The sequence below is a fragment of the Macrosteles quadrilineatus genome, unplaced genomic scaffold, assembly GCF_028750875.1.
Source record: "Macrosteles quadrilineatus isolate MER2022 unplaced genomic scaffold, UCM_ALF_1.0 Scaffold_2__2_contigs__length_208266976, whole genome shotgun sequence".
NCBI classification, from domain to species: domain Eukaryota; kingdom Metazoa; phylum Arthropoda; class Insecta; order Hemiptera; family Cicadellidae; genus Macrosteles; species Macrosteles quadrilineatus.
This window is the reverse complement of record NW_026542595.1, coordinates 19997082-20141260: the sequence shown is the minus strand read 5'-3', so window position 1 is coordinate 20141260 and position 144179 is coordinate 19997082. Positions and strand designations below refer to the sequence as shown.

The 144179-nt window shown below is 35.6% G+C and overlaps 4 protein-coding genes and 1 non-coding gene across 5 annotated transcripts; 3 read left to right on the top strand and 2 right to left on the bottom strand.

The window, feature by feature from the left end:
* The first annotated feature begins 7636 nt into the window (after positions 1-7636).
* Positions 7637-10489, top strand: LOC128983982 (uncharacterized protein K02A2.6-like). Its single transcript, XM_054403264.1, has one exon. The coding sequence runs from the start codon at positions 7637-7639 to the stop codon at positions 10487-10489; it is 2853 nt and encodes a 950-aa protein (XP_054259239.1).
* Positions 10490-40930: 30441 nt separating this feature from the next.
* LOC128983980 (lysine-specific demethylase 3A-like) lies at positions 40931-68923 on the top strand. The gene is made up of 10 exons (XM_054403262.1): positions 40931-41657; positions 42396-42591; positions 47416-47630; positions 51005-51135; positions 51634-51876; positions 55727-56002; positions 58518-58801; positions 63563-63813; positions 63998-64308; positions 68671-68923. The coding sequence occupies exons 1-10, from the start codon at positions 40931-40933 to the stop codon at positions 68875-68877; spliced, it is 2841 nt and encodes a 946-aa protein (XP_054259237.1). The 3' UTR covers positions 68878-68923.
* A 9712-nt stretch (positions 68924-78635) lies between these two features.
* LOC128986672 (chromatin complexes subunit BAP18-like) lies at positions 78636-88954 on the top strand. The gene is made up of 5 exons (XM_054407157.1): positions 78636-78902; positions 82343-82434; positions 84105-84203; positions 86419-86545; positions 88245-88954. Exons 1-5 carry the CDS (start codon positions 78885-78887, stop codon positions 88350-88352), a joined length of 444 nt encoding a protein of 147 aa, XP_054263132.1. The 5' UTR covers positions 78636-78884; the 3' UTR covers positions 88353-88954.
* A 17264-nt stretch (positions 88955-106218) lies between these two features.
* On the bottom strand, positions 106219-106290 carry Trnah-gug (transfer RNA histidin (anticodon GUG)). The gene has a single exon. It is a non-coding gene; the product is annotated as a tRNA-His (tRNA).
* Positions 106291-107960: 1670 nt separating this feature from the next.
* Positions 107961-141884, bottom strand: LOC128987312 (branched-chain-amino-acid aminotransferase, cytosolic-like). Its single transcript, XM_054408087.1, has 7 exons — positions 141804-141884; positions 139780-139998; positions 137545-137775; positions 124118-124309; positions 111519-111633; positions 110601-110755; positions 107961-109175 (listed from the first exon to the last, which is right to left on the bottom strand). The coding sequence occupies exons 1-7, from the start codon at positions 141825-141827 to the stop codon at positions 108981-108983; spliced, it is 1131 nt and encodes a 376-aa protein (XP_054264062.1). The 5' UTR covers positions 141828-141884; the 3' UTR covers positions 107961-108980.
* Positions 141885-144179: the final 2295 nt, after the last annotated feature.

The window sequence follows — 144179 nt, the reverse complement described above, 5'->3', positions numbered from 1 at the left end:
CTCCGTTGAGTTGCCTGGTGGGCGCGGGGTAGAGGCACGGAAACGGCGTCTGCCCCTCGTCTGCCGCTCATTCGGGTGTTTTCGGAAAGTATCGTGAGCCCTTCGGGAGTGTTCGGGTCCAAATCGAAGTGCACTGTGCATCCCCTCCAAAAGAATAATTCTCAGCGCTGCCCCGCGCTTCCGCTAGAGTTGCTTGGTGGGCGCGAACCCTGGAGAAGCGGACGGAAGTTTTTCTCCGCGTCGCGCCGTGCCGCGCCGCGCCGCGTCACCCGCTGAGTTGCCCGGTGGGCGCCTAGCTTAACTCATCACAGCCAGCACCTGACCCTGGACAAACTCAACTATATTAGGTTACAAATGCACCCTAACACTACCCCAAAACGATTTTTGGTTCTCGATTGGCCCTCTATCAATGACCTGTGTTGCCTGTACAGCGAGGAATTTTGAGAAGGAGAAAACCGGCCGGAATGCCTTAGGTTTATCAATAACGAAGATAATCGTGGACAACCTTATTTGGCTATAAGTCAGGAAATGTTTGTAGAAAACATTAAAAAGCAATACCTGGGGCCCATTTCATAATAAATTACAAACTAATATTATTAGTAAATCAGCTGATCGCCCAATGCAAATCTAATGGAAATTACAAGTTACAAGTTGTAACTTGTAACTTGTAGTTTATTATGAAATGGGCCCCAGGTTATGAAAATGATACAATATTTACAGGACATGTTGATTACTGTTATAAACATCGCGAGGCGAGTATCTCAATGAGTTACACATCGGTAATCTGTAAGTTGATTCTTTTAAACTCATTGTAAATATTACTGTTATTCGTGTTATTAGGTTATAGAATTTAATATAGAGATTATAGCTGGATTATTCGACTGTAGACTCTTGAAAACATTTTGAGTTACTTTTTTTTAATAAACTAAATAAGTAGTTCCTTACTCTGTGTTTTTAGTTTTCCTGTGGTTCACATACTCTTACCCATTAAATTTAGCTTTAACCCATCAATACAACTAGACATTCCATCCCCATGTTAACTTTATAGCCAGCTTTGTGACCAAAATCGTCGTAGTTGATGTGAGCCACCTACAGATTGCGCTGATCTAAATTACTAAATTCTGCCTAATACACAATCTTTTTAACCAAGTCAAACATAGGGAATGACTTCTGATGAGTTATAGCAACTGTTATGACCCATCAATCAGGTCAGCAACAAAAAATAAGGTATAAAATAGAATTTCAGACAATAACGTCTGTTTAACTCTGGAAGAAAACCCTCGAGAATTACCACTGATACATCCTGTACTGAACCTAAATTACTATTTCCTTTACTGACCTGGGGCTTTGGTATGTGACAGATGATTCTTTTCAGATCCCTATTCCCAGTGCATTGTCTTTGAAAGACTAATAATTTAAATGATTTTTCTCTAGAGATACTTTCCACAATCACCTACGGCTCGTGCGTAAACATTATTTCCTCTCGTGTGCAGCAAAGGTACTTTTCACTTTTGTTACACATTATATTTTTTCCTGCAATTACTAAAAATCATATAAATAATTAGTCTTCCAAACACTTTATAACACATTTTTAGGTTAGGCTTGAATTAAAAAAAATAAAATGGGAAATGCTGCACCAGCTGATCGTAGTCATGGTATTTTTAAGTGTCATCAACCCATTTCCCAGCGTAAAAGGATTGTGAGCATAATGAAAGCACGTTTTTTGTGTTATTTGGTAGAGAGTGGTGTCGTGTGTGACAAAGAAGAAAACGGCGCGAAAAGTCAAAAGTGTGCGGCGAAGTAAGTAAATGCAGCAATTAGCAGCTTTCTGTTCTATAATCAGTGCAAGAAAGCCCACATTGTCAGGTGACTGTAGGAAAAGGTATTGTTCTCTCTCGCACATCATTTTGTCCTCTAAATGCCGATGTACAATTACTGATACTTTTAATATCATTATATATTTAATCCTTTCCCATTACCATCCCAGTTTATTATCTACAGCTAGTTTCATATTAACAATCTTGAAGTATAAAATTATGGGGTGGCTAGTTACTGAACTGATTTAAGACCCTCAAGACTCCATATTTCTCCTCTATCCTACCTTTTCAGGAATCAGTATTAGTTTTGAATTTCCCCTGAGTAACCTTTTCCTTACATACTACACCAAAAACAGCTCACTCCATCATTCCATAAATATATAATTTATAAAACAATCAATATTAATTTTGCCATGTGTGTACATAGAAATGAATCTACTGATTGATGATAACTATTCGATGGATTATTTTAACACTTTAAGACATTTAATACTTTGTCTGAAATGGCGATTCAAGAAATTATCATTTGAAAACTGCTGTGTTTTAATAAAAGAATAGATTCAAATAACTTTAGTAACTCATTTTATTATAGGTGAAAACAGAAAACATAACTGTACAATCCCAAACATTAGAAAAAAGCTGATCAGCTGGTATAACAAAAGCGATCCAAGAAATTATCATTTGGAAACAAGATGAGTCATATGCATTGTTTTAAAAATGTTGACACCATTACGTCTACTACATTCTTAGTTGTTAAAAATGTGTCAGTGACTAAAAAATAGTTTAGGAAATAGTAAAATAGATAGTAAAAATACAAAACAGTTAGGTGCGCGCACCGTATTGGGTGACTCGTCACAGTGGCATACAATGTTGGTTAGGTGCGAAGCATTGGAAACAGGCTTCACTTCACTCTACCGTTTGGCGTGCCCGTTCTATTTTAATTCTGTGGTCACTGCCTGCTGGCGCTCTATGTCAATGACATTAAAATCAAGCTTCTATTCATACAATAGGATTGAAAATCTACATTACTAGGCTGGTAACGGACCGATTTTTAGGTTATACGACAGTATCAACACAAGCAGTGCATTTATATAGAGCTCAGCCACATAACATAACCTCAAATGCTGGGAATATGCACCAAAGTCCGCCACTCTACACAACTAGGCTAACAGACCGGATTTAGGTTATACGACAGTATCAACATTAGCAGTGCATTTATATAGAGCTCAGCCACATAACATAACCTCAAATGCTGGGAATATGCACCAAAATGCTGGGAATATGCACCAAAGTCCGCCACTCTACTCAACTAGGCTATTAACAGACCGATTTTTAGGTTATACGACAGTATCAACATTAGCAGTGCATTTATATAGAGCTAAGCCACATAACATAACCTCAAAATGCTGGGAATATGCACCAAAGGCCGCCACTCTACACCAATAGGCTACTAACAAGACAGATTTTTAGGTTATGCGACGGTATCAACATTAGCAGTGCAATTATCTATAGCTCAGTCACATAACATAATCTCAAAATGCTGGAAATATGCACCAAAGTCCGCGAATCTACACCGATAAGCTATTAACAGACCAGTTTTTAGGTTATACGATGGTATCAACATTAGCATTGCATTTATATAGAGCTCAGCCACATAACATAACCTCGAAATGTAGGGAATATGCACCAAAGTCCGCCACTCTATACCACTACGCTATTAACAGGCCGGTTTTTAGGTTGTACGACGGTATCAACATTAGCAGTGCATTTATGTAGAGCTAAGCCACATAACATAACCTCAAAATGCTAGGAATGTCCACCAAAGTCCGCGAATCTACACCGATAAGCTATTAACAGACCAGTTTTTAGGTTATACGATGGTATCAACATTAGCAGTGCATTTATATAGAGCTCAGCCACATAACATAACCTCAAATGCAGGGAATATGCACCAAAGTCCGCCAATCTACACAACTAGGCTATTAACAGACCGGTTTTTAGGATGTACGACGGTATCAACATTAGCAGTGCATTTATGTAGAGCTAAGCCACATAACATAACCTCAAAATGCCGGGAATATGTACCAAAGTCCGCCACTCTATACCACTACGCTATTAACAGACCGGTTTTTAGGTTGTACGACGGAATCAACATTAGCAGTGCAGTTATGTAGAGCTAAGCCACATAACATAACCTCAAAATGCTGGGAATATGCACCAAAGGCCGTCACTCTACTCAACTAGGCTATTAACAGACCGATTTTTAGGTTATACGAAAGTATCAACATTAGCAGTGCATTTATATAGAGCTAAGCCACATAACATAACCTCAAAATGCTGGGAATATGCACCAAAGGCCGCCACTCTACACCAATAGGCTACTAACAAGACAGATTTTTAGGTTATGCGACGGTATCAACATTAGCAGTGCAATTATCTATAGCTCAGCCACATAACATAATCTCAAAATAATGGAAATATGCACCAAAGCCCGCGAATCTACACCGATAAGCTATTAACAGACCAGTTTTTAGGTTATACGATGGTATCAACATTAGCAATGCATTTATATAGAGCTCAGCCACATAACATAACCTCGAAATGTAGGGAATATGCACCAAAGTCCGCCACTCTATACCACTACGCTATTAACAGACCGGTTTTTAGGTTATACGATGGTATCAACATTAGCAGTGCATTTATGTAGAGCTAAGCCACATAACATAACCTCAAAATGCTAGGAATGTCCACCAAAGTCCGCGAATCTACACCGATAAGCTATTAACAGACCAGTTTTTAGGTTATACGATGGTATCAACATTAGCAGTGCATTTATATAGAGCTCAGCCACATAACATAACCTAAAATGCAGGGAATATGCACCAAAGTCCGCGAATCTACACCGATAAGCTATTAACAGACCGGTTTTTAGGTTGTACGACGGTATCAACATTAGCAGTGCATTTATGTAGAGCTAAGCCACATAACATAACCTAAAAATGCTGGAAACATGCCCCAAAGTCCGTGAATCTACACCGATAAGCTATTAACAGACCAGTTTTTAGGTTATACGATGGTATCAACATTAGCAGTGCATTTATATAGAGCTCAGCCACATAACATAACCTCAAAATGCCGGGAATATGTACCAAAGTCCGCCACTCTATACCACTACGCTATTAACAGACCGGTTTTTAGGTTGTACGACGGTATCAACATTAGCAGTGCATTTATGTAGAGCTAAGCCACATAACATAACCTCAAAATGCTTGGAATATCCACCAAAGTCCGCGAATCTACACCGATAAGCTATTAACAGACCAGTTTTTTGGTTATACGATGGTATCAACATTAGCAGTGCATTTATAGAGCTCAGCCACACAACATAACCTCAAAATGCTGGGAATATGCACCAAAGTCCACGCATCTACACCAATAGGCTACTAACAGACCGGTTTTTAGGTGATACGATGGTATCAACATTAGCAGTGCATTTATGTAGAGCACAGCCACATAACATAACCTCAAAATGCTGGGAATATACACCAAAGTCCGCCACGACCGATTTTTAGGTTATACGACAGTATCAACATTAGCAGTGCATTTATATAGATTTACAAGTGAATATATAACTGAAATGTTGATACCAGAGTGCTCCAATGTTGATAGTATCAACTTTAGACTGAGTATCAACAAGAGTAGGTAAGATTTAAGACAAGTATCAACTTAAGGCCCACTAGTATACCTATATATACATATATATATAAATATATATATATATATATATATATACATTTTCGTTTAATACGAACGTTTTCAAGCAAAGAGAATTAATTAAAGATATGTTCTCAAAATTCAACTATTTGTAAATAGTTCATATTTATTTGTTTTGTTCATCTTTACATGTTTCATTAATTTCTCTTTGCTTGAAAACATTTGTATTAAACGAAAATTTGCAATGTTTCATGTTTCATTCATCATAAACTCTATCAAGATCTCCTCAAGAATATATAAATATATATATATATATATATATATGAATTTGAACGGATGGTGTTTTTGGCCTCTAGGGACCTCAATATGAAAAATTAAATCGGTCCCGGATCCAGGTCTTACCATGAGTACTACTGTAATAGCGTATTCCCTATATGGGAAATTCGCTAAAAATTAAAAAAATTAAGCCTACTAGTAATTAAAAGGAATGCTTAGCTTTTTCAGGTGCTAAAGAGAATAATATATTATTGGATAGGTTTATGATTGATGGTAAACAATACACCCCTAGCTCTAGTCTTAATGATAAAGTTGTATTATCTTTCAGATCTTGTAACGTGATACCTGAAAACTTTCACCCCTACGTAGCTGTGCATTTACTTTAGAAGAAGATAACTAGGGGGCGTTCACAGAGGCACCACAAAATTGAGCGGATCCATCAGGGCTTGATCATTAGAAGACGTTGGGGATATACTTTTGCACCTCTAGAGTGTATAGCGTCACTCTTCCTCTTGAGGGAACACCATTACCGCAACGATACCACTCTAGAGGTGCAAAAGTATTTCCCCAACGTCTTCTAATGATCAAGCCCTGATGGATCCACTGAATTTTGTGGATGCCTCTGCGAACACCCCCTAGTTATCTTCTTCTAGCAAGTTACCTATTGTAACTGTTAGATATTTTGCTTCTGTACTTCTTGTATTAATCCATATGTTAATTATTTTTTTACATTGTTCATACAATAATATTGACTCTCCAGTTATGAATAAACAATTATACAAGTTACAAGTGCTTGTATTTATTAATTGGCGACGAGGATAAAAAAAAGAAACTACACTTTATTACCTTCAATTTTTTACATTTTATTATTTAATTACCTATTTTAATTGTTCATATCTGTACTAGTCAACTACATAATGGAAATATTACATAACATTGATTCAATAACAGATTTGAAGAAAGTACGGGCTATTGTAAAAGGCCAGATTACAAAGGCAGACAGACTTTTAGATGATGTATCCACCATACCAACAGAAGTCTTACAAAACAGAATGGATTTATTAGAAGAAAACTGGAAAAGATTTGAGGCGGTTCAACTGAAGATAGAATTGAAGTCAAAGGAAGAAGATGTTGATGAAGAGAAGATAGAATTGAAGTCAAAGGAAGAAGATGTTGATGAAGAAGTTAGATACAGAGTTGACATGGAAGAACGATATTACAAAGTAAAAGATCAGTTACAAATTAGAAAAACACAAATAGAACTAGAAAAAGATCTGCAACAAGGTAGTACGACCAACAGAAGTAATCATATGTACCGTTCTCTTACTTCGGCTATATCATTCACTCCTTTTCAAGACGATGAAACGTTCAAGAACTTCATCAGGCGCTTAGAGATTTTTATGCATTTACATGGACACGGACTACAGCCCAGGGACAAGGTTTACACCCTTCTTCACGCCTTGTCTCCTACCCTACATCAGAAATTGTATGATTTGTGTGCGCCTGAGAACCCTCTGGATAAGACCTACTCAGATCTGGTAAAGTTACTATCAGATTATGTTGACCCTCAGCCGAGTACATGGGCACTGTAGTATAGGTTTTTATCAAGAGTACAGGACCCATCAGAATCGGTGAAAATGTATTCTGCTGAACTCCAAAAATTAACAACAGATTGTGATTTTTCATGTGAGAATTGTGGGAAAACCATAGCCAACACACTTTTACGCATGCAGTTCATCAGATGAATTAAGGATGCTGATGTTAGAGCAAGGATACTACAAGAAAAAACAACTAAATCATTTCAAGACGTTGTTAAATTGGCAACAGCAATGGAACTAGCCAAAGACGAAAGTTCTCTGGTCAAAACATCAACGGATTTTACAAACAATACTGTTCACATGATTGGAAACAAAAAATCGAACTATATACCTAAGAAATCTCAGCCTTCACCCTTTGACAAAATGAAAGGAAGGTGCTACCGCTGTGGTTCACGGGACCATAGAGCCAACAACTGCAAGTTTGCTTCTGAAACGTGTCACAAATGCAAAAAGCAGGGTCACATTGCCAGTGTCTGTATGCAAGCAAAGCAAACAAAAGTTCACCAGACTGAAGAAGATGGAAACGATAGTTATCAAGAAGAAACTCATGAAATTTACAAATTGAACAATAGCAGTAGTGATAAAATACTTATTGATATTTTGCTAGAAGGGAATCCAGTCCAGATGGAGCTGGATACAGGTTCAGCCATCAGCACGTTACCATATAATATGTTCAAGAAACTTAATACGAACAGAAGACTTTTCAATACACAGCTACGACTTAAAACGTATACAGGTGAATTATTCAAGCCCAAAGGCGTTGTGTTTGTTCAATGTTCATACAAAAGCCAGAGTTTTATGGGTAAACTCTATATTGTAGACGGTCACTTGGATCCTATTTTCGGTCGAGACTGGCTACGGGAAGTAGAGTTGGACTGGAAAGAAGTAAAAACAATCAAACAAGAAACTGGAGGACGTTTAGATGAACTTCTAAACAAATACAAGGATGTTTTCGAGCCAGATATAGGCCAAATACCTGATCAACTAGGCCACTTACAACTGGCACCTGACGCTCGACCAATATTTATGAAAGCAAGGCCAATACCTTATTCCTTGAAACAAAAGGTAGAAGAGGAACTAGAACGCTTAGAAACTGCAGGAATAATAACAAAGACGGAAAATCCTGAATGGGGAACACCCATAGTACCAGTAATGAAACCCAATGGTGAAATTAGAATATGTGCTGATTATAAGGTTACGGTGAACAGACAAATTCAAGACGAACACTATCCAATACCGAGAATTGAAGATATTTTTGCAAATATGAGCGGTGGCAAGATTTTCTGTAATCTGGACTTAAAAAAGGCTTACTTACACCTACAAATGGATGAAGCAAGTGCTGACATACAAACCTTAAGTACACATAAGGGACAGTTCAGAGTTAATAGACTCATGTTCGGCGTTAAAGTAGCTCCTGGAATTTGGCAAAGAATCATGGACAAGGTCTTATTGGGTATAGAAGGCACTCAATGTTTCTTCGATGGCATAATCATCCAAGGAAAATCAGAAGAAGAGTTGCTCACTCGGTTGGAAATGGTACTTCAGAGAAAAAAAATGAACGGACTAAGAGTAAATAGAGATAAATGCAAGTTTCTACACAAACAAATTGAGTACTTAGGTCACACTATAGATGCCCACGGAATCCACAAATCAGAAGATAAAGTTAAGGCTATCAGGCAAGCAAGAAGACCCCAGAATGTTAGTGAACTAAGAACCTTCTTAGGTCTTGTCAACTATTATAACAGATTTATCGAGAACCTGGCAACGATTCTCAATCCGTTACATGGACTACTGAAAAAGGAGAAGAAATACAAGTGGACAGATCAATGTGAACAAAGCTTTCAGAAGGTCAAGGAGATCATTACAAATGAAATTGTCCTTACTCATTTTGATCCAGTCTTACCTTTGGTATTGGCAACAGATGCATCTCCGGTGGGACTTGGCGCAGTACTGTCACATAGATTTCCAGATGGAAGTGAAAGACCTATAGCCTTCGCTTCAAGAACATTGACAAAACCAGAAGAGAAATATAGCCAAATTGACAAAGAGGCCACTGGAATTTATTGGGGACTAAAAAAGTTCTTCCAATATTGCTATGGACGTAAATTCATCCTAGTAACGGATCACAAACCGTTAGTTACAATATTCAATCCTGATAAAAACCTTCCTTCTATGTCAGCTACACGACTTTTTAACTATTCACACTTCTTATCAGGTTTTGACTACAGAATAGAATTTAGACGAACAAATGATCATGGAAATGCGGACTTCCTTTCAAGGTTTCCAATTGAAAAACATTCAAATGCCAGCATGGACCAGACTGATGTTTTCTATATGAACCAAATTGCAACGATCAACCTTAACCATAACCTAATTGCTCAAGAAACAAAAAAATATGAAAACATGCAACACTTGTTACTAGCTTTGGAAACTGGAAAATCCTTGGAGAACTATGGTTATCATAATGGTGAGCTATGTCTACATGATGGTTGTATCATGAAAGGTTGGAGGGTGATGATTCCTAGATCTTTACAAAAACATGTCCTCGAAGAACTACATTTTGGTCATTTGGGTATGGTAAAAACCAAAGCCTTAGCACGGAGCTTTTGCTACTGGAAAGTTTTGGACAAAGATATAGAAGATAATATTTCAAAATACAGACAGTGCAGGGAAAAACAAAATTTACCGAAGAAAGAAATTAACCATCCTTGGGAGCCAGCAAGTGAACCATGGGAGCGGGTCCACATAGATTTTGCTGGGCCAACCAACGGAAAATACTTTCTGTTGGTAGTAGACGCATTCAGCAAGTGGGTTGAAGTCATACCTACGAAGAGTATTACATCTTCATGGACAATCAGAGAGCTGCGTAAAATATTCACCACCTTTGGACTACCAAGTGTTATAGTCTCTGATAATGGTCGTCAGTTCACCTCTTCTGAATTTAGTAACTTTTTGAAGAAATGTGGAACTTTGCACAAAAAGACAGCTCCTTACCATCCTTCTTCGAACGGCCAAGTCGAACGCTTCGTACAAACGATAAAGAAATTAATCAACTGTATGTCAGATGAATCTGGTACACTTTAAGAAAAGCTTCACCAACTGCTGATGAAAATACGTCAAGCTCCGAATTCAACTGGCAACAGCTCATACTTCTTGATGTTCAATAGAAGGATCCGCACATACTTAAGTTTACTCTTACCTAAGACAAAGGAAGAAACTAAACAACCCAAAGGAATAGTGAGATATTTCAACCCAGGTGAACGAGTACAAGCACGGAACTATTCCGGAAATTGTAAGTGGAATTACGGAAATGTCCAAAGAGACGGTCACTTTCACTATTTTATCAAGATGGACGATGGACAAATTTGGAGACGCCACATCGATCAAATGTTGCATACGAAAGTTTAGGGGGAGACCACTGTTAGATATTTTGCTTCTGTACTTCTTGTATTAATCCATATGTTAATTATTTTTTTACATTGTTCATACAATAATATTGACTCTCCAGTTATGAATAAACAGTTATACAAGTTACAAGTGCTTGTATTTATTAGTAACACTTTAGGTATATCACTTTAGGTGTAGTATAAGTTATACATATATAATATTTTGAACGGATGGTGTTTTGGCCTCTGGGGCATCAAAATGAAAAAGTAAATCGGTCCCTGACCTAGGTCTTACCATGAGACCTACGGTAATAGATACTTCCCTATAGGGAAATTCGCTAAAAGAGTATAAAATGCAGTAAAATATTTATTATAACACCCTATAAGTACAATAGCTTAGTAATCACGCAATTGTGTATAATTTAACGTTCTTTCTTGTCAAAAATTGTGCTCCTCTAAATGTTTTAATTCATTTAACCCAAACTCCTGATTTGATACCTTTAATTACAAAAGCTGAAATAAATAAATAAATACTTTATTTAACTCTTGTTATTGTCTTGACAATATACATTGTATCGACAGTACAATTCATTAATTTTTAACTTAGGTTTAATATTAAATTAAACTATTTATAATTTCATTTTAATTTGGATGAATTTCCCATTAAAGTCTTCAATAGAATAATTCGGACCTTCAGTAAGGATTTGTTTTAATTTTTTTTTATTCATTTAATTTTTAATTTTTAATATTAGTTGGTAATTTGTTAGCTTAGTTGCCATGTTTTTGCCTTCACAATAATTTCAAATGAAGATTGTTAAAGGCTGGAAGACCTTTTCCTCACTGAGCAATGAAAATAGATATTCCGGATTTTCGTAGTAAGGTTATTTAATTAAGGAGGACAAAAATTATATCTTGAAATAGTTGAATCTATCAGTAAAGAGTTTTTGCTGCCTCACTCTTGATCAAAGTTATAACCAGTTTGGAATGTATTTGTAGGGGTAATTAATATTCCCGCAGCTCACTGCTTAATTATGAAGTTTTGCTAAGTTTCAACTTGTGAGATTTGAGGCTTGTGAAAAGTTGGACATAATACAACCACTAATTACTTATTCAGGGCGCGACGGTAACCGAACCCTTCAGAATAAGATTAACCTTTTATAATTCAAGCTGGAACATTAGACACAGGAATAATATTGCTACTAAAACGTAACTTCAAACGCACCATTTGGTAGTATTTCCATTACTCAATACAAACATGTAGTTTTCCCTGTAATATGCGCATTGTGCATGTCAGTAAGCTGAGAATTACATTAGTAGATAAAACCTTTGGGAACGTTTTGTCATATTTCTGCATTGGTTTGACCGTTGATATAAATAAATAAATAAGTAGCGATTGTGTTCAGCCAACCTTGCAGTCACTCAACCCAACTATTATACGACTTGTAAGTAGTTTCCTCATTTACTATGTGCATGTCAGTTAGCTCAGGATACATATGTAGCGACTGTGTTCAACCAACCATGCAGTCACTCAACCCAACTATTATACCACTTGTAAGTAGTTTCCTCATTTACTATGTGCATGTCAGTGAGCTCAGGATTACATATGTAGCGATTGTGTTCAACCAACCATGCAGTCACTCAACCCAACTATTATACCACTTGTAAGTAGTTTCCTCATTTACTATGTGCATGTCAGTGAGCTCAGGATTACATATGTAGCGATTGTGTTCAACCAACCATGCAGTCACTCAACCCAACTATTATACGACTTGTAAGTAGTTTCCTCATTTACTATGTGCATGTCAGTTAGCTCAGGATACATATGTAGCGATTGTGTTCAACCAACCATGCAGTCACTCAACCCAACTATTATACGACTTGTAAGTAGTTTCCTCATTTACTATGTGCATGTCAGTGAGCTCAGGATTACATATGTAGCGACTGTGTTCAACCAACCATGCAGTCACTCAACCCAACTATTATACGACTTGTAAGTAGTTTCCTCATTTACTATGTGCATGTCAGTTAGCTCAGGATACATATGTAGCGACTGTGTTCAACCAACCATGCAGTCACTCAACCCAACTATTATACGACTTGTAAGTAGTTTCCTCATTTACTATGTGCATGTCAGTGAGCTCAGGATTACATATGTAGCGACTGTGTTCAACCAACCATGCAGTCACTCAACCCAACTATTATACGACTTGTAAGTAGTTTCCTCATTTACTATGTGCATGTCAGTTAGCTCAGGATACATATGTAGCGACTGTGTTCAACCAACCATGCAGTCACTCAACCCAACTATTATACCACTTGTAAGTAGTTTCCTCATTTACTATGTGCATGTCAGTGAGCTCAGGATTACATATGTAGCGATTGTGTTCAACCAACCATGCAGTCACTCAACCCAACTATTATACGACTTGTAAGTAGTTTCCTCATTTACTATGTGCATGTCAGTTAGCTCAGGATACATATGTAGCGATTGTGTTCAACCAACCATGCAGTCACTCAACCCAACTATTATACGACTTGTAAGTAGTTTCCTCATTTACTATGTGCATGTCAGTGAGCTCAGGATTACATATGTAGCGACTGTGTTCAACCAACCATGCAGTCACTCAACCCAACTATTATACGACTTGTAAGTAGTTTCCTCATTTACTATGTGCATGTCAGTTAGCTCAGGATACATATGTAGCGACTGTGTTCAACCAACCATGCAGTCACTCAACCCAACTATTATACGACTTGTAAGTAGTTTCCTCATTTACTATGTGCATGTCAGTGAGCTCAGGATTACATATGTAGTGACTGTGTTCAACCAACCATGCAGTCACTCAACCCAACTATTATACGACTTGTAAGTAGTTTCCTCATTTACTATGTGCATGTCAGTTAGCTCAGGATACATATGTAGCGACTGTGTTCAACCAACCATGCAGTCACTCAACCCAACTATTATACCACTTGTAAGTAGTTTCCTCATTTACTATGTGCATGTCAGTGAGCTCAGGATTACATATGTAGCGATTGTGTTCAACCAACCATGCAGTCACTCAACCCAACTATTATACGACTTGTAAGTAGTTTCCTCATTTACTATGTGCATGTCAGTTAGCTCAGGATACATATGTAGCGATTGTGTTCAACCAACCATGCAGTCACTCAACCCAACTATTATACGACTTGTAAGTAGTTTCCTCATTTACTATGTGCATGTCAGTGAGCTCAGGATTACATATGTAGCGACTGTGTTCAACCAACCATGCAGTCACTCAACCCAACTATTATACCACTTGTAAGTAGTTTCCTCATTTACTATGTGCATGTCAGTGAGCTCAGGATTACATATGTAGCGATTGTGTTCAACCAACCATGCAGTCACTCAACCCAACTATTATACGACTTGTAAGTAGTTTCCTCATTTACTATGTGCATGTCAGTTAGCTCAGGATACATATGTAGCGATTGTGTTCAACCAACCATGCAGTCACTCAACCCAACTATTATACCACTTGTAAGTAGTTTCCTCATTTACTGTGTGCATGTCAGTGAGCTCAGGATTACATATGTAGCGATTGTGTTCAACCAACCATGCAGTCACTCAACAAACTATTATACCACTTGTAAGTAGTTTCCTCATTTACTATGTGCATGTCAGTGAGCTCAGGATTACATATGTAGCGATTGTGTTCAACCAACCATGCAGTCACTCAACCAACTATTATACCACTTGTAAGTAGTTTCCTCATTTACTATGTGCATGTCAGTGAGCTCAGGATTACATATGTAGCGATTGTGTTCAACCAACCATGCAGTCACTCAACCCAACTATTATACCACTTGTAAGTAGTTTCCTCATTTACTGTGTGCATGTCAGTGAGCTCAGGATTACATATGTAGCGATTGTGTTCAACCAACCATGCAGTCACTCAACCAACTATTATACCACTTGTAAGTAGTTTCCTCATTTACTATGTGCATGTCAGTGAGCTCAAGATTACATATGTAGCGATTGTGTTCAACCAACCATGCAGTCACTCAACCAACTATTATACCACTTGTAAGTAGTTTCCTCATTTACTATGTGCATGTCAGAAAGCTCAGGATTACATATGTAGCGATTGTGTTCAACCAACCACGCAGTCACTCAACCCAACTATTATACCACTTGTAAGTAGTTTCCTCATTTACTGTGTGCATGTCAGTGAGCTCAGGATTACATATGAAGCGATTGTGTTCAACCAACCATGCAGTCACTCAACCGCACTATTATACCACTTGTAAGTAGTTTCCTCATTTACTACGTGCATGTCAGTGAGCTCAGGATTACATATGTAGCGATTGTGTTCAACCAACCATGCAGTCACTCAACCCAACTATTATACAACTTGTAAGTAGTTTCCTCATTTACTATGTGCATGTCAGTGAGCTCAGGATTACATATGTAGCGATTGTGTTCAGCCAACCATGCAGTCACTCAACCCAACTATTATACCACTTGTAAGTAGTTTCCTCATTTACTATGTGCATGTCAGTGAGCTCAGGATTACATATGTAGCGATTGTGTTCAACCAACCATGCAGTCACTCAACCCAACTATTATACCACTTGTAAGTAGTTTCCTCATTTACTATATGCATGTCAGTGAGCTCAGGATTACATATGTAGCGATTGTGTTCAACCAACCATGCAGTCACTCAACCAACTATTATACGACTTGTAAATAGTTTCCTCATTTACTATGTGCATGTCAGTGAGCTCAGGATTACATATGTAGCGATTGTGTTCAACCAACCATGCAGTCACTCAACCCAACTATTATACGACTTGTAAGTAGTTTCTTCATTTACTATGTGCATGTCAGTGAGCTCAGGATTACATATGTAGCGATTGTGTTCAACCAACCATGCAGTCACTCAACCCAACTATTATACCACTTGTAAGTAGTTTCCTCATTTACTATGTGCATGTCAGTGAGCTCAGGATTACATATGTAGCGATTGTGTTCAACTAACCATGCAGTCACTCAACCCAACTATTATACGACTTGTAAGTAGTTTCCCCATTTACTATGTGCATGTCAGTTAGCTCAGGATACATATGTAGCGATTGTGTTCAACCAACCATGCAGTCACTCAACCAACTATTATACGACTTGTAAATAGTTTCCTGGTTCCTCATGTACTTTGCGCATGTCAGTCCAACAGATCCGCCATTTTGAAATGTGATAAATTATTTTAAATATGAATGTGGTGTTGTGACTTAAAGAGTAATCATTTTGAATCACTTTTTTATGCTGAACTTAATACCGCAATCATTTTTGTTATCAAGCTTTCATGATGATATATTACAATTATTTTATTTAAAATGTCAGTATTTCAAAAACAAAATATGAAAAGGAAAAACAAATACATTAAGTCGTATTTACGTACTTGGTACCCATTGGCATTATAGTATGCGCAGTGTATTGGTGTTGTTTGAGTGAATTTGGAGCATTACAAAATACAGTGATTTTCCTCAAAACATTATACTGTCAACAATTAAAATGTTGAAGTTCTAATTTATACATGTCTGAAAAACATTTAATATATTTGTAAAACACGTTTATCAAACATTAATGACTTAAAACTCATTTGAGAAAGAAGATTATTTCAGCAAAGGAGGGTCCTGGTGGCATAATAGGCCTGTCACTGACTGGTTCATGAGTAAACCCTGCACATGGCGTGCTCATTATCTTTTTACGTTATACTTTCTACATTAACCGTCAATCCTGGTGTGTTACTTTTAGAAATTTTTATATTGTTTTTCAAACCTTTTTGAATATGTAAACCTTTATAACATGTAATGAATTGGTGTTCAATAACGGTGGTTTGCATGACCCGATCTTGCTGGTTCGCAAAGTCATTCAGGTGTATCCAGATCTATAAGTGCATGCCAAATTTCATCAAAATTGGACCAAAATTACTCATGATATTGTGTCTATGGTCACATACAGGATGTTTGGTAGTCAGTGCCAATAATTATTTTAAGGCACTGTTATGCCAGCGATATGCGATAAAAGTACGTTATTTGGATTTGTTTATCCCACTCCTCCTTCCGAAAAAAGCCATTTTAGTTTCAAAAGGTATGAACATTGCCAAATTAAATATCATTTTTCAGCTTTTTGTCCATATGTTCTCAATGGTTTTTAGAATCTGCGTTTAATATTGTATCAGCAAAGGTAGAAAAGGTACCAGCAGATAGGTACCTAGTAGGCAGGTAGGGTAGGTGGGTTACAGTAGATTCCATGTAAAACCATGTAAGCTTAGTAGAAAATGGTGTTTTATAATGTTTAGTACCAGAAATGTATAGTAAAAACCGCCCCCCGTAAAACCCCTTTCCCATGGCCCGATCATGCTGGTTCGCAAACTCTTTCAAGTTTACCCCACTTTACGCCTTTAAACCAAATTTAATCAAAACCGGACAAAAATTCCACAAGTTATCGCGTTTACAGACGTATGTAGTTTTTGGCCTATGGAGACATGAAAATGAAAAATTAAATTGGCCCCTGGCCCATGTCTTACCGTGCCGCCTACGGTAATAACTACTTCCATATAGAGAAATGCGCTAATAAGTTCCGCGTGAGGTTTTATTTCGATTAAAAGTTATCCTTTGATTGGGAATAATCAGTTCAAACTCACGAACGTTTTTAACTAATAAAATCTTAACCAGTTCAGGATATGTAGTATTGTTACTTTTGTAACTCTTAAGCAAAAATTAAGTAGAAAATGTTTTTTTTTTACTGGTCTTACATACAAACATCACAACTCCCGCTTGTAAAGGAGTAAACACAAGTAAAAGATATAACATTAGATAGCAGTAATTAAAAGAGATATTTAACTTTTCCAGATATCGAAGTGAGTAATTAGAGACTAGGTTTATGGTTAATGGTAAACAATACACCCCTAGCTAGCTCAAGTCTTAATTATAAAGTTGAATTAACTTGCAGCTCCAGAAATGTGATACTTAATTGAAAACTTTCACCCTAACATGGCTGTATGAACATTTACCCGACTGTAAAGTGAATTGTGGAGGGGAGTGTTTATTTGCTATATATTATTTCACGTCCCAAAATACAACCAAGGAAGATTTTAAAATATTCTCTAAAACGTATTCTACCACTACTGCAATTTTTTTAAATCACGAGCCGTCCATAAACCTTCGGGGTTCCTCAAAGTTAATTTTTGCTTATTTCATGGATATTAAAATATTTAGGCTACTTTTAAACTCAGTAAGGCTTATTATTTTTTATGAGGCTTTAAAGAGAAAATGTGAATATAAACGTATTTTAGGAAGACTAACAAGGAATATACTCTGTGACGTACTTTCGGAATGGAACGGATTTTCAGCTTGCACACTTGTCCTTGATAGCAAAGTCGTAGCTGGTTTTTTTATTCAAAGGGTCGATGTTTAAAAGGGTTTGGAATTGGCTCAGAATATTGGCAATGAATCACAAGATTCCCAAATGGCCCTAACTCATCACAGATAAAGGATAAGCTTGGATTGCTGGGTTTACTCAACATGGGGGACGGGTTGCTCGGATTGCTCTAGCACTTAGGGCAGATTGCTCAGATTGATTATTAAGTAAGTTATTGACATTATTAATTTATTTGTTGACGTTATTATAATTCTTATATTGTAAATTGAAGATCACCCCCGTCTAGCAATAGGGACAGATTGCTCTGATTTCTCTAGCAGTAGGGACGGGTTGCTTGGATTTCTCTAGCACTTAGGGCAGATTGCTCAGATTGCTCTAGCAATAGGGACGGATTGCTCTGATTTCTCTAGCAGTAGGGACGGGTTGCTCGGATTTCTCTAGCAATAGGAACGGATTGCTTGGATTTCTCTTGCACTATGGACAGATTGTTCGGATTTCTCTAGCAAAAGGAACGGATTGCTTGGATTGCTCTAGCAATAGGGATGGATTGCTCGGATTTATCTAGCAATGGGAACGGATTGCTCTAGCAACAGGGACAGATTGCTCATATTTCTCTAGCAATAGGAATGGATTGCTTGGATTGCTCGGATTTCTCTAGCAATGGGGACGGGTTGCTCGGATTTTCCTAGCAATATTAGCTCCGAGGATGTTTCCTTGTCGACTGCCCGGGAGCGACTGAGAGTGAGGTCCCGAGCTGCCGTGGTTTTATGCGAAAATCTGGTCCACCTGGAGGGGGAAAGTCGCGCATACGCAGAAGTGCTTTTTTTGTTCAGTTGCAACCCAGTTGCCATGGAGAGTTGATCTGTTCCTAAGTTAACATAGAAACAAATGGTGATTGAAATTGAGGTTATGTTATGTTCGGCGGATAGGGTCAGGAACTGGCATAATGGTATCGAAGGTGTCGGGTGGCGGAAGGACATGTGGAGCGGCGGAAGGTGACTGGGGGTGGCGGAAAGGAGTCGTGAGGTAAGGAGATGGGCGGAGGTCGTGGCGGAAGGATAGTTAGGGCAGCGGAAGGCGATGTGAGGCGGCGGAAGTTGACTGGGGGGCGGCGGAAACGAGACGTAAGGTAAGGAGATGGGCGGAGGTCGTGGCGGAAGGAGAGGTAGGGCAGCGGAAGGCGATGTGGGGTGGCGGAAGTTGACTGTAAGGGTGGCGGAAAGGAGAGGTAAGGGTATGGGCGGAGGTCACGGCGGAAGGACAGTTAGGGTAGCGGAAGACGATGTGGGGTGGCGGAAGTTGACTGTAAGGGTGGCGGAAAGGAGACATAAGGTAAGGAGATGGGCGGAGGTCGTGGCGGAAGGAGAGGTAGGGCTGCGGAAGGCGATATGGGGTGGCGGAAGTTGACTGGGGGCGGCGGAAAGAAGACGTAAGGTAAGGGGATGGGCGGAGGTCGTGGCGGAAGGACAGTTAGGGTAGCGGAAGACGATTTGTGGCGGCGAAGGACAGTTAGGGTAGCGGAAGACGATGTGTGGCGGCGAAGGACAGTTAGGGTAGCGGAAGACGATGTGGGGCGGCGGAAGTTGACTGGGGGTGGCGGAAATGAGTCTTAAGGTAAGGAGATGAGGAAAAAGGTGTCTTGAAAAATTGGCTCGTTACACTCACCACTTTCTTCACGAAAATCAAATAAAACAATTTTAGAACAACTTAAATGATTAATTTGTCAAACAAAAACATATTTTCTCTTAACAAAACCAAAAACTTATAAAAAATTCTGGTTGAACAAGAGAATAACAAACATAAAATCACAACCTTGTATTACATTGATCACAATAATAACTTTCAACTTTAAAAAATCCTACATCTAAATACCGATACAAATACATTTTGGTTTTTTACAAAAACAAAACTTTAGACTTTTCTTAACTAAACAGGATTTTTTGTATAAAACTAAATACTAATTTTTTTTTGTATATCACAATACCTCTATCACTTTGGCTTAGCGAAAACAAAATTAGAAAAAATCATATCACAGACTTTTCATTTACACAACAAGGAACCTTTAAGAAAACCCTAATACTACGAGTACTCTATAACAATTCAGTCTTTTCGTTTAATAAGTCTAAGAAAATCAATTTGCGGTCATTTAAACGTCAATTCACTTCTGTAGGGACTGTAGGGACTTCTGGGGCAGTCGAAATCGGGGTTCCTAACGAGAGCTTGAATCTTCCTTTTATTTTTTCTGATGATTTTCCCGTTGACAAAAACTCTCTGCCTGAGGGTTCGGCCTCTCTTACGGTGTTGCTGGCGTGTGTTCCCGGTTGCGGACCCAATGTCTTTTCTTGAAACTACCATGTTGGTAGTTCCAGGTTTTGGTCTTTCCAAGAAGACTAGGGGATTTTCTGGTTCCTCAGGCGTTGATTTCCCCACACAGAGGGGGCCATCTGAAGCTGCCGGGGCGCTGTCACATCTGACGGTAGGGGAAATGTGGGGCGAACATATTCCCATCCGTGACACCATTTCGGAGACCGAGGACAGTCTTGAGGGTGGTTGGGGAAAGAGGCCTTCATCAATTTCTTCGTCCCCCAGAAACTCGTTCATTTCTTCCATTAGGAGGTCGGTTGATGCGGCGATTTCTGATACAGGACTTAAAACAATTTCCAAAAACCGGGTAGCGTCCAACGTCTCGACGGTTGCTTCCTCAACCAAAAACATTCCCTCTCGGTTGCTGCCTACCATTGGAGACTTCTGGATACTAGGTCTTTCGGATGCCTAAATGACCAGCTGTAGGTGCGTCATGAGTTTCTCTTAACACTGAAAATCTATCCTTCCTTGGGATACAAGGTTTCCATAGGGTGGCGGGATCACAAAGCTTTCCTTTGCGTGCAATTCTTTTGAAGATGTTATCGTCCTGAATACGATAGTTTTCAAGCTGTGCTTTCCCAATCTTTTCCGACAGTGCGTCATACCACTTATCCACTATATTGCCGGAGAGCTCTACGGGTTGGACGAAGGCTCAATGATCCCATCCTCCAGCATCTGATCGACTTCAGTTTTCATTATTCCTTGCATCGTGGAGTTACGTGGATAATATCTTTGCTTAACAGGATGTCGGGTTTTCAACCTAATTTCATGTTGGACAATTTTAGTTTGACCCGGGACGCTATCAATCTTTGAGAGTTCTTCGTCCAAAAAAGCTTTCAAGATGTCTTCTTCGGTGTTGGTAAGAGTGCTTATTTCTGCCAGGATTGGTTGGACTGGTTGTATGTTTTGGGTTCGATTTACCATAGGTAGGTTGACTGGTTGACTGATATCAGGTCCACTTGGAGGGGAAAATTCGCGCATGCGCAGAAGTACTTTTTTCCCAGCTGCCATGGAGTGCTGATCTGTTCCTAAGTTAACATAGAAACAAATGGTGATTTATATTGAGGTTATGTTCGGCGGATAGGATCAGGAACTGGCATAATGGTATCGATGGTGTCGGGCGGCGGAAGGACATGTGGAGCGGCGGAAGGTGACTGGGGGTGGCGGAAAAAGTCATGAGGAAAGGAGATGGGTGGAGGTCGTGGCGGAAGGATGGGTGTAGGCTTTCTGGCCATACGATAATCCTATTAGTGACGCTCGGCTGACCTGTCAGCGCTACCCGTCCCTGCGTTGGGGTTGAAGATGAATAAGCGTAGGACAGTGGAGGGGGTGAGACGCCAATGTAGGGGAAGTCAGTGCGAGTTGGAGAGAGTGAATGTGATGTAGGGTGAAGAGAAGGAAAGAGGTAAAAATTCAGCCATAAGGATCGAACTGATCAACAACTCACCCCATTACATTGTGATCCAATGGTGTTTATAATTTTTTATGTGTTCATTGGCTTCATTCGCCTATTAGGCGGCCTGATGATTGGAGTGTTCAATCTAAATCAATAACCACTTGCCTCCATTTATGTAGGCAAATAGTACCTAACATCCACTGTAAAAGGAAAAAAAGAACTGTTGCGGAGGACCTTTGCGGTAATATTTATTTACCGTATTGTGAGTTAACAGTATATTGTGTAAATAGCCTAAATGTATCAATAGTGTTTTAGACCTCTCAGTACATACATTCTGTGCTTTAAGTAAACTGTTGATTCTTTATGAACAAATTATTACTAATATAATGGTTAAATTATGGTCAAATTTGAAAAAAGAAGTATTTTATTCATAAAAAAGCCAAATATTTTATTATTTAATACGAACTTTTGTTTAAATGGTTACGTTTGTAAATCTTATAAAACAACTAACATAATATATATATTGAAGTGTTTTTGTAGGGTTATTAGTGACGATTTGTAAATTTAAAATTGCTATTTTATTTGTATGGAGAATAATACAGTAGACTCATAGTTGGCTTGCCTTGATGATGGTTGTTAATTGATAGTTTAATTAATATTGGCAAATTTGTTACATTTATACTAAACAATTAATATTTCACAAAAAATCTATATATTAATTTGAAACTGTTTTTCTTTGTGACAGCTATTTTGAGAGAACCGCTGGGCGTAGAAACCCGGTAGAGGTGTCTAAAGAAAGGTCCTGGTCTGTAGATGAGCCATCAAAAGAGAAACATGGAGAATTCCCTCGGGGCTCTGCCCCAGTGGCCTTTAAATTCCCATCCCATGTTATTCTTATGGAGGAAAACGAGGTTTTTGTCACAGCTAATTTGAGAACACGGCTGGGCGTAGAAACTTGGTATGGGTGTCTAAAGAAAGGTATTAGTCTGTAGGTGAGCTCTCAAAAGAGAAACGATGTAAATTTCCTTGGGGCTCTGCCCCAGAGGCCTTTAAAGTTCACTCTGCAATTTTGTTTACATTTCAACCATTTGGATAATTTTACACTACTTTTAATGAACCACCTGTTAATATTAAAATTGTATTCAAAGGTCTACTGAAACTGTCAAAATTAAATGTTTACATTACTATTTATGATTTTAAATGGATTCTCCACTGCATGGCAAGTTTTTTATAGCTTCAACAAAATGATGAATTTATGATACGTTTGAAATGTTTTGTTCAAAAATCAATGCTTTATTGCTCTTAGAAAATTTTAAATTATGAAATAAGTGTGACTTATAAATTTCAAAGGAACATATAACTATTCCTTATCGGGTTAGCTTATACATATTGTAAGGTTGGCACTTGCCTTTTTTTCCTAATTTCAATCACCATTTATTTTTAAATTCAAGAAAGAACGCCTGAGATTTATTTATTGGTATAACAGTTTTTGATAATCGGGTTGAAAATTGTATCATAGATGAGTACGATGAGGATGAGAGCTGTGATCAAGTTTTGGAATAGACTAACTACTGAGTCTATGGTTTTGATAAAGTAGATGAACTATGTCAATTTAGGTATAAAAAAAATGTGTACACAGTTTTTACTTTGATGTACACATGTAGCTAGGTTGAACAACGCATCTAAACCTCACTACATACAAAACATTCGGAAACACGACAGTGTCATCACATCTCATCGCATTTGCATAATGTGTTACCAATGCTGGACTAGGTTATGGATTTAGTTCCGCAAATGTTCAAGATTTGTGATAAAATTTCTTACAATTATGGTTCATTCGTATCCACGAAATACATGCACAGCTTTATGTGATCTATATGGCCAAGGCAAAACTACCCCATAAGCTAATGAACTATCAAGTAAGAACAGGATAATTAAATACATAGGTCGATGTGGCAAGAGAAGGATTTAAAATTGCTGAGATCGAAGTAAGAATGTTACTGCTTTCTGGAGAATCAGATATTTTTATAAAAAAAAAAGTGATGAAGATTTTCTTATAAATCCGGATACAACTGAATGATTTTCCTAAAGCAGATTGAATTAATGGTCAGTAATAAATATTGACTCTTTCCGTAACATGATAGACTAATTATATGAACTCATTCTCCCATATAGTGAAAGTGGCTTTGGTATGAAACAAACTCATGAAGAAACAATTATAAGACTCCTAAAAAACCTTTTAGGCAACCTAAAGCCGATAAAAAGAAAGGTAAGAAATATTGTGTTAAACGAATTCATCAATCACGTTTTTTAGGGAACACAATCGTCATACTTATTATTGCTTATCGTCCCTTCATATAACTAAGATTTTAATGACTTCACTCTATCCAACGCAGTTAGCTGAATTTACATAAAACCTTAAGATTAACCGTCGATTTCGACGGGGTTTCACTAGTACCTTATTACCTTCAAGACAAACGCAATAACATATAAAGATAGAAAACCTGATAAAAAATAACACTGGTATGACTGTTTTTGTGTCGCGTAGTATATATTTAGTTCTTATGATTCTATCATATTGGTTTGTTGGTCACATAGTTGCAGCCAAGTACTTATACCACACGCACTATCATAGTTTTTTAGACACAGACCACAAAAATGCCATATCTCGGTCATTTTTAATTGGATTTTCTACGTCGATGTGTCATTACGTTTGTGTCAGAATTTACAGTAAAAAGCATTCTTGTGTTTATTTTAAGATTTACTGGTATAACGTTACTACTGTTAAAAATGTTTAAATGGCTGCCATATTAAATTTTAAATTTATAAATTGTAATATATTCTTGCAAAACTAATTAAACTAGCATTAAAATTTATTTACAATTTAAAATTTTAAGTAACATGGATATAAAAAAACCAAAATGGTGGCTCTGTGTGTAACCATTGATTTACAGGTGCTTTAAATGTGATACTGTATTTATACATTCGTTATTAACACAGAAATTATATTCTAAACGGTTGGTACAGAGTTACTTAACCCCTTATAGTTCGACAGAATTGTTATAACAAACTCACTACTAGATCATAAATGACCAGAAATATATTTTCATCAACATCATTAGGAGTACTGGTTAGATGACGTATTTTCTCGTCACACAATTGGTATTTGGAATGTGATGTTTGCAGTAAAGATTTGAATAAAACTTGTTCAATATCGTACAAAACTGTGATTTTATTATTTTGTATAAACAAATCTTTCAATAAGTCTTAATTTACGACTCAACGAAATAAACTATGACCAATAGTTGTATCACCAGCGTTGCCTTAGTTTTTGTGTTAAAGATGTTCGCTTATGAGGCTACCACGTAAAATCAAAACAATTGTTAGGTTGCAATTGAGGTCAATCACACTCTCGCAGTTACTTCCCTGCAAAGTGACCCGAGTGACCCTACGTAAGGAATATCTAAGAAATAGCAAATTAAATCCTTGTACGCTAATCACTTATATTTCCTTTACCTTTCCTAGTACTAAACACTGATTCCCTTCATTGCATTATTTGTTAACGGAAGTCCATTCAAATTCTTGCGTCGAATTGTTGTAATGTCAACCCTATCCTTCTGGGAACGTCAGACGTCCGGTGTCGCTGGAGGCAACAAACTCCATCTTCTGTCTCGCTCAACCCCCACTCTAGCGCTTGCTACCCCTCAACTGCCAGGAAAGGCCATAAATCAGGCGATTAACTTCAACAATACCCGGGTAGGATTATGGGACGACCTCCGTCTCCCCGGAAGGATAGTTAGGGCAGTGGAAGGCGATGTGGGGTGGCGGAAGTTGACTGGGGGCGGCGGAAAGGAGACCTAAGGTAAGGGGATGGGCGGAGATCGTGGCGGAAGGATAGTTAGGGTAGCGGGTAGCGGAAGGCGATGTGGGGTGGCGGAAGTTGACTGGGGGCGGTGGAAATGAGTCGTAAGGTAAGGAGATGAGGAAAAAACTGCTATGAAAAATTGGCTCGTTACAACTCTAACAGCTTTTTGGGTAAAAACAAAGTAAAAAAGTAAAAACCGTATAAGGAAGATAAACAATACCCCCACCACACCAAACCTGCAGACTAAGCGAATTTCCATTTGTCTGGCTGGATTTTTTTACTAAAATATTCTCTTTTTATTGTCAGATTTATTTCCTATTTAAATAGCATTTTGTTTGTAATAAGTACTTAGGTTTGCAGCTAAAGGGAAGGTAATGAGGTCTGTTTTTTTATTGAAATGTTGATAGCTTAGTTAAAATATCTTCGTAACCATTAGGCGTACAACAACGATTTGATACACTAAATTATTTCTTTTTTAATCTCTACAAAATGGTTTGGGAAGAAATTCTGAAATTTAATGTTCTTAGGGTCAAAAATGGGAAAATCCCATTGTTACCCCTTTAGGCCCTCTTCCCATAATCCGATCAAGCTGGTTCGCAAACTCGTTCAAATAAATGTGGATTTACTCGTAGGTCTTACCTTATGAGACCTACGGTAATAGCTTATTCTTCTTATAGGAGATTTGCTAAAAAAATTAAAAGTTGGCCTATTTCGATCTTTTATGTAATAAAACATACGTCTCCCAAAAGATGAAGCCTCGTTTTAATTTCCTGGGTAATTTTTAGCAATATTTCACATTCGAACATTATACAGAACTACCATGAACTAAATAAATACATTCGCTCATTAATTACACTACATGCCTAGTATTACCAAACTGGTAATCGTCATCTCCAAACAAATCACATAAACAATGGAACATAGCCGAGGATATAACATAAACTAACTTTTATACTAGTATTTCCTGTTAAGTGTAAACATTTTATTTCATTTCTTGTCAATATCAACATTTTGAAACTTCATAGAAGAAACAACAACACTTATGAACGTGTTATTTCCTAAACACATTTATAGGCCTATTTATTTGTGATTTTATTGTTATTGTATTTACAGATAAATTTTCGCTCCAAACAACTTTTCAAACAAACACTATTGTAAATAATTACATTTACACATAAATAAATAAATTAGGTTTTTATTATCAAGCGTTCATCAACGTACAAATTGTTTTCCATGACAACTTTTGTGAAATTAGGTAAATACACTAAATCAATACAAGAATCTATACATAAAATAAAAATTCGAAGTATCTATACAGTTTAGGTAAACATTTCTTTTACACGTTATTTTCTTAAGCCCATTATAACTGTACTCTTTTTATAAATGTATCAAACCCAATTCAAAATATTGATACATTACAATTCACATCCAAGGAACAGTCAACAAGCAGAAAGACGGTTGTATAAATTCTTATAATAAATTTCTCAGTTAGATTCTTTTACTATTTCAAGTTATTGACAAAAATTAGTTTTTTATGTTACAACTGGCCAACGAATTTGATTAATAAAGCAATAACCAACCTATTTCAGGATTGATATTTATAATTTTGATCTTGTTAGATAACATCATTAAAGTTTGAGTGGTTGGATGAACACAAATCCCTCTTATGTAATCCTCAGCTAACTGACTGACGTGCAAATTATTTGGCGAACTACAGAAAAATAGCTCTGAGGTTGATGGTCTCACGTGAATGGCTATAACTATAGCCTTTCTGATCATTTTTATTTGAACTGATACAACAGAGTGTTGCTTTATCCATAGAACATCTCAACACATAGAGCTAAGTTATTAGATCAAAATAATTTACCAAATTATAACAGATCAATCAAAAATCCTTCTATTTTATTAGATTAAAAATGAACACCTAAAGCCTACAATTAGTGTTTCATGTGATTCAGATCCATCGTTAAATCAACTTACAAAGCTCCCGTACGTAAAAAAAAAAAAAAAACTAAAATGAAATACCATACCATAAATAAATGTTGCTTACCAGGGTTTTATATTTCCAGTGCTAAATTATTAAGTTATTCGTTCAAGTCCCAATTTTAGTTGCAATATTATTCCTCCGTCGAACGTTCCCGCTCGAGTTATGAAAGGTTAATCTTATTCTGGAGGGTTCGGTTACCGTCGCCTCCTGAATAATTAATTAGTGGTTGTATTATGTCCAACTTTTTCACAAGTATCAAATCTCACAAGTTGAAACTTATTGAAACTTCATAATTAAGAAGCGAGCAGCGAGAATATTAATTACCTCTACCTTTACAAAAACATTCCAAACTGGCAAACTGGTTCAAACTTTTATGAAGCGGGGGACCACAGTAACTTGAACGGATTAATTTAACTATGTTAAACATATTGAGACTGAAGTGTAAAGGGAATTTAAACTCTTCACAAATAACTAGGATTGCTTTCATAGCAGTAAAAGTCAGTTTTTGAGCGGAGCGATCGTGATTCATGGATTTTAATAAAGCAATAAATAACAAAATTATTATAGATATAATACAAAATATACAACTATTTCATAAATTTAACTTATCAGTTTCGCTCGGAACTGTCAACGTCTATCACAAGTTTCATGAGTAAAAATGTGAACCTACATACATATCCTTTGTATTGGTATTATGCCTGTGTTTGCTTGCTAATGTCATCTGGTGAATCCACAGTTCTGGTTGAACCCGTCCTTGAACCTAAAACAATCGACATTTTTCAATCTTGGCCAGATTTTGCAATTCAGGCAGAAATAATCTCTGCATGGATCCATATGATCAGCAGATGAAACTTTTTAAAGACTCACCTGCTTTAAAAGAATTGCACAAATAGTTGGATTATGAGGGTTTTTTTTGTACATTTAACATAGTTAAGAAAAGCATGGGTTTGAAGCAAGTGTTTTACATTCAACTATCTCAAAACGTTGCCAGAAGTAGTTGTTCGTGCGTTTCGGGCATTTATTCCTCGTCTTCATTTTCTATAAATATCAGGTAGATTTTGAGAATGCATTCAGAAATTTTCCTTAATATGGCACTCTTGTGCGAATTAGGTATTATCTTGTAAAACGAAAACGCAAAAAAATACTTAATCCTTCTTGGGCAATTATATACCTCAAGTCGTTGCCAACACAACAATCAATACAACAAATGTGTTGCAAACACGATGATATCATAAAAATTATTTCAAAGTATGTTTCCAATTGCGACTTAAACGTAAATTTAAGACTTTCTATGTATTATTTGATCTGTGGTCATCTAAATTTTTCCTTTGTACTGTGCTTAGGTCGTGGCTTGATTTGAACATATTCTATGATTCTTATTTTTTTTACATTTACGTCGTTATTTTGTAACCATCATGGAAACCCATAAGGCCAATGTTAAAATTTAAAAACTTTGAGTTACTTTTAAATTACAAAGGCATCATCAAAAATTGAAATTGGTTTCGTCTAAACCTTCCAAACATTTTTCAAAGCAACCTTAGTAAGTTTGGCCAAAATATGTTCAGTCGTTACTGAGTTATGTGTTAGAAAGTTTGTATTGAAGTCGATCCCAAAGAGCTTCGCTTCGCTCCGTTCAATTATTACGTTTACAAAACAACATTAAATAAATGTCCACATTCATGGAAGAATGCCGTAAAAAATAATTTTTCTGTCAACAGAGTGTGAAAATCAGATAGCCTGTAAATGTTCTAAAATGGAAACCAAGCTATAATATACTGATTGATGAATTTATGACCAGAGTAGTTAGGAGAAACACAAATTGATGTAAGTGTAGGCTAAATGAGCTTCCTAATTTTTACCCAGATAAATTGTTCAAACACATATTACGCTAGAAGGTCTATAATGATCTAAAACTAGACGTGATTCTGGCAAAAGTACAAGCTTTCAGCATTTAACACTAAATAATGTTGAACTAAACACGACCCAAAAATACAATATAATTACTTAGGGTCGAGGTAGTTTAATTTTTTTATCTTAGCGTTTAAAACGTGCTTAGTGCAATTCAGGAGCATTCAAACGTGAATAATAGTTTTAATAATATAATAAAACTGCATATTTTTGCATAATTATAGTAAATATTTACTAAAAGTGAATACAATGTGCGTTAGGCTGGCTACATATTGTAATTTCGTAATTGCTATGGAACTGTTCATTATGTAGCCTAATTTAAGGAGCTTTATTTATAAAGCGCAAAATAGAGATGACGTAGAGCAGTCTCCTTATTCTACTCTGTGATACAATCCTTTACATTTTAGAAGTTGTGCTCAACTGTTAAATGATCATTCTATTTTGTTCACGTCGTATTGCGTTGTAAAACTATTTATCCATGAAACAGGAGATGTATTTAAACAAGGGTAGTGGCATAAAAGCTACGGTGAAATTCAGGTAAAATGTTACTGTGACATAAAGCAGTGATCGAGATTGCTCGTGTAAACATCAATGTGGATCATTTTGATTGCAGATGCGTCGTACTGTTTTATGGTTAACACGTCACTGTTCTAAACGTTAAGGTTTTACCGTTTCCATTAATTTGTCAGTATTTCAATGTCCAATGATTTAGGCCTATCATCAGCCACATTATGCGTACTCAGCCGGTTCCATGACGACTTATAAAAGTTAACAGTCAGTATGTCCGACACTATGCTCGTCAATTATGTACTTATATTGGTACGAGCAAGCTTAAAACATGTTAAATCACGTTCATGTGCGTCATCAGTATATTTGCAGTTATATAAATATAATGTATACAATTATATAATGTGTTTTAATTCACAATATATATGATTCAATTTATTTAATTAAAGATATATTAGCACTCCGTATACATAATCTTGTTCATGTTTATGTTTTTAGCCATATATAAAAGTATAACATATCATTAGCAGTGAATGTGTTAAGTACGTCACATCGTCTTTCAACATGACAACACAGTTCCTTCACAGGAATTAAACTCCACGCAGGTTTGCGATATTAGAATGACCCTATCTAATTGATTGCTCAACAAATTAATGGGCACGGGATTATGGAAATACATCGTATAAACTTTTATGTGTTCTAGTGTTCATAACCCCCTTCTTATAGGAAATAGTTAATGACCATTCTATTTTGTTCACGTCGTATTGCGTTGTAAAACTATTTATCCATGAAACAGGAGATGTATTTAAATAAGGGTAGTGGCATAAAAGCTACGGTGAAATTCAAGTAAAATGTTACTGTGACATAAAGCAGTGTATTATCTTTGTATGTGTATGTGTATTATCTTTAAGTGTTGCCAGCCTATTTCCAAGCGTACACGGATTACGTGCATAATAGAACCACGCTGTTTTGTGTTGTTTCGTTGGAATCCTGATGTGCGTCAAAGTATAAACCATACGACAAAGTATAAACCGTACGGCAAAGTATAAATATGCAGCAATTAGCAGCTTTGTCTATAAACAGTACAAGGAAGCCAACTTTGTCGGGTGACTGTAGGAAAAAGTATCTAAGCATAGGTTGCATGCACATAAAAAAAGAAGCAATTAAAGGTCTTTACTAGTAAAACACAAGAAGGCCGCAAATTTGAACTCAAACGGACTACGGAGTCAAAAAGATATTTTTTATGATAAATATCTAGATACAAAACAGTTGTACCACCGTATCTATGTTGGTTACAAAAATATTATGCCGTTTCGGGACTTTTGGAACGCCGATAGTTGAGTTGACTAATGTGTTCACAAATCTCTGCTTTATTATAAAACAGGTTTAAGATTTTATAGTTATACCCAGTTTGAAGAATTTATTAAATCAATTTACAGCTTGTTATTGTTGGTTGCTGCAAATTGATTTTTTTTTCTTGATGTTTTTGTCCAGTAATCACTAATGCACTATCGCCTATTTGAGTCATCTTCGTCGTAGATAATCGAAAGATGAACATCAGTTAGGTAAAATGCGAAACGGCCAACAGTTTCTACTGAACAACAACAACAAGAACAATAATGCAAATATCAAATGTAACAAGGTAACTTAATTAATTAAACACGTTTTATCGAGGTGTAACACGGGATTCAGCTGTCCCTGATCATCATGGCTTTAAATAAATTACTTTTCCTACAGTTACCTAACAATGTACATGTTCTCTCACTGATTTGAGAAAGCAAAGTGGCCAATTCGCTCATCAGTGAGACAATGTTAACATTGTCTCACTCGAATTACTTTGTCTCACTCCAGATTTGCAACGTGAAGGCACGAAATAGTGAGCGCGTAACATGCAGGCAACGTCGTATGCGCGCGAAATACGTTGGCAGCACTGGCTGTAAATCAGCTGGTCAGCTGTTGTACTGTTGTATTTGTCACTTCACATTAAATGTTATATTAAAAGTTCACTTCTGTGTAAAAATAGGTTATGTTTCTTCACAAATTTATTTGTTTTATGGTAACTGTAGGAAAAGTATAATGTGCAACTCGAGTTCAAAGTACAATTGCCTCACTCGAGAAACCATTCCTCACTCGCCTACGGCTCGTGAGTAAGGATTTCTCTCGAGTGAGTCAATTGCTCACTTTTCTCACTAGTTGCACAAATAACTATTAACTGATGAAACAGCTGATCTTAGCCAGTAACAATGTTACACAGATCATCTCACACCATTCTACACTCATCCTTCACTCTTAATTGAAAATTATGATAAAAAAACCTTCCAAACAGGACTTAAAGTTCCTTATTTTACAGACACAGTTCCAATAACACCGAGACCAATCGAGCAACTTGCAAGCAACGACAACGCAGCTGCTCGACACTGTTTTATAGGAGTTCCAGTTTTAGCTCTCTATAATAGACCAGTAAAATTGAACTGTTCTTGGAATTACTTTTTGATGCATTTAATTTTCCAACGCAAAGGAAAGGTTTGAATGAGTTTCCCGAGTCTTCTTGTTGCAGTAACTCTCCTGCATTTTCATCAATAACCAAAATTTAATTTTTTTCCACCGCAGCAAACCTCTAGACTAGGCGAATTTCCATTTGCCTCATTTGATTTTCACTCAAATATTTCCTTAAAATGTAAGCCTCATATAAAATTTAAAAAATTAATAAATTAGGTTAAATGGAATAATTAGGTTTGCCGCTACAGGGATGGTAATAAAGTGCGTTTTTATTAAAATGTCAAAAGAATAGTATGAAAAGAAAAATTCCCCTGCCGCAGCAAAAGTGCAGACAAAAGCGAATTTCTATTTATTTGCCTAATTGGATTTTCACTTAAATCTATTTAAATAACATAGGTTTATGAAAATCTATAGGTTTATACTACAGGGAGGTAACAAAGTGTGTTTTTTTGTGTAAAATATTAATAGCCTATTATACAATTAATAAACTTGCCAAGTTTGATCAAAATGTATTAATAAACAAGCAAACTACCACAGTATACTTTTTCTCTATAAGAATAAGATGAGAATTATAAATTAATTTTTTTTCTCCAAATACTGTACAAAACACTTCAATTTGCTAAATTATTTAGTTTTTAACCTCTTCAAAATAGTTGAGGGGGATAATTTGAAAATTGTAAGTTTTCAGGGTTCCCAACCTGTTCCCAACGTCAGATCATGCTGGTTCACAAACTCAGTTATCGCGTTCACAGACACACACATACACGGGTCTCTGCCGAATACTCGCAAACACCAAATTGTGGCGTCTTTCAAACTGCGGCCACCAGTGGATGAAGGAAAGTGGCAAAACCTTGCGTACATCGAGCAAAACTTTGCGTTGTAGTGTAGTGCTTGAGCAGTGTGTTTGCCCCTCCCTCCCCCTTAATTCTCGCGTGTGCTGCAACGAAGTATATACTTCGAAGGCTGATAGTAATGATGAACAAAATGCAAGTCCTGTACATAGAAGCTTTTGTAAATGTAAGAAATCCAACTGCTAGTTCTAAGGAGAATTGTGTAGGATTAACAGATGTTTGTGATGAGGGAGAAGTTGTAAAAAAACTTTGACGGTTATGTAACTTCTAGAAGTAGAGTAGTCATGAATCCTAAATGTTTGACTTTTAGTCCAAAGAAGTGAAAGTATTTTTCATTGTTTTGTTCTATTCTAAATGAGGGACATGTTATATACAGGGTGTTTCAGAATCCGTGTCGGATATTTTGTGGTAGTGTTCCTGGGTAAGAAACAAATCTAAATATCATATTTAAATTGACCGAAGTCCTTAGTTACTCACACAGCCGCCATTTTGTTTTTTTTATTAGTTGTTTTCTAAAAAATGGTAAGAGATGCGAAATTGAAACTTTGCAAAAACACTTATGATGACTAGACAAAGCTAAAAAAAATTATGAACATGTTTTAAATTCATGAAAAAATGGCGGCCATTAAAATTTTGTTTCTTAAATTACTCAAAAACCGCTGAGTTTACACAAAGTTTACAAGGCTAACATTTTTAAGATAATTTAATTACAAATCGATTGACACCTTAATCTTTAAGATTGGATGAATATTAACTGGGTTATAGCAGCTTTAGTAATATGTGACCGTTGGAGGTTAGATGTATTGCATGCCGAGGCATGCGGCCTAAGTCTGCCATAACAATGCAACAGTCTCTGTCCGCTTTGAAAGTTATTTTTAAACGATTTTAGATTATTTTAAACAACAATAAAATACTATATAACCCCAAAATGTGTCTTTTTTATTAATTATCAATCATTGGGATGGCTTAAAATTCACACTAAACACCCAAACTTTTTAAATCAGCTATGGTGAAATTCAACGTACTTGTTTACAAACTAATCAGCTGATTTTATTTTGTCTGAAGATGTTATTGTTTATTCAATGTAGTCAGTACCTCTAACCTTATACTGTACAGTGAGAGTAAACTTTAAAAGTAAGTGTAAAAAGTTAGAGGAACTGACTACATTTACTACAGCCCGAGTCTGGCACTACTGAGAGGACTTTAAGCCTCTCAGTTTGTAATAAATTTTAGAACAAAATTCCAGGATACTGTAACAAAGCCCACCTTCACTACCCTTCATTCATATTTAGGTTAAAATATAAATCTAGATGGCGCCCATCTCAAATGAATATGATTGCCTATGAGTAAGAGGATGTGCATGGCTCAATTATTCTTAAACCCGATATGCACTATGAACTGTAGGTCCCTTAGTTGCCAGTAGCTGCATGGGCTATTAATTAACAGCAGTGTCTAAGGAATATTTCGGCCTTAAGTCACTAACAAGACTACAAGATCGCGCCACTCATCCTACAATCATCTCCATTCATACTTGGCAAAATACCTACTTTGTGTATGGTCGCCATTTCATAGAAAAGTAATGGTATTAGAGTTTAGAAGATGCTTTGGACGATTTTAGATTATAACACTCCTACTTATGAATACCAAAAGATAAAGCCACATGGCCTATTAAATTATATTTGTATGATCATGTCATGTTTATATCTTCTTTAGCTTTAACAATGATTTCACGTTACTTACTTTTATTATAGGCCTAATAATTTAACTAAATTATAAGATTTAATAAGCTAGATATAAGATTTTACAATAATTAACTGTTTCTTGATTAAATCATTTATAATAAAAAAAGGAATACCATCTTCTAGGTATAGGTATCTATATATATAAAAGGCAAAGCCCTCACTGACTGACTGACTCACTCACTCATCACTAATTCTCCCACTTCCCACTTACCTAGGAGGCTGAAATTTGGTACACTGATTCTTTAGGCATTAAATAGGAAAACTAAGTAGTTTTTATTCTGATCGGACTCTCGGGCTCCACCCCAGTGGCTCTGGAGTTTCCCATGTTAACCTAATGAGTACTCATATTTAAATGGAATTAATGAATATGAGAATTAATATAATAATTAATATTCATGATGAATATGGATATGAATATTTGTTTGATATGAATCATAACAGCTGTTTCAATTAAACAAGTTGGTTCTGTTCTATGATGTTCAATAGCATTAAAGTTACAAGGATTACCAACAGAGTGCAGCACTATTATTTTTTTTTTATATTTGACAACAGCTAATTTGAAACCAAAAGGTGAGTGAGCGTAGCGAACGAACTTCAACCCGGAGGCGAGGTAGCGTAGCGAACGAGCTAACCTGAAGGCAAGTGAGCGCAGCGAACGAGCTCCAACCTAAAGGTGAGTGAGCGTAGCGAACGAACTTCAACCAGGACGTGATTGAGCCATGCGAACGAGCTCACATATGAAGTTAAACGGGGCAAAGCCCGCGGGTACAGCTAGTAGGTATATATATATATATATATATATATACGAAGATTCATAGGAAGCTACATAGTCCAAGATTTTACCTGCCGCAATAGTGTGTTTAGTGTTTTTATCGGCTGATTATTAAATTTTGGTTATTGTTGTCGTCTGATTCAATTTACATTTTCATTTTCAAGTTGTCAATCATTTCTTGTTGAAAGGTTATAGAAGAAATTTAACAACTCCTATTTAGCGTGCGTGATCCATTTTTTTATCATGCTGATAATGTAAGCTGCTAAAGAGGCTATTAAAAAGATAAACATAAGTAGGTGTATTCAATAGTTGTACTAGGATAAGTATTTATATTCTTCCTTCAGTAAACATGATATCACCTGAGATAAGTTAGCTTTAGGTTATTAGTGGGTTAAAATGTGTAAGTTAACTAATATAGGATCATTTTCTTTTAGTGCTAGCTACACTATTTATTGTCACTTATAATGATGGCTTAGTTTGTCATAATTTTTTTACTGGAAGTGTTTGAGTTAACTTAGCCTAGCAGTAAGGTCTGATTGATGGCTAAGTGAAATAGCAAGCAGAACAGAGTGGCTGGTGCTGTAAAATCTTAGGGGGAAATCTCTATACTCTACTAACTTTAAAGCCATATATTTTTATCAAATAAGTTAATTCCATTCACCATAAAAGCAATGTGATGTTGGCCAATACTTAGTTTTTGGGCAAAACTTTGATATCAGACTTCATTCTGAACAATAAACAACTGAACAATCAATTTGACTGATAACCAAACTCTTATTTATTTATTTATTTATTTATTTATACATGCCAACGGCTAAGCCAATACATAGATGTAAACAAAAACTGAACAATATTCAATACTCAATAGAATACTAAATACATAGATGAAAAAAAAAACAAAAACAAGCTGAACAATACAATACTCAATAGAAAACAATAATAAATAATCTGACAATGAATAAGTTAACAAAGACTAAAGATATAACAATAATAAATATAACAAAGAGCAAAATACAACAATAGAATTTTTTAACAAGAATATATATAACAATAGAGGCGTTGAGGCTAGTCCAACATCTCCACCAGGGTTGCTTCGGTTGTTCTCCTTATGGAGGTGTAGCTGTCAGCGAAGAAGTCGACATCACGAGCAACTCTGTTGCCCAGCCTGAGGATTCTTGCCAGAGGACTGTGAAAGTCATAAGTGGTGCCTCTGAAGCGACGGCCGAATAGGTCTCTGGATCTTGTTATGGTAGGGATTCTGATGTCTATTTCTAAAAGCAGCTCTGGACAGCATATATGGCCCCTTAGCAGCTTGTACAAGAGACCAACATCAGCAACGCTGCGCCTCGTGTGTAATGGCCGGATTTTCAGCTCCTCAGCCAGAACATCCGTTGGCACCTCCCGATAGGGGTATCCCTGACGCACTCCCACCAGCCTCAAAAATCTTTCCTGGATTGCTTCAAGACGAGTACGTCCACCAACTGTATACGGAGTCCAGATCGGGGAAGCATACTCCAGACACTGTCTCACCATTGCACAATAAAGAGTTTTTAATGCAGATGGGTTATTCATACCTTTGGTAGAACGGGAGATGAAACCAACCAGCCTGTTAGCCTTGCTGACTATAGAGTTTATATGCTCGTCGAAACTCAGATCACTGCTGAATATCACCCCCAAATCTTTTGTGGACGTGACTCTAGGAACACTGTCCTCTCCGAGCATGTAAATGAAGATGTCTGGATTCTTGGAACGATGGAAGGTTAATATTGAACATTTTCCAGGATTGATCTCCATCTTGTTGACTTTGCACCAAGCAAAGACATTGTCAAGACATATTTGAAGGCGTATTGAGTCCTCTTCCGTCTTAACCTCCACAAACACCTTGAGATCATCAGCAAACGCGAGACATCCAACCTCGATAGAAGCCACCAGATCGTTGATGAACAAATTAAATAGGTAGGGTCCCAAATGTGAGCCTTGTGGTACACCCGAGGTCTGGTGAAATGGTTGCGATTGCGAAGGTCCAAGCCTGACAGTCAACGTGCGCCCAGTTAAGTAGTCCTCCAGCCAGCCAAGTAGTGGTTGTAGAATGCCATAGTCCCTAAGCTTTGTCACGAGGATCTTGTGGTCTACTTTGTCGAACGCTTTGGCGAAATCGATATAGGCGACGTCAAGCTGGCGACCTGCTCTAAAGGCGGACAGAGCTCTCTCTTGAAGCAATAATAAATTCGAGATTGTAGATTTTTTTGCGACAAAACCATGTTGATTTGAGGAGATAATACCTTCGATGAAGATCTTCAGTCTGTCCAGAACCAAGCTCTCGAATACTTTACCAAGTGCAGAAAGGATAGTGATAGGGCGGTAATTCTTTATATCACTGTGATCACCAGATTTAGGAAGGGGTACGACATACCCATGCTTAAAGGCTGCAGGAAATATGCCTTCGGCCAAGGACTGGTTGAATAATAATTGCAAGGGTTCAGCAAGCAGATCGCAGCCGAAGCGCAACAATGAAGGTGGTATGTTGTCGGGGCCCGCACCCTTTGAACCATCCAGTTGAGATAACTTGAGCCTGACTTCAGCGAGTGAGAGACTAACACTGCAGACGGTATTCACTGAGTAAAAGTCAAAAGAGGGGGTTGTGTCTGATGCAGTAGAGTAAACCGATCCCAGATGCTTCGCAAATAGTTCACATTTTTCCTGATCATCCTCGGTAAAATATCCATCCAGATGCATGCTATGTGGCATCCCCGAAGATTTCCCGGTAGACTTTACATGACTCCAGAAGGCACGGGGATTTGTAGGAATACTAGACTCCACTGCATATATGTAGTTAGCATAGCACGCTCTTGGCCGAGAACCAAAATCCAAACTTTCTACTTAAGCTAGGTCTGAAGCCTTTTGATTGTAACACAGTAATGGATATTCATTTATACAAATAAGTAATACCGTACCGTATACAAGTGTTTAACTTAATTTTAAGTCTTATAGTACAATGAAGTTGGATATTAAAGTTTTGGCATAAGTTAGGCCTACCGGTAGTTTTGTTGTGCACTTTCTGTACTAAAACTTGTCCCTGAATTAAAACAGCAAAGAAGGGTAAGCCTAGGGTAAACAAAGCAATGTGATGGCAAGACCTCCCGGACGACAAAACCTAACAAAATATTGACATCACAGTTGCCACCCCTCTCTCTGAGTGATCCAATGGTTTGCTTCCTTACCAGACATCAGAACTTTTGAATTTGAAAAATTGGAAAACCTTGTTAAACTTATGTACCGTAACTTAAAGTTATTAGCCTAGCCTTGTCGACTGCCATTTTTCAAATCAAATCATTTGTTTACTTCCCTGTTCCCTCCCACTAAATTAGCAATATATTTTTAATCAAATTTGTACAAAAGGTATGTCATAGACGTAAACTTAGGCCTACATTTCCGATTTGAAATAACTTATATTGATTCCGATTAAAATAACTTATTAAATTATTAAAACCTAGTGTTGTACCAGTACACAATGTGTTAAAGGACTTAAACTAATTTCAATTCAAGCTGCCTCTAACTAAGTTATTCTTAATTAAAAATATATTATTGTGAAAGTTTGTGAGTTACAGTAGACTCCCTCTTATCCGGACTCCTCGGGACCGAGGCCAGTCCGGATAACGGGTTTTCCAGTTAAACAGACATCCCCAAAAGCGTGTTAAAACGGGCTGCACTTTACTTGACGTCCTACACTCATTCGAATGAAAATATCGATCGATATATCGATTAATCGATTGCTTCATTCGATATATCGTTTGGTTAGTTAGGTAAGGTTAACCTAACCTAACTAACCAAACGATATATCGAATGAAAGAATCGAATGAAAATATCGAATCGAAAAAACCAATCGAATGAGTGTAGGACGTCAAGTAAAGTGAAGCCTTAAAACGGACCGTTTACTGTGATATTCAAATTAAATTTAGGAGGGCATTGTATTTAGTCACGTGATCACTGGTCTCAAATCTTTCCCACGAGAAAAGTTGTTTCAGTACCACCCACTTTCTACCGATCTAGTCCGGTTAAACCGATGTGCTTATAAAAATTGTCCGGTTAAAGAAATGTAATTTCCGCCGAGTGTAGTCCGGTTAAACAGATGTCTGGTTAAAAGGTGTCCGGATAAGAGGTGAGTCTACTGTAGTAAGTATGAAATCACGTATAAACTAACTTGTATGGTAAATTAGAAATTATATAAAATATAGGCTAGCCTATTGCTAATTTAGTGGGAATTAACTAAGTAGCCTACAACATAAGACTTGCAGGTGAAAAGGCTGAGACCTTTTAGCTAGTAGGCTACTGAAGTTGAAGCGACTCGGTGGTCAGCCTTTAAATAAACATTTTGGTAGGTTTTGTCGTATGGAGGACAAGCTGTCGGCTGGACTAGGGGTGTTGCCAGGACGACTCTCCCCACTCCTCTAAGAGTGGGAGGTGGGGGCTGTGACGTCAAATTTCGGTGGATTTTGTCGTCCGAAGGCCTTGGCACGTTCCCAACAAAACTAAAAATACCTATCACTATTGGTATCATCTTACCTGTAAGTTAGAGGGTAAATGTTTGTAAATTACCAAGCTGCTTTAAACTGAGTGGTTATAGTGCTTCCCTAAGGTTGCTGGTTCGATCCTGAGAAAGTCCAAGTCTTTTTAATGGTCTACCAACTGGACCCTGAGCTGTCTTTGATGTTAGGCTTTCAGTAAATAATCCAAAAAAATAAATAGGCCTTAACTAGTTTATTGGTTAAGTGAATTTAAATATTTTATCATCTATTATTAATATGCATTTTTTTTAGGTAAAATGACTCTCCCACGGCTACAAACAAGTTGCCAATCTCAAGAAGATGATCAAATAGAACCTTTGGACCTCAGAGTGCAGAAGAGCAATACCTTGACTGCATCTCCTCTTTTTCACAACAAGCCTCGTTGTAGGTTTCATCATGAACCTCTGGATCTGAGAGTCAAGAAACATGAAGTCCACTTACAAGCAAAGAGTTCTGGAACTGAACATTCTGACCCTGCAATAGACATACAGAGTAGACAGTTTGTACCGTTTTGTGAAGTGGCTTGTGATCACCTATTAGAAGAAACCCCCTCAGAAGATCTAATTCCCCGAAATGAAATTGTTACACGCAAACATTTGTCACACAAGTTTAACATTCCAGATGTGCATAATACAACAACATTTCATGGCAGTAACAATGAAGATGTTTCTGTTAATATCAAAGACTTCAGTACATTTGAAGGCTCAAGTGTGTTACAATCGAGAGAGACTGAAATAAAAACTCAGAGAGGAACCCAATCTTTAGAAAAATCAATTATTTGCTTTCCTGAAACCCAAACTGAAAATGGCCCACTTTTCTTGAACAGTGACATTTTATTAGATAATACTTCAAAATCTGTTTATAATATTTTGATTGGCGATGATGTACGTAACCAACAACAAAGTACCGGTAGGCCTGACAGTAATACAGGTTATGAAGACAAAATTGAAATTATCACATTCAGTGAAGAATGTCTGGATCAAGGTAAATAGCTGACCTTTACAGTGTATATTTGTTTATCGTCTATGGTAATGTTCTTGGTCGCCTGCTTACCAATGCAATAGGTTTAAACCATTATCAGCACCACATAAAAAATGTGGTTCATGCAAAACAATTTTACTTTGTTCAAACCAGAGTAGATTTAGGTACATCAGGGCTATTAAAAAATAATGGTGCAAAACTAAACGGTTGGTGTTGGTAAGTCTGTTTCCCTGATTTCAAATTGGTGATTGTTACACCAAATGGAAATGGCATGTTTATGAGTTTTTTTTTTTACAAGGATATGTTTTGTCTCAGTTGCTTAGTTGAATAACACAAAGACTGTCAACAAAATCAAAGTATATGAACAAGAATTGAACATTTTTAAATACAGTATATTAGATTAAACCTTTCTTCCAGTGTTCTTGAATAAAATGCTTTATGTGTCGCCCTGTGTATTTCGCCAGCTTGTGTGGCATCTTCAGAGGGTCCTCTTAAACTACCAACTATCTTCTCATCACTAACGCTTTAGTCTATATATTTTCAAAAATATGTACACACATCTACATCGCGTCACTGCAATTGCAGTCAGGTTGGGCAAACAACGAGATGACGGACACGCAGTGGAGTGATAAGATTTAAAATATTAGGAAAAATAAGGCTTTTTAAAACAGTTTTGATTTTTAGGTATTGAGTTACTTTAAAATATGCTAGACTGCAAAACTGTGGTTTCTTCTTTTCTAGATCAGTCCATAAATTTTAAACAGAAGGAACCAAAAAATCCAAATGAGGGTTTCATTCAACGCGCAAGATGTTTTGAAGCTGCTCCAAAGCTACGCAGGTGCAGAGAATGCAGTTTGTCACTGAACAACGCTACCAAGGGATCACAACCGCGTTCTGAAAATGTTCTATGTAGATTTGAAGCTTTTCGGAAACTAAGGTAAATAATTTTAGTTCGATATTTTCTATTGACCTATTGTGTCTATCCCATGCTAAATTCATTTGATTACTAACATAAAGGTATAAATGTTGTAAGACCAAGACATATAAAATAACTAAAAAATAAAAATGGAGTTACGTATAATTAGTTGTAGATAAGTTCTAAAATAATTATAATTATTGTTGATTCGTGATTCAGCAATGTGCTTCATGTATGTCTGAACTTAATAATCAATAGCTCAAACAAAAGCTTGTAATCAATAGCTCAAACAAAACCTTGTATTTCACTGAAGGTTCTTTGACCAAAACATTTAGGATTAGAACTGGTGAAATACCGTACATCTTTAATTGAAGATACAAAAGAATTAAATTTATGTCTTTTGGTTGAGTAATAATAGAGCAGATAAATGAATGATGATGCTTGATGGCAAATCTGTTAGTGCATACCTTTCAAGATTATAAAAATCGGTCACGGTAGAAGAGCTAAATGAATTGGAAAAGGAAAACCAAATTTAACTCCTATAAGAAATGTACAGGAAGGAAGTTGCTTTTGTGCATAACTCAAAATATACGTCAGATAAACAAATGCCGATGCTTGATGTCAAATCTGTGCGTGCATACCTACAATTTAATTTGGAGATAGCCACTGGCTTTAGATTTTAACAATGTTCAATAACGTGAACATTGTTAAAATCTTAAGCCAGTGGCGTAAAAAGGCCCCCAGGGCCCGCAATACAAAGAGCCTGAGAGCCTTTTGAAACCTGAGAGCCTGTGAGTTGAGTTGGTATTAATATTATTTGTGAACATTTGTTGTTTATTATTGAATAACAACAAATAATTCTCATTCTTCTCATAACATGGGCTTTGTTAAATTAAATAAAACTAATTTCTTTATCCAACTTTTATTGTTTTTAGCGAATTTCCCTATAGGGAAGTAGCTATTACCGTAGGTGGCACGGTAAGACCTAGACCCGGGACCGATTTACTTTTTCATTTTGATATCGCCAGAGGCCAAAAACACCATTCGTTCAAATTTTTATATATGTATATATATATAGACATATATATATATATATATATATATATATATACGTCCATGAACGCGATGACTTGAGTAATTTTTGTCCGATTTTGATGAAATTTGGTTTAAAGGTGTAAAGCGGGATAAACTTGAATGAGTTCGCGAACCAGCATAATCGGACCATGGCAACGGGGCTTTACGGGGGGTTTTATGGGGTAAAAATTGGTTTTTCTCACTTTTGACCCTCAAAACACAAAATTTCCCAATTTCTCTTTAGACCTTTTTAAAGAGCTTAAAAAAAACAATTGATTTAGTATATAAAAGTATTTTTGTTCGGTTAATAGTAACAGAGAAAATTTAAAAAATTGTAAATTTAAAATTCCCATGTTATTCTTATGGAGAAAATTGTCAAATGTTGTAGTTTACTTGTTTATGGATATATTTTGTATTTTGATCAAATTTATTTATTTTGTACTAAGCTATCAATATTTTACAAAAAAACACACTTTATTAGTTTCCTTTTAGCAGCAAACCTAGGTACTCGTTAAACCTAATGTTATTAAAATATATTTAATTGAAAATCAATTAAGACAAATGGAAATTCGCTTAGTCGGCAGGTTTGCTGCGGCGGGGTTATTATTCGGTTATGGGCTACAGAAAATATTAAAAGAATGGATTTAAGAGTGAATGTTGAAAAACTAAGTAATTCTCAATCATGGAGAAGGTGGAAACGCCAGATGGAATTAGTTTTGAGACATCATGGAATTAGTGATCTGATTACTGGTGAAAGGACAAGGCCTGAAGAAACAGAGGAGCAGAAGCTTAAGGATTTTAAGAAAGGTGACACCTTAGCTCAGGTACTTATTGTAAATGCTCTAGACGATTCACATGTAGAATTAATGGCTACTTATGATAGTGCACATGAAATGTGGCAGAAGCTGTTGAGCATATATGAACAATCATCAATTCAGAGACTAGATAGAACAATGGGACAGTTCTTTACATCTAGTATAACTGATGGAGAGAAGATTTGATCAAATATATCTTAAGATTGCAGTTAAACTTCATAGAAGTGAATGATGAACTTAACATGCATAAAGCTTCAGAACTGCCAGAACTTGTGTTGATGTCAAGGATTATGAGTACACTACCTAAAGAATTCTTTGAGTTCAAGAGTGTGTGGGAAAGCATACCAGTGAAAGACAGAAGTGTTGATTTGCTAATAGAGAGAATTCGTCTGATTGAGTCCAGGCTACCTAGGTTCTGATAATGGACAAGCCTTACAGGTTAGTAGAAATAACACAAGTCCATTCTCAGAAGGCAAAAGACATTCTGTAAAGAAGGAAATAAAGTGTTTTATTTGTAAGGGACCACACTATGCTAGTCATTGACCAAAGAAATCAGGAAAATAAGACAAAAAAAAGACAGAGCCTAGAAAAGGTAACAGTGGTCCATTCTTGTGTTTTGTAGCAAAGGAGCACAGGAAAAAACAGCTTTATTGCAGACTCTGGAGCATCGCAGCATACGTGTTTCCGGAGGGACTTCTTTCACACATATCAGAGGTTTACTTCACCAATTAATGTCACTGTGGGAAATTGTGATGATATTGAGGCAGTTGGAGAGGGAAGTATTCGAGTAAGTGTGAATATTGGTAAGAACCGATACATCACAACTTTAGAGAATGTATGGTAGCCTACGTTCCCAAGCTAGGAAGGAACCTGATGTCAGTCAGCACAACAGTAAAGAAAGGATTTAGTTTCAAAGTAACTAAAGAAAAATGTGTCTTCATGAAGAATAACGTTGCACAGCTGTATGGACATTGTGTAAATGGACTCTATAAAGTTGAAATGGATGTTCTGTTGCCGCATGCAGAAGCTAAAACAGCGTATAGTAGTAAACTGAAAACTGTCCAAGAGTGGCATGAATCTCTGGCTCTCATCAAAATAAGACACATGTGTTAAAAACTCTTAAAAGCAGGGGAATACATGTCAAGGAAGAAGATGAATTTTGTGAAGGTTGCGTACTAGGCAAGCAACACAGAGCTACATACCATTCTCGAACTGTAAAGCCAACAATTGCAGGAGAAATAGTAAGTGGAGATCTCTGTGGTCCTATGGAAAACATTTCTCTAGGAGGAAGTCGCTACTGGCTGGTTTACAAAGACTACTTTACTAAATTTAGAAGAGTATTTTTCATCAAAAATAAGACGGAGGTTACAGACTGTATTGAGACATACTTGAATGAATGTCAAACTGCTGGACATGTGGTAAAAACGTTTATGAGTGATGGTGGGACTGAGTTTAATAATTTTGCAGTGAAGAAATTGCTCGCTAAACAAGGCATCACTATGAGAACTGTTATGCCTTATACACCAGAAGAAAATGGTTCTATTGAACGGGAAATGTTACACTGATGTAGACGTCGCAGATGATGAAAACAGCAGAAAGTCACGTTCAGGATGTCTATGTTTGTTTGCTGGCGGAGCCATTAGTTGGTTTTCAAAGAAACAAAATTGTATTTCATTATCAACTACTGAAGCGGAATATGTTGCTGCTAGTGAAGCTGCTATTCAAGTAATATGGCTTAAAGGCTTGTTAGAAGAAATCAGCAGTTCATCGATAGAAGCAACCATGTACATTGACAATGCTGGTGCAGTACAATTACCACACAATCCTTCAACGCATGGAAGAACGAAACACATCAGTTTTCAATTCCACTTTGTTAGAGAGCACTTCAACAAAGGATGTTACAAAATGGACATGTACCTGGAAGACTTCAGTTGGCAGACTTGACGAAGAGTTTACCTTCTAGTCGACTGAAGGAACTTTTGAACCTCTCAGGTTTGAGGGCAAATAAAAAAAAAAATTTTAAACCTGAGAGCCTGTGAGTTGAGTTGGGATTAATATTTTTTAAGAACATGTGTTGTTTATTATTGAATAACAACAAATAATTCTCATTCTTCTCATAACATGGGCTTTGTTAAATAAAATAAAACTAATTTCTTTATCCAACTTTTATTGTTTTTATTTCTTACCTAACAATCCAATTTATTTTGGATGATAAATAATAAAAAAATACAAAAATAAAAACCTATGTCTCCACTATAAAATAAATTGGATCGTAATGTAAGCCGTAGATTTAAACAACTTTAATTTAAGTCCAAAATTATGAAAATCAGTCGTGTAGAAGAGCCAAACCGACTCGGAAAAGAATACCCAATAATTTTTAATACTTTAGGGCCTATATATACCTATATATATTTGAGAAATCTTCACCATCAATCCCTAAAAAAGGAGAGTTGGTGGATTGTGCCTCGAGCAAAACATTTTTTAAATTTTAGAATTGTTGGTCAGTTTGAGCTACACCTGAAATTACCCCACAAGCTACTGATATAGCCCAGAGTCAACTGTTTGATGACCACTGTTCTCATTCTGGCTTACTTGTAGTGCATACCACTACCAGCCAATCCTTCACAAAAGTTGTGAGGTGTCACTCACCACTCCAAAGTATAAGACTCCACTGCACATATTTGCTGCTAACTTCTGATTGGTATTAATAACTTTGTCCTCTTATTAAAGAGTTTAAAGATTAAAGAATTGAGTTGTGTGTGGCAACAAAAACTTCCAAAATGCTTAGCCTACTTGACAAAATGTTGTTGTTTGGGTATTGTTATTTCTATGCACTAACACGGCAAATGAGCTAGCTATAAGAGAGTATATTTATCCTACAAGTGTCCTGTAATTTTTCTTCTCTAATACATAACTAACACACCTAAAGATGGAAACTATGTTTCATTTATTTTAGGTACTCCGCCAAGGGTTTCTTGTCTACAGCGGGGTTCTTGGACCCTCACTCAGACCCAACTCAGGATGACCTCGCACTGTGGCAGCCCTTGTTAAACAAACCATACCCTCAACTGGACATGAAAAGTGCCAAATACATTCTAGATAATGTAGGCAGCCAGTTCTTGGACTTGTGCAAACAAGAAAAGGAGGCTGTCTCTTTACATATGTCACAAGGTATTAAAAACACTATTTTTCCTACAGTTACCTAACAATGTACATGTTCTCTCACTGATTTGAGAAAGCAAAGTGGCCAGTTCGCTCATCAGTGAGACAATGTTAACATTGTCTCACTCTAATTACTTTGTCTCACTCCAGATTTGCAACGTGAAGGCACGAAATAGTGAGCGCGTAACATCCAGGCAACGTCGTATGCGCGCGAAATACGTTGGCAGCACTGGCTGTAAATCAGCTGGTCAGCTGTTGTACTGTTGTATTTGTCACTTCACATTAAATGTTATATTAAAAGTTCACTTCTGTGTAAAAATAGGTTATGTTTCTTCACAAATTTATTTGTTTTATGGTAACTGTAGGAAAAGTATAATGTGCAACTCGAGTTCAAAGTACAATTGCCTCACTTGAGAAACCATTCCTCACTCGCCTACGGCTCGTGAGTAAGGATTTCTCTCGAGTAAGTCAATTGCTCACTTTTCTTACTAGTTGCACAAATAACTATTGTCATGCTGCAGCAAAAGTGTCTGTTTTCAGTTCAGTAGAACTCTAATCCCGGATCCACTGGGACCGGCCCCATTTAGATGATGAAAAATCTATATAGACAATAGACAAACCCTTTATTCCTTCAACAATAAACACATATTTTAGTGGACATTGTCTAACTTAAATAACAATTTGGGAAAAACCTGTGACTGCAGCAGTGTCCGGCGGGAGTTAAAAAATCTTCTTGCTCCTGCGCTCGTGAAGATGCAGCGATATGAACTCTATGTCGTGCCGTGCGTGTGTACATATAATATGTACTGTAAATAACTTCTCCCTGAAGATGCCACACACTGTGGCGAAATATATTGGAGGAAACTTTTAAAATCCTGCAAGAACAAAGGCAAAATCTTGTTTTAAAGGGATAAATGTATATTTAAAAACACTGTTGTGGTTACAAATTTAAAAAAAAATAGGGTAAATTAGAGATTTATAAAACACCTAAACAAACATTCTAAAGACTAATTCTTGAGCTTCTATTTTATCTCTAAGCAAATTGTGTATCCCCGATCATGTTTAAATATGTAGTTTTGAGTGGTGCATACATTCCTCTATCCCTTTAGCAGATGAAACATGATGTGACTCAGCCTCTTCTGTGGTAAAATACAGCCCCTGGAGACTACATACTGGTCAATTCTAAGTAGCTCTTAGTGTACAGTTAGTTCCTACCAGGGACGTAACTAGGCTATTCAGTACCCGGGGTAAACACCTATTTTGGCGCCCCCCGCCCCCCTTCAATTGGACTGAAACCAATTCCTTACAAATCTTCTTAAAAAATGTGTGGTCTGTCCATCGGTACAATACATTAATACTACAGTATTTAGATCTTAAAATGCTTAACCTCAAGTTCAATGTACTAAGGCCTAGATATGTGGTAAATAATTTAATACAGTACGGTACGTATTTTCAAAGACAAATAGTTTATTTGAAAACGAAATCATTCACGAAAATAATATTGCTAGTAACACGCAAAGAAACTGCACCGCAACCACATTTTGTGTCCTGAACCACTGATTACAAATAGAATGAAGTATTTTTTATTTATTTGTTAATTACATGCATGGCAAATGCCATTTTACAAGAGAGTGGTTTTTACATTGATTGTCAACTGACATTGAGTATGAACTGTTGTCAACTACACTAGTGCACAACATACGCAGTTAGTCAAGGTCAGACGTGTTGTATATCGATGGGTCAGACCAGCGAGCGTCGATGTGTTAGTGTTGTGTTTGTAGTATGTGTGTGTGTGTGGTGACTGGTGTGAGGGATGGTGTGCGGAGGTGGTTGCCGGGAGGGGGTTGAAAGTGTTCTGACACCGCGCCGGCGTCATCCTAGTGACTCATCGACGACAGACAGACAACGCAGTATGCTCATCCTCATACTCGCTCCGTACAAGTTCATACGGATCGTTAACATTATTCATAAACAGTATAATAACAGTCAGATAGCATTCATCATTTCACTTTGTACTTCTTAGACTTAAAAATATAATATAATGATTTTTTGGTATTTATTCCGTATAGGTGCCTCCAAACGAATTTTTAATTTTGATATCTTACTTTATAGTTTTTTACCTCCTGAATCCAAATATAGCCTACCATTATTTTTCACCGCTGATGAATATTTCTCAAGATATCGCCGTAAAAACATACAACATTACAATAAACAAGGTAGTGATTACAATAACATTTCAAGTGATTCTGTAGTCAATAATGTTTTCTATAATAGGAATTTCGTCACATTATGAAGATCTAGATGGACTGGTGGACTAATTACATGTAGTTCTTATTTAAAGGCATGTCAGGGTGGTAGGTCGTGCTGTATGTGAATTGGTGACTGCGTTAAGTGTTTTGAAGTTAGGTTAGATTAGGAAGGTAAAGTTAAGGTTATAATGTATCAAGTTGTTAGTTTATGTTGCCTGCAGTAATTCGTAATTTGAAGTGTTTTTTTCTGGATTTTAATTTTACAAAAACAGTCTGCAGGCGACATAAACTAACAACTTGATACATTATAACCTAAACTTTAACTTACCTACCTAATCTAACCTACCTTCAAAGGACTTAATGCAGTCACCAAATTCACATAAAGCACGACCTATCACCCTGACATGCCTTTTCTGACATCAAAAGGAGTTTGCTTATATTCTAGAGGTTTGGTTAGGTTAGGTTATGTTAGAATAGCACCATTTTATTATGTAATTTCTAAACGGCGAAATATAGGCCTAAATCATTAATAATGATAAAATACTGGTAACAATAATACATTATTAACTTAGTGGTCTTAGAAAGTGAAAAGTGTAACTTAATCAGGTGATTTTCATATTGCAGAATCAGAGTTAGCTAATTAAAGTTGTCCCTTCCATTTGCTTGACTATGATTGAAAACAATCAGCTGTTGGCTTACTTAACCCATAGTTCATTCCACTTGTAAATGTCATCCATCCTACCTTGTTTATTGTAATGTTGTATATTAATACGGCGATATCTTGAGAAATTATCATCAGCTGTGAAAAATAATGGTATATTTGGATTCAGGAGGTAAAAAACTATAAAGTAAGATATCAAAATTAAAAATTTGTTTGGAGGCACCTATACGGAATAATTACCGATTTTTTTTTGCAACACAAGACAGATTAAAAATATTTCAACAATTTTTGTTTGAAAAAATCTGTGCCCGTGTTGGCGCCCCTAACAACTGGCGCCCGGGGCTCATGCCCCGCGTGCCCCCCCCCCCCCTAGTTACGTCCCTGGTTCCTACTCTTCTTGTGAGTGAAATGTTTGTGTATTATCACAGTTATTAATCCCTGGAACTGATTTGAATTGTCACTCTTCATTGCAGAGAAAGTAGTGGCATGGAAAAGACCTATATCTGGTTGCAGAGAAATGTGTGATGTGTGCAATACAACCTTGTTCAACTTCCACTGGACCTGTAAATCATGTGGATTTTCTGTGTGCATTGACTGCTACAAGGTAATCCATCTCTTTTAACTTTTTTTGTAACAAGAAAACTCTCAAATTTAAAAATGTCCTAATTCAATATCAAAGTTTTCAGTAAAGGTTAGTTAAACAAAATTTTTTGTATCCACCCATTTTCAACAATGGGTAGTGAACGTGTGGGAACCCACAGCTATTTTCAATAAACCTATACATTAATAAAAACATGCAAGTCATTTTTCAGGCATTGGTGATATTTACACACTAGAAAATTTACAACAACCCTGTTGCTTATTGGATTTTGTAAAACTTGGATAAAGCTTTTTCTAAAAATACCTCTAAAAATCTTGGTGTTTGAAAGATTGGAAAGATTTATGTTAAAATCCTTGAATTAAGTTATTTAATTTTTTTAATGGTGTAAAAACCAATAAAGTGGCAAAATGTATTGAACAAACATTTTTTAGCAAATTTAAGTTATAATCAGTCAAACAAATCTAATAATTAATTAACAAACAATAATTGATTCATTTCAAGGCAAGAAAAGGCGTCACATCTGACTGGATGAAAGTCGAAAGACCTTGGTTGATTTGTGTCAATAAAAAACCTCACGACCAGGATAAGCTCATGTTAACACAAATAATTCCATCGGATGCTTTGAGAGATCTCAAGGAAAAAGTTCAAAAGATTATGCCATGTTTGGAGTTTTCTTCAGACATTTCTGATCAGCCATCATCCAATGCCAAGATGTCAAGGGATTACCAACATGCTGACCTTGAGGTATTCACCTTACATTACATCTTACATAAAATACAATAAAACCTTAATGTAATTCCGTTTGCTATGATTGTGTGCCTTAATAGATCTCCTACTAATACCTACTTATATTCTTTGCCAATCAACTGTGTGAATAAACTAGTCAGAAATTTGTTGTGTATTTCAAGACCATGGGTGATAAACACACACCCATCAACCTATTAACCCACTGGCATACGGACCCTGTTGCTAATGCGCTCTGGCATTTCTAGATGGAACTGTTCTGTCCTGGGACATTGCTACCAGTTCAACCTTATTCCGAGGGAGCCCAGCACTTAATGGGACAATATTTTTTCTGTCTATCTGCAATAGTTATTCTGTGTATTTTTAGTTTCATTGGTTGCCTAACCTGGTTTGAGGTTATGTTTTGCATCAAAATGCCGCAACTGTCTTGTTTACCATTGAGTGAAACAGACTGATGAATAGATAATTGTGAATTAATTGTCTTCCAATCTTTTTGAGGAGGAAGATAATAATAAAAAAAATAAATACAAAAGAGGTTTGATAATAATGCCCTAGTGCCTACAAGCTCTGAAAAACCTAATACAAAACTGCCTATATAACTGTATCTAATATACAGATCTAAAGCAATATTTTAATTTTCACACATCAAATTACTTAGTGTAAGGCAAGTTTTTGTGAGTTAGTGGCTCAGATGGATGTGCCTTTAAATCCAAGGCAGCAAAATCGTGGCTTTGGGTCTTGCTGCCATTAACATTTATCAGTCAATTCAATTCACTTTATTTATTCAATACAACACAATGACAAAAGGGCATTATAACACTACATAAGCCTTATAAAATGCTTGTCCGTAGCATTTCTTGATTTCACTTAAATGTCTTTTACATGCATCTCGTTGAGTCAGCCATAATTTAATAGTTTTCTCTTCCTTAACAGTAACAAAGCTTGAACCAACAAATTTTACAACTAAATAACATGAGTAGAGTTCGTGCGTTTCTTCGTGAAGCCTGGGTGTGAGGCACCCCCAGGCCCACTTGGCTGTAGTGGCAAGTGGGGAGCCGAGTGCAAGAGGGGAAGTTGACGTTGTCGTCCTATTCTGATACTAGTCTGACTAAAGACATTTTTCGGAGTTCGTATCGCGGTGCGGAGGCGGTTCAGGTTGCTCGCACGACAGTTGTGTGATGAGTATTTTCAACAAATATCTAATTTTTTACCTAATTAAGAGGAATGAGTGAAAATTTAAAAACGTACGTTTTCAGGAAAAGCACTTTGCAAATTTTTTCCCCCTTTTTTCAAAATTTTTATTATTATTTTTATTTCATTAACATTTTAAGTTTCATAAAATGTCCATGGTAACGCAATAGCTTTGGTAGTTTTCTTTTTAAAGAGCATCTTTAGTAGAAAAACACAAAATCCTGTCACGACCATAACGGACGTTTAAATGAATATTAAAAATAGTTAATATTATTTTTATAACTATGTTTTACTATAAACTAATTTACTTTTATGACCATTATACAATAAAATGGTCACTGAGCTTTTGGTATATTTGGTCTTTCTAGAAAAAAATTTAAAAAACTCAAAAAATAGAAAAAAGCCAATAAAATCTTTTTAAGTTTGTATAATTCAGAAAAAACTTACCTGAGACCCGAAAAATCGTTATGTATGTATAGAGGTGTGCTTCTTTTGTGTATAAAACACTGAAATATGACGATATTTTAATTTTTGAAATTTTTATGATAGAAATCATAAACGTGATGGTCAGGGACAAGCGGTACGGTCGTGAATTGTCTGGAAAAATCTAAATCTTTCCAAACAATCCTTCAATTATACTGTTAGTTATAATAAAACTATGTGTTTCAATATAAGTTTTTTCAATATGAGTTTTTTCAATATAAGTGTTTCAAGTTATTGTCACGACCAAACACATTATAATCCATAAGGCTGGATTGGTCGTGAAAAAAACCGCGATGGTCGTGAAACTTTGGTCGTGAAATTACGTGTTATTTGGCTCTGTTCTGGCGGTAGCCCTGCACCTCATGTTCGAGGATACAAAGTGGACTTCTAGGTTGATCTAGCAATTGAAATATCTTATAAACAAAAATTAACACCATGTCTACTTCATCGAATGACTACGTACGGTCATGGACACACCAAAATTACAAAAAACACAATCTTTCCTTTATTAATCTTGTAATTCCTCCTTTAAACTCAAAACGACCGGCACTACAATCCTGACGTACACCCCGAACTAGTCTCTAAAACCAACTGACTCCATCGACGCCAGGCTTGCCACTGTCGTGCTCCAAAGTTGAAAATTTTTCCCAAATGGTCATGACGCCAAATCGAGGGACAGACTTATTTTGTCACGGTAGTCAGTCTGCAATGACAATAAAATTATAATATGCTCCTTTTTTGTAAGTTTAATAACCATTGATCACATAAAAATATGGCTTTATATATTTCGGCATGAATAATTAGTCTAAAAACAGCGTGAAAGTTGGAAAATGTACCCTAGGGACACGTCATGGTCGTGAATTTAGAGACTTTAAAAATACGAAAAAAATACCTAGAACCTATTTAAAACTAAATAAATGTGTGTAACATGTTGCCCCCGTCCCAAAAAATATTAAAACACATAATAATAAACTACAAATCCAGTATCTACGAAGTAAAAGGCCAGGGACATGAAAACGTACAATTTTAAATTTTCACTGAAAATGTTTATGAACGGAGGACAGCATATTTTATAAAATTCTCTATATTAAAATTTAGAGTAGGCTATTTTTTTTTAATACTCCAAAATGTACTGGTTAATGAGCCAGAGATTTTTCGTGGGCAAAAGCAAGTACAAATAATGCATTAGTATTATACGGAACTATGGCTTAAACGAAAATAAAAAAAAATTGTATTTTCATACCACTATAAACTTAAAAATAAACCAAATAAGTTTTAAGATAATCGAACTGGCATCCCGAATGTTTTTGAAAAAGAGTGTATCTGCGATGTTGCTCGGACAGGTTGAGAGTGCAGACTGATTTTCGGCGTACCCCCACCCCTACAAAACCGGTTCAGAGCCACTCTAACCACCGACCCCCAGGCTTCACCAAGAAACGCACGAGCTTTATAAGTATAAACATATATAAAATTGAAACATAAAAATAGTTGGGCAAAGAAAAACAGGAACAAAATCGATATAAGTAATACTGTAATATTTTACCTAAAACTACTTAACTTAACATGACTATAACAAGTTTTAAAATTTAATATCAACAGTAACAAGTAATTAGAATCAACAGTAACAAGCTAATTCTTGTACCGATGTCGCACACCTCTTCATACATTCCATGCCCAGGCAAAAGGTCTATGTGGACAGGCTTGTGCAAGGTTAAAAGATACTGCCAACCTCTTTTGAGACTATAATAAATTATTTGATATATTTATTTGTTATTGTTACCAAACGAAGCGAGCTGGTCTAGTGGTGTGAGTGCGGGGCTTCGGTCCCTGAGGTCCCGGGTTCAAATCCAGCCAAGTCACCAATGGATTTTTTTCTCAGTGGTATTGCCGCAACCCCTAGGTCTAGCCTTAAGTAATGTGGAAAAACAATCCTGGGCTCGTGCCTAGCCTCCTAGGGGGAAAAAATTGTTAATAAAAGGCCAAATCTGGCTCCAGTTTCAAAATCTTTTTGTGTATGCAATGAAAGTTTTATACTGTCAGAATGACAACCTAATACAGCATCTTAACTACCATGTAGCAACAAAAATATTTTAACAACTTATTACAATGTGTCTTTCATTATTAGATAGCCTACATTAATTATTAACTAACTCACATACTGGTATTTATTTCAAAGGCTTCCACAACCAATACAGAAGACTATTTAGGAACATTTTATGAGAGCTTAAGAAAGAAACTACGCATAACACATCTTGATAATCCATCTCCTGAAGTAGCTTCTTGCAACAGTGAAGTGAAAGAAGTGAAGCAATTGGAGCCAGCTCTGCCGAGAGTAATGACCCACACAGTGAGCAGCTTGATGTATCCTGATAGTCCTCACACCTGGTTGTGTCAGGGCAGTTTACTCCTGCTGACGGATCCCAGTGCTGATACCAACTATCCCATCTTCCAGGTAACCATGAAAATGTATAAGGGATCATCACAACACACTAATCCGACACTCGTCTTTCATTCACATGTGGTTTAAAATGTGCCTAGTACTTTTCTATCTGAACAAATAGCCATCACTGAGTGTAACTGTACTATTTTATCTCTTAAATCTAATAACACTTTCTTCAAAGGTAATTTGTAAAGAGAGACATTACTTTTAGAAATGAGTTAACTAGATAAATCCGTAGAGCTACAACTAAAACCTAATAAAACCCTCTAGTTCACCTCTTTTGTTGCCAATTCGTTTCTTTGAGTTTTCATAAGCGAATTAGCCTTTTTTCATTTCCTTTCAGATTAATATATTTAATAAATTGTTATTAACTCTCCCTTCATTAAATAAATTGATTGATTCACAACCTGAGCGGTAAATTAACAAACCTATGAGTAATGAATTAGCGTTTTTCTTGTTTTAAGCCATATTTACACCAAACCAGTTAACCTGTCTGCCTATTGGCCTTGTGTAAACATGATTTAATTTATATGTTACTGTATAAATAATTGAGCGGAGCGAGCGAAGCGAGCGAAGCGAGCGAAGCTCTTTGGGATCAACTTCAATGCAAACAATATAACACCATCACTCAATAACGGCTGAACACATTTCAGCCAAACTTAACAAGACTACTTAGACTAATAATGAGATGGTTTGTAAACAAACAAATTTCAATTAGATAATGCTAATGCAATTTAAAACAAACTTAAATTTTTAAATTTTTAACATTAGGCTTATGGGACTAAAGTAGCTATGACAGTTTTTTTGTTTACAAGAAAAATGTAAACAAGAGAATCATAAGGTATTTCTGAACTTTCTATACTTTTCTTTTAAACGTTTTTAAACCATTCCTATGATTTTAATAAACAAGAAAATGCCATTACAACATTTTTTTAAGGCGTGGAATTCACTGAAAATCGAGAAAATATACGGAACTACTTTCTCAATGCGCGGAGCATAAACAAGGAGCGGAGGGATACGGACCAGTGACTACTTTCTTGGGAACCTATTTGTGTTGCCAGCTGATTAGAAACAGCCAATGTTAGATCAGGATTTAATAAGCGATATATCGAACCACATCGAAATCGGTATTTAATCCGATAATACATCACAGATTATATTATGTTGAATTACATCGACGGTGCAGTAAGTTATTACACTTATTAATAAAACGCAGATTGAACACTGATCTAATTTAGGCATGTGGGGAAGGTAGGTCGGGGTTTATGAGTACTCGTGACTACATTAAATGTTTTGAAGTAAGGTTAGATTAGGAAGGTAAAGTGTAGGTTATAGGTAGGTGATCGAGTTGTTTATTTGTGTTGCACCATATAATTTTAATCTTTTGGAATAGTTGGTTAAATGGGGAAACGATTTCAAAAATGTTTGCATATGGTCTTAACAAAAGAACATTTGGATTTGGACCTTTGCCCATAGCAAAACTAACATATAATTTATGAAATGTGAAAAGTTGTAGTCTACATCATTAAATACTATTCTGTAATATTAATAATTGTTCGGCAAATCCTCATTTTAATGGCTCGGCTGAAATGGAATCTGCATTTTGTGAAACAGTAATTTGGTAACAATTCAGTAATTTCAAATGTTGATAACAGTAGCCTATCCTATATAAATACTGTTATTTGATTGCCAAGCCACGGACTATACATACGTCCAGTTATAACCGTAATAAGTAAATAATTAATTACCTGGACTTATAGAAGTACACTTTTAACCACGGTTATCTTTGACTATCAATACAACTAGACATTCCATCCCCATGTTAAATTTATAGCCAGCTTTTTCATCAAAATCTTCTGTATCCAATGGTCAATGGTTTTATTAAGGCCAGTATTAAAATGCCGTCTCTAAATCGTCCCAATAATGGTGGAAGACCTACATTCCAGTTACATTACAATCATATCAAGAATACTTGGTATTAACAATCATAAATTATTTTCAGCAAAGAAAGCTGATTTTAACCGATTGCAAGGGTTGAAATGAAGACCAATGTTTATGTTGCACAGTTGAATTTAAATGTCAAATTTTCCCTCCTGATGTTATACTTTAATACTCACGTGTTTTTTAAATAGTTACTGTTTTTTATACTTAAATACTTTAAACCGATTGTAAGGGTGAAAAATGAACACCAATGTTTTTGTTGTAGGCTAAAGTTGAATTTGAATGTTAAATTTCCTTTCTCTTTTTTATACTTTAATGCCCTTTTTGGATGTTAATATCAGATTCCAACTACCGTAATATTTTCCTGGTCAAAACTACCAATGCACTTCTGGAAGAGGTGTCTGAATAACAAGATGTAGTAAAAACAAATTTGAATTATTACAATTATAATCAATAAAACAAGCATTAATACATCTATTGACTTTTTTACATTTAGTTACTTATACAAATATCAAATCACGTTTGTTCCGCTCAACTGGCTTTCACCTCTCTGAAAGCAACCCTAGTAAATATAAATACTTGTCAGGATCAATGGAGGCGAGGACAGCCTGTGTTGGTGAGTGGTTTGTTGAAGTATCTCAATGAAGATCTGTGGAAACCAGACTCATTCATAAAAGATTTTGGAAGTAAGAAGAACGACTTAGTGAATTGCTTAACAGGTCAAGTAATACCTGGCCAGTACATGAGCAAGTTTTGGGAAGGTTTTCAAGAAGTAAATAAAATGCTTAAAGACGACCAAGGCGAAGCAATGCTATTGAAGCTGAAAGACTGGCCTCCTGGAGAAGATTTTGCAGAAATGTTGCCATCAAGGTATTGAATAATTGATCTGTACTTAATATTTATTTTGCTAAGTTGTCTTGTTAAACCAACATCCAATCAAATGTTATTCTCCCATCTTAAAATAGAGTTGAGTTAATAATTAAACAGTGGTTGGGTGGGTGTTAGATTATTAAGGGTCAGATTATTAATTTCACACAAGCTACTGATGCTCTAAAGATTTTTTTAGTTAGAAAAATACCCTATGTGATATCGAAGAAAACTGTAGTAAAATTATATTCATTTTTGTTGTTTTGCTACAGGATTGAGTGAAAGGGATTTATGTACCAGTTCTTCTTCGGCTGCAAAAGTAACTCATGTTCTATGGGTGGACTCAGCATTTTAAAAGGGGGCGGCTACTTTCAAATAATTTCATTTGGGGTACTTAAGATAACCGGGGATAGTTTGAGCGTTATAACTGGAAAATGCATTTTAAGGCAATCTCGAGACTCACCATCATGTAAAATTCTTACCTCACAAAGCCTACTTCTTAATTTATTATCTACATTATTTATATATATACATATATATATATATATATATATATATCACCCCAAAGGGATCCGCCTATATCATGCACATACTAACACGTTTTTGGCCTGAAAAATTTACAGAGAAATCAATCCACAGGACATTGTTTTAATCTTGTAAATGTTACATATAATGCTCAGGCACATTTTACCCATGAAAACTTGGAAGACACACAGATATAAACTTGTACTTAAATTTACAAGTGAACTCCAGTGACTGGAAACGGTCCTCAAGGAGGGGCTGGGTGTGATACAAAATGTGTATGGAAATCAAGGTAACTGGGTGAGTTACATCTGAAATTGAAGAGAATGGGGTACGTTAACTACTTCTAAAACTTTATATTACTACACAGTAAAACACCTCATTTCAATATCAATATTGGAACCAGAGCCTTTTCAAGTAATCAAAAGCTCGGTTTGTTAAACTTTTTTTAGTAGGCTACGTAATGACGTGTTATGAATAGCTGGGTGGTTTTTGTGCTCACCCTCAAATTTTAAGTTTGATCTTGAGCGGGTTCGATTCTGGCCTTGGATGCCATTGGACATTGTGCTATCAATCAATTAGCAAAAGCCTACGGTGGCTCAAATACAAGTGCTATTCAGAAAGTAGATTGTGTTTATGTCTGTATTCCCAAAGGGGCGAGGCTAGCACGGCCATCTTGGTGTCAATTCGTTAAACAGCTCAGTCGGCATCTAGTGGTGCTAGTGAGAGGGTGCTGCTGTACTCCATTGAGTGACTGTGATAGTTTAAAATGTCTGTGTGGATGGAAAATGCAGCAAACTGTGAAGTTTGTGGAGGAATAAGGTTTCTGACTGCAAAAATACTGTAAACCAATAGAAATCTATCGGCAACTGTGTGAAGGGTATGGGGAAAACATAACCACTGAGGGTGGAATGCGTCATTGGGTCTTACAATTTTTTAAATGGCCAAACTAATAATCATGAAGAAGAGCGAAGTGGAAGACCCAACATAGTGACTGCAGAAAGTGTCGAAAAAGTCAATGCCGAAGTCCATAAAATTTGAAAAATCACAATAACGGTATTCTCTATGGGTTTTCCACAAATTTGGCGAAATTTGTTGCACGTGATCATTATGGAAAAGCTTGATTACCACAAGTTTTGTGCAAAATGGGTACCAAAAATCTTGACAGAGAGACATAAAATAATATGTGAATGGCTGCAGCACTAACGTTTCTGGACACTTACGATAAAGATGGTGACTTACTTCTTGATTGCATCGTTACTGGTTCAACAAAACATGGTTCAAACATGTGAACTGCGAGACAAAATTGCAGTCAATGCAGTGGGGGCACACAAATTCCCCCCAACCCAAGAAAAGCATGCAAATGATGTGGGCAAGGAAGGTGATGGCGACTGTTTTTTTGGATAGGGAATGTGTTATTTTGTGAACTTCCTAGAATGAGGCACAACAATAAACTCTCAAAGGTATTGCCAAACTCTGCAAAACCTTAGAAGAGCGATACAAAACAAGCGCAGGGGAAAGCTAAACTCAAAGATCCTGCTGATTCACGACAACTCCCGGCCTCTTGGCAAATGTCACTCGCGAAGTTTTTGAATCTTTTAAGTGGCATTTTTTCCTCATCCGCTGTACAGCTACATCCTTTCACTTACTCCCAGCTATTAAGTGGCTTGGTTATGTAGCGTTTTGATGACGAGAGAGGGGGAGGGTGTTTTCAAGATCATCAGGTAGTGCACTAACAAATATTTTTCCAAATTACCAAAACTATAAAACTATTAAAAAAAACAGCATTTTTGATGGAAATATTTTAAATGCCAGTTTCCATTTTTTATTTTATTTTTTTTTTTTTGTCAGGAACTGATTCTAGTTCTAAAACCCCTGACCAACTCCTAACTCTGATCTTCCAGTTGTAGAGGACATGAGAGAATGGATTTCGGTCACACTGGGTTGAATGCGATGGCAAATATGATAAATTTGAATATTGTACTATTAATAAATTACCTTAATGTAAATTTTGTAAACCGTTAAAAGACATTAGAAAACAAGAGAAGTGTTAAGTATACAATTGCTAATTTTTTAAAATATGTTTATTGTAAATGTTGGTCTGTTTTATTGATGAGTGAAAATTTAAGTACGTTTTCAGGAAGAGCACTTTGCAAATTTTTTTCCCCTTTTATCAAAACTTTTATTATTTTTTTATTTTATTAACATTTGAAGTTTCATAAAATGTCCATGGTAACGCAATATCTTTGGTAGTTTTTTTTTAAAGAGCATCTTTAGTGGAAAAACACAAAATCCTGTCACGACCATAACGGACGTTTAAATTAATATTAAAAATGGTTAATATTATTTTTATAACTATGTTTTGCTATAAACTAATTTACTTTTATGACCATTATACAATAAAAAGGTCACTGAGCTTTTGGTATATTTGGTCTTTCTAGAAAAAAAGAAAAAAACTCAAAAAATTGAAAAAAAGCCAATAAAATCTGTTTAAGTTTGTATAACTCCGAAAAAACTTACCAGAGACCCGAAAAATCGTTATGTTTGTATAGAGGTGTGTTTCTTTTGTGTATAAAACATTGAAATATGACGATATTTTAATTTTTGAATTTTTTTTTTAAAAATCATAAACGTGATGGTCAGGGACAAGCGGTACGGTCGTGAATTGTCTGGAATAATCTAAATCTTTCTAAACAATCCTTCAATTATACTGTTAGATATAATAAAATTATGTGTTTCAATTGAACTAAACTGTTCAATTTACAATTATATTAAAGTTATTGTCACGACCAAACACACTATAATCCATAAGGCTGGATTGGTCGTGAAAAAAACCGCGATGGTCGTGAAACTTTGGTCGTGAAATTACGTGTTATTTGGCTCTGTTCTGGTGGTAGCCCTGCACCTCATGTTCGAGGATAGAAAGTGGACTTCTAGGTTAATCTAGCAATTGAAATATCTTATAAACAAAAAATAACACCATGTCTACTTCATCGAATGACTACGTACGGTCATGGACACACCAAAATTACAAAAAACACAATCTTTCCTTTATTAATCTTGTAATTCCTCCTTTAAACTCAAAACGACCGGCACTACAATCCTGACGTACACCCCGAACTAGTCTCTAAAACCAACTGACTCCATCGACGCCAGGCTTGCCACTGTCGTGCTCCAAAGTTGAAAATTTTTCCCAAATGGTCGTGACGCCAAATCGAGGGACAGACTTATTTTGTCATGGTAGTCAGTTTGCAATGACAATAAAATTATAATATGCTCCTTTTTTGTAAGTTTAATAACCATTGATGACGTAAAAATATGGCTTTATATATTTCGGCATGAATAATTAGTCTAAAAACAGCGTGAAAGTTGGAAAATGTACCCTAGGCACACGTCATGGTCGTGAATTTCGAGACTTTAAAAATACGAAAAAAATACCTAGAACCTATTTAAAACCAAATAAATGTGTGTAACATGTTGCCCCCGTCCCAAAAAATAATAAAACACATAATAATAAACTACAAATCCAGTATCTACGAAGTAAAAGGCCAGGGACATGAAAACGTACGTTTTTAAATTTTCACTCTGATAAGATTACTTCAAAATAATTAAAAACATTTTTTTTTACTTTAGGAAAAATGTTTACCTAGATTTTATACAAGAACAAGAAAAGAAGCAAAAAAGTAGTGAATGCTACATTTACTGCCATTACAAATATAACTTGCCTTTGCTACAGTTTAACAAAAGTAGCAATGCTACATTTACTGCTACTACCCAACACTGCAAGGCAATGTGCCAAGATGAAGCTTTGATCATACTGCAGCTGGGCAATCTACCAGGAAGACCAATGAAACCATGAAAGAACAATCATTGACTATGTGATTCAAACTTCATTCACATCACAGATATAAGACAGATTGTCTGTGATTCTCCATTTTAACATCCAGTAGTAACATCAATCTACCTCATAGCAAAATCACTAGCATAATAGTGGTGTTATCTTTGAACTTTATGAGTAGAATAGAAACATTGTGACTTGTGGTGCTCGTTACTTGCACATTGCTTTTCCAATGTCCATAATAATGAATCTGTAAGAAGTTTGTTGCATTATTGTTGGATCTTACTTAATATTTCAAGAGTGATTTTTAATTATAAGATCAAATAAGAACCAATTTATTAATAACTAACAATTTCTCAAATGAGAGGTGAATGGGTGTAATATAAATTTTTTACGTAATTTAGGTTTGAAGACTTGATGGCAGCACTTCCAGTTGGAGAATACACCAAACGCACAGGACAGTTGAACCTACCTGCCAGACTGCCAAAATATTTTGCAAGACCAGATTTAGGACCAAAGATGTACATAGCATATGGATCTGCTATACATCCCACTAAAGGAACTACAAACCTTCATCTAGATATATCTGACGCAGTTAACGTCATGGTATACGTTGGAATCCCAAAAGACATCAATAGAGATAAATTCATCAAAGGTAAGGTAACATTTTTATAGTTTTCTGTAAAAAAATGATATTGCTTTCTGGTTCAATGTTACACATATAATTTATTCTCTAAGTAAAAATAAAACTATCATACACAAACTAATATGTTTACATCATTGTATTCAAAAGATTTATTTAATAATAGCATTGTTATTGAGTTTATTTTTGCATTTAGAGGCATATCAAGCCATAGATGAGGCTTGTGTGGAGGTGCAGATGAGACGAAGAGTGAGAGTAGAAATGCCTGGTGCTATATGGCACATCTACTCAGCAAGAGATGCAAACAAGATACGCCACCTACTGTCTAGAGTGGCTAAAGAGCGCAAGATCAAGCTGGGTCGTCACCAGGACCCCATACATGACCAGAACTGGTACCTGGACGCAGACCTTCGTGACAGGCTGTACAGAGAGTACCAAGTGAAGGGCTACGCCATCGTGCAGTGCCTGGGCGATGCTGTCTTTATCCCAGCGGGAGCCCCACATCAGGTGCATTGTTTTATTGAGTTTCTTAGAGGAATATCCTTAAAAATAATTTCTAAAAATAGTTTTTAACAATTACAATACATAGACACACTTTAAAATCTTTATTTTCAAAATATTATAGTAAAATGACGATAAAAAAATATTCAAAAAGAATTATGGTAAGATACCTAGACTTTATCTGAAAGCAAGTAACAGATTTCGACTTTGAGGGAAATTTCTCAAAAAAAAATGAGCGCCTACAAAGGTGGGTATTAATTCACTACGTTCTGTAAGGTTTTAAACAGTTTGTAGCGACACATAAATATGTTTTAAGATTTTCCTCTGACCCCTAGAACAAGATAACTTAGCTCCCACCTTAGAAATTTCTTGCAAGTGCTTAAGTTACAGTTTATACGGAAAAAGGTTTTTTCTAACATTGTTTTGAACAAGTGAAGGATGTATTTAAATATTGAAAATAAAGGTCAATTCCTCATTCCTAAAACAGAAAATGATTCTGTGTTTGAAGTTTTTATTTTATAATTCCTTCAAGGATTTTTAGTAACTTGATTTTTCAACAGTACATTTCTCTGTGTGTTTTGGTTGTTTTTGTGATTTTTCAACTTTGGCTGGGTTTGTGTACTGATCTTATATTTTAGGACTTTAGGTAAGTTACTTAGTAGATTCCAAATCACAAAATGTTGTTAAACAACTTTTTTTGCAAATATGTGATGGTGATGGAACTTGTCTGCAAAAAACTCTTTAATCGATGGTGGTTCCAAGGGTGAGGTGTATAGGTGTTAATCTCCCCTCCCTCCATTGGATCCTGGAAAAATCAATTTAAACATATATTTCTTCTTAAAAACATAGGTGATGGAGGTTTTTGGACACAGTTTTAGAAACATAAAAATGACTTTAGAAAGCCATCAAACGGCTTTTAAAATATCAAGCCGCAGGCGAGTGTGGAAAGTTCCTTGACTGCTGCCACAGAAAACGTACTATTATACCCAGAATGCCAACCGCATGGTAAAAAGCATTAAGCGGTTTGAGAGAGCTTTGCCTGTCAATCCGTAGGCAGCGCCACCAGCGTTGCAATGCTATTGCATGGCAACGCTGGTGGCGCTGCCTACGGATTGACAGGCAAAGCTCTCTCAAACCGCTTAATGCTTTTTACCATGCGGTTGGCATTCTGGGTTATAGTAGTACGTTTTCTGTGCTGCTGCAAAGGCACTTTGCACTTGCATTACACATTATATTTTTCCTACAGTTACTAAAAACAAATAATTAGTTTTTCAAACCCTATGCAACACATTTTAGGTCAGGTTAAATCCAAACATTAAACAAAATGGGAAATGCTGCATCAGTTGATCATAGTCAATGTATCTTTAAGTGTTGCTAATTTATTTTCAAGCCTACACATATTACTTGCCAAGTAAAAGTACACTATTTTATGTTTTTGGACGAAATACTGGAGTGCAGCAAAAAATAAGTGCGGCAAAAAACAAATAACTATGATAGTGGTTTAAATACCTTATTCTTGCAATCCAATTGTTGTCTTCACAACTAGTTTCAACCTGCTAGGAGGTCATCATCAGGTGAGTACAAGGATGATATTACTTCATATGAAGGTCGTCAGTAGCAGTTTTATCACATTCACACAAACACACGACGAATAAACACATAGTGCGCACACATATACGGCCGATAAAAACATTAAACTCGACAAGCGGACCCGTGTTGATAATGCGGAAGTTGCGTCTAGACTGTAGGGTAAACAGCTGGTCAAGCATCACGCGCATTTTCTTATCGCTCGTCGGTTCCATTCCCATTGTCTCTGCCCTCCCCTTCCCTCTCCAGTATTTCTATTGCAGTGTTGTATATGACGTTTGAATTAAAATAAAGTTGGTCGTTTAAAACATTATCCATGTCTGATTTGACGGCTCTATATATCTCGAATTCTTCCAGGGTGTTAATTTTAAACTTGTCCTGTGACGTATGTAAAATTTCCATGTTTTCATTAATGCTGCTGTAATTATGCTGATGAGTAATTAAATGTTCGGCAAAGGTTGAAGTTTGTTTTGAGGTGGTCTTCTTTGGTACGTGCTCCTTAAAGCGTTTGGAGAAAGAGCGGGAAGTTTGGCCTATGTAATACTTACTACAATCTGAACAGTTGATTTTGTAAACACCACTTTTTTCATATTTAAGTTTAGTTGTATTTGGTCTTTCTTTCAGAAGTGGTCCCAGATTGTTTTTTGTTCTAAAGGATACTGTTATGTTATTTTTCCCCATTAATGATTTGAATTTATTACTAAGACATGAATTATAGTCAGCTGATAAGAACTTTTTATTTTGGTTCACTCTTTCTGTTTTGTTTTGGTGTTTCAAAATTAATTTATCTATTAACGTGGTCGTGTATCCATTGGAGACGGCAATGTGTTTTATGATGTTTATCTCTTCGTTGTAATCGTCCGTGCTCATTGGAATTGATAACAATCTATTTACAAAACAATGATATGCGGCTAATTTCTGTGAAAATGGATGGTGTGAGTCTGAATGTATTGTTTGGTCGGAGCAGGTGGGTTTTCGGTAGATTTTAAACTGTAAGCTGTCATTATGTTTTGATATGGTAAGGTCCAGAAAATTAATGGAATTATTTTTCTCCTCTTCTAATGTGAACTTAATATTATTGTGAATATGGCATAAATAAGCATTTAGAAGGGATAGCTGTCTGTTGTTACCATTGAACAGGACAATGGTATCGTCTTCATATCGATAGTAGAAAATTATTTTGTTCTTATATCGGTTGGAGTCAGTAAACAAGTGCTGGTTCTCGATGTGGTTTAAGAATACTTCAGAAAGAATGCTGGAGAGGGGGGAGCCCATGGCTAGGCCGTCATTTTGTAAGTAGAACTTATCTTGAAACTGGAAGTAGTTTTGTTTTAATATCGTATTTAACAGTGAAATTAATTCATTGATGGCGTTGGGTGACAATTTGGAATTTTTTTGAAGGTTTTGTTCAAGAATCTGCACGGTTTCTTTGACGGGTACATTCGTGTATAAATTAACAATATCAAAAGATGCCAACTTATAATTTCCGCTAATTTGTTGATTTTTTATTTTTTCAACGAGTTCAATACTGTTCTTAACACTGTGATTATTTTCCAGCACAATTTCTTTCCTTATAATTTTATCTAATCTCTTAGCTACTTTATATGCTGGAGAAGGCATGAAATTTACTAAAGGTCGAATTGGGACATCTGGTTTGTGAATTTTCGGAAGGCCCCTGAGGACCGGTGCTGAGGAAGAATTCGAGATATATAGAGCCGTCAAATCAGACATGGATAATGTTTTAAACGACCAACTTTATTTTAATTCAAACGTCATATACAACACTGCAATAGAAATACTGGAGAGGGAAGGGGAGGGCAGAGACAATGGGAATGGAACCGACGAGCGATAAGAAAATGCGCGTGATGCTTGACCAGCTGTTTACCCTACAGTCTAGACGCAACTTCCGCATTATCAACACGGGTCCGCTTGTCGAGTTTAATGTTTTTATCGGCCGTATATGTGTGCGCACTATGTGTTTATTCGTCGTGTGTTTGTGTGAATGTGATAAAACTGCTACTGACGACCTTCATATGAAGTAATATCATCCTTGTACTCACCTGATGATGACCTCCTAGCAGGTTGAAACTAGTTGTGAAGACAACAATTGGATTGCAAGAATAAGGTATTTAAACCACTATCATAGTTATTATTCGCAATCCGGAGGCTACTCACACAACAATGAAAAAAAAAAACAAATGACCGCGGCAAAATTAAGTAAATGCAGCAATTACCGTAGCTACTTTGCGTCCTATAATCAGTATATGGAAACCCACTTTGTCAGGTAACTGTTGGAAATAGTTATTTGTGTAACTAGTGGGTGAAGTGGTACTTTGCTGCACACAAGAGAAATGTATACGCACAAGCCGTAGGCAAGTGTGGAAAGTTTCTCGAGTGCAACAAAGGCAGTTTGCACTCGTGTTACGCATTATATTTTCTCCACAGTTACTTTAAATTATATAAATAATTAGTCTTTCAAACACTGAACGCCTAGTTTTTAGGTTAGGCTAAATCCAAACATTGAACACAATGGGAAATGCTGCACCAGCTGATCATGGCGTTGTAATATCTTTAAGTGTAAACACCTATTTCCAAGCGTACACGGATTACGTGCTTTATAAAAGCACGCTGTTTTGTGTTGTTTGGTTGGAATAATGGTATGCGACAAAGTAATTAATTAAGTAAATGCAGCAATTAGGAGCTTTCTGTACAATAATCTGTGCAAGGAAGCCCACTTTGTTGGGTGACTATAGGAAAACTAAATTTGTCTATTGTTTACAGGTTCAGAACCTGCTTAATTGTGTAAAAGTGGCTGAAGATTTTGTCTCCCCAGAGAATGTGTCACAGTGCTTACACCTAACCCAAGAGTTCAGAATACTCTCAGATTTGCATACAAACCATGAAGACAAACTTCAAATCAAAAATATAATATACCATTCTGTGAAGGATGCTATATCAGTGTTGTCTCATTTTCCCATGTCAAGTTAGATGAATTTCTAATAGCAGAACTTATAATTTTAAAATGTAAATATTTTAAGAAAGAAAACATTATTAAATCACATTTAGTAGAAATTCAGATTTGTAATTTTTAATTAAAAGTAGGTATTTACCTTCGTCTACAGCTCAATCTGTTGTAACTTGAGTTACGGCCGTTTCGGCATTATAATGCCATCGTCAGACGTTGAACATTCAGCTGAAGTAGCGTCGTCATAGTGTAAATATGACATCGAGCTATGAAAACCAAGCTCGAAGGTAAATACCTACTTTTAATTAATATCACAGCTCAGGGGCTAAAAATGGATTTTAATTGTAATTTTTATATGAAGCTTGGTTCTTCTGTTTATATTGATGATGAGCTTAATCTTCCAAAAAATGTCATTTCACTCAAATTGGGGTCGGTGAACACGAAACATAAAACACCGATGGACATTGTGCAAAAATTTATAACTGGCCAGTACAGGACACTTAATACACCGCACGGGTGGATGCGTTGTCATGACTGAGGTGTCCTCGCTCCTTTCCCATATTTTAGTAATGGTAAGCTTTTTCCATCACCTTCCCCTAATGTTTTCAAACTAAGAATCAACAAATTTATCTTCAATCTTGATATAGTAGAGGCTGACTATCATCACAGCTAGTGATGTAAAATTCCCAGGAATTGAAAATCCAAGAAATCTTCTCAAAATTCTTAAATTCCCAGGATATTTTAGACTAACTAGCAAGGTAGGTTTAAAAACTGTGACTAAATAAGTAAGAGCCGTAATTATATAGTCAAACCGTGCACAAAAACTGAAATATATTACAAAAATGTTATTGAAATAAATAAATGGAAATTTATAATTTTTTAAGCTAAATTGTTCAAACCAATATGTCACTTTGTAAGTTGTCTGATTTAACAAAACACAAACACTCTTATATGTTCAAAAAGTATTTAATACATACATCAGAAAAATAACCTAGTAAATACCCTGGAAAAAATGTTATTTGAACAAATTTGTTGATTTAACATATTAAATTAAGACTACATATTGAAAACAAAAAGGTTTGATGGTAAATATTTATATGACATATTTGCTTTCCGTATTATTTATTTAAGTTTCCTGGTCATTGTCACTCTCTTATGTCCATTACATTTAATTCTTTCATTCTTCTCTTCTTCTACGTCACCAAATAAAATAAGATCGTCTTCATTGTTACTTGCTGTTGACTTGATCTCAGCCTCATCACTTAACTTTTCTTCGATCTCAAGGATATCTTCATTTTCTTCCTGTACTCCTGTTTCCTCTGAGTTGCCTTCTGCTTACTTACTTGTCCTATTCTCTCTTGGAGGTTGAGCATTCATGAGCTTCCAGTTGTGAGAAAGAATTGTGAGTTTTGCTGCTTGCTCAGATGAAAGTCGGTCTCTTTTCTTGGAATGCATCCAAGGAAATGTACTACATGTACGCTCTGTGGCAGCCTAAGTTACTACTGATGCCCCTAATATTCTTATGGCTACAGCTACCAAGTCGCAGGTACCTCTCAACCCCCTCCACCACCGTGACAGAGGCTTGATAATTTTATCCTCATTTTCGATCCTACGAACGAGTCTACTGCAGTTGGTTAGTCATTAGTAGTTGGTAGCTAATGTGTTAACACCTTCCCTACCGACCGTCACACTCCCCTGTAAACTGAGGGATGAGTATAGTTGGTAGCCTATGTGTTAATATCCCTTTTGTTTGTTAAAACTGTAATGTAGGCTACTCTAGCATGCAATGTTGATAGTTGTAGGCCTAACTCCTTAACACTAACACTAATACCGAAACACCGGTCTGACAGGCCCACGGGAATTTTCAAAAACGCATGTTGGCAACACTGTTTACTTGGTAGATTCCATTCCCCCAATACCTTCCCCCCTTTTCCTCCCCTACCTATTGATCATTTGTTCATTTTGCATGGGTGCCGTGACCTTGACAGGTCGTCTGTTCATAACATGTCCGTTTCAGAAGCCCAGCGTTGGTGTATTTTAAAGCGGGGTCTCACAGACCGAGGGTTTCGGTTTGTGTGTTTCTAAGCGGAGTCCATTATTTTTCAAATGGGGTCTCACAGACCGGTGGTTTCGGTTAACGTCAGCCAAGGTGGGGTTTCGGTATTAGTGTTAACAATACCAAGTTGTTAAGCTGGAAAACATAAAGAAGCAGGGAATTTTAAAATGTGGATTGTTATAAATATGTTAGGCCAAAGGATGTTTTAAAACATGAGTTCTAAACAAAGTGCTTCATATATAAATACCTCAAGTTTTTTTATTTTTTTTTATATAGTTTAAGAATTTAAATACATTCAGATCCATAAATTCTAACCTTTTTTATACAGGAAATCAATGCATGGAGTGACAACTATTAGATAAAAAATGTATGAATTTACTTAGGTAACATAGTTTTAAGGTTTTCTAACTGTCAGTATATGTTAAAACGTTCAAAATTTTAAAATGTTCATAAGTTCCCAATATTTGGGAATTTTTCCAGTCCTGGGCTTAAGTCCCGGCAATATTCCCATTTTAGAAGTTCCCTAAATTGTTGTTTTGAAGTTCCCACTGGGAATGTCCCCGACTCACATCATGGTGTACCCACATCACTAATCACAGCTGATTATCTGTGCGTTTGACCCGACCCTCGCCCCTTCCATCCTGGGCCTGCATGAATCCAGTAGATAGTCCCCACCTGATCAAAACTGTATTTTGTTTAACTTTTCTTATTTTAAACCCTAGTGAAAATTTCATCTATAGGCCTTTTGTTGGTTTTTTATTTTTTATTACAAGTTGCAGTTTTGCTCGATTTCGAGCAACAGCTAGGTTATCTAGTATTACTTAAATACTAAAATACTATTTACACTGTGGCAATGGCTAAAAAAAGGCTCGTTGCCTAGTTCTTCGAGGCTGTAAAGAGGCCTATTAACCAGCTTTCTCTTTAAAATCATGAAAAATCAGGGCCGTCTTAAAATCATCTAAGTCCAGATTGCGCACATGAACCGGCAAGGAATTAAACAGCCTTAACGCCGACCGAGGATAACTCTTCAGTGAGCGTGCTAATTAAACGGCATCTCGGCAGATCAACATCACAAGCTTGGCGGGTATGGTGGCTATGTACATTGTCTCTGACTACAAAATGGTGAATGTTTACCTTCAGCAGGGTTAAGATGTTAAGGACATACTGGCTGTAGACAGCCAACACACCCAACTCCAGGAAGATAGGCCGACAGTGTGCTTTGTAGCCAGAAGATGTTATTATTCTCATCGCCCTCTTTTGTAGTAGGAGTAATTCCTGTGTCGATGGAGAATGACCCCACAGAAACAGGCCATACGTGAGGTGACTGTGAAACAGTGCGTGGTACACCGCTAGCAAATACGGTCTGGTAATGGTGGTCCTAAGCCTCCTTAAAAGGTGAAGAACACTTGAGAGCTTCAATATGGTGGTGCCAACTTAGCTTAGAATCCATCCAGAACCCAAGCAGCTTCACGCTGTTGTCCTCAATGCCGATCTTCTAGGAACACATAAGGGTCTGAGTCTTCTCCTCGTTGATCTTGAGTTTGTTGGCTATAAACCAGTCCTTGGCCAGCCTTAGGGAGTTGTTTGCCTCCTCCAGCAGCGGATTGATGTTCTTACCCTTTGTGACTAAGGTGGCATCATCTGCAAACAGGAGGGCGTGACTGGTAGTAGCAAGGTCATTGATCATGATTGTGAAAAGGAGAGGGCCCAGAACCAATCCCTGCGGAACTCCATGGGGAAGAGAGCCCATAGTAGATGAAGCTCCGATGATTGTCACTATTTGTTTGCGGTTACCAAGGTAGTCCACAAGAGAGCCGAAAACTGCACCGCCAATTCCGTATTTTCTCAGCTTGGCCAGAAGAATGTCATTTGACACAACGTCAAAAGCCTTGCTGAGGTCACAAAGGCTGACGTGGACCGATTCATTTTCCTCGAAGGCCTGGGATATGGTGTCGACCAGGCTTAGGAGTAAGGAGGTGGTAGATCGACCGCTACGAAAACCGTGTTGTGAGTCCACCAGTAGGACATTCTTTTCAAAATATGAGAGGAGTTGCTTCTTCATCACCTTAGAAAATATAGGGAGGATAGAGATGGGGCGGAAATTTTCCATGAGTGCAGGGTTCCCTTTCTTGAAAATGGGCACAGTCCGGGCCTTTTTTAAAGAGTCCGGAAAAGATCCATAAGCCAGGCACAAGTTGACCAGATGCGTGAGAGGAACGGCCACAAGATCTGCAACAGCCCTGAGAACGTGCAGAAAGGCCATAGACATCTTGGCTCTTAGAGTCTTTAAAATTCTTAATAGTTTGAGAGATCTCTCTTACACTCGCAGTATTACAGCAGGTATATGAATGGACGGAGGAGAAGTCCGGCATAGAATCCAGAGCGTCCGTCTGCAACACAGGTAGATCAGAGATGATGCTTCCAGCCACACTTGTAAAATACACATTAAACTCATCAGGGGATGCTAGGATTTTAGGCCCTGGACCTGGTGCTCTTTCCTCATTGATTATGTCCCACGCAGCTTTACATGGGTTAGGGGCACTAAGGATGAATTCAGCATTGAACGATTTCTTGGCCACATTTACTCTAACCCTATAATTCCTGTTGATCTGCAAATAAAGAGAATAGAGCTGCCCTTTCCTACACATATCATTGGAACCCAGGACTTAAACAAAAGACATATAATTTCTGATCCTCCTCAATTATTCAGTTGTGTACCAACAATTTGCTGATTCGTTAGGCCTTGAACCAGGGCCGTCAGGACAGACCTTACGCTTGAGGTTAGTACCCCTAACCCATAAAGTCACTTACCCACGACGCGTCGCTGATCCCAGGGCGGCTTCGCGCATTAAGCTCCCCCAAACCCTCACGACGCCCTAGTGTACCAACCTGAAACTTTCCCTAACCTAAACACCCTTCATAAATTCCACCGCCTCAAAAAGCTCTCCAAACCACCCGCCATAGAGCCCAGCGTCGCCAACGAGGACAGGCGGTCCAGTCCAGACATGCCGGGTCGAGGAGAAGAGGCGACGACGCCACCTAACCTCAAAACCGGTAAGTTTTGCCACAGCCCCTTTGCAACGATGCAGAAACCAAGAGCTATGTGGACCCGACGATGGCTGGACGAGGACGACAACTATAACGCAAAACTCCCCTACTGTGCATGCGCGGCCTGGAGCGCATAAATACGGAGCCACTACAGCCCACTGTCAGCCTAGCTGGAGCAGCCGAACTGGACACATCGACCAGAGCAGTCCACGGGTTTGTAAGTATTCTACGAGTTGCCCGTCCTGCTAGAGCAATCCAAGCACGACACCCGTCCTGCAAAAGCAATCCAAACGCAACCCCGTCCTGGGGCCCATTTCATAATAAGCTACAAGTTATAAGTTACAACTTGTAACTTGTAATTTCCATTAGATTTGCATTGGGTAATCAGCTGATTTACTAATAATATTAGTTTGTACTGTATTATGAAATGGGCCCCTGATAGAGCAAAATCAGAGCACGATACCCGTCCTGCTAGAGCAATCCAAGCACGACACCCGTCATGATAGAGCAATCCGAGCACGACACCCGTCATGATAGAGCAATCCGAGCACGACACCCGTCATGATAGAGCAATCCGAGCACGACACCCGTCCTGCTAGAGCAATCCAAGTACGACACCCATCCTGCTAGAGCAATTCAAGCACGACCCAGAGTCCTGTTAGAGAAATCCGAGCACGACCCCGTCCTGCTGGAGTAATCCATAGAATTAGATATACCGATATCCTGCTAGTGAAAACCCAGCATTCCCGGTGGCTTTGATGGGTGTGGCCCTATTGTAGACGACTCGAAACACTGTCTAGTATCTTAGGCACCGTTCGAACCATTCGTTTCTGACCCCTGGAACAAAACCCAGCAACGACTGAGCGGATCCTGGCATCAAGTGATTAAAACTATACGACTTACTCTGAAGTACATTATATCTTCAGTTAAAGGCTGCCGTGGATCTGTACTATTTTTGTTCCAAATGTTAAGGGCCATAACAACATACTAATTTTAATCAAAACCGGCCTTTTTTCTAAAATCCAATTATTCGACTTTTAGCAGTAGTGGACTAAATTGAACTCAGCTGACCCGACGGCACAATTTGTTTTTCAGGATTAATTTTGCCAACAGTGTCATTTAGAGGCTTCCGATTGACTATAACGAAGGTTTATTAATTGAAAAATTATTTTTTCCTACAGTTACCCAACAATGTACATGTTCTCTCACTGATTTGAGAAAGCAAAGTTGCCGATTCGCTCATCAGTGAGACAATGTTAACATTGTCTCACTCTAATTACTTTGTCTCACTCCAGATTTGCAACGAGAAGGCACGAAATAGTGAGCGCGTAACATGCAGGCAACGTTGTATGCGCGCGAAATACGTTGGCAGCACTGGCTGTAAATCAGCTGGTCAGCTGTTGTACTGTTGTATTTGTCACTTCACATTAAATGTTATATTAAAAGTTCACTTCTGTGTAAAAATAGGTTATGTTTCTTCACCATTTTATTTGTTTTATGGTAACTGTAGGAAAAGTATAATGTGCAACTCGAGTTCAAAGTACAATTGCCTCACTCGAGAAACCATTCCTCACTCGCCTACGGCTCGTGAGTAAGGATTTCTCTTGAGTGAGTCAATTGCTCACTTTTCTCACTAGTTGCACAAATAACTATTGTTCATAGAATAAAATTATAAATGCTTCAAATTCAATTTTATATTTTTTATTATGAAATTAAACCGTCATAGCCTAACCATCGACATATAAAACTAACTGGATCGGCTGCTAGGCTCCGCGACCCGAGCCAATGACCGGGGTTGCGTTTTAGATTTTGCAGGCGTCATGTGGGATTAAGCGTCTCGCTGCGCCACATCTTAGCATTGTCGCGGCCAGGACGATGCACTTTATACAGCCCTTTACTCTCTACTAAAACGATGTAGGGCATTTTAATAATCAATTTTCATGAACTTTTTACAAGTAATAAAAGTGTAAAAGTAACGCTGTGAGTAACCGAGTTCGGGTACCACAATTAATAAATATTAACTGACGGCGGATATTTCACACTGAGGTTTCTGATCAAATATAATTTAAATTCCGATTTTAATTTTTTTGATGATGGAATAAAAGTAATAAAATAGTACAATTAAGAAACCTTTATGACTTGGTTCTTTCTTCACTTACTAACGAAACCAATTATGTTTCAATGTTACAATACAAAATAGTTCATGTTAAAATGGGGTTTATCAGTTTCTCGTAAAATACAAAATATTCGGGGGTAAGGTATTAGTAAGAACAAGGATAGATTATATAAGAAACATTTTATTTAGGAAACTTTGTAAAACAAAGAAACAAATTTAGCCTAAACATTGCTAAAAAGAATAAGCTTATTTAACTTCTGCCGCATACCAAGCTTTGACAGAGAAGCTTCTGCTGTTTTACGCTTAGAAATGCTGTGGCATATAATTTTGTAAAACATAATACCAATTAATTTGATTAATTTCATGTCATGGCTTTCCTCGCCAAATTCATTATTACCTTTATGATTAAGAAAAACGTTACCAGCAAAGGTTCTACATGCTAATGAAATATTTTTTGAGGCATCAACTTTTGCCAATCCTTGGAATATGCAACAATTTGATTGTACATGAACTTAACAATTTTTAGTACATCTGGGCAAGCCCTGATTAATTTTCCTTTTGATAGAAAATCAGTAAAATTAGTGCAAGGGCTTGGATTTGAATCGCCAGTTACTAAAAGATTACTACATTCTTCACATTTCAGTTTAGGATCCAACTTTCGAATAACATAACCACAAATATAATATAGTACATTATCTTTATAGTAAGACGACTTTTCTATGCCTTCTAAATGTATGACATACATTCTATATCATCAGCATCATCGGCTTCATCACTATGTCCAACTACTTGGGATAATTCGTTGAAGATCATTACAGAACTTTGTTGATTGAAGTCAAATGATAAGCAATTGCCTTTATCAGATGGCTGGACACTATTGCGAAACTTAAGTTTTCTCAAAGCCCACTGGAACTGTTTCACATTTGGATTATTGTTATTTCCTCCTCGAGATCTTATACAGGAAAATAACAATTCCAGGTGGCCTTGAGAAAACTTGTACGTTAATATGTACTTAAATTCATGCTCCTCTAATAAACTTTTTATCAAAATATTTATCGTGTGGATGTTGGTGATGAAGCCGAGAGCAAACGGTTTCCTGGCATGATTAATAATAGGAAATTTTTCAATTTTCAAACAGGTAAAATAGTTCAAAGATTTCTGTAGCATACCATTTATATACTCTAAATTGTCCTTCCGTATCGGTGCTTTGACATTTTTCCCAAATGGATCCCTGCTGTTAAAAAAATCAAACAATTGATCAATAATCCTCAAAAACTCAATTGTTGCCTCACAACCTATGAAATCAGGATGGTCATTCCTTAGTAAAAATTCTAGCGCGTCGGTAACGCTTGAACTTAAAGTCTGTGCAGCAAGTTTGACATTCATTTTCCTATTTCTGAAAAATATAATGCAATGAAAACAGCTATTATAAATACGAATTTACAGTTAAATATTGATATTCATAGCCGTTACAGTATTCAAATTTTACCAAAGAAGTAGACATTTTGTAGACGTAGACTGAGGGAGGTTTATTGTAACACGCACATGCGCCCAAGGTCAGGTGTAGACAACATGGTTTCGCGCGCTATATCCCACATGCTGCCTTCAATTTGCCCATGCGGCAACCCCGATACACACCTGTATTGGCTCGGAAAGCTCTACACGAGCCTTACGGCCTGCGCGCAATCCAGTTAGTTTTATATGTCGATGAGCCTAACCAAACCAACCAAACGTGCTGACAATGAAAAAGTCTAATGAAGGTTTATTAATCGAAAAAAATAGTTCTGTTCATAAAATAAAATTATAAATGCCTCAAATCCTATTTTATAATTTTTTATTCTAAAATTTAAACCTAACCAAACTAACCAGACTTGCTAATAATGAAAAATCAAATGAAGGTTTAACCGAAAAAAATATTTCTGTTCATAAAATAAAACTATAAATGGGTCAAATTCAATATCATAATAAAATTCAACCATCATAACCTAACCAAACCAACCAAACTTGTTGATAGTGAAAAAACCCAATACAAAAAAATAGTGCTATGGATGGGATTCGAACCCGGGTCCTTCGAAACATCAGCCCAGCACTACAACCACTACACCACCGAGGCCGTTAAGCACGAGTCACACTAGGCTGGCATCAGCGGCGAATTGAAAGAAGTCGCGACTGTCAGCTTAATGTGACCACAAAATTCGCAGCTGACACTGAGCTGACTCAGCCTGGATTGGTGAACCGGTGATGCTGGTGCCAGCTGCTGATCACCAGCGGCTGGCGAACAGCCTAGTGTGACCCGTGCTTTAGCAACAACCGTATCGTTGCGGTAATGATGTTCCCTCAGCCAATCAGAAGCCTCAAAATAATACTGTAGGCAACACTAATCCTGAAATAAAAATTCAGCGACCCGACGCTCGAGACTTGAGTGACCGAAGTGACTCAACGACAACGAACGATGGATTGGGAATGGATTGATTTTTGATTCGCCGCCGCTTCCCTCCCCGCTTGGCGCTATGTTTTTGTTTATTAGGTTAGGTTATGTTATGGTTGTGGAGAAAGTTTGTTTTGTTTTGCATTTTCTGTTTCTGAATGAAATTATGATCAAGAAAGTTTACTAATTACTAATGATCGTAAGAAGTCGGTAGTGATCGAATTTTATATTCGTAGCCTACCTCTTCCCTAGCTGTATACAACCATACAACAGTTAGTAGGCTTAACAAACTTAAATAAATAGTCCTTGTGCATAACTTAAACTTGACTTGCCTACTTTAGCTTGTTTGTTTTGATATTAGGTGGCTTGTTCAGTGAGAAAAATGAATTCAGCAAGCAAAGTAAGTATTAGGCTACACATAGCAAAATAATTATTTATAGGCAATAAAAGCCTCCGGTTTCCCAAGTCACCTCATTTGTTGGAGAACATATTAAGACTTTAATGTTAGGTAGTAAATAGGTCTAGGCCTATCTGCATAAAGTTGGATAACAAAGTTTCACCCAGGGTATAAGTTAGTACTACACAGTATTTTATGACATAGGCTATAGATAGTCCTAGGAGAAGTTAACTGGGCTATGCTAATATCGATTGAAACTAAGTAATCGAATTGAAAATATTGATTATTAATCAATATTTTTAAATATAGCCTACTTAGGGTACCGGTATCTATAATTATATACGTAGGTGAAACTGTCATAACCTAACCTAACTAACCAGACTTAGCCTAGGCCTAGGCTACTAGAGACATCGAGATTTTTTTGGCCTAGGTAGCAGTGTTTCTACACGACCAAAAAAATAATCCTGCTAACTGTGTTGAGAAATCCCGTTTAGGCCTCTAAACTTAATCCCGCTTTTGAATTATGAAAAATCCAGTACCTACCGGTAGTTCAAGTTAACCAGTTGGAGTAGCCTAGGCCTATTTTTCTCTAAAATGAAGTAGAACAATATTAAAATAGGCCTAACTTAGTCGTTATAGCCAAAAATCCTGTATCATCCCACATTCTGTTTTAATCCTGCTCATTGTCTAACAGCGCCGTTTTCGGGATAATAATCTTGGAAACACTGCTAGGTAACTTAGGCTAAGTTAGGCCCAATAACTTATTTAAAACAGCCAATTTTTGACTCGGTTGTCTGTTTGTGTTCAAATTTGTGGCATTGTAGGCCCATTCTAATAAAAAGAACCTTTTCTTATTTAGGCCTTACCTAGGCTAAGATTTTCTTCTGGCTCCTCCTGGCGGGCCGTACCCCTGAGGAAGTAGCGGATCACTGAATAATGTGTTAAATAATTGTTTATGTGCAAGGTTTTGTAGCTATATTTTAAATATTAAAAAAATATTCGACAGACCCGGGCCCTTTTGGATACTCTGTAAGTTAACTTACATATGGCAGATCTAGGCCCCCTAATGTCACAATACCCTATAAAACATTTAAAGTGCTGGAATAAAACATTGATTCTCGATTCTCACCACTATTCTTTCCACACCTCCTCTCACCCCAGCATCAGCAACTTGGCTTAAGTAAAGCTGTGTGATCAGTGTCAACATCATTAGGAGGCGCCATGATAAAAGACATTAAGTTAGTCAGAATACTGGAATTAACACTGTATCCGGTCCTTGTTACATTTTCAAGAAATCCTTGCCATCCTGGAAATCCTTTCACATTCCACTAGGCTACTTAAGTTACCTAGTATCCACACAACATCACGTCATGCGGAGGGAGAGTGTACAAGCGTGAATACGAATTAAGGTCTGGCCTAAACCTGGGATCATTTGAAAGTCTACCACTAAAGTTTTTAGTTATTATACAGCTCAGGGGCTAAAACATGGATTTTAATGAAAGTCTGTCAGCTTCACTAGTGAAATTCCTTTTTTCTCAGTCAACTGGAAATGCCTTAGTCGTGTTTCTTTAGGGAACCGATCTTTGGCATTTACAATGCAGTCTGGTGGTGTCACACATTTAATTCCTGCAATGTTTTGGAACGTGCTGCATCCATAATTGTAGGCCTATTCACATTATTAAAGTCACAGTTATTACATGTGAACTATAAAAAAACCCAGTTTTAAATTCAGATTCCCTGGAGCCATTAACTTACCACCAGCACAATGACAGCATGGCATGAAGAGCATAGTCCCAAGTTTATTTTAATAACAAGTTTATAAAAGCGTTTCATCTACTGTATATTCTGATGATGGAGCTTATGTCTAACATGATTGGAGAAATGAAAGATTTCGGCTCCACAAGGGATATGGGGTAAAAGTTGGTTTTTCTCATTTTTGGCCCCCAAAACATAAAATTTCCCAATTTCTCTCAAAAACATTTTAAAAAGCGTAAAAATAAAATCTTGGGTTATTTAGTATCCAGGCTATTGAGGCGTTTTTTACAATTATTGGCTAGGGAGAAAATTAAAAAAATTGCAGGCCTTAATTTAAAATTCCCACATTCTTATAGAGAATAAGTAGGCCTAAACTGTTGTAGTTTGCTTGTTTATGTAGGCCTATACTGTATCTTATGATCAAGGTTTGCTGTAGCGGCGGGGTATTTATTGTTGTTTAATATACCGTACTAAGTTATATATGCTGTAAATATTTTTTCCACTAGACCCAAGGAGTTTTTTTTTTTGTGTCTGGCTACCTTTTGTATGCCAATTAAGATTAATTAGAATAAGTTAGAAATTTTCACTTAAAAACAGGAGTAGATCCCCCTCCAGAAACGTTGTGTAGTACATATTAAACACAAGAAACGTCGGAAAAGTCTAATATTATTAACATTTAAAAACCAACTTCATGATGAATTTTAAAAACTGTGTAGTATATAGAACTCATTCTACGCCTGATCAGTACTACAGTAAAATTGGTTGTGGTGTAAATAAAGGGAAACAAAAACTACTGCTACTTTAACACTTGTCACCAAAACAGTGGTTCTACCACTGTCATAACACAATACAATACAGTAGTGCTTTGGTTGAGTTGAGATATAATTTTGGCTGGAGCTGGAAAATCTATACTATTATAAAAAAGAGGTGGTTGCTGTATGTGTGTATGGGAAAAGTAAACTCGAAAAATACTGGTCGGATTGGGCTGAAATTTGGCATGATGATAGCCCACATTCCCGATTAACATATAGGCATATTCTTATTTCAAAAATCCTTTCGGGCTCCGCCCCAGTGGCTCTGGAATTTCCCATGTTAACCTTATGAGAAATGGAATTATTGAATCTTAACAGCTGTTTCAATTAAACAAGTTGGTTCTGTTCTATGATGTTCAATAGCATTAAAGTTACAAGGATTACCAACAGGGTGCAGCACTATTATTTCTTTTACATTTATGACAACAGCTAATTTGCAACCAAAAGGTGAGTGAGCGTAGCGAACGAACTTCAACCTGGAGGCGAGTTAGCGTAGCGAACGAGCTAACCTGAAGGCAAGTGAGCGCAGCGAACGAGCTCCAACCTAAAGGTGAGTGAGCGAAGCGAACGAGCTCCAACCTAAAGGTGAGTGAGCGTAGCGAACGAGCTCCAACCTAAAGGTGAGTGAGCGTAGCGAACAAACTTCAACCAGGACGTGATTGAGCCATGAAAGCCGTGATAATCTTGAAAATTAAGAAGTTAAACGGGGCAAAGCCCGCGGGTTACAGCTAGTAAGTTAATATGGGTAGGGTAGGCCTTACTCATTATAAATACTCTTTCAAGTTCTGTAACTGAGAAGGATTTTAATAAATCTACTTTTGTTGTAAGTAAAATAGCTTAAATTTCAATTTTTTTTTAAATACTCAATTCATACAGGTTGGTGAGATATTTACTGCAGCAGGGACTGCTTTCAACAAACTTGGGGAGTTGACTCTTCAGTTGCACCCCACAGCGGACTCTCCTGCAGGGTAAGATAGTGATGGGTTACCCCTCTGTTACCTAAGTTAAGTAATTTACTTAGGCCTAATTTATTATAAGCCACACAGATGTTAATCCTGATTCACCAAATGAAACGCAAAAGACATTAGGTTTAGTTTGCATTAGGTTTAGTTTGACATGGTGCGTTAATAATATAATAGGTTACGGGCGTTCTAGTTAAATTAACTGTTGAAACGATTCACTTCTAATGTGCATGTAAATAGTTAAACTTATATCTTTATTTTAGAAAGCATGAATTCAAAAACGTACGGTATTTGTTAACTTTAGACAACATAACAATAAGGTTATTTTATTTTATAAAACCGTCCCTTATAACTCAAGGCTTTAGACAATTGTACTCGTAGTGACAGGTTTTGAATTTGTATCACATTAATAATCTCAGTAATCCTACATATTCCTGATTTAGAATGCACACTATTCAGGACATCTTAAAAGAATAAAGCTGGTCGCTTTGACGTCAATTAGTTTTAACCAAATACAGCATTTTCCAAGTTTTCTTTAGAAACAGTTTTCCAGTGTACAATTTGTTTTATGTCTCTTCTTCAGTAAAGTTTGTATTTGATTACCTACTCGTGTTCCATTTCCTGAGCAGAGAAACCAATTTCTTTAATAATAATAATACCAAATAAAAATGTAAACGGAAGTGGTAATAAATAAGCAATAAAATTAAATGAGAAAACTACTTAAAAACTAAACAATCCAAAAATTATTCTGAACTGAACTAAAGCCATAGACAAAAATAGTTAAATATAGACCGTCAGCCATGCTGCGGTTACCATAGGTTCTGGCGCACACCGCTGGGAGCGCCATGTAGCTACGGCGTAAGTTATGCGCTACGTAACTACACGGCGCTCCCAGTGGTGTGCGTCTGAACCTATGGTAACCGTGGTAACTGTAGCTTGGCTGACAGTCTATATTAAATTATTTTTGTCTATGCTAAAGCTTAACAATCAGTCAATAATTAAAGATTTCGATATTGGACAAACCGATATCATCCTTGCTGGCACTAGGAAAATGTCCTCACCAAACTGAGTCTGCCAGCTGTTCTGCCATCTGCCTGCGCAAGCGCACAAGCATCTTTTGCTACTGCACATATTTTGGTTTAGTTTTTCACTCACAAAACAAATTATAGTTTCTTTATTGATGGAGTTTAAACACTTTTCTGAAATTATTTACCAGCTTACATAGTGTGTCAGCTGCTAGACATTTAAAAATTGGAAAATTTGTGTAAAAAATGTGTGAATAGTTATTCATGAGTCAAAGCATGACTATCATAATTGGGAAGGCTTCTTATTTATTAGAGGATTTTTGGAATATACAGTAAATGTTTTTTACTCTCAGGCCTTTTTACAATAAATATTGTTATTATTTTCTAATTAATTTTTTTTATTGGGAGTTCCTACAATAGATTTTGTGTAAATTCCAAGTTTCTTTTTTTAAATAAATGTTATAAAAGTTAAAAATTTGGGAGTTAAAACCCCCTATTTTTATGACCACATAGTGAAGGTATAGTTAACGCAATTAACGCCGTTCTGCAGTAGCCTATTGTTTAAAAGAATTACAGTTAAACTAATAAAATGTCACCTGTAGTGAACATGTAAAAAATTGTAAGCTCTTTGTTTTACTTGTTTGCAATCAGTAAATGGTCTGAAGAAGAGATAGAAATGCTGAGGCAAGCAGTAAAAAGATTTGGAGATGACCTTAATCAGATCAGTGAACACATCAAAGGCAGGACTGTGTAAGTGTGTTTCCATGTTTAAATGTAGATCTTACTTTCCATAACTTATCCAACTCCTACGTTTTTAAATTTTTATACAAGCCATAATAAAATAGGCGAGCCTACTATATTAATGTTAAGAAGGGCTGCAGTCAATACCTCAGAACTTAGATATCTAGCACTCTTGTTCTCCAGACTTTTCACCAGCCATAGGTCCAGAGCAAATATTCTCCCATTAACTACAGTGTTGACTTGTTTTTAGTGAATTTCGCTATAGGGAAGAAGCTTTTACTGTAGGCGACAAAGAAAGACCTAGACCCGGGACTGATTTACCTTTTCATCTTGATGTCCCCAGAGACCAAACACAAAATTTGTTCAAAATGTTTATATATGTAAATATATATAAATATTATATGTGTGTGTGTCCGTCAACGCATTAACTTTAGTCATTTTGTTCCGATTTTCATGAATTTTGGGTCGAAGTTGTAGGTCAGGATAGACTTGAATGAGATCGTGAACCAGCATGATCCGACCATGGGAACAGCAGAGTTTTATGGGATAAAAATTGGGTTTTCCCATCTTTGACCTTCAAAAACATAACATTTTCCAACTTCTTTTTAATCCATTCTGAAGAGCTTAAAAACAAATGATTTAGTATAGGTATTGAAAATATTTTGTACGGTTATTAAAATTAATCACAGAAAATTTCAAAAAATGGTAAATTTAAATTTCCCATGTTATTCTTATGGAAATAAGGTAAACTGTTGTATTTTGCTTGTTTATGGATATATTTGGGTTCAATTTGGCAAAATTTATTTATTTTCCCCTATACTATTAACATTTGGTAAAAAAAATCATTTTACCTTCCCCATTGCGGCAAACCTAAGTACCCGTTAAAAGTTTTGAAATAAGTAGGCCTATGTCTTGTTTTTAAAAATATTTTAGTTTGAATCCAATTAGACAAATTGAAATTAACTTATTCTGCAGGTTTTCTGTGGCTGGGGTATTTTATTTGTATGCCTAGAGGTGTTCATTGAATCTTACTTAAAATTTCTATATATTAGTCCAATAATAGTTGTCACAATCAACGCACTTAATTTTGTATTTTTTTTAGGTAACTATCAAATAATTTTATATTTAGACAGTTCTTAACTCAGTTCTTAAAATTTATAACCTATTTCATATGTAGCCCTATGAACTCTTAAATGAGTTTGCAAACCAGCATGATCAGGTTTTGAGGTTTTTCAAAAATTGTTTTTTAGCGAATTTCCCTATAGGGAAGTAGCTATTACCGTAGGTCTCATGGTAAGACCTAGGCCCGGGACCGATTTACTTATTAATTTTGATGTCCCCAGAGGCCAAAAACACCAATCGTTCAAATTTTTATATATCTATATATATATATATATATATATATATGTGTCCATCCGCACGATAACTTGAGTAATTTTTGTCCGATTTTGATAAAATTTGGTATGAAGGTGTAAGGCGGGATAAACTTGAACCAGTTCGCGAACCAGCATGATCGGACTATGGGAACAGGGGTTTACGGGGGGTTTTATGGGGTAAAAATAGGTTTTTCCCATTTTTGACTCAAAAAACATAAAATTTAGCAATTTCTTTCCAAACCATTTTGTAGAGCTTAAAAAAAACAAATAATTTAGTATATTGAAGCGTTATTATACGCCTAATGGTTACGGAGAAAATAAAAAAAAAATTTAAATTTAAAATTCCCATAAGTAAACTGTTGTAGTTTGCTTGTTTATGAACATATTTTGATAAAATTTGGAAAATGTTTTTATTTTTTTACTAACTATTAACATTTTACAAAAAAAAAAAGTTTTACCCTCCCTGATGCAGCAATCCTAAGTACTTGTTAAACTAATTCTATTTAAATAGGAAATAAATGTTTTTTAAGTAGACATTTTAGTGTAAATCCAATCAGGCAAATGGAAATTCGCTTAGTCTGCAGGTTTGCTGCGGCGGGGGTATTTTGTTTACCGCGCATCTAAATATTCTCCTCTGCCATATCAAAGTTCATCTTGTCATTTTCTAAATTTACCTTACATTCCTCAATCATCAGATGTTTAATAAATCATGATTCTGGAAAAGAATCTGCATATTTTAGTTAGCAAACAGGTTATCATCTCATTCAACACTAATTTCTGCCTTTTAGTGTGCACGTTGGTGTATTGGTGTCATCAAAATTTAATCTTTTTACGCTTGATGATTACAGGTCTCAGATCAGGACCACACTTAAAAAGAAGGCATTTGAGGATGCAGGGTTGCCAGTGCGACAGATTCAACTTTCTCAGCCTCAGTCCCAGTCACAGCAAGGCATGCTGACCAAGACAGCCCAGGAGGTAACTAAAATTAGGTGGATAATGTGTAAATATTACAGTCTTGACCAACTAAGTGCAACGTGGGGCGAAAGAGTGCTAGGTTAAAGAGAGGTCCCAAAGTAAAACTACATGATATAATACATTTTCATTTTATTTCTCATGTAGGCTTTAGACTTTATTCACAATACCATAACATTAAATACATAAATTTAATGCCCAAGGCTTGTTGAGTACGGGATTTCATAGGATCTTAATCTTTACAGTTTTACCTAGAAGTCCAGACTACCTGGTTACCGAGTGCCTTGCTGTATCCTTAATTACCTGTGACATTGCCAAGTGTTATTGCTACGAAGGATTAATTTTAAAACTGATATTGATAAATGATGTTAGCTGTATATGTGAAAGACATAAAGAAGTAGAGTAATTGTTTATTTTAATTTGACATTATTTGGAAAATAATTGCAAACCCAGTGATCATTACACTATACTAAAGCTCACGTGACAATATGACAATATCCCAATCCCAGGCATTTTAATCTTATTACTAGCTGACCTGGCAGACAGAATTGTGTGCAATCTGGATACAGGGGCAAATCTTGCAAGTGCAAAAGGGAGGTGAGAGAATTAAATAGCTGCAGTTTGATCCTAGGAATCAGTATTTACTTGCCAGACGATGAGCCCCGATAGTGTTAAATCCCGATTATGACCATGATGTCATGATGACTGATGAGTCCCGACTACCTCACACTCGACACATTCCTTTAACATGCATACACACCCTTTAATCAAGCCTGACAACATATCAAGATTTCTCATAAACATAACAATGCTTTTTTTCTTAAGCTTGAGTAGGCCTATATGAAGTTGTAGACCGCTAACAGAGTGGATGTTTCAAAATTCGGTAGGATAACTATTTTTCCCAGTGTTGTTTTCTGTAAGTACCTTATCGCTTTTTAAATTTGATTTTTGTTGGCACTAGCCGGGAATAATGTTCATGATTGCGCTACAGTATTAATTAAGTAGGCCTATCATTCTTGATTTTTTAACACCAAATGGCGCGGTCCTTGCTCTTAAGGATTGCATACACGTTCTCATAAATATTAGCAACAGGATTGTCCGAAACATTTAGATTTTGTGGTATCTCAATTACATTGTATCCACCAGTTTTCTTTCTTTAAATCATAATGGATGATAATTAAGTATGTGGCGATTCTCGATACCACCTATTCTTGGACATTGGTATCAGTATCAAGAATTGATTGTGATAAGTCAATTTCAATAGCCTACTAATACTCGAAACCTCTGCAAAGATTGTGTAAAAAAAAATACGCTTTTGCCGCGACCGCAGATGTCGATGATGACGTTCCCGTGACGGCGAAAGAAGATGATAATGTCAACGTCACTGCAGGAGATGACAACGCTTATGCTGCCATCGCAGAAAAAATTTAGCTTCAGCTGGTCTATATAGATAGATTCTTTACTTCAATATCAAAAAGAAAAGTCAATGGTAAAAGTAAAGCAAGTTATAGTTACGCTTGCTTAAAGGTACACTTAGTGTGTCTAGTAGTAGAGCTCCACAGAGAAGAAGGAATGGTTGTAAAAGTGTGAAATCCAGATAAATAGTCAATAGTCAAAATTTCATTATTCTTTGTGTTATTTATAAACACAAGTTGGTATTGTTTGATAAACTCTGATCCATACAATGTGTGGTGTGACTCAGGTAACTCTCAACATGCTGAACGCTCCAGAACATGAGGTAGACGTGGAGGGCCTTCATGAAGCTGTCAAGGTAGAGTTTGACGGAGCCATGGAAGAGGTGACATCGTAGCAGTGATCTTGGCTGTGAACACTACGAGTGATATACCATATGAATAAATGGACTGTTTATAAGGCAAAAAGGATTAGGACATATGTTTTCTAAACTTTTCAAATCTGAAAAACATTACCTTAAATGTACCTAAAATTAAATGTAAGCCCTACCTTTAACTTTACTTTTATATTTATTTAGTTTTTTTTTATATTTAAGGTTAAATAAAGAAAACAAACACAGCATGGAAATTGTAGTATTAAAAGTAAAACTTAAATCAATTTAATAATGTTTATTTAATTGTTGTAGTTTATAATTATTGAACAATATTAAATATTGAACATGTCACATGTCACATGTAATGCATGTTTATTTATTTTTAAAGTCTACTGTTGTACTGCATTATTGTTAAGGCAGGTTTTTAACAATTTTTTTAAAACCTTAATGTTCAGTTAAACGTTACAAATTATCAGAAATATATTATACCTGTAAGAGAAAAAGCCTTTTTGTAATTATACTCATTGGTTTTGTAGTTATTTAAATTCTGGTACCCTCTCTAAACAAGTAAAATATGTTTGTAATTACTTCACCTTTGTATGAATAAAATGAATGGATATGTAGTATTTTTCTTAAAGCTTTTTTCACCCTTCAAAATTGCAAGATGAGCTGTTTTAGGGTATTTTATTAGTATAAAATTACATGACACCTGCACATTTTCAATAATTAATCTAAAAATACTTTTTTAACCAACTCCTAACTGATATAGTTGTAATTTTTATTGACCTGACAATATGTATTTATACAACCAATCTCTGTTTTCACAATCTCTAAAAAATACCTTCAGGCTGTAAATACAGGATTGCTATTTGCTAATAAACTACAACTCAATAGCAATAGCCGAACAAAGTTTAAAATTTATTTTATTTATGTCAACAATAATCTGTTAACTTCAGCATAATATATTATTAATTTTATGAAAAGTAAATAAAATTACATCTAATAACACTTGAAACATATATTTACATTTATTACTGTTTTAACAAGTTAAAAGATGGTATTGGTGATCGATTTTGATTCTCCACTTATCAGCCTCGTCAGCCGAATCACCTATTCTGTCACCACTTTATTTGCTTCAACTGGCCTTGAGTCGTAGTAAAAACTCTCTTTGTTACTCTCCCTATAGCAGCAAACCTAGGTACTCAGGAAACCTAATATTATTGAAATTTATTTAATTGAAAATCAAATCAGAGTAATGGAAACTCACTTAGTCTGCAGGTTTGCTGTGGTGGGGGTATTTTGCCTATTCTATGAAATGCAGGGACGACATCACAACCTGTGATTGCAAGGAAAATTAATAGGTTGCTGCAGATCTCTGGAGGGAGTTAAGAACAATACACTGAAACATTTGTATTATTTGAGTTATTAGCGGCAACCATTTTGAAACGACTTGATCCAAACTCGACCATTGACAACCTGGGCTGATATAATGTATTCAAGTACTTGTATGCCAAATTTCATTAGAATCGGTTCACATATTTGGGCGTTAAAACCAATTTATGGCAACCCAGCATCCCCTTACAGCTGCCATCTTGATGACGTCATTACGGATGACTGAGGTCCTTAAAAATTGGGGTCTGAGTGGTTTTAAATTCTTCGGCTCATATATTATCACAACCCCAAGTTATATGCTCCCCGCCAGAACTGAAATATTTTCCTGCTACTCATCCCCACTATTAAGGAAATAAGTGAAAAATCCAATCAAGCAAATGGTAATTCTCTTAGTCTGCAGACCAGGTGCGGCGGGAAGTTGAGTTTGAGCCTAGTTGGCACCTACAAGCCAGGGAGTGGCGTGGAGGATAGGTGAGGCACCTGTTGATGATATTGACTTGCCACTTTCCTAGGCAACCTGCCACAACACAACACATTACACTAGAGGATGTTCCTACTACACCCCACCCCCACACCTACAACTGTGCATTTATATGTGAGGTAAGTGACTCTATCTACAAGAATTATTATTATCAGGGTTCAAGCAGAATTGACATGGTTTAAGGGTTTATTATCTCATCTAAATATACCACCTTTTATACAACATTTTTATATTAACTGAAACAAGCAGTAATCTACCTACTGATTTCCTGTAGCTCAGTTTTAATTTCATTAGACTAGACCACTAGACCATTGTACCTCCAGGGGTTATTTTTTTCATTTTTCGAAATATTGATTTATTTTAAAATGCGATTTACCCATAATACCCAATAAAATAACGGAAAATAGAATTTTCTCAAAAACTGCTCAAATGATTTAACTGGAAAAAGTATGTGTCAATTTGCTTTATATTTTTTAATAATAATGTACTAAAACCATGATTACCATTGCTGAAAATATTAATGCACAAGGTAATTTTTTTTTCTTGGATCTTATCTTCTTGTAAAATTGCATGTTTTTGCATTATAACAATATTTTAGTTAAGTACAAGTGAAGTAACCAGTAATCATTGATCATTTATAAAAAAATAATGAGGCTTGGTTTATCAAACTCTAAAAAATCGATATTTAAACTTAAATGCTGCTGCTAGTCAAATATTATTTTTTTAATTACTATATTGAGCGAAGCGAGGAAAGCTCTTATACAACACTCCTGCTTTTGTTTTACAAGTACAGTACTCCTGAACGGTTGAAGTAATCTTCATGAAATTTAGCACAGTCATAGTGACCAATCATGGGAAGGTATAAATCTGAAATGGTACAAATCAGACCACAAAGCTTTTCGCTAGATGAATTTAAACTTTTAGAAATTTAACATGGGCCTTATGGGTTAATTGGTCGCCATGACATTATTTGCAAGATAACAATAAAAGGTAAACAACAGTTGCAACATGTTAGACAACGAATCATCTAAAATAGCACATTACAATTTACAAATACCGAACAGAGAAAAAGGGAAGAACAATCGGATTAATATCATTGGGCATAATTTACAATTAAATTAATAAACCAATAACTAGGGTCGCAGGAATTAGGCTGATGCACCATTGACTTTAAATACTCCATATAGGTAGCCATTCCATTTATGTAAACCAAATATAGACCTGCCATTGGGTTTGGCTACTGCAAGTAGACTTTCCATTTACGTGAATAGACTATCAGACTTTGAATAGGTACTACTGTAATAGGAATTACATTAATGTGAACCAAAGATACCATTGAGTTTGGATACTGCAACTGCAAGTAAACATTACATTAACGTGAACCAGAGGTACCACTGACTTTGGATACTGCGAGTTATATAATTAAGCTTATTGCAGGATTCTGGATTAATAAAGTAGTTCCTCTCAATGATGCAAGCAGACAACAGCATTGTACACTTACTGTTATTGTGTACTAATGTATGAATAGTAAGTGCCAAAGTGATATTTTGATAAATCTCACAAAACAAAATTATGGACATTGTTGAACTTTTAAGTGACAACATAGCAATGAGAATAACACATCTGTCGATATTTATTTAATGTACCTAAAACATGTAACGGTAATCAGTTTGTAAATTGGTGCACTGACAGTGATTCACTTATTGAAGACAATAAATGATACAAAAGAATCATAATTTGAGATTGTCAATGTTGACAATGGTCAGTGGTCCGGTGGCCTGTTGATCGATTGACACAACATGACATCTATTTACTTATTCAAGATTAGCTTCCTGGCCCTATATTCAGACTACCAGACTTTCAAATAGCATTTAACTACCTAAATGCTCACCCGTTTTGTAATTTTTAGCTGCTTTCCATCTCTTTATTTAATACGTGAAGGCAATTTCTTGTAAACACTAATCCATTTAAAATCGACGGATTCAACTGATGTGTGAATACGAAATGCTTCTTATATAGACTTTTAAGTAAAAAGTACTCAGACTTTGCCCAACTGCCACTTTGGCCTTCAAAGTTGAAGTACATTCCGTATGGAGAAAGCTTTTGTTTACTTATACAGACAGATTATTATTAATCGCATACGGTATAACCTACTAAAAGCAGCTGTTAACGTTAAAACACATGATAACGTAGAGTTTTTATATGTTGTTGGCTGTGTAAATAAATAAATAAAAATGCCTTTATTTATCAAGCGTTTCTCAGAACAACTACTGCTTCTCAGAACAACTTTAATCAATAACAATATTAAACTAACAACAAATAAATGATGTGAATGAGAAAACCTAATGAGGTAAGATAGAATGACGACATCATCAGCCTTATATACAATTAGCTGTTTTTGTGAACGAAACCCCCTTATTTCTTGATTAATTTTAACATTTATACAGTATAAAGAATTTTCCTCAGTTTTGTAGTATTATATATAATAAGGTTTCTCCACAGTAATACAGTACTATACAGTAAGTTTCTCCAAAAGGCACGAGTAGCCCTTAATGTTTGCTTTTGAGCATAAGATCGTAAGATCGACATGAGGAATCTTTAAACTACCACTGCTTTTAATAGTAAAACATATCAAACAGAAGAAGAGATGTTAAAAAGTTGAATAGAAATAGACTATTCATTGGAGACAAGGAATACACCGCGAACACATAAATATCTGAAATGCAAAATTAATATTTATGAAACTATACGATGAAACTACTAGAGAATGAGACACTACAAAGTTTGGGTTTGACAAAGGTACTTGAGGTAAAACCTTAAGCCCAAGCTTCCAAAATAGTGGGAGAAGTTCTAAGTAAAGATCCTAGAGATTCAACAACAAAAAATCTCTATGGTTTTACCATTACGGTTTTACTGACGGGAACAGGGACAAAAGGTGGTATAACTTACCGCTTGTTGATATAGAGAGTTTTCAAGTGGTGAAAGAGTAGACCCGACAGTTGCAATGGTCGCAGTAAGTTACTTAAAACATTTTTGATATTACAGTATATAATATGATTCTGTTAATGAGTGAAAATTTAAAAACGTACGTTTTCAGGAAAAGCACTTTTAAAATTTTTTGTTCCGTTTTTTGAAACTTTTTTTATTTTTTTTTATTTCATTGACATTTGAAGTTTTATTAAATGTCCATGGTAACGCAATATCTTTGGTGATTTTTTATTAATAGAGCATCTTTGATGGAAAAACACGAAATTTTGTCACGACCATCACGGACATAAAACTGAATAAACTATGTTTTGCTATAAATTAATTTACTTTTATGACCATTATACAATAAACAGCTCACTAAGCTTTTGGTATATTTGGTCTTTCTAGAAAAAAATAAAAAAAAATAAAAAAATTGAAAAAAGCCAATAAAATCTTTAAGTTTGTATAACTCCGAAAAAAACTAACCTGAGACCCGAAAAATCTTTATGTTTTTATAGAGGTGTGCTTCTTTTGTGTATAAAACATTTAAATATGATGATATTTTAATTTTTTAAATTTTTATGATAGAAATCATCAACGTGATGGTCAGGGACAAGCGGTACGGTCGTGAATTGTCTGGAATAATCTAAATCTTTCTAAACAATCTCTCAGTTATACTGTTAGTTATAATAAAAATATGTGTTTCAATTGAACTAAACTGTTCAATTTACAATGATATTTAAGTTATTGTCACGACCAAACACAGTATAATCCATAAGGCTGGATTGGTCGTGAAAAAACCCGCGATGGTCGTGAAACTTTTGTCGTGACATTACGTATTATTTGGCTCTGCTCTGGCGGTAGCCTTGCACCTCATGTTCGAGGATACAAAGTGGACTTCTAGGTTAATGTAGCAATTGAAATATCATATCAACAAAAATTAAAACCAAGTCTACTTCATCAAATGACTACGTACGGTCATGGACACACCAGAATTACAAAAAACACAAACTTGCCTTTATTAACCTTCTAACTACTTCTTTCAACACAAAACAACCGGCACAACAAACTTGACGTACACCTCGAACTAGTATCTAAAACGATCTGACGCAATCGACGCCAGGCTTGCCACTGTCGTGCTCCAAAGTTGCAAATTTTTTCCAAATGGTCGTGACGCCAAATCGAGGGACAGACTTATTTTGTCATGGTAGACAGTTTGCAATGACAATAAAACTATAATATGCTCCTTTTTTGTAAGTTTAATAACTATTGATGACATAAAAATATGGCTTTATATATTTCGGCATGAATAATTAGTCTAAAAACAGCGTGAAAGTTGGAAAATGTACCCTAGGGACACGTCATGGTCGTGAATTTCGAGACTTTAAAAATACGAAAAAAATACCTAGAACCTATTTAAAACCAAATAAATGTGTATAACATGTTGCCCCCGTCCCAAAAAATATTAAAACACATAATAATAAACTACAAATCCAGTATCTACAAAGTAAAAGGCCAGGGACATGAAAACGTACGTTTTTAAATTTTCACTCTAATCTGTTTAGGCATCAAGTAGTTGAATTGTTTTTTTTTAGAGTTGGAGAGGATACTGGTATTTAAATATATATTAGTTAATTACCGTTAGATTATTAATGTTATTATAATAGACTATTATATGATTAATTAATCTTCCCCCTTAAATTGCTGCAAATAAGTTAAAGAATATTAATATAAAAAAATATTTGCAATATTATAATTATGTTGTAAAAGCTAGATCCAGAGAATGAAAGTCGTGTAAACTCAACTATGGACCATCGTTGGTCCAACAAAAGTATCTTTTGTTGGTTCAACGGAGTGAAAAACGGTTGGACAACGGTTGGCTTGATGTATGTAACCCAGCAATGCATATTAATGTATTTAATTAACAATGAATTATTTATTTAGTTGCATTATTTATTTATTTATTAAATAAATAAATAAATAAATGAACCAATGTTGGTCCACAGTTAATATTGGTTGGCCTAACTACGAGATGCACGGTTGGACAACGGTTGGTTGGTTGTGGAAGCTCCAACCAACCATCGACCAACTGTCCCACAATTGGCCAACGTTGGCCCAACCATCTGTGCTACATGGGTTGTAACTGTTCAAAGATTCAAAATTGCAAATTCTTACCTAATCTTTGAACGGCTACCATGTTGAGTGGGATATCCGTTTGAGTTCCGAGTGGGGCATTGTATTTGACTAACAAAGACCTTTGATTTGGTGTGCGTATCAACCTCTTACATTTAAGATTTTCTTCTGACTCCTAGCGGTCCGTCCCCTGAAGTGGTAGCGTATCACTGAATAAAAGTTAAATGATTTTCTTTTTGCTCGTATCCACGCCAGTGAAATTTTTGTAATGAAGTAAACAAAAAAATGCATTACAAACCCTGTTATGGATTGTTTGAGAATTTAATTAGTTACGTAATTTAATTAGTGGACTGTATTGTATTATGACGTTTGAATAAATTGAGCAGTAAAATGACACATCTGAAACTTGAAAGAAAATAATTAATGAAGTCTTATCTAATAGTAAAATTGAAGTATCACTCACGACCGATCCTTTCTTCTCTGTACGAAGCGTGGTCGGCGGCCTGGAGTGTGGAGTGTAGAATTCTCAGGGGCCCCTTGGTCCAGCGAAGATCATCCTGCCGTAGTGGGGTTGTGGATAACGTCGTTCACGGACACAAAGAGAATCCCGGAGGCGAGACACGATAATTATTTGAATTCAAAACCGATCACGGTATTAAGAAAGTTCAAGGCACTAACTGGTGCGTGATAAGCGGTAGCGGGCGGGAATGTAGATTGACATTGACATGAAGAAGAGATAAGAGGAAAAAGGAGTAGGTAATGCTACGTCACTGGCAGGATTGCCAACTAGGAAAAGAGGAATGACAAAAATGAGTCTGTTTTTATGTATGTACTAGTGTATACATGTTGCTCGAATTCGAGCAATTGAAAAGTAATACAGGATTTGCAAACCAATAACAATCATACTTAGCTATCAACATTTCAACAAAAACACACCTACCTGCCCTGTAGCAGCAAACATAAGTACTCATATTAAAATTAACTTAATGTTATTTAAGTAGGAAAAATGACCATTTTAAGGGAATAATTACCGGTAATCTTTGTATTAATTAAGCCAGGTAAATGGAAATTCGCTTAGTCTGAAGGTTTGCTGCGGATACATAATAACAGCAAAGATTGAAGAATCTGAATTAGGTATTACTTATATCCATGAATTTATCTAACAATTATTTCCTGTAAAATATTACTACAGCAGTTCAAAAATATCGAAACAATCTCGATCAACAAATAATGTTGAAAGAATTCCATACTAATGACATTAACATATAGTTTGACAGTTCCATTTAATCAATGTTAAATGTTTACATTCGGGCATAGACAAAAATTATTCGGGTGAGTGACATATTTGATTAATGTTTATGATCCCTACCGTTCCTGTTCTAATAATCATGCAGTATTTAATATGTTTGAACCAGCTGTGTGGAATTGTGAAATCAAAATTAATTTGACAGTTAGTCCTGCTTGTTTACATGTTTTAATTTTGTGGGTTTGTTCTTTGTTACCATGGATACCATCAATAAATATTTCGATCTTAATTTCTCACAACAGCTGGAGTTCCATAACAAATTTTGTTTCCCATGTTAATCTTATGGATAAATATGAAACTTTTAAAGGCCCAAGGGCCTCACTCTCTAATTATTTCCTTAAAAATAAAGTTTCCTGCACAACTTCACGTTACGCTCTTTCCAATGACACCAAAAACATGTCAATTGGTTCAGTAGTTTCGGAGGAGTAATTGTCACAAAAATCCTGCTTGCGTATTAAATAAGTATAGATGCCAAAATGGGCTGAACTTTAATTAAACTTGATTTTGTCCTTTTTATTTATTATTTACACAACAAACCCATTAAATGTTTTGTAGATGTGCCAGGAATCAAACCCGTCTCTCCCGCACCGAAGTCCAAGACGCTAAACCTCTAGGTTATCAACACACCCAAATGTTTTAAATGGTGAAAATGCCCAGTAACTTTGTGCCAAGTTTTGTAGCGCTTTCTGTATTATTTTTCAAAATATTCAACTGTTCCGCTACTTTTTTCTACCTGTATCATAGATACTTCATCTATGCCTGTATATATAAATTTCAGTTGCATTACTATTACAGTGATACAACCAGGCTTATAAGTGGGTTTTTTTAGGGTTCAGTTTTAACCAATGACTAAAGCCGGGTTTTCTTAGACGCGGAAGAGGAGGGCGGAGAGCGGAAAAGCGATTAACACATGGTATTCCACTCCGCTTCTAGGAAAACATTAACATTAAATTACCTAAGACAAGAGGAGTCCGCTCTCCGCATTTCTCTCTCCGCGCTCCGCATCCGCGTCTAGGAAAACCCAGTTTCGTCACAAACGTCTCATTTACCAAGCTCGTTATCTTAAAAGTCTCTGGAAGTGTTACCAGTAAACTGCTGACCTGTGTTTCAGATGGAGAGGACCTCACTCCTATATCACCACAACGGCACTCCTCAGGTAGTCAACATAGAGTCCTCTTCTCCAGTGGCTGAGGCTGTTATCATCATCATCTGCTACCTGTTTGGTGTGGGATACAACCTTATCATCATCATCACAATTCTCCACACACACAGTCTCAGGACTTGCTCCTTCTACATCATGTTGTTACAAGTGTGCATCTCGTGCTTGCTAGACTGTCTAACCACAGAAAGCATCGCTTTCTCATTCCTCCTCAGTGAAGCTCCTTCATGTAGCTTTTCCGCAATTGTCTTCCACTTGTTCCTCTTAGTTCATTCCTCCAGTATTGGCCTTGTAGTGCTAGATAGGACTTTATCACTAAAGATACAACCATTGCCTGGCAAGGCTGCTCTTGGGGGCATTCTTGTGTCATCAGTATTCAGCTTTGTTTTTGTTTCTCCTTCATTATGGATGGCTGAAGTTCACTATTTTCCAAACAGGTACCAACTTATTACAGTCAATTTTTGTCAAAACAAACTTATAAACCAATTAATTAGTGTTTACCCAAGTTCAGCTCCTCAATTGTTGGAATAGTTTTGTGGGTGGAAATATCCATTTTAGGTCTCCCTGAAACTAAAAAAGTGGTTTTTGAATTGATTTGTATGTGTGTTGATGTGTACTACCAATGAGTACAAACTTTATAAGAAGCAAAAGACTTATGGGGAATAATTGTCAGACTGGATTTTCCGCCGAAATGAGCTTTGTGCAGCCGCCACTAGGTAAGCGCTAGCATTTTACCTCTCTCTGTCTACGCCAATCATCTGTCTCACTTAAACAGCTGTGGGGTCCCGATAGCAGCACCTTTCCTACCGAGCGGAAGCCACAGGAACTTGCCAAAATTCAAAAATCTCAGGTTGAATTGTTAACATGGGCATTTTGTTTCTTATAAGGTTTATTCATTGGTACTACCATATCGAGTAACCAATACAATTCTTATCCCATTGTAAATTTTGAAGCTCGTTTTTCATGTCTAGTTTAATGTCCAGTGACACTATGATCGTTAGTGTCAACAAAATTTAGTTTCTATTATTTTTAGGGTTAATTTAATGATTTGTGCTTTACTGTTTGGTTATATAACTTGGGAAGGAGTTATTGTTTATGATTAGATTGTTTATTTGGTTAAACGAGGTTTTTAATGACTGAAATAACAAGAAACATATTGTAAACAAAACTCGACCTCTACAGTGCACCAGAGACCGAACTAACAATAAATGGCTTCAGCTGATCCATAAGGATGAGGGGGTATGTTCAAGGCCCCACTAGAAACACAGGCCATGCAGCAGCGTGGGCAGCGCAACACTACGTCACAGTTATTCTTGTGGGGCCTTGGTATGTTTTATTTTGGTACTTTAGAGCTTCAAACTCCGCTTGTGGTCCAATTTTGACGAAATTTGATATGAGTGAACTATTTTATGGCATCTCAGGTGGGTTTAAATTTTTTTTTTTTTAATTTTATTTTTTACTTTCTGAAACTAGTATAATTATGGATAAAGTATTATTTTGTCCAAACTTTTGAGTTTGAGTTTTTGGTGTATCCGTTTTGGGCCCCCCTGAACCCAAAAAAGTTGTTTTCGAAGTGATGTCTGTGATGTGTGTCCATGTGTGTAAGTGCACAGCTACAGATCACACCTGTGGTCCGATTTTGATAAATTTTTTATGTATGTACAAATCCATGGTATCTCTGGGTTTTTTCATTTTTGGAAATTTTGATAATTTTCTTATAAAATAACAAAAAAAACTATTAAAAAAATGGCTAGACTAGTTTTGATAAAAATTGTGTACGTTATAGTAATTTTAACTCTAAACAAAATGACAATTGCTGTTAAAATTACGATTAAAAAGTTTTTGCAAGTTTTGTTATTTTTCTCATAAAAGTCATAGTTACTCCCATCATCGCTGAAAGATAAGAGTTGTTAGCAAGATAATGTGAAAAAGTATGATGTCAAATTCAAATTGCTGTACTGTTTATTATGTTCAAGTTTGCTGTGATTTCTAATTTATCTTACTGTACTTAAAGCAATCTATAATGCAAATAGGTAAAAAACTAAATGACATCTATGACAAAGTAGCAGTGGTAATTTATAATGGCAGTTACAGTAGTTATAAGAGTTTATTTAATTGTATTTAGTTTTTTTCTTTTTTCAGAAACGCATGCAGTGCTGTCAAAACTAACATGTGGTTTTCAATGCTGTCCCTCATAGGGTTCATACTACTATGGGGACTGATGGTGATATGTGTAGTAGAACTTGTGTCTCATCTCAAGAAACATCTCAACCAAAGAAACCAGCTAGACATTCTCTCAGTCTTCCCATCGTCTAGCAATGAAATTTTGAATAACGTATCTACAGTAGTATACTGCACCAAGGACAAAACGACATGCATGGTTTTGTTTCTTTACAGTGTTTTACTACTGCCATTGACAATTTCATTCAGCACAACACTACTTTTGACACCAATGTTTGAACCTAATCCTTGGATCGATCCGAGATCTCAAAGTAATAAAACTCGTTCAGCAATGACCAATTCATTGGAGCCACTATTTGTTTATTCTCGTTATATGTACAACGCTTTGGTACCTATAATAGTGCTTTCCTCTGACAGAGAAGTTAGGATCCAAAGTAATCAGATTTTTTGTTCTAAAAGAAATGTAATCTCAAGCTTTGATCAAGGCATTATCAGTAATCAAACGATGGCTCAGGAGACACAGTCGGAACCAGTATCTTTGTGTAGCTTGAAAACACCTGTTTTGTTTGCAACCTCAAGAGGTATTCATTTGAGAAGTCAATATGTTCAAAACAGATTGAGGGAAAGTGTGAGTGATTCAAAGTCTAGAGTAAGGCTGGTCAGAACATTCTGTGACGTGACAATCAACTCTACCGTGGGCGTGGAGGAGAGAGAGGCAGGCAGCTCCTGCTACAATGAGAGCCGTCCAAGAGACAGGAGATGTGTCAGATTCTCCTCGCAGGTGGACGCCATCTCTGCACCTGACAGTATATTGTCTGGCTACACCAGAACACTCACAACACCACTATATGTAAAAGGACACGACCAGTGTACAGACCCGGGGAACACATACACCAAAATGTAATCAGGATATTGTTCATAAACTCATGTATTGTCGAAATTGTACCCTTTTATACTGCGAGTTTTAGTAAAAAGTTGAACTTACCTACCATGTAGTTTTCATATAGTTGTTACATTCTCTCCAGATCACTTTTTAGGATGGTCTTATTCAAAAAGTAAAAATGCATCATCATGAAAACTACCATGGACTATTGATACTAGTACTATTACTATACCTATCCTCATATTAAAGTTGTCCTGTATTAAAGTTGCTATAGTTAATGAATCAATATAGTTGAAGTTAAGCACTGACTGTGTCAGAGTGTGCTGATGATGTTAATTTACTAATTTCTGTCAAATATGTTAACTTTTCAAACAAGTCAAAACTAGCAGAAAATAGAATTTGAGACACTGTAGTATACTCTTCTACTAAAATAGCCTAATCTGGATGGGGCGTTGACTTCAGTATCTAAAAGTTTAATGGATAAAAACTATTAAAACTCACAGGCTTGGAAATATATAATTTTGTATGAAACCTAAAGTTTGGCATAGCTTCTGGTACCGTATTGAAAATGTACTCTAATTGGAGTTGTTTTCCAAGTTTATAGTAGAGGTTGGTATCTTATGAATTCAGAGATACTATGGTTACCGCTAGAACTAATGAAGAACTAACAATTGTTATATAGATGTAAGCATCTTTCTTCATCAGAAAACTGTGCCCGCTGGAAATTCCTTAGGTGTCATGTTGGCGTAACAACGTTTAATGCCTTTAACTTTTTTATTTTTGTAGAACTATAAAACAACAACATTGGAGAACTATCGAGAACTAACAATTAGATGTTAGCTTTTTTCACCAGAAAATGGTGCCCGCTATAAACCGGAAGCATGAAGTTAGCGTACCCGTTTATTATTGGCTTCATGAGGTTAGCCTCCGAATCACTTTAGTTAATCAATAGATGGTTTAAATACCGCAACTGTCAGGTGATCCTTGGAGTACTTATAACCCCCTGAGGGCTGAAACTGCAGTAATGTAATACTACTCCAAGGATCACCTGACAATTAAAAATAAGGTATTCAAGCCATTTGTTATACTAGCAACAGTGCCCAACCACAACGGTCTCTAGTAAAATAATGGTTATGAAATCCATACACCACTTTACTCACTAATATAAATGGTACAGTTTAAGCACATAACATTAGAATCACACACTTAACAATTAACACACTTTAAATACAAATGCAAATTGTTAACAACAACATTTAATCAAGGATAAATTAATTAGATAACAATAAGCTGTTGAATTATTAACACATGTTTCGTATGATTAGATTGTGCATACTGGTAAACCAATTATTACCATCTATAAAAATAATTGGTTTTTCTTTTCTGAGTTGGGTTAGCTCTTCTATCCGAGCAATTTTCATAATTTAACCTAATTAGCCTTAATTTAGCCTTAAACTAAAGGTATGGACATACCACAGATTTGCCATCAAGCATCGGCATTCATTTGACGTATATTTCGAGTTATGCACAAACTGCCTCACTGTACATTTCTTACGGGAGTTAAATTTTTTTTTTTTTTAGTTCATTGTTTCACAGGCGGACGATGGTTTACAGGAGGGCTCTTATACCCACCCGATTTTTATAATTTTGGTCTTAAAATAAAGATATGCAAGCACATATTTGTCATCAAGCATCATCATTAATTTATCTAATGTATTACTCGACGAAAGAATTTTTTTCACTTCAATTAAAGATGTATTCCAGCAGTTCTAAAATACATTATACATTTATTTGGTCTAAAAACCTTAAGTGAAATACCAGCTTTCATTTGAGCTATTGATTATTAAGATCAGACTACCTAAAGCACACTGCTGAATCACGAATCAACAATAATTACAATCGTTTTTAGTAGGTACCTATCTGCAATCAATGATATGTAACTAAATTTTTATTTAAGTTATTTTACATGTCTTGGTCTTAAAATACTTCAAAGGCTTTCACTTGAAATATTGATAGTTTAAATCAGTTAAGTTCAAGATACTGTATCGCTCAATCAGAAAATGAAAATTTGATTATATCTTGGATATGGAATTTAGTTTTAGATATATTTACTTAATTCTAATTACGATATTCTATTTGTTTTGACCTAACAACCTTCATTGAAATACCAGCTTCCATTTCATTAAAGCACGCAGCTAAATCACGACCAACACAAATTATTGTTCAAAAAATGGAGTATTTATAATCGATTTATAGCCAAACGATCTTGCTTGCAACCTCAACAGTACTTTCATAATTATTTGAAAATCTTCACAAATTAGGCTATCCAATGACATATTAATTAATAAACTAGATTTAATTGTACAAAGCTTAACAACATCTTTAATTCAGTATTTTCTCTATACATTTGGAGGTTGCTTAACGTTTTTGCAAATCACTTTGAAATGGTGAGGAAATCGACCAAAGTGGAAGGTGATATTCTGAAAGAGAATTAAATTTTCTATAAATTACTATAATCTATTTCTTGAAAATACTCGATATAGACAGCCCAAAGTTAGCTACAAATATAAAATTTGAAATATAAACTTGGAAAAAAGGAGTTTTAAATGTATTATTTTTTTATTTTTATTTTTTTCACCTCAAATATTTAATAAAATCAAACTTTCATAATTATTAGCAAATCTGCACAAATTAGGCTTTCCAACGACCCATTAATTAACAAAGTCGGTCCGGTAGAAGCCTAGATTTAGTTGTACAAAGTTTAACAAAAATATATATAATTCAGTATTTTCTCACCACTATAAATTTGGAAATCACTTAGATTATTGCCAATATCTTGTAAATGGAGGGGAAATCGGCCAAAGTGAATGGGATATTCTGAAATAGAATAAAATTTACTACAAACAACTACTATGCATTTCTTGAAAATACTTAATAAAGGTAGCCAAAAGCTGGCTACAAATAGAAACTTGAAAAGCAGTTATTAATGTATTTTTGTAATTTTTACTTTTTCACCACAAATATTTAATAAAATCACAATTTTATAATTATTTGCAAATCTACATGAGTTATGCTTTCTAATGACCCAATAATTAACAAAATCGGTATAGTAGAAGTCTAGATTTAGTTGTACAAAGTTTAACAAAAATATCCCAAACTCAATATTTTCTCATTACTGTACTATAAATTCGGAGGTTGCTTAGCAATGCAAATAACTTTTAAATGGTGAGGAAATCGACCAAAGTGGAAGGTGATATTCTGAAAGAGAATAAAATTTCCTACAAATTGATGCCATGCACTTCTTGTAAATATTAAAAAATACTAGCGTCTAGACTGCCAGTGCAAGTCCGAGGATCGGACTCAGATCAGGATCGTGGATCAGATCAGTGGATCACCCCCCACCACCGCACCATGTCGTACGCTTCCGAATCATACCGGCGCATCAGCATAGCTTATCTAACTGTTCGTGGAAAATTGTTATCTGTATCACTGTCGCTGTCAAAACGTATAATTTGTAGATTAAATTTGAATTAAATATAATTAAACTATCATAACCTAACCAAACTAACCAAACTTGCTGATAATGATAAACTCGAATGAAGGTTTACTAATCGAAAAATAGCTCTGTTCTAAAAATAAAATGATAAATGTCTCAAATTCATATTTACAATCTTTTAATTATAAAATTAATCTGTCATAACCTAACCAAACCAACCAAACTTGCTGATATGAAAAAAATTGTTGACAAAAAGTTAGTGCTCCCGGTGGGATTCGAACCCGATACCTCCAGATTATCAGCCCGACACGCTATCCACATCACCACGAAGGCTCATGACTTAGTTCCGTATCGTTGCAGTAATGGTTGACGTCACGCCATCGGCACTGAGCGGTGGTGGGGGGTTTTTCGATCTGATCCACGATCCTACCGAGTACCGATCCTAGGAGTTGCACTGGCAGTCTAGATGCTTATTTAAAAAATGGCAGCTAAAAGTCGCACCCAAATAAAAAGTGTGAAAAACACCGTTTTCAATGTATTTCTTATGGAAAACATGTTTCTTTTTCATTTTCCCCATAAATCATAACAAAAACAAACTTTCATAATCATTTGCAAATCTACACGACCTAAGATTTCCAACTACCCATTATTAATTAATAAAATCGGTCCAGTAGAACTCCAGATTTAGTTGTACTGTACAAAGATTTTTAAAACTGAATTATGGAATAGATTATCAGCTATATTTTTTTATATTTTTTTTAGAACTAACGAAAATATTAGGGAACTATCGAGATAACGAAGAACTAACGCTTGGTATGAACAAAAGTAAAATACGCAAACCACCAAAAACAAAACAAAAATACCAATGAAAACACACAAAAATAAAATAAATAAAAAATGAAAATACCAATAAAGTAGGGCCTATTGTTTTTGTGTGCTATAAAAACACCAAAAAACAAACAAAATAAATAAAAAATTTAAATACTAATAAAGTATTATAACTAACAGTATGCTAACTTCGAAGCAGATAACAATGGGTATGCAAACTACGCGGGCCTTTTGTATCTATGGGACACAGTGACCGAAAGGGTTGAGGTTGGTAGATAGGTCATGGACACCCTGTATTGTTGAGATATTTTATTGATAATGTTGAAATAACGAAAACTATGCAGTGTTCAATGCTGCAATACTGTAATTTTGATACACCCACATCTATAAACTGTCAAACGCTTGATTCGTTTTACCGGTTTTACCACGAAGTCGGTAATGCAGTATTGTGTTGTGGTTTGGACAATTACCTCCAGGAGCGCTATATGTCACGTAGCGGCCGGCTAGTGCTGCTGTTATGGTGAGTACTTGGCGAACTACTTCAATCAATCTATAAAACAACCATTACCTACAACATTATTACATTTTATTTTATTCTAGTTTTAGTGTTAATAACGTTGTTGAAACAAAAATGTCTTAAAACCAGCATGAGTAAAATGGCTATTTTACTTTTTTTTTTCTTAAATCTTACTCTCCTAATCCAATGTTCACTCCATAATAATGTTTTTCTCATTATCTAAGAAGCATTTTAATGTCTATTATCTTATTCTAACACTATACTATTTTTATTGGTTATTTATTTCTCTTTTACATAAACTGCATCTCGCATAGTGATACATGACGCATTTTTGTACTATAACTGCATTATCTACTTAATGTACGGTATCTGGAAACAATTAGAAAGAACTTTTACAACAGTACTTTCTATAATTGGAAAGTAGGAAAATATTCCTAAAACTTATGATTTGACGTAGCATTACGAATATCGCAATAAATAGGAAGATGTATAAAAAATATAGTTTTTGGTAACCGACAATAGTTTGCTGAGATCAAAAAGTTACCAGTGCCGTGACCAGGATTCGAACCTGGGTTATTGCGGCCACAACGCAATGTCCTAACCACTAGACGATCACGGCTATGCTGGCTTGACGAAATGGGAACGGGTGTAGGGTCTTGGCCCATTTAGAGTAGTCGCAGTTACTAACCGTCCCTAAACACTTGTGAATTGTGAATAAAAATACATATGTTAAATACCACCCTAAAGCAATTGTGTGAAATGGTGAGGTATGTAATATTTAAATACTTTAAACGAGTGTATAATTAGCTTTAAATTTTACCTTTAGGGCTATGGTTCAAAGATCTATAAAGCTGCTGTGTTATTTTGGTCATCAGATTCAGATGTCAACCTAGATGTAGCACAAAAACGACTATATTATTTTCTGTTTATATTTCGTTGTTGTCACCAGCATGGCAACCCATAAGACCCATGTTAACTTAGTTTTTTTTTTTTTATTCGCAAGTTGTGCTTTTTTTTAGTCTATTTTAATTTATAAATGGATCCTGGACATCTGCAGGAAAAGAGCTTTCCAACAGTATGCGAGAGCTTTCCAACAGTATGCGTAGATTTTCCCTGCTATGCACACGAGCTGAGAAAAAAGGTTTTAAAGAAACATGCTTGCCTATTAATATATAGATTATAATAGGCTTGTTAGATCTATACAGGGGTGACAAAAAAGTCTGGAAACGGCTTGATATCTTTTTAACTAAATTCGTTAGAAAAGTGAAAACATGAAAACGCTTGGAAAAAGTAGTTTTTATACATGTAAGTTGATGTGAAAGGTTTATTTATACGTTATTCCTTGGGGTCCATTTTTATTTCATCCTTTTTTCCGTAATCAATTTGAGACACCTCTCGTTGGACACCCTGTATTTTATATTCTTATATATATACTAGCTGTACCCGCGGGCTTTGCCCCGTTTAACTTCATAAGTATTCGCATGGCTCATTCACGTCCTGGTTGAAGTTCGTTCGCTACGCTCACTCACCTTTAGGTTGGAGCTCGTTCGCTGCGCTCACTTGCCTTCAGGTTAGCTCGTTCGCTACGCTAACTCGCCTCCAGGTTGAAGTTCGTTCGCTACGCTCACTCACCTTTTGGTTGGAAATTAGCTATTGTCATAAATAAAAAAATAATAATAGTGCTGCACCCTGTTGGCAATCCTTGTAACTTTTATGCTATTGAACATCATAGAACAGAACCAACTTGTTTAATTGAAACAGCTGTTAAGATTCATTAATTCCTTTTAAATATGAAAAATCATAAGGTTAACATGCGGAACTACAGAGCCACTGGGGCGGAGCCCGAAATGATTTTTGAGATAAGAATATGCTTTAATGTTAATCGGGAATGTAAGCTATCATCATGCCAAATTTCAGCCCAATCCGTCCAGTAGTTTAGCCTATGCGTGATTGAGCAACAAACACACACACAAACTCACAAACTTTCAGATTTATAATATTAGTAAGATAAGATAAGATTGAGTGAATCTGTTATATGACTGCCACCATAGAAGACGTACATTTTTCCCTTGTTGTATTTAATTCTATATTGTAACATTTTTTTGCATGATTAATGCTATAAAGTAATTTGCATGTGCTGTTTTGCAGCATTAGAAAATAAAATAAAACAAATAAACATAGATTACCACCTGTTAATCACACTCTAAATTCTTTGTAGATTTTACATACTGTATTGTTAGGAGGTTAAATAGTTTATTAAAATAAATAATATAAAACCAATATCAATATTTTTATTTACAAATTTACGAATCATTAGACAAACAAGTTAAAGGTTAAATTAAAACTATACATAATACTTTCACCTTTTTCAATTAATGTGTATTCTTATCAGAAAATTGTATCTTACAAAAAATAAATATAAACTCAATATGTATTGGACTACATGATTTTGTTATATCCGAGTCAGTATTCATTTCACATACTTTTTGATTTAAGATGGAACCACATTTTCACTCGGGCAGCTTTTCTTTTACTACATTAATAGAACCTTAATAACAAGACTCTCATGGGGATTGTAAAATAAGACCTGTTATCAAGGTTGACTTCTTATCGAGGTTTTAGGTTTGTAATTAGGGGTAAAATAATTTTAAGAGGATTTGAAAATGACACTTGTCATCAAGAGCGACTTGTTATTGAGGGTCTTCTTATCAAGGTTCCACTGTAAATAGTTTGTTCCCTTTATAATTTTTTCTACTGTAAAAATGTGTGAATATTTAATAAAACCCTCAGCCAGGAAACTACTCCTATGCGCTGATGTTAAATTGCATGCCATTCAGCATGAAAAAATTACTTAAGTCTTACACTAATAGCTGTTCATCTGATTTCACGAAACATCTTAAAATAAATTAATTTTCTTCTACAAATTAAATTCATTTGACATGGGTTTCATGATTATTTTAAGTATCAATACAAAACTCATTAACCAACTTAACTCTTCAACAGATTACCTACTTGTACTATTGTTAGGCTAATCGGGAAGCGAGCTGTTCTAGTGGTATGGCGCGGGGCTTCGGAGCCCAAGGTCCTGCCAATCGCCAATGGATTTTATCCATGTGATAATGCCGCAACCATCTAGAACTAAGAACTATAGCCTGAAGTAATGTGTACAACAGTTCCAGGCTAGAACCTCATTACCTAACTTAGATTATTAAACAAATTGTTTCTTGTTATCCAAGTTACACTAGCCCAATAATTATTCAATGATATGTATACATACAACTCTTATAATTTTAGTATATAAAGTGTGTATCAGTACTGATCAATAGGCTTAGCCCATTCGTGTGGGATGCGTCCGTACTGAATGTCCAGGATGGTTCGTAAACATCGTTGGAAAAAAGGATCCTTTTGCTCAGCCGTGGGGAGGTGAATGGTGTTGTTCTGGTATTGAATGAGTCCTACAGGGCAAACTACACATGCTGTGCCTGCACCAAATACTTCTAACAGCTGAAACATCATCATAATAGGCTACATGTTCAATCAGAAAAAGAATAGTTACATTATTGTTATTTTAATCCAATGAAGGTATGTTTGGATTTTTAAAGGCTACCATTTAAAGATATATATAAATTCTACAATTCCCCCTTTATTTGAGTACCATTGAAATCTAGAGTAGTGCAGTAAATAACTCAATTTTATTGCAAGCCTATGTCGATAGTCCAAACCTTGGGTAGTCAAATTAATTGAAATAATCTTTTTTGATCTGATACTGGCAGTAACTTTACCATGATAATGGAATGCCTGCAACTTTAAAGTGTATCTATTATCAAAGCTATAGCAATGTTAATTTTTAAAATGGTAATTCTTGACTTTATACTTCAGCATTACATGGGAGACCACAGGGGGCGTATCCCAAATAAATACAATCGAACCTCTATAAGACGAATTTCAAGGTGTATGGGGAACATTCGTATAAACGAGGTATTCTTAAAGAGGTTCGGTTTATCGTTTAATACTGCCGTTATTCGTCTGATAGAAGTTTCTACGCACTCTGAGACAATGACTGACAACGGAATAGGGATGGGCGGGGGTCTCATGTTGAGACAAAAGCTTCTTTTTGTTTTGAGAACTATGTACTACAGAGGTTAATATAATGATAAATTAGTCTTTCAGAGGTCGAATTCGTCTTGTACAGGTTTTGCGCAAATAATATTCCGTGTATATAAAATTGTATATGAGTACCATTTGGTAAATAAATTAAACGGTTCCATTTGTATGTCAATGTATTGTAAAATAATATCATTGTTGGTAATGGTTACAAACTCCATGCATTAATGGTGTAACTTTATTGTTTTAATATGTTTATTTCTCAAAAAAACTGCTTGAGATACAACAAATGGTTAAATTTAGGTACACTATGTTGGTTCCAACTAAAAAATTAAGGATTATTAAGGATAATTATTAAGGAAAATAATAAAAGGTTACTCTGAGTAAACATGAAAAAGTAAGTAAGAGAGGATTTTTAAAATTTTCTATCAGAGAAAAACTTTCAGTGGGAAAAGTATAGATGATTAGATGTTCCTCAATTTTTGTTTCAAACATTTTTTTCATATAGTTTGTCATCGCTGGGGATCAGGAGCATGCCCGCGGCCGGGAGCGCGCCCGAGTTCTCGTGCAAACCTCGCACTGTCAAGACGGTGATTTTGAAAATATACATGGGAATAAAAATGTGGATTTTAAATGTTAATGTAGTTATACAATGGTATTGCTCATTTGTATGGGCCTGTATAGGCCGAGAGCCGGGTATTTAAAAAAGTGGTCAAAAAAGAGCCATAAGAATAACATGGGGAAAACGTGCCGAAAGTGGGGTCATATTCTTATATTGCCCCTACTCGTAAGTATAATTATCATTATAAAAGCTAGTCAGCATACTTGTTGAGAGTTGTGCCAGTTGATCAGTTCACTCATGGTGATGACTCGTTCCTCCACCCTTACATCCCCCCACTCTCTAGCCAGGTCCAGGACACTCTGCCTCGTGATACCTGGGAGTATCAGACCATTCAGCTCTGGAGTGACCAGGACCTTCTCTGTAACAAACATGAGGTGCACTCTTCAGTTATTATTGCTGAGACGTATTCTTGCGATTGTTTATCAATTATCTCCAGTTCAGTTCAAACATGGTCTGCTAACAACCCTGCGACGCGCCGTACTTATTCAGTATTATGATAGCACTATCTAATTGTTTGAGTATTTGTACTATTTTTATGTTCGTGTTATCTAGGTTTTAAATGTGTTTTTGGATATTTGCAAGCTTTGATAATGTTGTTTTTGCATAGAAATGTGTAAGCCAAAACCTATTTTTGTCTTAACAAAATAGTCCAGGGGTCTTATCATTCATTTGTAATTGTGTCTAATATAGTTATACTGCCCATACAATATTTTTAGCTGTGCCTCTATGGTTTGGTTAAATAATCGTAGTTTACTCAACAAAGATCACTACTTATAGCTTCTGAGGGAGGTAATGTTTTTTTTTCTTTTTATTATAACCTCTCATTCCCTCTGATATTGATGCAAAGACTCATTGTACCAACCACTCATTGTACCACTCATTGACAATTAAATTGGTCTCAACAGCTGATAAGTTGACGTTCGAAGCATTACAATTTTACTCATTTCTTCTCAATCCTTGAACCTCATTAATCCGTTACCAGTGCTGTAAAGAAAAAAATACGACCCAATACTACAGTACATAATTTACTCCATTTCAAGCAGGATATGATTCTTTCAGCTCAAGATATATACTACTGTATTATGAAAATAATTGAGCTAGTTCATTAAAATTATTTTTACCTCCATTATCAGCTAGATGAAGAATAAAAAGATTCATCAAGCCAACTTCTGTGATCTGATGATCCTCCCCATACAGCCAGAGAACTTGATTGTATCCTTTGGATTCAGCCATTTTCTAAACAGTAATCCATTATTTAAATATAGCTTATATTCATGATAGTGCACAATATTATAGCTGAGACACTGATAAATTTAACTTTCTATTGCTTACGTCTAACACCATTGAGTATACCTTTGTAAAGAGAGTTTTTTCAAACCAATTATTTCAGGTTTAACGTAATTATATTTTTTAGTTTTAGGGGGATACACATGGCTTGGTTTTCCAAATCTGTTTTCATTGGCTAGTTTTCAGATTCATATTTACTTCAATCATCATTTTTTTTTCATCAGTTGATTAAGAGTGTAGAAATAATGTCAGAATATTACGCATAAAAAAGGACTGTATTTGCAATTTAATAAAGAAAAGACAAAAGTAAAAAACAATAACTGGAATTAATGAGGAAAACATATGGCAATAAATAAATACAAAGAACATAAAACACTAGGGGAAACCCGTCGAAATCGATGGTTACTTTCAAGGCTTACGTTAACTGCGATAAATTGGGTGAAATACAGTATACATATTTTGAGCATTTAGCATAGTTTAAAGAGTAATAAGTGTAAAAACAATAATAATATTAATTGCGTTAGTTGCCAAATTTGTTGATCATTCAATGAATAAAATATTCCCCATACCGTACGTCATAGGAGTTATTATTAGTAGGCTATGTTATATGGTAGGCTATCTCTTCCTTTAGAAGAACCTTTAAATAGTATTAAAATCGTATTGGTGGATCTTTTGTAGTTAAACACTTCCGTGATTTCATCAGTGTAATATGATTTTATTTGAAAAGAAAATATTTTTGGGAAGACATATTCTAACTTCAAAGGGAGGTATATCCGTTACAGTGTAAGATTGATTTTTCCTTCGTCACGTCGCGTCAGTTCATATCGTACTTCTGTGCCAATGAATGAGTGAACCCTCTAGCATAGTTTTGGGAAATTGATTGTGGGGTTACTGTTAAAGCTGGGATTCCTTGACATGGGGGATGTCAGTTAGTTGTCTCAGCCTTATCAATAACATAACGTTGTCAATATAATCTCTCTACGGAATGTTAGGTGTAGTGGAATACTTGAAGTGAAGGGGTGGCTTTTATTCTTGAACTGTTAGGGGCCTCCTAGTTCATATGGTCTTGCAGCTTCATGGCAACAAATAATGCAAATGACATAGCAATGGGACATTTCCAAAAAGCAAAGATACTGTAAATTGGCTGTTACGTATGTATTGACGTTTACATATTGTTAATCAACGATTTTATTAGACACAATAAGAGCAGATATTTCTACATAAATATTTGATATGTGTATTTAATATGATAAAATGTAGTCAAAAAAAGGTGAAAAAGGCAGACACCAACCCGTACAATAGATATAAGATAGTTCAATAAGAAATAATTTAAGAATTGCTGTGATAAAAGGATTTTCCACTGATTTCGTAATGGAACGTTATATTGCAAAACATGACATGATAAAGAAGAAATTCAATTTTAAAATCAGAAAATAACATTGCAAATACTTATCTATATATATAATTCCGTAAGTCAAATTTTTGTAAAGAAATTGTGAGTGACTGGATGGCCGTAGAAGGATGGGAGGGGTCTTATTTTAAAGGCCTTGACGTAAATTTTGAGGGAAAACTATTCATTTTTCTTATTTTTTTACCATAAATTCGCAACAGAATAAAACTTTTCCCATTAAAACAACATGGGGTTTAATTTGTTTACATCTTTTGAAATTAAAACAGCTGTGCCACAGATTTGAAAACAGTGATCAATACACGCATTTGGTTTACTTTTAGCCAGTCAACTATGAAATGTATACTATAATAAAACTGAAATATTGAAGATTAGTCGGAAAAACGTCTGCATTCTTTGTTTATATTTAAATCATATACTCAAGTTTCATTTTTTCATGCTTTTACGTTATTGTCGTGTTAAAGGAATAAACGAGATAGAATAAATATTCTGTATAAATAATCAAAGAGTCGAAATTAAATCTAACTTCTGAAGTGAAAGGCAAAACTCACACCACAGTTAAACATAGATACTTTATTAGCCAAGATCCCAAAAGTAAGTCTCCAAGCTCAAAACAACAATACAATAAAAACAAACATCAAATATGCAACATATGATAACAATTATAAAAATACCAAACAGCACATCTTCTCTTTTCTCTTTTTTTTTAGTTTATTTATAAAAATCTGAATCACTGTATCTAAGAGGTGGTTTTACACTTCTTTTAGGTCTGTCATTTTCATTGCTATTGTAATTATGTCCAGCATCAGTTTCAGTTCCTTGGTCTTCTTGGTATTGGTGTTCAAATCTATTTTCACCATTTTCAATAGGCCTATGCACAGCTATTATATGTCTCCTGTTCCTTCTGATCTTCCCTGCCTGTGTATTTATCAGGTAGGACCGAGGATGGTTTGATTTATTCTCAACATGTCCATAACGTTTTAAATCTGGAATCCAAACTTTGTCATTTTGATCAAGCTGTGAGAGATCTCTTACACCTTTCCTTACATCGTAGTTTCTCTTATTTCTTTCCTTGATTGAAAAATCCTTCTCTTTAAACTTTTGCAATCTTTCCCTTGTTACCTGTCTGAAGTTATTTATTGACGGTAATGTTGATCGGAGCTTCCGTGAATAAAGTAACTCTGCAGGTGAAAGACCAGACTCTAAGGGTGTATTTCTATATTCTAACAATCCAAGATTTGGATCACTACATTTTGTTAGAATCCGCTTCGCTATGTCAACTGCTTTTTCTGCTTCTCCGTTTGATTGTGGATACCTTGGGCTTGATGTCACTATACGGAAACCATATTCTTCAGCAAAATTTTTAAAATCCTGAGAAGTAAACTGCGGACCTCCATCAGCTCTTACCACATATGGTACTCCATGTCGAGCAAATATATTTTTCAATCTAGCAACCACAGCTCCGGTAGTCAATGCATCCACATAAACCAGTTCAAGAAATCTAGAATAGTAGTCTTGCACAACTAAATACCATTTTGCATTACATTTCAAAAGGTCAATACCTAAAGACTCCCAGGGATTTTTTGGTAGTTCAGTCAACAGTAAAGGTTCTGATTTGTTACTTCTTTGCTCCAAGCAAACTGGACAATTTGTTACAAGTGTAGCAATATCTGTTGAGCAGCCAGGCCACCACACCGATTCACACACTCGCCTTCGACATTTGACAATTCCCATGTGACCTTCATGTATTTTACTCAGTATATCCTTTCTCAACGATTTTGGAATAAACAGTCTTGTGCCTAAAAGGAGGAATCCTTTACTGATGTTTAGATCAGTCCTGTACTTCCAATACACCGAATTTTTATTCCAATTGTTATTCACAATCCAGGATTTAATTCTTCCGCATTCCTCATCAGTATCCTGAGCTTCTTTGATTTCCTTGAGCCTTTTGTCAGAACAAGGAATAGCATCCAAAATACTCTGAACAAACAAATCTTGTTCCAATATGTCTTCATGTTCGTCATTTGACTTAATGGGGTTCCTAGACAAAACATCTGGTACATAAAATTCCTTTCCTTTCACATATGTTACTTTATATCTAAAACAAGCCATTCTCATTCTTAACCGCTGAAGTCTTGCCGATAAACTAGCGATTTGTTTACTTCCAAGCACCTGAACTAAAGGTTTATGGTCAGTCATAAGTTCAAACTCGGTTCCTAAAACATACTGTGAAAATCTCTCACATGCCCAAGTCAGTGCCAGTGCCTCCTTTTCTATCTGAGCATAACGCATCTCTGTCGGTGATAAAGATCTCGATGCATAGGTGATTGGTTTCCACTTTCCATCCACAAATTGTTCAATCACCCCTCCTAGGCCAAATGACGAGGCATCAGCTGCAACTCTGGTTTTACGATTTTTGTTGTAAGACACCAGAACTGGATTTGAAGAAATTAGGGATTTAATTTTATCCCAAGCACTCTTTTGAACGTCAGACCAAACCCACTGATAACCTTTCTTAAGTAAAATTCGCAATGGAGCTGTAACTTCAGCCAAGTTAGGGATAAACTTCATCAAATAATTAACCATGCCAAGAAATTGCCGAAGTTCGTTAACATTATTTGGGGTTTGCATTTTCATAATGGCCTCCACTTTCTCAGGATCAGGCTTTATCAATCCATTTTCAATCAAATGTCCTAGAAATTTAACTCTGTTCACATTAATGTTACATTTATCTTTATTAAGTGTAACATTGTGTTCTCTCAATCTTTGTAATACATTTGCTAGTCGATGGTCATGTTCTTCCTGTGTTCTACCGACCACAAGTATATCATCTGCTTGGTTTACTACCCCATCCAGTCCATCCAAAACTTGGTATATCCTCTTCTGGTAAACCTCTGGGCCAGAATTAATACCGAATGGTAACCTCTTGAAAAAGAATCGCCCAAAAGGAGTTATAAAAGTCGTAAGCTTGTAACTTTCATGATGTAAAGGAACTTGAAGAAATCCATTTGTAGCGTCTAGTAATGAAAATATTTGTCCGCCTTCTAATTTACTTAGACTTTCTTCTACAGTTGGTAGTTGCCACCTTTCTCTCTGAATGCTTTTGTTGAGTTCGGTATAATCAACACATAGCCTCACTCTATCACCTGTCTTACGTGGTACAACAACAATTGGTGCACACCAGTCTGTTGGTTCTACCACTGGCTCAATTATTCCCTCAGAATGCAGTCGATCCAATTCTTCTTTGACTTTGCTCAATAATGGAGCGGACACTCTACGAGGGGCTGCCACAGCAAAGGGACGAGCATTTTGTGTTAGTGCAATTCTGTAGTTTTCCCCTTTCATTTCACCAATAGAACCAAAAACATCAGAAAACTGAGAAAATATTTGGTTAGAGAAAATAGAATCTATGTTGAACTGAATTAGGTTTAATTTCAACATTGCATTTCTACTTAAAAGTGGAGTAGGTTGTTGCTCAATGACGTAAATATCTTCTACAATAGATTTATTTCTAAACACTAAAGTAGCAACGATCTTACCAACCACTTTCAACCTAGTTTTCCCCGGACCAAATAATATTTTACTTGTTTCACTCGTTTCCAGTTTTAACTCCTTGCAAAGATCATATCCAATTATAGAAACATCTGCTCCAGTGTCTAACTTAAAATAAATATCATGCCCCTTAACATTAAGTTTTACTTTACAAGGATTTTGTCCTCCAACCTCTTCTATGGTCAATTCCCCTAAATAGGTTTTAGGTTTTTCTAATGGTTCATTACTTTTATTAATTTCTCTCACTTCAAATCCTTTGGTACAACATCTCACATAGTGTCCCTTTATTCCACATCTGAAACATGTAGACTGATTGGCAGGACAATCATTGCTATTGTGATGTCCAACAAATCCACATTTATTACATTTACCTTTCTTTGAAATGCTTTGATCTTGACTTTTATTGCAAGAACTGTCCCTAAACCGATGTTTAGTGGATTGATTAATCCCCTTATTGACAAACTCAATTTCTGGTGATTCCCTCACTACTTTTTGTTGTTGTTTTAAACTCTCTGCTTGTCTTGCTTTCAAAATTGCTGTACTTAAGGTTAATTTTTCATCCAACTGTAAATTTTGAGAAAGTTTATCATCATTTACCCCAATTACTATCAAATCTCTAATTAGTTCATCTTTTAATTCCCCAAGTTTACATCGCTCTGCCAGTTTGTGTAAACTATTTATAAAAGAATCAACAGGTTCCCCCTCAGACTGACGTCTTTTTAGAAATTTAGCTCTCTCATATACAATATTGATTTTGAAACCTAAGTAAGACTCAAATCTACCCTTGACAGTGTCATAACTCTGTAATTCTTCATCTTTTAATCCGAAAGATGTTAGAAGGTCTTCTCCTTCATCTCCTAGACAGTATAAAAGCATATTAACTTGATTTTCCCCACTCTTACTGTCTAATCCTGAAGCTAATCTAAACCTTTCAAATTTTCTTATCCATCTAGGCCATTCAGAAGGTTCCCTGAAATTGAAAGGTTCAGGTGTGACAAGTTGGTATTGAACTGTACTAATTGTACTACTCACTGCTTCAGCCATGCTTAGTTCTTTCTTCTCCACAAAAGTTTAAGTTATTTAACCTGACACCATGAAGTGAAAGGCAAAACTCACACCACAGTTAAACATAGATACTTTATAGCCCAGTCAATGAATGCAAAAAAACACCCTTTTTCGCAACTAAATGGTGGAAAGCTGGATTTTTTATATGTGATAGAACCACATGAGAGGTGTATTTTCCCAAAAGTCCCCACTTCTACCCCTTGAGCTTTCCCCCCCACCCCCCTCCAAACATAGAAATTGCAGTGTTTTACTTAATTGATCATAATTCGAATGCTATGCAAGCTATCGAGCTGCAATTTGTTTTGTTTGATTTCTGATTAGTTTTCCTACAACTTTTGTGTTTAAAACATTTTTCTAAAACCAATTCTTAGGGAGATATAAAATTTAAACTTCGTTAAAAGCTATGTTTCAGAGTGCAAAATTTTGTTTTTCTCTATGTATACTTTTAAATTGAAATAATACGCAAATATGGTCCAAACAAAAGTTTTAGTACGTTTTTCAAGGTTTACAAATATATTATTGGTTAGTCATCTAGGTGACCGGGTGAAGAGCTGGGCGTCGGCAAAGAGAGCGCGTGCGGGCTAGTTGGACACCTCTGCGCTGCGTCATTGCATCTATCCCAGCCAATAAACGCGCAAACTGCCTTTTTTCGTAGCTAAATAGTGGAAGGCTGAGTTCGTTATAATTGATGGAACCACTTAAGACGTGTATTTTCAAAAAATTTCCCGATTCTCCCCCTTGAGCTTTCCCCCCAACCCCTTCCAAACGTGGAAATTACAGTCGTTTACTTTACTGGATATAATTCAAATTCTATGCATGCCATCGTAGTGAAATTTGATTTGTATTATTTATAATAAATTTATCTACAAATTTTTACTAAAGGTTTTCTTATAAAACTATATACAAAGAAATATAACATTGTAACTTTTTTTGATAATGTTTATGTTTTAGAGTACACAATTTTGTTTTACCATCTATATATTTTTTCCAAATAAAATACGCAAAATGTGACAAAACAAAATTTTAGTATGTTACTTAAGGTTCATAAATATATATTTGGTTAGTCATCTGAAAAAAACTAATGTAGTGTAGGCGTCGGCAAAGACAGCGCGTGCAGGCTTATGCAGGCTTATGAGCATCCGCGCAGCGCAGCTACGCCTGTCGATGTATAATAAGGACCGGCACCGCTAAGTTCTCAACTGTTTCATACAAATCCTAAGACTTCCTGATTTTTAGCCTACTTTACTACCAAAACAATCTGTTTCCAAGCTAAACCGTGACTAAATGAAGCACCTCGCTGTCAGTTAACAGTTTTCGTCGACCCACTAATCCTTGATACAAACTGCGTCCTGTCATTGATATGTCCCTCTCTTCACGCTTCCCGCTAGCAAGGGTTAGCTTTCTGCTCTGCCATGAGTTGTAAGCCTGTGTTAAAATAATACCACGAACAACGTAGAAAACTTTCGGTAATATTTATGAGCCATTTTTAATCATGGTAAGGAATACAAATTAAAACCAGTCAATGACAACTAATTTGTTTTATTAAGTCTATATAGAGGAGATTTTAAAATACTTAATAAGCGCCTTCATCTTTATTAGCGATGTTAAACGTTTGCATAATGTCTACCACAAACCAATAAAGAACTATTTATTTATTTATTTACTTATTTATTCCAACGGATACACTATTTACAAAATAATATATATTTAAGCACAGTAGAATGGAAAGATAAATTGCATTTGAAATAATAAGAGAAGCTGCATATACCATTGAACAAAACATCATTGCAACAAAAAGTAATAACAACAAGATAGCAACGTAACAACAATAACAGATGATAACATTAACAAAGTATAACAACAACAAACAGACAGCATAACAGATAACAGATACTTAATAACAGAACAATTTTAATATTAAATTGGATTTCAGAAAATGCAAGTAGACTTTGAAAGTAGCAATAACAGAGATATCTCCTGAAGATTTAACAATAAACTATGATGACTATAACTCAAGGGAAGGACATATCAATGATAGGACGCAGTTTGTATCAAGGATTAGTGGGTCGACGAAAACTTTTTACTGACCGCGAGGTGCTTCATTTAGTCACGGTTTAGCTTGGAAACAGATTGTTTTGGTAGTAAAGGATTGTTTTGGTTGTTCCTACAAATTAGGAAGTCTTAGGATTTGTATGAAACAGTTGAGAACATAGCAGTGCCGGTCATTATGATGCATTGACGGGCGGAGCTGCACGGATGCTTTAAGAAGCCTGCACGCGCTCTCTTGCCGACGCCCCACACTACATCAGTTTGTTCAGTCGACTAACCAAATATATAATTAATTATAAACCTTAAGTAACATACTAAAATTTTTTTGGAATCATTTTGCGTATTTTATTTGGGAAAATATATAGAGAGTAATACAAAATTGTGTACTCTAAAACATAAACATTATGAACAAAAGTTAAAATGTTATATTTATTTTCTTTGTATATAGTTTTATAAGAAAACCTTTAGTAAAAAAATTTTAGATAAACTTATTATAAATAATACAAATCAAATTTCACTACGATGGCATGCATAGAATTTGAATTATATCCAGTAAAGTAAACGACTGTAATTTCCACGTTTGGAAGGGGTTGGGGGGAAAGCTCAAGGGGGAGAATCGGGAATTTTTTTGAAAATACACGTCTTAAGTGGTTCCATCAATTATAACGAACTCAGCCTTCCACTATTTAGCTACGAAAAAAGGCAGTTTGCGCGTTTATTGGCTGGGATAGATGCAATGACGCAGCGCAGAGGTGTCCAACTAGCCCGCACGCGCTCTCTTTGCCGACGCCCAGCTCTTCACCCGGTCACCTAGATGACTAACCAATAATATATTTGTAAACCTTGAAAAACGTACTAAAACTTTTGTTTGGACCATATTTGCGTATTATTTCAATTTAAAAGTATACATAGAGAAAAACAAAATTTTGCACTCTGAAACATAGCTTTTAACGAAGTTTAAATTTTATATCTCCCTAAGAATTGGTTTTAGAAAAGTGTTTTAAACACAAAAGTTGTAGGAAAACTAATCAGAAATCAAACAAAACAAATTGCAGCTCGATAGCTTGCATAGCATTCGAATTATGATCAATTAAGTAAAACACTGCAATTTCTATGTTTGGAGGGGGGTGGGGGGGAAAGCTCAAGGGGTAGAAGTGGGGACTTTTGGGAAAATACACCTCTCATGTGGTTCTATCACATATAAAAAATCCAGCTTTCCACCATTTAGTTGCGATAAAAAACATTTATTGACTGGGCTATTATTAGCCAAGATCCCAAAAGTAAGTCTCCAAGCTCAAAACAACAATACAATAAAAACAAACATCAAATATGCAACATATGATAACAATTATAAAAATACCAAACAGCACAACTTCTGTTTTGTTTTTATTTTTAAATCATATGTTCAAGTTTATTTTAAACGATGTTGTTTTCTTTATATTTCTACACATTTTAAGGTTAAGGTTGTGTGAATATATACAACTAAAATAACCTATAAATGTTATTGGTTCTAAAATGGTGTATTTGCATTCCTTCGTGAGTAAATTTTTTTAGTGCAGTGAATATACAACGTAGAGTAATCATATTCGATCATACTTTTATAAAATCACCAGGGATTCAAGATGTTTTGGTATGGAGGCTGCTGGATATATATTCTTTTCATTTTAAGTAGCCTACTGTAATTAATATGAACGCCAGGGGAATACCACAAAGGCGGGGAACTGGTCATAGGAATGACAGTGCGCGTAGGAGAGCAAGAGTAGATAATGACGAATTTAATCAAGATATGTTACAACCCCTTTTTAGGAGACCCATGGTAGACGAGAGAAATGTAAATATTCATGATGCAGGATTATTGGACCAAGAGTGCATTCAATGTAGTGCTCTTCATTTTAGAGAAGAACTAACGAATAATCATTTTATGACATGTTGCCATAACGGACTTATTAACCTTCCTCAGTCAAAAACTAATGTAGAACTTAAAAGTTTGTTTGAAGAGAGCCCACAACTGTATAAATTCATTCGACAATGCAACAGTGCGATGGCTTTTGCTTATTTTTCAGCCAGTAAGAAAGATATTCCAGGAAAAGGACCATACTGTTTCAAAATTCAAGGACAGATTTATCGTTCAATCTCAGATTTGCTGCCTCAACATGATGAAGACCCCGTGTATGGCCAATTGTACATTATTGACACATCAATAGCAACAGAAATTCGTCAAAGGCGTCGAGAAAATAGTGACTTAAAACCTGAAATATTGTCCAAAACTAGCTGAAATATTAGAAAATCCATTTGCACAAATTTACAAAAGAGCTTCGGAAGAAATGGTTGTACGGTACAAGGTGACAGTGAATTAGAACTTAGGTTTGTAGACAGGATAAATATGGATCGTCGTAGGTATAATAAGCCTACTGCAGATGAAATTGCAGGCGTCTTCAATTCATCTGAAGGCGAACCTCCAATGATTTTTTAAAATTCCAAACAGGGAAGCTTTTATTTATCCTCATTAACCACAAGACCAAAGCTACCTTAGTAAACCAGTATTTATTCACAAACAATGATATGTTTGCTGCCTTTTCATGTTAAACCACTGGAGTGATTCAAATTATTTATTGAAAATGACATCAACAAAAGCAAACAAAGAAGAACAACAAACTGGTTTTTACACAAAAGATATGGTGTAGGGATGCCTATTCTGACACATAGATAATGTTATTCTGAGTTTGTTTAAATACCGGTATTGCAAAATGTTGTTTTACATTTGAGCTTTTTAGGGACTTATGTCCCTACAAGCCACTAGTTTGGTAGAATTCAGTAACTACCAATAAATGTGTGTTGTTTGAAATACAATTTAAAAACGAACAACTGTTTCATTTAAAAGTATTATTCACATGGCCAAAATGTAAACAACTCTGTGGAGGGATCTTTAAAGGTTTCTGGGGCGGAGTCTTACGGGATTTTTCTAAGTTTTTGTTTTGATATCTCATCTATAGACCAAGACCTTTCTTTGGACACCTCTACCGAGTTTCTACGCCCAGCCGTTCTCTCAAATTAGTGGGGACAAAGTTTCCAATTAAATATTTAGATTCCCCCATGTTAATCTTATGGGAGAAACTCCAACTTTGATGGCCAACTTTGTGGGGCAAAGCCCGAGGATTTTTATTACAGGAATTGGTGAAAGGGGGTGTCTACACAAAAAATACTTTATTTTGACACGTCGTTTGTAAAAATCCGTCCATTATTAACGGAGGAGTAGTGTTTTGTAGAAATCGCCTTCACGTATTATATATATAATATATATAATAAGGATTGTGTCAATATTAGCATATTACAAAGAGATTTTGTATTTTTCTAACTCTTGTTTAGATTCTCCGTCTGTAAATGACTCATGTATGGAGTAGTTATAACGGAAAAATTAAAGGTATATTTTCCTCTACTCTGGCCAGTTCCTGAGAAGATTTTAATGAGATGGAATCTCCCTTTTCGTTTTGTTTTTCCCTAGTTTTACCAATGTTTTTGTGCTCTTTTACAACAAAGCTTTTCTGATAATTTTTGTTATTTTAACGAATTTCCCTTTAGGGATCAGTAGCTGAACCCATCTGAAGAACCATCCTGAAAGCCCCTTGGTATGTATCCAACGTCACCATTCACAATCATTGCAAAATTCCATTTGTTACTGAAGAAGTTACGAGCTGCAGTAAAAAATACATCTCAAAGCTTGAGTATCATCCGAACCATTTGGCCCTCAACCTCCTAGACAACAGTCAACATGTCTACAGACTAAAAAGAGAAAATGTTTTAGACCTTTTCGACTCGATTTGTACAGCAGCTCTGAAATTTATTTTCTTTCTTTTTTTTAGTGCTAAAGCTGTTTAGCTGCTAACTCATGCATTTCAATTTTTATTTTATCGTTAAAAATGCCATCATATTTACTTATTGTTTAATGCAAAACAGATTGTAAATAAAACTATGTAAAAAAAGGATCAGTAGCTATTACCGTAGATAGATCAGTAAAACCTAGACCCATAACCGTAAATTTATCATTTCGATGTCCCCAGAGGCTAAAAACACTATTTGTTCAAATTTGTATATATGTATATATGAGTGTATGTGTGTGTCCGTGAACGCAATAACTCGATTAATTTTCGTCTGTAGGTGTTTGGATGGATAAACTTGAGTGAGTTTGCGAGCAGCAAGATTGGGTATGTAGTATGGCAACTACTTAAGGTAATTTCAGTACCGGTACATTATGTGAAAGTGTGTTTTTTTTATATATGAACTTCAATAAATATGAATGTTAAGATTGAGATGATGTCATTAATTTTTATCTAGATAATTTTCTTCAAACCAGCTAATTACCTGTATGTAGAGGGTAGGTCCATAGTTGGAGCCGAGCTTTTTGTCTCCATAACCGCCTGGCCACGCCCTCACGAAGCTAGGGTCTGCCAGCAGAGAGATAGGCTTCAAACTAGGCCCACTGAAGTATGAACCGACAGGAGACAGGATGGTGTAGAGCAGTGCAGACTCAGACATAGCAACACCCAGAGTCGGCTGCAATCACAATATGGTCTGTTTTAAATAAAACTGAAAGATGTGACAAAACATGTTAAATTCAAACACCAGGTTATTCGAAACAAGTGCAATAGCAGAGGTTTATGTTGTTGACCAACATGTTTCCCAGAAAATGAGAGCTGAACTTTTTTTAGAAACTGAAATACAAGTGAGTCTTAGCCATGCGTTCTTCGGTAATCCAATCTTTCCTGTTATTCATATATATATATATATATATTACCCTCCTTGCGGACGATCGAGGGTTGCTGTTTCCCTGTTGTATCACTGTACACCGTAGCAGGCCTAGTTGGAGTCCTACATTGTGCCTATATTTAGTTACCATACCATTAGTTACCTCCTCTAGGTTATAAGCTCTAAAATTACACCTCAATCATAAAACTTGGTTTAGTAGGACGCCTTAAAAAGGGCTGGCATAGAGGAAACCCTTATTGTGTTAATTATATAGAATTGTATATTATTTTAAAATTGCTTACTGAAGTTCTTCAGGGAACAAAGTCTCTCTTGCACTCTAAATACACGATTATTGTTTGTGTAGTTTGGAACCAAAGTGTTTACTTTTCCAAATGTCACTATAGAGTCTTAACATTTATATATTTTAACCTTATGTATTCAGGCGTACCAAAATCCAATTACACCAAAGATGGGCGATTGTTTTGAGTCTTACTTCAACATTTAAAAATCTATAAGTATAAAAGAGGATGTTTGTATATATATATATATATACACAAGCTGCTATACCCGTGCTTTGCAACGGGAAGAAAATGTGACCTGGAGAGCTATTAAAGTAATTCTGATATGTGTTTTGAAATACGGCAACTCTATGATTTAGTTTGAAAATATAAACTGATTTAAAAGTGTAAACTTACTTACTTTCAACCCCTACTTCTTATGTTAATAGATCCAAAAGAATATGACAACATACCTTAGTGTAGCAATAAACATGAATTGCTTCATATTGATGCTTCACGAATGACATGTTTTACCATAATGTATTCTTCAACTTTAGTCAAGCCTCTTTACATGTAGCTTACTATATAAATTACAGAATGAAACTTTGAGCAATACTTTACAAAACGTATACAACCTTTCTTTTAAACCAAACATAACCCTCCTAAATCTACATAAAGCGTCACAAACATATTTTTCGAGTAAATAAACAAACACCACTTCATTGTACTGACCAGCTGTTTCATTACTGAATCTATATATATAATTCCGTAAGTCAAATTTTTGTAAAGAAATTGTGAGTGACTGGATGGCCGTAGAAGGATGGGAGGGGTCTTATTTTAAAGGTCTTGACGTGAATTTTGAGGGAAAACTATTCATTTTTCTTATTTTTTTACCATAAATTCGCAACATAATAAAACTTTTCCCATTAAAACAACATGGGGTTTAATTTGTTTACATCTTTTGAAATTAAAACAGCTGTGCCACAGATTTGAAAACAGTGATCAATACACGCATTTGGTTTACTTTTAGCCAGTCAACTATGAAATGTATACTATAATAAAACTGAAATATTGAAGATTAGTCGGAAAAACGTCTGCATTCTTTGTTTATATTTAAATCATATAGCCTACTCAAGTTTTATTTTTTCATGCTTTTACGTTATTGTCGTGTTAAAGGAATAAACGACATAGAATAACTGTATAAATAATCAAAGAGTCGAAATTAAATCTAACTTCTGTTTTGTTTTTATTTTTAAATCATATGTACAACTAAAATAACCTATAAATTGTATTGGTTCTAAAATGGTGTATTTGCATTCCTTCGTAAGTAAATTTTTTCAGTGCAGTGAATATACAACGTAGAGTAATCATATTCGATCATACTTTTATAAAATCACCAGGGATTCAAGATGTTTTGGTATGTAGGCTGCTGGATATACAGGGTGTTGAAAATGTCTGGAACCAACATTATATCTCGTGAGTGGTTAAAGAAAAACAACTGATATTTTGTGTACGGATATACTATGGTTTTACCTATCTTTTAGTGCCTTATGAAAATTTTTACCACTTATAGGGAACGTCCTGCGGAGGATGCAGTAAAAAGTTTTAATGGAAGCCTATGGTAAATGATACATCATTTTAAAGGCCATTTTTTTCTGAGTAAGGAGCCACAAGTTTCACCTCAAAAGGACCACCCTAGCAAAAATGGCGACTGTTTGAAATTTAAAAAACCACTTATAGGGAACGGAATTTTTAAATTTCAAACAGTCACCATTTTCGCTAGGGTGGTCCTTTTGAGATGAAACTTGTGGCTCCTTACTCAGAAAAAAATGGCCTTTAAAATGATGTATCATTTACCATAGGCTTCAATGAAAACTTTTTACTGCATCCTCCACAGAACGTTCCCTATAAGTGGTTATTTAAATTTCAAACAGTCGTCATTTTTGCTAGGGTGGTCCTTTTGAGATGAAACTTGTGGCTCCTTACTCAGACAAAAAGGGCCTTTAAAATGATGTATCATTTACCATAGGCTTCCATTTAAACTTATTACTGCATCCTCCACAGGACGTTCCCTATAAGTGGTAAAAATTTTCATAAGGCACCAAAAGATAGGTAAAACCATAGTATATCCGTACACAAAATATCATTTGTTTTTCTTTAACCACTCACCAGATATAATGTTGGTTCCAGACATTTTCAACACCCTGTATATTCTTTTCATTATAAGTACTGTAATTAATATGAACGCCAGGGGAATACCACAAAGGCGGGGAACTGTTCATAGGAATGACAGTGCGCGTAGGAGAGCAAGAGTAGATAATGACGAACTTAATCAAGATATGTTACAACCCCTTTTTAGGAGACCCATGGTAGACGAGAGAAATGTAAAGATCCATGATGCAGGATTATTGGACCAAGAGTGCATTCAATGTAGTGCTCTTCATTTTAGAGAAGAACTAACGAATAATCATTTTATGACATGTTGCCATAACGGACTTATTAACCTTCCTCAGTCAAAAACTAATGTAGAACTTAAAAGTTTGTTTGAAGAGAGCCCACAACTGTATAAATTCATTCGACAATGCAACAGTGCGATGGCTTTTGCTTATTTTTCAGCCAGTAAGAAAGATATTCCAGGAAAAGGACCATACTGTTTCAAAATTCAAGGACAGATTTATCGTTCAATCTCAGATTTGCTGCCTCAACATGATGAAGACCCCGTGTATGGCCAATTGTACATTATTGACACATCAACAGCAACAGAAATTCGTCAAAGGCGTTGAGAAAATAGTGACTTAAAACCTGAAATATTGTCAAAACTAGCTGAAATTCTATTAGAAAATCCATTTGCACAAATTTACAAAAGAGCTTCGGAAGAAATGGTTGTACGGTACAAGGTGACAGTGAATTAGAACTTAGGTTTGTAGACAGGATAAATATGGATCGTCGTAGGTATAATAAGCCTACTGCAGATGAAATTGCAGGCGTCTTCAATTCATCTGAAGGCGAACCTCCAATGAATTTTTAAAATTCCAAACAGGGAAGCTTTTATTTATCCTCATTAACCACAAGACCAAAGCTACCTTAGTAAACCAGTATTTATTCACAAACAATTATATGTTTGCTGCCTTTTCATGTTAAACCACTGGAGTGATTCAAATTATTTATTGAAAATGACATCAACAAAAGCAAACAAAGAAGAACAACAAACTGGTTTTTACACAAAAGATATGGTGTAAGGATGCCTATTCTGACACATAGATAATGTTATTATGAGTTTGTTTAAATACCGGTATTGCAAAAAGTTGTTTTACATTTGAGCTTTTTAGGGACTTATGTCCCTACAAGCCACTTGTTAAATTAAATCATGTAAACTTTGGAAGCATGCCAGGCGTAGCCCTTTGGAAATCAGCCTGTGGGGCAGAGCCCTTAGGAAGTTTGTCCATATAAATACTTTTCGGCAAATCTAAACACTCTAAGGTTCATTTTGATGTGCCATATGCCTATATTTTTATTTGGTAAATGGTCTTAACCGTTTACATAAAATTTGATTGTATCACTTTAATCAGACACCGCTGAACCGATTGCCACGAAACTTGGAACATACGTGTAGAATTTCATGGAATAGGTTTATACACCCTCAATTTCGTGATCCGTCCAATCGGCTCCGCCCCAGTGGCTCTGGAGTTTCCCATGTTAACCTTATGAGAAATGGAATTAATGAATCTTAACAGCTGTTTCAATTAAACAAGTTGGTTCTGTTCTATGATGTTCAATAGCATTAAAGTTACAAGGATTACCAACAGGGTGCAGCACTATTATTTCTTTTACATTTATGACAACAGCTAATTTGCAACCAAAAGGTGAGTGAGCGTAGCGAACGAACTTCAACATGTAGGCGACTTAGCGTAGCGAACGAGCTAACCTGAAGGCAAGTAAGCGCAGCGAACGAGCTCCAACCTAAAGGTGAGTGAGCGTAGCGAACGAACTTCAACCAGGACGTGATTGAGCCATGCGAACGAGATCATCTTGAAAATTAAGAAGTTAAACGGGGCAAAGCCCGCGGGTTACTGCTAGTATATCTATAAAAATATAATCAATATTTTAATATTTTAACCCCATATATGTTCACACTCCTCAACAATATTGACTAAATTCCCACGAAAATAGTTCACAAAGATCAGCAATATTTCCCCCTCATTTATGGCTTCCAATTCACTTCATGTAGTCAAGCATAGTATGTCACCAATTACAAAAAAACTTAAAAGATTACACCGAATATGCAGCGAAGGGCACACGAATAACAAACGCAATAGACCCAAGAGAGGATAAAATAAATTGTAAAAACAAGTTGTTGGAGGTGATTAACGACGTAATGGAGCTGAACGAGGTGACTGGAGATCACATCGCAAGGGCTCATCGTCTTGGCCATCGAAAAGGGAAACGTCCGATTATTGTCAAGTTTATTCACTACGGCATTATAGAAAAGATTCTCGAGGCTAGAAGCAAATTAAAGGACACCGACATTTTTATAAACGAAGATTTTAGTCAAAAAGTAAGGGAGGAAAGGAAGCATCTGCTGGCAGTGATGAAGGAGGCTAAGGGAAAAGGTGCAAAAGCTAAGGTAATATTCAACAAGCTTAAAGTAGACGGACAATTGTATAAATATGATTGGGAGGTAAAGAAAGTTGTGCCGATAGAGTATTCAGATGAGAGCAGTGATGAAAAGGATAGAGAAGGTACTGAGGATACACAACTGATTGCAAGTAGAGTAACGAGGCAGAAGGTGAAAAAGGCGCAAGAAGAGACGAGTTGGACCCCAGGACGAGGACGTATCGATGGCTGGCTTCGACCCAAAGTTGGCAGTGGACGCGGACGCAACGACGGGGGCGGCGGCAGCAACGAGGGCGGCGGCAGTCAACGAGCGAACACTCAGCGAGGGGGAGGAAAAGTTAAATAGGACACAGGAAGTGATAGTAGCAGAGGGTGCCATATACTCAAGGACGAATTTCAGAGTGTTAAAGGTAACAAATTGTCTGTTTTTTATTGGAATGTAGAGGGAATAAAACGTTTATTGCATGATGTAGAACTGTTTAATTTGTTAAAAGAGCATGATATAATAGCGTTAGTAGAAACATGGTCATTTAGTAAAGAAGTCTTAAAATTAGATGGTTATGTAAGTTATGAAAAAGTTAAAGTTAGGTTGGGAAATAGAGGACGTTTTCCAGGTGGTATAGCAGTGTATGTAAAATCAAAATTCAAAGTTGTTTTATTAGATAATTTAATGGAAGATGTAATTTGGTTTTTACTAGAAGGTGACAAAATTATTGTTGGTGTTGTTTATAACCACCCGGTAACGTCCAAGTATAGAAATGTAAACTTTTATGACGACATAGCAACTGAGATGGAGAAATTCGAGGAAAGGTATAACAATTTTGATTTTTTATTAATAGGAGATTGGAATTCTAGAATAGGGAATATGAATGAATTTAGTACAGATGTAGAAAGTGAATATTTGCCTGAATTTCTTCAAGATAATAACTATGAGAGTATAAGTAGTTTAGAGCCTAGGCTAAGTAGTGATGTTGTTGTCAATGAGCAAGGTAAACAGCTGATAGGGATGTGTAAGTCGCAATCATTAGTGATTATGAATGGGAGACGAAATGATAAGCCTGGGAAATTTACTTATGTTTCTGAAAACGGGTGCTCTGTTATAGATTATTGTGTTTTGTCATATTCACTGTTATGTAAAGTTTATAGTTTTAATGTTGTAGATTTTCTGGATTCTAGTCATTTTCCTTTAACGCTTAAAATAGTACTTGAGGGTGAGCCAATGTTCAGAAATATGATTAATGTTACGGGTGATGATGTTGGTTGTAACAATATCAGCATTTATAGGTGGAGAGAGGAGAGGGGGGAGAGTTTTGTGAATGACATACACTCCAGCCAGACTGTAGATATGCTGTTGATAGGTGTAAATGAGGCTTTAGTTAGGAATAATATAGAGCAAGCGAACAGTTTGATAAATACTGTGTTTTATATAACTGGTAAATTATTTAAAGTAGAAAAACCTGAAAACAAGAATCATAAGATAAAGACAAATAATTGGTTCGATAGTCAATGTAGAACACTGCGTAGAGAGGCAATTAAGAACTTAAGAACTTTTCGCAGAAATAAAACGCATGGAAATTTGTGTAAATATCTGGATTCGAAACGTATTTATAAAGCATTATGTAAGGAAAAAAAGACTGAATGGGGTAAGAAATGGAGTCTGAGGTTAGAACAGTTGATGATGGGAAACAATGTTAAAGAGGCCTGGAAAATGATTAAAATTATGAGAGGTAAAGGTGTTAATAGAGAGATAAATATTGTACCAGTTAGAGCCCTCCTAGATCACTATAAGGAACTGTTTGATAGTACAGATAAGTGGGAGCCACGTGACATTGGCAGGATGACAGTTGTAGAAACCGTGCCAGTGTTGGACAAACAAATAGACAGAGGAGAGCTGGTTAAGGCATTTAAAGAATTAAAAAATGGGAAAGCTTGTGGAGTTGACGGAATATGTCCAGAGTTTATAAAAAGTATTTTGCAGAACGAAGTGTTTTTAAATACAACTTTAAGGATGTTTGAATTAATATTTAATGGCGGGAAAGTACCAAATGTATGGGGCAAGGGTATGATATACAGTTTATACAAAGGCAGTGGAGACAGACAAGATCCCAACTCGTATAGAGCCATTACATTGCTCCCAGTGTTAGGCAAGTGCTATGCAAAACTGTTAAATAACCGAATTAGGGCTTGGGCAAACAAATACGAAAAGATATCATGTTTTCAGTGTGGTTTTAAGCAGGGCTATTCAACGATAGATAATGTATTTGTATTAAGGACACTTATAGATAGAGAACTATCAAAAAAAGGGGGCAAGCTGTATTGTTGTTTTGTGGACCTTAATAAAGCTTTCGATTCAATATCAAGAGAGGCCTTATGGTATAAAATGCAACGTAAAGGAATAAGCTCAAAAATGTTAAAGAGAATTCAAACTATTTACGATGAAGTAAGTTTTTGTGTCAAAGCGGAATACAATAAAGTATCTGAAAGTGTAAAGTCCCACACAGGTGTAAGGCAAGGCTGCCAGTTGTCCCCTACTTTATTCAACTTATATATAGACGATGTTATAGAATATTTGGAAAATGTAGAATCACACCCGTCTTATCTAGGTAATATCCCGATACATGCTTTACTTTACGCAGACGATATGGTTATCCTAAGCCTCTCACCTATTGGCCTTCAGAGAGCCCTCAACGCATTTGAGAATTATTGTGTTGAGTGGAAACTTAGAGTCAATGTGAATAAAACTAAAGTCATGGTATTGAAAAAAGGGCATAAAGTTAGTAAGAAATTTAGTTGGCAAATAATGAAAAAGCGACTAGAAATTGTGAAAGAGTACAAATACTTAGGAGTAGAGTTAAATCATAACGGAACTTGGATTAAGCATCAAAAAACAATGTCAAACAAAGCGGAAGTAGCTGCCTCGACTGTCAGAAAGACTTATTATGAAAATAAAGAAATTTCAATAAAACTTATAAATAGAATGTTTGATGCGTTAGTAGAACCAATTTCTTTGTATGGAGCAGAAATATGGGGAGCAAGATGTAATGAAAGAATTGTAAACAGAGTAGGCATAGCACATTGTAAAAGATTATTGGGAGTAAGTAATAATACAGCCAATAGTGGAGCGATTTTGGAAGCTGGCAGGTTATTAACGTCATTTAAAGCTAAAGAAAGAGCGATAATATATTTTGTAAGAATAAAGACATCATTAGATAAGAAATTACAAAGAGCTTGTTTAAAAGTTAATGAAAATCATAGAAACAACAGTTCATGGTCAGGCGAAATAAAGCAGTTGTTAGAAAATATTAATTTAATTGAGATCTGGCAAAGTGATACTCTTAGCTTAAAAAATATTAAACAAATTAAAGATGTTTTAAAGAATGCATGTTACTCTTATTTGTGGACTGAGGCGATGACAAAGAAAAGTTTAAGTTATAAGGATGATTGGAGTGCCAAGGTCAGGAGCAGAGTATGTTTGTTTACTTAAACCAAATCAGAGGTCACTGATAGCGAGATATAGATTAGGAACCTGGCTGTGGATGTGCAGGAAAGATGAGACAGGAAATAGAATATGCGTACTGTGTGGGGAAATAGAGAATGGATGGCATGCATTTATTGAATATAGGTACAATGGAATGGGCAAATCTGGAATGGACAGTATGTTTATGGAAAATAATATGTCAACATTGCGTGAGTTTGCGGATCATTTGAAAATATTTTTTGATATATTAGAAAATGAATGGAAAATAAGGTCCGCAGGCAACATACAGCTGCCCTCCCCCCCTCTTGACTCAAATCCCCATTAAATGTATGGTTTAAAGATTCAATGCGGATCTCTTTCTTTTAATGTTTTTTGAATATAATTAATTTTGAATGTTGGCTCAGCTATCAGTTTAAATATTTATTGTTCTTCTACTGGTATTCTATGTTTATACAGTATTTATTTATAAGATATTTATTGGTTATTTATTGAATTATTTATTGCATGTTAATATTTATATGATTATTTATTTGCCTAGTTATTAGTAAAACTTATTTAGCAACCTTGGTTATTTTGCATGTAATTGAATTTTTGTAAATGTATTTTTTGATGTACCCCTTGAGGGAAATCAATAAATGATGATGATGATGATGATGATGATGATGATGATGATAAACCAAACATAACCCTCCTAAATCTACATAAAGCGTCACAAACGTATTTTTCGAGTAAATAAACAAACACCACTTCATTGTACTGACCAGCTGTTTCATTACTGAATTAAATTAAATCATGTAAACTTTGGAAGCATGCCAGGCGTAGCCCTTTGGAAATCAGCCTGTGGGGCAGAGCCCTTAGGAAGTTTGTCCATATAAATACTTTTCGGCAAATCTAAACACTCTAAGGTTCATTTTGATGTGCCATATGCCTATATTTTTATTTGGTAAATGGTCTTAACCGTTTACATAAAATTTGATTGTATCGCTTTAATAATACTAGTTAACCGCCCGTGCTCCGCCACGGGAATATTGTCAACAATAAGAGACATAATAATATTAACAAATACTGTTTATCTTTGTATTTTCTTAGGGGCTGCTTATTTTTTTTACACGAAATAGAACTGATAATTGGCCTGTATAAACTATTTATGTTAATCAAACCCATTTATTAGTTTAGCCAAATGTTAAGAGGTTATTAACGTTCCAATCCGATGGTAAAAGTAGTCCCGAATCTTATAATTATATAAAGTACCAAAATGATGTTGATTCATCTAAGTGAGAGTTAGAACTCGCCATTGCAATAAATGTACTATTCAAATATTTGTTGATAAGGAGCTAATTTTACCTTCACATTATGACAACATTAGGAGAATATATTTGTGTCCCTGTTAGTCTGTTCTGACTCGAAATTCATAGATTTGCAGTTGTGACAAATCTAATTAAACGATCCCAATACAAAAGAATCGGTGTTTTTTGTAGTGACTTCCAGAGCACATTTAACTGCAATTTACTCCTTTAGTTCGATGGTTCTCCACGTGTTTTTTTTCGTTCTGGCTGTCTTTTTACGCAGAGTTAGTGACTTTTTACCTTTTCTTTTTATTTTTGTTGTTTTCACACCCAGGGAATTATGACAAAGTTTTATAACGCTGTAATGACCCGAGTCAACATTGCAATTAAAAATTCAGTCATGCAACCGAATTTGTAAGTCACTGTTTCTCAATCAACTACCCTGTGTACTCGAAAAAAATGTTTGGGTATAGTTCACTGATAAATTGTAGTTCCATTTATCCAGAGTACTTGCCATCTTGAAAGGGAAATTTTGGAACTGCTAAACGTCTAACTTGAGTAAGATTCATCACCTATGATAAAATGGGTTTTTACGTTTCCCACTCATTAGCAATTATCTGTACAACTTGCAAGCGGATTTCCCTATGATTGTTTGGTGGCCGTAGAGAATAAATTATATTGATCGAAACAATAAGTTTTAGTCCCCTACTATATGTATTATTTTACATTCCATACTCAAACTTAAACTCATTAATTACCACTTTCCTTCAGATCACTTTGCAGGATAACTAACACATTATTCGAAAATACAAAATTCATTTCAAAACATAGGCTACAAATAATGTTCAAATACATTTATAAATAACACATTGTGGTATAAAAAGTTAACAAATAAACTTTTCCTTTTACAAAATCGGGTGTTTTTTTACAGGAACACCTAGATTAATAACTACTTACTGAAAGTGAGGTTATAAAAATAATAACACATATCTGACAAACATTAAACAGCTGACGAATAATTTTATAAACTGTGTATTATTTTCTTCAAAAAGAATTGTATTGACTCAACCTTTGAAGAGCTGTAGGTCTTAACGCTTAGAGAAAACGTGAATTCTAATGAAGTTCGGCAAATCTATGCATTATCCCCTTTAATTTGACACATAGATCTTGTGGATCGGTCCAGTAATTATTGAGAAAACAGTGTTACAACTGCGTATTAAATATATAGATAATAGATATTTGTTTAGCAGTGATAAACTCAGACACCGCTGAACCGATTGCCACGAAACTTGGAACATACGTGTAGAATTTCATGGAATAGGTTTATACACCCTCAATTTCGTGATCCGTCCAATCGGCTCCGCCCCAGTGGCTCTGGAGTTTCCCATGTTAACCTTATGAGAAATGGAATTAATGAATCTTAACAGCTGTTTCAATTAAACAAGTTGGTTCTGTTCTATGATGTTCAATAGCATTAAAGTTACAAGGATTACCAACAGGGTGCAGCACTATTATTTCTTTTACATTTATGACAACAGCTAATTTGCAACCAAAAGGTGAGTGAGCGTAGCGAACGAACTTCAACATGTAGGCGACTTAGCGTAGCGAACGAGCTAACCTGAAGGCAAGTAAGCGCAGCGAACGAGCTCCAACCTAAAGGTGAGTGAGCGTAGCGAACGAACTTCAACCAGGACGTGATTGAGCCATGCGAACGAGATCATCTTGAAAATTAAGAAGTTAAACGGGGCAAAGCCCGCGGGTTACTGCTAGTATATCTATAAAAATATAATCAATATTTTAATATTTTAACCCCATATATGTTCACACTCCTCAACAATTGACTAAATTCCCACGAAAATAGTTCACAAAGATCAGCAATATTTCCCCCTCATTTATGGCTTCCAATTCACTTCATGTAGTCAAGCATAGTATGTCACCAATTACAAAAAAACTTAAAAGATTACACCGAATATGCAGCGAAGGGCACACGAATAACAAACGCAATAGACCCAAGAGAGGATAAATCAATTCAAAATCAGCTGATTAGATTATGAATATTATGAAACACTAAAACACAAACGACTGTTGTCAAAAGTTGGATTGTTTTTTTTTTTTTTTTTTTAGATATTCCGATAACCCCACGGGTACGGTCATCTGCGTTTAATGGTTTTAAAACCCTAAAATGTAACGTCATACGTGGATGTGTGTTCAATAGAAAAAAACAATTGGTTGAATATCAAAAATTAAAAGTAATTTATCTCATAAGAAAATTACTGATACATATTTTCTTGTTATTGGATTGGAGCAGGGGTTTTTCTTCACATTTTTTTTATAAATTAAGTTAGGAAGAAAAAAGAGAAAAAAGAAAAAAACCAAAAAAAACACATAGCCTACCATAAACTGTCTTGAAATATATCTTATGGAATGTTTTAAATGTGTTAAGTTCCAAAAGTCAATACTGTAGCTACCTCAAAGAAAAAGAAGGCGTTGTGTATTTGTAAGTTTGCATAAACCCCACTACCATTGCTGGACTTTACACCTTTGGTTTATACTCTTGGAGTTTATCAAAAACACAGTTTGCTATCTACCAAATCCTCTGTATCTGCAATATATAAAAAATAAACGGTGCAATCCGTGTCACAGGTATATTTCAAAAATGTATAAGTGGAATAGAAACACTTAAATATTTACAGATTTTTTAAAACCTTAAAGACAGCTCTTGTAAAATATCAAGTGCCGGCATTTTAGTAATAAGTATACAGAATATGGCTCAAATTAATGCCTAGAATACTGATCCATTTTTGATTTCCCACAATACATATTTTATGTTACAAAATTATTTTGCAAAATAGATGTAAGTAGAAGACAATATCCGTGACGTAAATATATATACGAAGGTCACTACAATCATCCTGAAAAACTGCAAGATAATACGTGTTCATAACCTTTCTATATCACTTTAAACTGACACCTCATGACCTCTGGCCCGGTCTATTATCAACCTTCACCAGATATTATCATTAATATGTTTGTATCGCTGACATCACATTAATTTTGCATCATGTATTTTCCTAGAATTAAAAAAAACAATTGTAGACAAGGTGTGCAAATAGTAAAATAAATTGATTTGTAAGACATATTATGTACCATAATTATGTTCTTTTTGTCATATTGATATAGGAATATTTCTATTAACTTATTGAAACTTGAAAAACGCTAGTGTTGAAAATAACAAGAAAACATTTCTTTAATAAATTATGTTTTATAATAAAACAGATTCTAATGTAAAAAAATCATCCATCCCAAAATGTCCTTTGTGATTGTCCCTCCTTAATAACAATATTCCACCATCGACCCCTTTTTGGCTAATTTCAGCGAGACACATACCTCAGTTCCAATGAGTGCTGGTCGAATGTAAATACTAGCAGCTTCAGAGTAAGGGACCCACTCCTGGTCTATGTTGATGAGTCGACAGATGCATCGGATCAGCTCTTCACCATCGAACTGTGGCAGTCCGGCCCGCAGAGCCGTCAGGTTCATCCTCTTCATGTTCAGCTCTGGGCGGAATATTCTTATCTGGCCATCTACTCCTCGATATGCCTTAAAGCCTTCAAATAACTGGGAACACGTTACGTATGTAGGGTGAACTCATTAAAGAAAAATGATATTTTTGTAACATAACTACTAAAATCATTCAAAGCTGGTATCCATACAGCATAGACAGGATCTATACTTTAGTCGTAGTATTTTTTATTTATTTATTTATTTTTATTTATTATGTGTTTGAAGAGACTTTACAGCTTGTGTTGTTTATATTGAAAATTGGAAGTTTTATTTAATTATTGTTCAGTTGCTGCAAAGAAGAAGACACATGAGGACAATTTTATGATGACGATTGGCAGTTGGAACTAAGTTCTACTGATCCAACTAGTTTAACATTCTCTGTCTAGTTTGTGCAACACATTTTATGAGGTCTTCCTGCGTTAGTTGAAAAAAATTACTCAGTATACAATTGATTGAAATCCAGGGACATTTTCATGTGTTCAAGTTGCATTCATTCAAGCTCCACAGCAATCATCGAATGGGTAAAATACCCCCGCCGCAGCAAACCTGCAGACTAAGCGAATTTCCATTTGACTGATTGGATTTACACTGAAATGTCTACTTAAAAATATAACATTTATTCCCGATTTAAATAGAATTAGTTTAACAAGTACTTAGGTTTGCTGCATCAGGGAGGGTAAAATTGTTTTTTTTTTTTTTGTAAAATGTTAATAGTTAGTAAGAAATAAAAACATTTTCCAAATTTGATCAAAATATGTTCATAAACAAGCAAACTACAACAGTTTACTTATTCTCCATAAGAATAAATGGGAATTTTAAATTAACAATTTTTTGGAATTTTCTCCGTAACCGTTAGGCACATAATAACGCTTCAATATACTAAATTATTTGTTTTTTTAAGCTCTACAAAATGGTTTGGAAATAAATTGCAAAATTTTAAGTTTTTTGGGTCAAAAATGGGAAAAACCTATTTTTACCCCATAAAACCCCCCGTAAACACCCGTTCCCATGGTCCGATCATGCTGGATCGCGAACTCGTTCGAATAAACGTAGGTTTACACGTTTGTACCAAATTTCATCAAAATCGGATCATTTTTGCTTGAGTTATCGTGCTGACGGACACATATATATATATATAAATATATAAATAAATATATATATATATATATTTATATGTATATGAATTTGAACGGATGGTGTTTTTGGCCTCTAGGGACCTCAAAACGAAGCTTATTCCCTATATGGGAAATTCGCTAAAATAAATCTCTTGCTAAAAGAGCACTCCTCTCAAGTCCACTGACTGCATTATGACAACTGAACAGCTGATGAAAACACACATTCTATTGCTCACAAGCAAAATTAGTAGCAAAATTAGTAGCAAGTAGTTAGTTTGATTCAAATAAGGCTTTAAGATTTTAAGTTATAAATGAAGACAGGGCATAAAATAACATGTTAACTGGTTAACTGAGATTTTGTCACCCAGTGGATAAGGGTGGTGCTAGCATATGTTTTTCATAATTCTCATTTTGTAGCAGAATTAAAAAAGTATTTCAAAAATAACATTGTGTAACTATTTTAGTATATTATCAGCGCCCATTGAGTAAACAAGTGATTACAATGAAACTGTAATTTATGACTTTGAATGAGTCAGAGAGAGAGAGCGAGAGAGAGAGTGTGTGTGACATATGACATATATGACAAATGACAAATTCTGTTTAACCTGCCCTGAGTTAGACCAAAGGTCCGTTCTTCCCCCAGGACAGGGCAGACAGTGAGAGACTGAGATCAGACAAAACGGGGAGTTGGTTGGCAGATTGGCAGCAGGAAGTACGTGTGGATTGCATGTTTTCAATTACTCTTTCTCTACACTTGACACAGTATTGTGTGCACAGTGTATTTTATATATGTTATTTGGCCTACCTACACTTTCACGGTAAGCTAGCTGCTATCCTCATTTTTCTACAATAAAAAATCCTGGCCTAGAGTCTTTCCTTGAACAAAACTAACCTATTTAGATACCAGGGAGGTTTATTCTTCCCTTGTCTATTCAATATGTACCTCGACAGCGTAATGCAGTACTTTAGCTGCAGGATGTAGTGAGAGGTCCTCGAGAGGTGTGATGCAAGGTTGCTGCCAACCGCCAGCACTCTTGTGGTACTCGATCTTCAGCATGTGGTCTGTGAAGAACTTTCCAAACTGGAACTGAAGTGACGACACTTCCGGTTTCTGTTGCAATCGGTCTGGTGGACATAACCTTACAGAGATGTCAGAACTTTTCTGGAAGAAAAGCTACATTATTCTCACTAAAAACAACTGGTTTGGAACAATATCATGTTTTAACATTATGTTGTACGGATACTTTACAAAATGTACCTAATCAACTAATTGCATGATGAGTTTGTTAAAGGTTTTCTTAAAATAACGTTTATCTGCATGACATTTCAAATTTTACCAGCTACAAACAGACAATCGAGATCATTTTTGCAACATAACACAATCTTACTGATTATTAATGTACGTAATATGGTAACATCTTCCTCAAAAAACTATATATTAAATACCGCATTTTTTATTTCTAACTTAAATTGTAGAACCAAAAAATGTGTTTAAATCATATAAAAATGTTAACTAATTTACTCTGTTTCTAATGTGAATGTTTGAAAATTTATTTTTAGGTTTAACACGTTCACTGCGTTACGAGAACCCGTATCGCTCCTATCTCGTAGTGCGGGACCGATAAATACAGTATTCCTATACAGTAATAATTTTGCCAGCAAATCTGGAAAAATGCACACTAAATATGCAAACCAACTCCTGTTCTGAATATAAGGTTTCAACATACTACAAGATTCCCTTACGTAGAACGGGCAAACAGCTTAGTGTCTTAAATTGAAAACTTAGTACAAAATTATCAAGGCCAGTTTTTTTACCAAGAAAATTTGGTGAAATATGTTTTATTGAAACTTTGAAAACAATCTACTACTCATGTTTTAATTCCAATTTAACGTACTGTATGAAATATGGGAATACACTACCAAAACAAACATAGATAAACTTCTAGTCCTTCAAACAGAAAACATTGAGGTGTATGGCGGGACTGAGCGTTGGGGAATCTTGTGAGGAAACTTTAAAAAAATCTTGAGATTCGTACCGTTCCTTGCATAATCATTTACCGAGTTTTAATATATTTTAAAGCTAACATCTTTAAAACAACAAATGGACAATTTTACTCATATGACACTAGAGGTAAAAGTAATGTCTATTGTCCATATCAGTAGGCATGACATAAGGGGACAAACATTGGCAAGTCTTTTTTTTTTTGTTCCAAGACTTTGGAAATATCTACCAAATCAATTTAAAAATCATGATCTTAATTTATTTAAAAAGAAGTTGAAGGAAGTTTTAACTAAGCTCTGTTTGTTCACAATAGATGAATTTTGGCTAGTGACTAAAGATGAATTTAATTTACTAATTATAGAATGTTTAGAATATGTTATAAGGTAAATAAGTTAAATTATGTTTATGTTTAGGTTTAGGATTAATTGACGAGCTAGGAGATACTTTGTACCAATAGCAATAAAGTTCTTGTATCTTGTGTATTCTGCGGGGAGGAGGGGCCGACCCGATTTTCCATAACCAAATGTAGCAACTGCACATGCACAACCTATTTTGTTTGGTGTTATAGGCAATTATTTCAGTACACATAGCTAGTATAAAATCTACCTTAAGAAGAGGAAAAAAAACTTATTGTCAAAATATACCATAACTCATTTCAAACAGTTTTTTTTCTTTGAAACAAGATGAGATAATGGTTTTATATTATTTTCCATGATAACTAAATGTAATTTTTCAAATAAAAAATGTAATTATATTTTTTACTCTTAAATAATACTGAGGAGTAACCATACCTATTGGTACGGTACTATTGTTTGATTCATATCTATTTTCAATTAAATCATTTAAAGACTTCAACAATATGAGCTTTGATTTTAAAATGGTATATATATACATATACAGTATATCCCCAATACTGGAACTTAATGTTATATGCCGTGTATTATTTACTAATAGAATATACATACTAGCCCTGTAGATCTGTTGCTCATCTTCTAAACCTTTTAAACAACTGCGAAAGTTCTTCTAAACTCAGTGAGTATCCGAACATTTCTCTATCTTAATGGATCTTGTTATTGCTAATTACGAGTTGAAAACCGCATTGAGGTTAGCATTGAAAGTCATATGATTGCTGTGTAAAGTATCATAACAACTTAATATAAGTAATCAAAGTAGTTGAATTCCATTCACTCTCCAAATGTTGGTAAAATAGGTAAACTTTTCATCTTGGCAACCCAGCTAGCACACACACAGACATCGGCCCGTTTCATTACTTCAAAAGTTATTTGAAATCGAGTAGTTTAATTGAAAGCCCTGACTTTGGCATAGAATGTCAAAGAGATTTACTAAAAATATCTGTAGCTATTTTGAGGAATAAAAGTTATTATTTAGTAGATAAACGATTTAATAACATTATAAACATGTGGTCTTCAAAGTTGGACCTTGTGACAGAACTAAACTTATAACTAAACGCTGACGTTTTGGCTTCATTGCCATGGTTGGAGCACTCCAATGATGCTATTGAGTTTTACAGGACTACTCGGTCTGTAGTAGTGCCATCGAAATGTCAGAATCCAGTTATAAGTTTTGGTTTTTCACACAGTCGGACCCTGGAGACCAAGTTTGAAGTGTTAAAGTGGGGTGACTATGAAAACCTTAGTTCCTAAAACTATTTACTGTTTAAATTCACACATTTTATATATAACTGGGTGAAACCCGTCTACATCAACGGTTACTTTCAAGGTTTACGCTATTTCATATAACTGCGATAAATTGAGTTAAATTATACATATTTTGAGCATTTAGCATTGTTTAAAGAGTAATAAGTGTAAAAACAATAATGATATTAATTAATTGCTTTAGTTACCAAATATGGTTGATCATTCAATGAATAAAATATTTCTCATACCGTACGTCATCGAAATTATTATTAGTATGTTAACTGGTATCTCTTCTTTTGGAAGAATCTTGAAACAGTATTAACATCGTATTGGCGGATCTTTTGTAGTCAAACGCTTCCACGATTTCATCAGTGTAATGCAGATTAATGTATAATTTTATTTAAGAAAAAATATCTGTTAAGTAGACACGTTCTAACTTCAAAGGGAGTTATATCCGTTACAGTGTAAGTTTGATTTTTCCTTCGTCACGTCGCGTCAGTTCTTATCCTACTTCTGTGCCAATGACTCTCTAGCATAGTTTTGAGAAATTGGTTGTAGGGTTACTGTGAATGCTGAAATTCCTTGAGATGGGGGATGTCAGTTAGTTGTCTCAGCCTTATCAATTACCTAAAGTTGTCAATTTAACCTCTCTACGGAATGTTAGGTGTAGTGGAATATACTTGAAGTGAAGTTGGTTTTTATTCTTGAACTGTAAGGGGCCTCATAGTTTATATGGTCGTGCGGCTTCTTTGGCAACAAATAATGTAAATAATATAGCAAAGTGACATTTACAAAGAACAAAAATACTGTAAATTGGCTGTTACCATTTACTATTGTATTAATAGTCAAAGCTGTTACGTAAATATTGACGTTTACATGCATTTTCAATCAACGAATCTTATAAAGGATGTTGTGATCTAGTTTAAAAGGAATATGACCTTTCTGTCATGACAGTAGCGTAGTAATTATCAACTCAGTTGTAAATTTTTATTGTAAACAACCACATGCATCAAAAGTATGCATTAATTGTTTAATCGATTGCATCAGACAAGCTGTTTAGTAAGTGATACCATCGATAAGTCGAACTATTAAAAAAGAATGCTACAGTAAGCTACAACCGATTAAATCAATCTATACATGACTTCAATACATTCTATTGCTTACAATCTAAGTTAGCAACTGAGTTTACAACAGCTGATATTTACTCCCTAGGGACCAAAAAGGCTTTTACACTCCCTCGGAAGTAAAAGAGATCATTTAAGACTTTCAATGCATGTAAAACGGCTGTTTTGCTGCATGACGAAAGATGCACTACACACTTTGTTGTCATTTTGATTTGATAAATGTTAATGGTATGGATAACAGTTGCTTTGCATTTTACTTAATGCATCTTTTTAAAATTTGAAAAGTGTAATTTGCCAGGATATTCCTTGCTGTGTCCCCCTAAAGTTAGTTACTAACGTCAATGTGAGCAACCTTATGTAAAAACTGTGCAAAGATAACACACTAAAATGTTACAAAGATAAACTGAGCAATATATGAGTAAGTTTATATATATAATTATCGAACCATGGTGGAAGAACCACGAAGCTATGGACTTCTGGTAAATAACTGAGGAACCAACAGTGTTAACAAAATAGTAGTTTACGTCAGTTTTTCCGCAACAAAATGACTGATTTAGAT

Excerpts from the sequence above, each read along its gene's own strand:
- LOC128983982 (XM_054403264.1), top strand. The coding sequence starts at position 7,637 with ATGGAACTAGCCAAAGACGAAAGTTCTCTGGTCAAAACATCAACGGAT.
- LOC128983980 (XM_054403262.1), top strand. The coding sequence starts at position 40,931 with ATGACTCTCCCACGGCTACAAACAAGTTGCCAATCTCAAGAAGATGAT. Across the intron at positions 47,631-51,004 it reads CTCTTTACATATGTCACAAG|AGAAAGTAGTGGCATGGAAA; the intron begins GTATTAAAAACA and ends TCTTCATTGCAG. Across the intron at positions 56,003-58,517 it reads CCAACTATCCCATCTTCCAG|GATCAATGGAGGCGAGGACA; the intron begins GTAACCATGAAA and ends AATACTTGTCAG.
- LOC128986672 (XM_054407157.1), top strand. Across the intron at positions 82,435-84,104 it reads ACAGCGGACTCTCCTGCAGG|TAAATGGTCTGAAGAAGAGA; the intron begins GTAAGATAGTGA and ends GTTTGCAATCAG. Across the intron at positions 84,204-86,418 it reads CACATCAAAGGCAGGACTGT|GTCTCAGATCAGGACCACAC; the intron begins GTAAGTGTGTTT and ends TGATGATTACAG.
- LOC128987312 (XM_054408087.1), bottom strand. The coding sequence starts at position 141,827 with ATGAGCAACAGATCTACAGGGCTA. Across the intron at positions 137,776-139,779 it reads TACTGCATTACGCTGTCGAG|TTATTTGAAGGCTTTAAGGC; the intron begins GTACATATTGAA and ends ACGTGTTCCCAG. Across the intron at positions 124,310-137,544 it reads CAGCACTCATTGGAACTGAG|CCGACTCTGGGTGTTGCTAT; the intron begins GTATGTGTCTCG and ends TTGTGATTGCAG.